This window comes from Arachis stenosperma, chromosome 2, assembly GCF_014773155.1.
Source record: "Arachis stenosperma cultivar V10309 chromosome 2, arast.V10309.gnm1.PFL2, whole genome shotgun sequence".
In the NCBI taxonomy this organism is placed as follows: Eukaryota; Viridiplantae; Streptophyta; class Magnoliopsida; order Fabales; family Fabaceae; genus Arachis; species Arachis stenosperma.
In genome coordinates, this window is record NC_080378.1 from 114,556,199 (window position 1) to 114,700,377 (window position 144,179).

The 144,179-nt window shown below is 34.3% G+C and overlaps 11 protein-coding genes, 1 long non-coding RNA gene and 1 other non-coding gene across 15 annotated transcripts; 4 read left to right on the forward strand and 9 right to left on the reverse strand.

Annotated features, from left to right (window-relative positions):
• Positions 1-36,311: 36,311 nt before the first annotated feature.
• LOC130963497 (putative F-box protein At1g67623) lies at positions 36,312-36,893 on the reverse strand. The gene has a single exon (XM_057889606.1). The coding sequence runs from the start codon at positions 36,891-36,893 to the stop codon at positions 36,312-36,314; it is 582 nt and encodes a 193-aa protein (XP_057745589.1).
• A 2,927-nt stretch (positions 36,894-39,820) lies between these two features.
• Positions 39,821-50,030, forward strand: LOC130963499 (uncharacterized). Its single transcript, XM_057889607.1, has 4 exons — positions 39,821-40,012; positions 44,671-44,742; positions 48,334-48,596; positions 49,025-50,030. Exons 1-4 carry the CDS (start codon positions 39,821-39,823, stop codon positions 50,028-50,030), a joined length of 1,533 nt encoding a protein of 510 aa, XP_057745590.1.
• Positions 50,031-50,928: 898 nt separating this feature from the next.
• Positions 50,929-53,536, reverse strand: LOC130963685 (uncharacterized). Of its 2 annotated transcripts, none has more exons than XR_009079823.1 (4): positions 53,400-53,536; positions 52,992-53,104; positions 51,573-51,779; positions 50,929-51,341 (listed from the first exon to the last, which is right to left on the reverse strand). It is a non-coding gene; the product is annotated as an uncharacterized LOC130963685 (long non-coding RNA). The 2 variants fall into 2 exon arrangements; XR_009079824.1 differs by having other exon boundaries at positions 50,929-51,377.
• Positions 53,537-59,498: 5,962 nt separating this feature from the next.
• On the reverse strand, positions 59,499-63,732 carry LOC130960485 (peroxisome biogenesis protein 16). The gene is made up of 8 exons (XM_057885892.1): positions 63,489-63,732; positions 62,552-62,609; positions 61,955-62,171; positions 61,551-61,831; positions 60,925-61,193; positions 60,639-60,706; positions 60,447-60,508; positions 59,499-59,993 (listed from the first exon to the last, which is right to left on the reverse strand). The coding sequence occupies exons 1-8, from the start codon at positions 63,555-63,557 to the stop codon at positions 59,932-59,934; spliced, it is 1,086 nt and encodes a 361-aa protein (XP_057741875.1). The 5' UTR covers positions 63,558-63,732; the 3' UTR covers positions 59,499-59,931.
• A 228-nt stretch (positions 63,733-63,960) lies between these two features.
• LOC130961683 (ubiquitin-related modifier 1 homolog 2) lies at positions 63,961-66,259 on the forward strand. Its single transcript, XM_057887667.1, has 4 exons — positions 63,961-64,069; positions 65,189-65,264; positions 65,362-65,444; positions 65,892-66,259. Exons 1-4 carry the CDS (start codon positions 64,047-64,049, stop codon positions 66,007-66,009), a joined length of 300 nt encoding a protein of 99 aa, XP_057743650.1. The 5' UTR covers positions 63,961-64,046; the 3' UTR covers positions 66,010-66,259.
• A 647-nt stretch (positions 66,260-66,906) lies between these two features.
• TRNAL-AAG (transfer RNA leucine (anticodon AAG)) lies at positions 66,907-66,987 on the reverse strand. Its single transcript has one exon. It is a non-coding gene; the product is annotated as a tRNA-Leu (tRNA).
• Positions 66,988-67,841: 854 nt separating this feature from the next.
• Positions 67,842-71,082, reverse strand: LOC130962167 (ATPase GET3A-like). Its single transcript, XM_057888285.1, has 7 exons — positions 70,675-71,082; positions 70,004-70,128; positions 69,750-69,900; positions 69,274-69,384; positions 68,869-69,007; positions 68,653-68,768; positions 67,842-68,138 (listed from the first exon to the last, which is right to left on the reverse strand). The coding sequence occupies exons 1-7, from the start codon at positions 70,930-70,932 to the stop codon at positions 67,968-67,970; spliced, it is 1,071 nt and encodes a 356-aa protein (XP_057744268.1). The 5' UTR covers positions 70,933-71,082; the 3' UTR covers positions 67,842-67,967.
• An 8,159-nt stretch (positions 71,083-79,241) lies between these two features.
• On the forward strand, positions 79,242-80,267 carry LOC130963500 (uncharacterized). The gene has a single exon (XM_057889608.1). The coding sequence runs from the start codon at positions 79,242-79,244 to the stop codon at positions 80,265-80,267; it is 1,026 nt and encodes a 341-aa protein (XP_057745591.1).
• A 90-nt stretch (positions 80,268-80,357) lies between these two features.
• On the forward strand, positions 80,358-81,704 carry LOC130963501 (uncharacterized). Its single transcript, XM_057889609.1, has one exon. It carries the CDS (start codon positions 80,358-80,360, stop codon positions 81,702-81,704), a length of 1,347 nt encoding a protein of 448 aa, XP_057745592.1.
• Positions 81,705-90,299: 8,595 nt separating this feature from the next.
• LOC130957368 (uncharacterized) lies at positions 90,300-90,848 on the reverse strand. The gene has a single exon (XM_057884235.1). It carries the CDS (start codon positions 90,662-90,664, stop codon positions 90,350-90,352), a length of 315 nt encoding a protein of 104 aa, XP_057740218.1. The 5' UTR covers positions 90,665-90,848; the 3' UTR covers positions 90,300-90,349.
• Positions 90,849-92,164: 1,316 nt separating this feature from the next.
• LOC130963727 (disease resistance protein RPV1-like) lies at positions 92,165-97,903 on the reverse strand. Of its 2 annotated transcripts, none has more exons than XM_057889829.1 (4): positions 94,421-97,903; positions 94,036-94,335; positions 92,584-93,935; positions 92,165-92,465 (listed from the first exon to the last, which is right to left on the reverse strand). In XM_057889829.1, the coding sequence occupies exons 1-4, from the start codon at positions 95,552-95,554 to the stop codon at positions 92,450-92,452; spliced, it is 2,802 nt and encodes a 933-aa protein (XP_057745812.1). In that variant the 5' UTR covers positions 95,555-97,903; the 3' UTR covers positions 92,165-92,449. The 2 variants fall into 2 exon arrangements, with proteins under 2 accessions (XP_057745812.1, XP_057745813.1); XM_057889830.1 differs by having other exon boundaries at positions 92,552-93,935.
• Positions 97,904-98,575: 672 nt separating this feature from the next.
• Positions 98,576-99,779, reverse strand: LOC130962096 (TMV resistance protein N-like). The gene has a single exon (XM_057888188.1). It carries the CDS (start codon positions 99,676-99,678, stop codon positions 99,178-99,180), a length of 501 nt encoding a protein of 166 aa, XP_057744171.1. The 5' UTR covers positions 99,679-99,779; the 3' UTR covers positions 98,576-99,177.
• An 8,782-nt stretch (positions 99,780-108,561) lies between these two features.
• LOC130960941 (disease resistance protein RPV1-like) lies at positions 108,562-115,763 on the reverse strand. The gene is made up of 4 exons (XM_057886487.1): positions 115,093-115,763; positions 110,547-111,639; positions 110,155-110,454; positions 108,562-110,051 (listed from the first exon to the last, which is right to left on the reverse strand). Exons 1-4 carry the CDS (start codon positions 115,590-115,592, stop codon positions 108,744-108,746), a joined length of 3,201 nt encoding a protein of 1,066 aa, XP_057742470.1. The 5' UTR covers positions 115,593-115,763; the 3' UTR covers positions 108,562-108,743.
• Positions 115,764-144,179: the final 28,416 nt, after the last annotated feature.

The following is a 144,179-nucleotide window of genomic DNA, read 5'->3' on the forward strand; positions in this document are numbered from 1 at the left end:
AAAATATAAAGACCTAATTAAAAATTCGATGAAATTATACCTTTAATAAATAACATAGAAAACATTAGTTCTATAATTAAGAAAGAAAATAAATATCCTCTATGTTCAATTACATGTTCAATTACAAGGAACCTTAATAAATAGAAACAAAGACAAGTTAAACTCTTTGGTTCTTAGATCTACACAGAGGTACTACAACACAATAAGATACCTCTTCTATGAATAATATACCTTATTTTGGGTTAAAAGTATAATTCAACATAAGAATAAATTATAATTTTAACACTAAATTTTTAGCTCTTTTAAAATCAATCCTTAAAGATCAATAATTACACCCATGATACTTAAAAGATGGTAATGTTTGATTAAACCTCTATATTGGACTACAAATATTATTTTGTTAGTAAATTAATCAAGTAGAAATTAACATTTTGAGAGATAAAATGGTAGTTTATTCGTCAACACACAAAAGAATATTGATGGAAGATTTTGCAATTACTGTCAAGAGGGATCTAATTAGAAAAAAAAAATTGGTATAGAGACCCAATTAAAAACAAAAGTATAGAGGCTTAACTGAAAATTTTGCAAAATTATAAGAATCACCAGAATTTTATACACACAACTAATTGTGTATTGTCGTATTAATAAAAATAATTATTTTTTAAATTTATTATTTAAAAAATTATTTAAACGTATAAATCAAACTGTGTATTAAAATTAACTTTTTTTAAATTTATATCTAAAACTTAAAAGAATATGAGTGAATCAAACCTTGAGCCATTAACCTAGCTTTATACTTCTGGACAGTGCCATCAGGGTGCCTTTTTATGTATATATCTATTTACTCTCAATAACCTTGACATTTTGTGGTTTAGGGACAACACACCATGTATTGGATTGAGTAAGGGCTTGATATTCTTCTTGCATTGCTGTGTACCAATGAGGCTTGCTAAGGGCTACTTTAGGTGTTTTTGGTGGTTGTTCCTTATAGTCCAAGTCAGTGACAGTGGAAGTCAAGATTTTTGGTTTTGCAGAATTAATTTTGGACCTAGTTATCATTGGGTGTACATTTTCTGATTTTGAGGATTGATTGGTGGTATGTGGCGAAGATTGGTCAATATGGAGTAAATGAGTGTTTGTGTCAGCAGGGGATTGAGTGTGTATTAGAGGAAGAGACAGAGATATTTTTGGTATTGTGGCTCTAGGAGTATTCTGATTATTATTAGTTCTTTGCACAACATTAGGGACATGAGTCCTTGTATGAGTAACAAGAGAATTACAAGAATGAGTAGTATGGTTATGTAAACTATGATGATCAAATAAAGGTGCATAATCATGTATCACAGAACTAGACACAGTAGATGTAGGAATAATTTTTTATGCAAATATGGTTTGATAAGGAAACTTGTTTTCATCAAATTGTACATGTCTTGAAATATAGATTTTACCACTAGATGATATGATAGGCATTTATATAATTTAAAATCTGAAGAGTACCTAATAAAAATACATTTATGAGACCTGACTTCTAGTTTGTTTTTATTATAAGGCCTAATCCAAGGATAACATGCACAACTAAAGACTATTAGTATATAATAATCTGGTTTATTTGAAAAAAGTTCATAAGGGGATTTATTTGACAGATTCAATGATGGAAGTCTATTAATGAGAAAGGTAGCACAAATCACAGCTTCATACTAATATGTAAGAGGCATGGAAGTGGTACGGAATTTATAACCCACAAACTAACTGACAAGTGTATCGGGTCGTACCAAGCAATACCTCAAGTGAGTGAGGGTCGATCCCACGAGAATTGATGGACTAAGCAACAATGGTTAAATGATTTACTTAGTTAGACAAACAGAAAAAAGCGTTTGGGTCTCAATTGCATTTGTAGAGTTTGGAAAACTCTAATTTAAATTGATGATGATCAAACATTATTAACATAATTAATTGCAAAATTATTAATTAGATCTTCATATTTACAATTGCTAATTTAATAATTTTGTTGGTGCAGATTTCTGTTGGGCCGAAAAGAAAAGAAAAATTGCTGCAAGTCCAAATATGAATCTTACATTCAGCATTGGTTCAAAAAATATTTAAAGAAGTGTGGCTGAATTATTATTATCCTTGATTGGGCTAGATTGAGTTATTATTACTAGCCCATTTAAATTTTTGCTACCAAGACTAAAGCTTGGGTTGAAACCAATAATGAAAGAAAGCAAGGAATGCTTCCAACGGATCACACTTTCAAGTAGTGGTAGATTTCAAATTCAATTAACTTGAATTAACTTGCATTGGAACCATGAAAGAGAAATTGCATTTGATTTGATTGATTGCCTTAATGAGGCACGCTACTCAGCAAAGAAAAGTGGGAAACTTAATTCACTCTAATTCTCTCTCTTTGTTACATTGATTATTGTTCAAATTTTCTCTTTCTACTCTCTCTTCTCTTTCGGTCACTTCTCAGGAAACTATGGAAGCTATAGCAAGCTACCTGAAAGAAGAAGAAGCAAGTTACAAGACCATTGCAATGATAGCAAGAAAAAGAAAACAAAAAGTATGTTGTGGTTGAGATCTTCACCAAAATAAGGTAAGATTTGGTGAAGTAAGCTCATGCTCTCCATACCAAAAATGGAAGAAGAAGATATCGGTCAGAGGAAGAAGATCTCAAAGGCATGGCTCGTCTCTGCTTTTGTGTTCACCCATCACAGAAGGTAGCTAGGGAGGCTACGTGAAGGAGGAAGCAAAAGTGGAGCAGGAGGAGCTGTCATGCATCAAGAAGCATCAAGGGCTAGGAGTCCTTCTTGGAGTTCAAGTCAAGAGGGATGGCTTGGATTGATGAATCTTGGTGTAAAGGAAAGACTCAGACGTAATCGCATGTTGGTTATAGCATTTAGTTTCCTCTCCTCTCTCTCTGGCCGAACCGGTTTTGCATGAAGAAGAAGTTTAGCTTAGTTCATTGGTTTCAACCGTGGAGGCTTCCCCTTCTATAAATAAAGGAGAACAGCCAGGGCTTGAAGCAAGGAGTGAGAGTGCAAGACACAGAGTTCTCATAGCTACCTAAGCTAACAGAAGTTCTTCTCCTTAAATGTTTTCATTTTGTAATTTTTCTGTTTAATTTTGTCTGTCTTGAGTCTCATGAAAAAAAGGTAAACAGTGAGGTTTGTATGAAAAAGACATAGAGCGGAAAAAGGCAGAGTGTGCAAAATTAAAAGAAAAAATCCATAGATGTTCTTAGAGGTCCTTTGTACATCTGTGTTGTGTTTCATGATTCTGTGGGAATCCCCTTGCAAGTTGGGTTAGCACTTTGCAATTGGAAGCTTGGCAGTGACCAAGTCAAGTTCAGGATTGGGGATAGATTCTGAACTTGTCCCAGATAGGAAGGGTAGTTCCTAGGAAGAATTGGTGTTTGTAATCAAAGATGATTATAGTGAAATTCCATCATTGTTATGATGGAGACTGGATGTAGGCTGCATTGCATTTAGCAACTGAAACAGGATATATCTTGGTGTGATCTTCTCTCTCTTCTACTCCATTTCTGATTCTGCTGCATAGGAGAAAAAACTGAAAAATATCTCCTGGCTGGTCACGAGACAAATTGAAAAAATCTCTTGACTAGACACGAGACAAAAACAAGAAATATCTCCTTAAGTGTTCTAAAATACAGCAAGAGTTACTAAGCGAAAAAGGGGCTAAGATTCAACCCCCTTCTCTTAGCCACTGATAAACCATCAGCATTAAACAGTAAATTCAGAAAATTAATAAAGCAAGCAGTAAATAGGTTGTGAAATATGTATGGAGAAACAGTTAAGGCTTTAGAGATATCTATTTTCTGGATTGACTTTTCTTACTAACTATTTTAATCATGCAAGATTTAATTCATGGCAAACTATATGTGACTAAACCCTAATTCCTTAGACCTTTTTAGTCTCCTCTAAAATTCATCAACCGCCAATTCTTTGGTCACTTAATTCCAATTAGAGGGTGAAGTTTAATTCTATTTTATATGCCACAGAAATCCTAATTACCCAAATATAAGAGGATTATATGTCACGTATCCCGTTAAGTCCAGATAATTAGAAATTTAGGAGAATATGTTTTCAAGCTGTTGTTCAAGTAAAGAGCTTTTCCAAGTTATACAAGAACTCAATTAGAACAAGAGTCATACTTCCGTTCCACCCAAATTCATAAGATAAAGAACGAAAACAATTCTTGAATTATAAATCAGTACATGAATTAAAATAGAAAAATAATAGTATCAATCCATACAATAGACAGAGCTCCTAACCTTAACAGTGGAGGCTTAGTTGCTCATGGTTCAGAGAGAAAATAAGGATTATCTTAAACTGTGAATTGTGAATAATGTGGAATGAGGTAGAAGAGTAGAGAAGTCTCTTTTCCCTTTTATATCTAATCCTAATAAATTTTAAATCTATTTTCTAAAACTAAAATAATATATTTTCCTATTTTAAAATAAAATACAAATTTAATCAAAATTAATTAAACTATGCGTACAGTCTTTGGAAGAAGATTGGGGACCACTGTTATTATCAAGATCCACGTTGAACTTGGAAATTTCCAAGTTTAGCGTGGAAGAGGCCGTATTACTTCCATTCTTTTCTTTTGAATCTACACACTGAACTTGGAAATTTCCAAGTTCAACGTGGGATAGTACATGGATTTCGGGTTAGTGTGTGAATTCCACACTGAACTTGGAAAATCCTAAGTTCAGTGTGGACAAGGTCGAACTTGACTGGATGGAGGGTTAGTGCTCCACGTTGAACTTGGAAAATTCCAAGTTCAGCGTAGAGTGGACAGCATCAATTCTTCGTTTTCTCCATTCTCTAGCCTTGGCTTAAACTTTGCGAAATTCGTCCAAAATGCCACCTGAAATAAACAGAATCGCACACGACTCAAAGTAGCATTCATAGTGGCTAAAATATATTAAATCTTGATTAAACTTAGCAATTCAAGTACAAATTCACTAGGAAAAGATAGAGAAGATGCTCACGCATCACAACACCAAACTTGAATTGTTGCTTGTCCTCAAGTAACCAAAATAAGTGCATGATTAAGATGTGAATTTGCATGAGAAGTGATAGTTTAGTCATTCTCGAGTCTATTCTTTAAATAGGGTTTATTCATTGTAACTTTGAATAGTTTTGGCATCTCACTTTCCTTTGAATTAGAGGAATGTCAGTGTCATTCGGAATTAGAATCCGGATCATATTATGAATTCTCTGATCTTTATACTCTAGTTTAATCCTTGAACACAACAAAATTTACTTTAATTCTCTTTTTTTTTGGTGCTTTGCACCTTGAGCCTAGCCGTGACTTTAAATGTTTTGTCTCAAGTTTTACTTGACACATAAACACCACAAGCACTTGACTGGAAAACTCTTTCAATTGCTCTTTCAGTTTCTCCCAGACAATGGTGCTCAAAGCCTTTGGCATACTCTGCTGAATGCATTTGGTCACGACTCTAAATATTCTGTCTCAAAGGTTACTTGAAACAAGAATACCATAAGCATATAACTAGGAAAATAACTCTTTGAGTTTTTGATTATTTCAGACTCCCTAATCATTGATGCTCAGAGTCTTGGACCTTGCTTTTATGCTTATTTTGCTGTCTCTTTTGTTTTAAGGATTAAATTTTTGTTTATTTCAGAGAAGTCATAATAATTCTCTAAATTCTTGTTTCTCATACATCAACATCCCTTAATTCAATTTCAAATATGCTCTGTTTATGTCATTCATTCAGAGTTACAAATAACACCACCACAATTAAGTAAATATGACTAATCTTAGATATAAACTCACTCTTTTCATGCATTACATCACTTTTTTTTTCTTTTCTTTTAATTTTTAAGCTCAGTGAGCAATACATAAAATACTATTTTTTTTATCATAAAAAGAAATCAAATAGCAAAATAGACAGTAAATTAAACTAGAACCTAGGAATTGAAATAATGTCTGATCATGTAATAACTAAAACAAAACAGCAGAAAATTGGAACCTAATATAGTAAGAATGGGAAGGAATATAGAATGAAAGGAATTCAACCACCTCAGTTATCCTAGTGTCCGTTTCATTCTTCAGGCTGTGCTCCTCCGTGAAGATGATTTGCCTCCATCTGGCGGTGTCATTAAAATAAACAGAAAATTCACAAGCGAAGCGACAACACCAAACTTAAGAGTTTGCTTGTCCTCAAGCAAAGAAGAACTGAAAGCATGAAGGGACAGAATAAAACGTGCGGAGGAATAAAAATAAATATTATGATAAAAGATGAATAAAATGATAAAAGAACAAAAGAGGTTAAAATAATTAAAATATATATATCATTTTTTATTTTTTTTTATTATTATTATTTTATTTATATATAGTTATTTGTTTATTTATATATATAAGGGGGGAGGGGGATAATGGATATATACGTGTATATAAAAGGGGGGATAGTAATAGAATTTTGTGTGTGTGTGTGGGGGGTAGCAAACGGGCCTAAACCCGTCGGACCGGTCCGCATAACCCGCCAAAAAAGGTGGGTTGGGTTGAAAAATTAGGACCGACAAATAGCAAAAGCCCGCCTAACCTGCACCGCTTAAACCGCGGGTTTTGGCGAGGTGGGGCGGGCTTCCCCGCCGGGCTTAATATTTTTTTGTCAAGGGATATTTTTACATTTTTTTTTGTCAAAATCCAACTTTCCCCAACCCAACTTACAAGAGAATGAAGATGAAAATTGAGTGTTTTGGATTATGTTTATTTTGTTTTAGAGACAATATTTATAATTATGTTTTGGATTATGTTTATTTTGCTTTGGGAACAATATTTATAATTATGTTTTGGATGAAATCTTGGTTTATAATTATATTTATTAGATATTTATAATTACAAATTAAAGACTTTAATGTTTGTGAATATAAAAATTATAATAGTTAAAAATAAAATACAAGAAAGATTTTTTTATGACTTTATATATATTATTTAATAGTTAAAAGTAAAAAAAAAGAAGATATTTGGCGGGCTTAGCCCGCCGACCCGCCAACCCACCATTAAATGGGGCGGATTGGAATTTTGAGACCGCCTCATTAGGCGGAACGGATTTGGCGGACTTCTGGCGGGGCGGGGCGGGTGGGGCGGGCTTCCCTACTTGTCACCCCTATGTGTGTGTCATATAATGGGGATATATATATATATATATATATATAAGGGAAGGGGGGAGTGGAAAGCTGTATGGGATCAGGAGGGGAGGAATAGGTAATTGAAGTGTGGATTGCATGCTCCACGCTATCCACCATGTTCAGCGCCAACTCTTTCTTCTTCTTCTTCTTCTTTTTTTTTTAATCCCACGCTGAACTTGAGGTATTTCAAGTTCAGCATGGGCCTTGGCCTTTTTACTATTCTTTACGTCGTTCTCCATGCTGAACTTGGAATTCAACCAAAATCACACAAGTTACGTCGTATGCCACGCTGAACTTGGAAAATTCCAAGTTCAGCGTGAAACTGGCAGACTCAACCTTTTTTAGGGTGTTCCAAAATTTTTCTAAGTGTCCGGTTCCTATTTTAAAATTTATGCATGATCAAAATATAAGTAAAACAAAGGAAAACAGTAAAAACTCAATAAAAATCAAACAAATAATATAATCAACGCAACGGAAAAATAACTAAGGATACGAAATCTCCCGACAAGCGCTTCTTTACCGTCACTAGCTTGACGGTCAGCTCCTCTAAGAAGGAGGATTATAGGGGCTCAGCTCTTCACCCCTCACTGTGAGCTTCTTTCCTGTGTCTCCATAAAGTATCTCAATATGCTCCAAAGAGAGGATTCTGTTTACTATATAAATCCACACTGGATTGCTAGTCAACACCACTTTCATTTCTGGGGAGAAGTCTTCAGTAGAAATCTTTTTGTTTCTCCATCTCCTGGGTACTTTCTTCTTTTTGGGAACCTCCGCCTTGGTGGATGATACATTCCTGACACCAAACTTAGGTTTGATGTTAGGAGGAATTTTATTGGTTGTCACCAAAGGAGGTTTGAGCTGCAATTTCTGTTGTGTATCATCAGGGGTTCTTGAAAGTTTGGATCAATAAGCTCAGTCTGCATGCACCTCTCTTCTTCACCTGCTGAATGTATATCTTTGAAGACATGAAAGACTAGTTGCTCATTATGCACTCTAAGCACTAATTCACCTTCTTCCACATCAATCAGACCTCTTCCAGTAGCTAAGAATGGTATTCCTAGAATTATAGAGGCATTCTCATCCTCTCCTGTGTCTAGAATCACAAAATCTGCCGGGAGGAAGAACTTACCCACTTTGACCAAGACATTTTCCACTAATCCATATGCAGGATTTATAGATTTATCTGCTATTTGTAATGCTATCCTTGTTGGTTGTGCCTCTTGGATTTGCAACTTCTTCATCAGAGACAAGGGCATTAGATTGATGCTTGCTCCCAGATCACATAACGCTTTCTCAAAGGTTGTGCTCCCAATGGTACATGGAATTTGAAAGCTCCTTGGATCTGGCATCTTCTTTAGTAAGTTATTCTGAATTATGGCACTACATTCCTTAGTCAAGACCACTGTTTCATCCCCCTTTAAAGGCTTCTTCTTTGACAACAACTCCTTCATGAATTTGACATAGAGAGGCATTTGCTCCAAAGCCTCAACAAAAGAAATATTGATTTGTAACTTTCTGAAGACTTTCAAGAACTTTGAAAACTGCTTGTCCTTGGTCTCCTTTTGAAGTCTCTGAGGATATGGCATTTTAGGCTTGTATTCAAGAGCCTTTGGCAATGTAGGATAGATGTCAAGATAGTCTGGGAATGGGTTGTCTGCACGCTTTGGAGGGACATGCTCTACTTCTTCTTTCTTCTCTTCTGTAGCTTCTTTTTCAACTGGCTCTTCATTAACTTGTGCTTCCGTACTTGCCACTTGTCCACTTATCAAAGTGATAGCCTTGCATTCCTCTCTTGGATTTGGAATGGTGTTACCAGGAAGGCTATTAGTAGTCCTCTGATCAATTTCATTAACTTTGTGGCTAATTGACCCATATGAATCTCCAAATTCTTGATTGATGCTCTGATTTCCTGTCTAAAACTTGCCAGTATTACTTCCAAATCATTGTTCTACTGGGGATGAGAAGTTGCTTGCTGAGATGACTAAAACTGGTTGTTATTGTGATTGTTCTGTTGGAAGCCGCCCTAAGAATTATTGTTGAAATTCAGAGGTCTCTGAGGTTAGTCCCTCCACCCAAATTTTAGGTGATTTCTCCACCCCTGATTGTATGTCTTAGAATATGGATCATTATTGGGATTTCTAGGACCACTCCCCATGTAATTGACCTGTTCAGAAGAGGATTGAGCATAATCATAATTCTCATTTTGTATAAAATTACCTGTCATGTCATAAGGGACCTCTTGAGGTGGATTTTGGGTGTTGATAGCTGAGACTTGCATGCCACCCATCTGCTGAGTAAGCAAATTTATTTGCTGAGACATAAGCTTGTTCTGAGCAAGAATAGCATTAAGAGCTTCTACTTCCGTAACACCCTTCTTCTGAGGAGCCTCAGAGTTCATAGGATTCCTGTTAGATGAGTATAAATATTGGTTGCTAGCAACCAACTCAATAAGCTCAATAGTTTCTTTCGGTGTCTTCTTCATGTGCAATGAACCACCTGTAGAATTATCTAAGCACATCTTGGATATTTCACCCAAGCCTTCATAAAAGATATCTAGTTGGGTCCATTTGGAGAACATATCCGGAGGGTATTGCCTAGTCAGTAGCTTGTATCTCTCCCAAGGTTCATAAAGAGTTTCACCATCCTTCTGCCTAAAGGTCTGAACCTCCACCCTAAGCTTAGTCAGCTTCTTTGGTGGGAAAAATTTAGTAAGAAACCCAGTAACAACCTTGTCCTAAGTATCCAAACTTTTCTTGGGTTGAAAATCTAGCCATAGCTTTGCTCTATTTCTCAGAGCAAACGGGAAGAGCATGAGTTTGTACACTTCAGGGTTCACTCCATTTGATTTCACAGTATCACAAATCTGCAGAAAATTAGAAATAAATTGATTTTGGTCTTCTTGGAAAAGACCATGATATTGGCAGTTTCGTTACACCAGGGTGACCAATTGTGGCTTCAACTTAAAGTTGTTTGCAGCTATAGGAGGTACCACAATGCTTTTTCCATAAAGATCTGCAATAAGAGCATTGTAAGAGCCTAGCACTCTCCTAGGTTGTTCATTCCCATTCGGATTTACCATATTGGCATTAACAGCATTATTATGATCCATAGTAGATTCTGTAACCTTGTACAGTCTTGCTTGTTGTAAACGCCGCCTAAAAGTCCTTTCAGGTTGAGGATCAAAGTCTAAAAGAGGTTCTTTGTCTCTGTTCCTGCACATGAACAGACAGAAGACAAGAAAGGATGGAACTCTCTACGTCATAGTGCAGAAAATTTCCAGTGAGGTAACCTTGTCAAGAGATAAAAATATTGAATAAAATAAACACTAAAATTCAAAAATTACTACCAAAATTAAGACTAAAAATTTTCGAAATTATTAGGCAAATTAAATAAGAAAAATTAAAATAAGACTAATTAGGAAACACCAAACTTAATTTTAGAAATTAAGAAAAATATTAATACTATTTATTTATTTATTTATATTTTTTTTTAATTTTTTTGTTTTGTTAAAACTAGATAATAAAAGGAAAGAAAAAAAGAAAGACCAAACAGGGGAGGGGGTTTATGAACGAAGAGGAAGTAAATAAAAAAAATAAAAATAAAAATTAATAATATTAAAAAAAATAATAAAAGAAAAAATGATCTAATCTAAGCAATCAAACAACTAGTAGTTGTTAATCATTATTAATCCCCGGCAACGGCGCCAAAAACTTGGTGCGGAATTTATAACCCACAAACTAACCGGCAAGTGCATCGGGTCGTACCAAGCAATACCTCAGGTGAGTGAGAGTCGATTCCACGAGGATTGATGGACTAAGCAACAATGGTTAAATGATTTACTTAGTTAGACAAACAGAAAAGAGCGTTTGGGTCTCAATTGCATTAAACAGTAAATTCAGAAAATTAATAAAGCAAGCAGTAAATAGGTTGTGAAATATGTATGGAGAAATAGTTAAGGCTTTAGAGATATCTATTTTCTGGATTGACTTTTCTTACTAACTATTTTAATCATGCAAGATTTAATTCATGGCAAACTATATGTGACTAAATCCTAATTCCTTAGACCTTTTTAGTCTCCTCTAAAATTCATTAACCGCCAATTCCTTGGTCACTTAATTTCAATTAGAGGGTGAAGTTCAATTCTAGTTTATATGCCACAGAAATCCTAATTACCCAAATATAAGAGGATTATATGTCACGTATCCCGTTAAGTCCAGATAATTAGAAATTTAGGAGAATATGTTTTCAAGCTGTTGTTCAAGTAAAGAGCTTTTCCAAGTTATACAAGAACTCAATTAGAACAAGGGTCATACTTCCGTTCCACCAAAATTCATAAGATAAAGAACAAAAATAATTCTTGAATTATAAATCAGTACATGAATTAAAATAGAAAAATAATAGTATCAATCCATACAATAGACAGAGCTCCTAACCTTAACAGTGGAGGTTTAGTTGCTCATGGTTCAGAGAAAAAATAAGGATTCTCTTAAACTGTGAATTGTGAATAATGTGGAATGAGGTAGAAGAGTAGAGAAGTCTCTTTTCCCTTTTATATCTAATCCTAATAAATTTTAAATCTATTTTCTAAAACTAAAATAATATCTTTCCTATTTTAAAATAAAATACAAATTTAATCAAAATTAATTAAACTATGCGTGCAGCCTTAGGAAGAAGATTGGGGACCACTGTTATTATCATTCCAAGTTCAGCGTGGAAGAGGCCGTATTACTTCCATGCTTTTCTTTTGAATCCATGCTGAACTTGGAAATTCCCAAGTTCAACGTGGGATAGTACATGGATTTCCTTTAGTGCGTGAATTCCACGCTGAACCTGGAAAATCCCAAGTTCAGCGTGGACAAGGTCGAATTTGACTGGATGGAGGGTTAGTGCTCCACGTTGAACTTGGAAAATTCCAAGTTCAGCGTGGAGTGGACAGCATCAATTCTTCGTTTTCTCCATTCTCTAGCCTTGGCTTAAACTTTGCAAAATTCGTCCAAAATGCCACCTGAAATAAACAGAATCGCACACGACTCAAAGTAGCATTCAGTGGCTAAAATATATTAAATCTTGATTAAACTTAGCAATTCAAGTGCAAATTCACTAGGAAAAGATAGAGAAGATGCTCACGCATCAGGAAGCTGTAGAAAGCGTAGCTAAACTTGTTTTTATAATATGTCTATGCTTTCTCTCAGTCAAGCCATTTTGCTCAGGAGTATATAGACATGAGAATCTGTGATGTATACCTTCTTGACGTAAAATTCTGTGAAACAGTTTGAAGCTATACCTCCTTATCAGAACCAGTGTATTCTGATCCAAAGAGAAAATTTGAAGGATTAGATGTTATGTGATATGATGCATCTGAATCTAGATACCATGAGGGGTCTATAATAGATGAAGGTACAACTACATATGTTGATGGATTGTGGAAGGATGATGTTGGCAGTGGTGGAGTGGTTGACATAGGAATGCCTTGTGAACCTGAAGCAGATGATAAATTTGTACCAAAGGTATCAAATCTTAACTATTGAGGCTATGAAGGTGGGGATATTTCTTGGTTGAATTTGTGAAAACAGTGTCAAGCAATGTGACCAATTTTTCCACACACTTGGTATTGTAGTCTTGGAGATTAGTAGAAAGATCTGCCACTTTGAAATCTATTACCAATTCTTCCTCCTCTATGCCCTCCATTGCCTTTATTAAAATTTGGAATTGTAATATATGAATATTGAGCAAGATTTGCCTGAACCATTGCGGTTTCTGTTTTTTTGCAACTTCTCCAGCAAATCCTCATAAGTTAACAGAAGAGTTTCAACATCACATAGTGTGAATGAATCTGGTTTCGAGTTGATTGTGAGCAGAAGCATTTGATAGTCTTCGTTAAGTCCTTATAGGATTGCTTTTCTCTGTTTTTTAGTTTTGAGAGGTTTCCCAAGAGCGGTTAGGGAGTTTGCAATGGTCTTGATCCTGGAAATGTAATCTACTGCTGGAAGATTTTGTTTCTTGATTCCTTTAAGCCGACTTTTCAATTGTTTAATTTTCAATTTTGTTTATTCTTGAAAATAATCTTGTATCTTTTCCTAGATTTGATAGCTATAGATGCACCCCACGATTTTTTGCTTAAAGACAGAATCCATCGATGCTAGCAACCATGATATGAGATTCTGGTAATCCTAAATCCATTGTGTGTATTGATCAGATTCAATACCTACGCTTTGATTTTCTTAATTTTTGAACTGATATGGAATATTCTCTCTTTGCAGATGATTTTGTAAGCGTTGACCTCTTATGGCTGCAAGAGCTTGTTGCTCTCATGTTTTATGTTGTTCTCTCCAAGTTTGTCTTGAATCGGATTGAATGGTCTTTGAGAAAGAAATTTTGTTGATATCAAATTGTTGATGTTGTTGTTATTCGAATTTGGTACCATGTTTGTTGAGGATGGAGATTCATTGATTGAAGATGTCATGGATCAATCATGAACCTAAGGCTCTTGATACCATAAAAAAATACTGATGAATTGAAGAACAAGAAAGTAGCTCTTTAGAAACAGAAAATGTAAATTGAATTGTTGCAGTAATTAAACAAAATTGCATTTCTCTTTGAAGCTTGTTAGAACTGAAAGTAAAAGCCTAGAGAGAGCTTTTACTAACTAATGGAGCTCTTTTATACACCCAACTACCTAACTGAATCTGTTATTAATTCAACAAAATCTGTTTTGACCTCTTTAACCTTTTCATAACTCTCTTGTGCCTTAATAACACTGTAAACAAGATAAAGTACGACAAATTTCAAGCAGCTATAAAAAGATCTGCAACCATTTGTATTCTTAACAAATATTTTACTTCTTCTTCTCCTCCGTTTTTCTTCAAGAAATTAAGTAAAAATGTCTAGGCAATTTGTAGCAAGATGTTCTTGGAGTCTTTGTGTTGTCCCCTGACAGAATCTCGGATATTGGTAAGGTCAAGTTTAATTGTAGTGTATATTCTTATTTATCATAATTATGTTGATTATAAATGTAAGAGTGTGGCTTACTCGCATAGGGAGTAATAGACGAGGCCTCTGTTAAAAAAAAATATTTTAATAATAAATCTATTTCAATAATAAAAACTTTTATTTTGAAATAAAAAGATAAAAAAGATAATAACTAATTATCTCACATTTCATAAATTAATTGGATTAAGAATAATTAATTTTAGAAATAAAAATCTAAAATATTTATCCAATAATATTGCCACAAATAAATAGCAAAACAAGTTATCTAGCATATTCAAAATTAAAATTACAAAAAATTTAATTCAGATTAAAGAAATATAACAACGTAATAAATATTTACTAAATAAATTAAATTAACTAATACATTAAATTAAATTAATTATCACTAATTAAGTACATTCCACCACCTAATAGATACTAAATCTAAAAAAATATCCTAACCATAATTATATGCTTATTTAACTAAAACAGAAAAATAACAACACTAACTTAAAAGTCGATCGCTCCAACGATATGTCAAGTCGCGTTCAGATGGTTGATGTCATCATCTCATATATCTACGAGTGCCATAATATTTGAGTATCATAATAATACCAACAGAAATGTTCAGAGGAGGGAAAAAGGAAGTGAAAAGTGGTTTAAAAATGACAATAGTCATGCTGTGAACGAATTTCTTATATAGACACAAACCATTACTTATCTCGTTTATAGTATAAACAAAATAAGATTGTTCATATTTCGTTTACTCTGTAAACGAGATAAAGTCCGTTACACAATATGTATGCAAATGTAGTATGTGCAACGACAAACATGTCTTATATCTCGTTTAGAGTATAAATGAGATATAAACAACTTTATTTCGTTTACACCGTAAATGAGATAAGTAATAAAATGCAAATCAATAAAAACATTACAAATTATTTATATTTATAAATAAAATATTTTATTTATTTAAAAAAAATTCGCATTTCTCATAACCCTTTCTCAGCCATGAAATAGTCTTGTATATTCAATCGAATTGATTTTCTCGATACTAATAGATACTTTTATTAACTCAACAACACAATATACTTTGAAAATTATTTATTCTAAATAGTATTTCTTGATATATAATGTTCTTGTATAAATGACCAAGGTATATCTCATTTCGGAAGAAGTTGAGCTTGTTATTTTCCCTCTAAAAAAAAGTATATTTTAAAAAGGTAAAACACGAGATGTGAATATTTGTAAATGGCTTCCTCATTCAAGTCAATAAATATTATTAATTACAAGTTCAAAGAGTAAATCTTTTTGAGGATTTTTTTTATCTACCTTTATCTGTTTAAGAGTTGCCTTATTTGTAGATAATTGTGATTAGAGATGGAGTCGTTTTACTTGAATGCAATTACTTAGTTATAAATTATCATAATTAGAAATGGCCGTTTACATATTTTCTAACTATAGCTGAAACCAATTTGGATTAATCTAATTTATTAATTTGTTTAAATAAATATTAGAAGTTAATATTCTATCTTATATACCGTAACATATTAAGAAAGCCAATTTATAATTAATTATGACCGAATTATAATGCTCAGATCGTATAATGTTATATTTGAAAGAAATTACTCTTTAGAAATTGATAATCTCTTCCTTAGTCTAAATTAAAACTACGATAATATATATATATATATATAATCATTTTTAACTATTAAAGATCTAAATACTGACAAAATTAATTACGAAAAAATTAAAATTAATTTTATATTCAAAAAAATGAATTTTTGTAGATAAAATTACTCAAATTTTAAAAAATTAAATAAAATCTAAATCTTAAAAAATTAAATAAAATTTTTAAACTAGTCTCTAATATAATATAATCCTAACTTTTGATTTTATTCTATATCATCACTCCCCCAATTCCAATTATACTACCCCTCTCATTTCTAATTACTGTTATTCCTCTTCGCTAAAAACAACCGCCAAATCCTTATATGCAACCCTTCTCATCTTCAGATTCCACGACCTCATTTCAACCACCACTGTCCCCGCCGCCGCATTAGCCACTGTCTTCGGTGCAAATTATCGCAAAACTCGCTCCACTACTACGTCAACATCGTTGTTCTCCACATCCATCGCCATTGTTGAGCTTAAGGATGATTAATTATGATAATTAGAGAACTAATTTTGATTTTAAAAGTGCTATATAAGTAGAGATGAAAAACTCTATTAAAGGATGACTCATTTTGTTTTACTGAAAAAAAAAAAAACTAAATTCAATACTTCTATTCTTTAGCTTTTCTGCCCTTTTCAATTTCCCTTTCTTTCTTTCTATTCCTCTACGATAAGAACTACTGCTGAAAAATTCCTTTCATGGTATCAAGAGCAACAGGTGTTTGATCCATGGCTTCCCCCAACGAAGACTCTGCCAATTCCAATTTCAACAACACTCCTCTCCCCTCTTCTGTTATCAACAATTTTTCTCCAAATTTCTTCAATCAAAAACCCTTTCACCCGATTAGTGACAAACTTGGTGAGAATAATCACAAAACTTGGCAACAACAAGCTCTCTTTGCCATTCGAGGACAAGATCTTGAAGATCATCTCCATCCAACACGAATTCCTCCTCAATTTGATTCGACGGCAAATCAGCAAGCTGTGATTGAATCTCAACAATTCAAACAATGGAGGCAGGACGACTATAATCTCAGCTCATAGATGCTCGCATCTATGGATTCTGATTTCAAAGGTAAAATGGTTGGGTGCATCTTTGCTTATGAAATTTGGGGAAAGATTGAAGAATATTTCGAAAAATCCATCAAGTATAGGGTTAAACAACTCAAAGCACAACTCAAATTGGTCAAGAAACATGGTATGTCTGCTCAAGATTATATCTCAAAAATTAAAAGCCTTGCTGATTCTTTGGCAGCCTTAGATTTCCCTCTTTCAACAGAGAAACATGTAAAAGCTATTCTTGAGGGTTTAAATGAAGACTATCAAAGTCTTTTAATCACAATCAATGCGAAACCTGAAATGTATAGTTTTTGTGAAGTGCAAACTCTGGTATTGACTCATGATGACATGATGAATAAGTTCAGAAAGCCAGATAATGTTCTTATACAAGCTAATTTTGCTCAAAGTTCTTTTCCTTCTATGTCAAATACTGTGAGAGGCAATCCGATGCGAGGAAGGGGGAGAGGTAGAGGTCGACCTTTTAGAGGTGGCAGGTCCTTTTATCAACAACCACGACCTCAATGCCAAGTATGTGGCCGATTTAGACACATTGCTTGGCACTGTTTTCATAGATTTGATCAACAGATTCCCCCACCGTCACAAAATCAAGGCACTCAAATGAACAATTATAACTCTCTTTCATCGACTGCTTCCACTCCATCCCAAGTGAATTCTATTGCAACTACTCCTCCTCCACCTACAAATACTTTTCACAACCCTGCTACATTTCTTGCTGCGCCATCAACTATCTCTGACCCAGTTTGGTATCCCGATACAGGTGCATCTCATCATGTAACCTCTTCTCAATCTAACTTGATTGCATCATCTGAATACACAGGGCCAGAACAAGTGCAGATAGGTAATGCAACAGGTATTTCTATATCTAATGTTGGACACTCCTTTTTGTATTCTTTATCTTCTAAAAGATGGTTCTCTCTACAAAAGCTAATTCACTGTCCTCATATAACCAAGAATCTGATCTCTATTTCTAAATTTGCTGAGGATAATTTTGTTTATTTTGAATTTCATGTTTTTTATTGTCTTGTTAAATGTCAGTTCACCAAGAAGGTTCTACTACAAGGTTTTAGGCAAGGAGGTTTATATCAGTTTTCTAATATTGTTGTCCCTTATCATTCACAAACAGATTCATGTCCTAAAGCTTTCTCTATCTCTCTTCCTTCTTTTGATTTGTGGCATAAGAGATTAGGACACACTGCCACCAAAACTGTACATCTTGTTCTATCACAATGTAACATTCCTTTTGATAATAGTGTTGATAATAAGAAGCCTAGTCTTTGTGAAAATTGTGTTCAAACTAAAATGCATTCTATTCCATATAGTGATTCTTTAACTATTTACACTTCACCATTGCAATTGGTTTATATGGATGTTTGGGGACCCTCTCCCATTATTTCTCATCTTGGTTACAAGTATTATGTTACATTTATTGATGCATTTTCCAGATATACATGTACTTTTTTACTATCTCACAAATCTCAAGTTTTTACAGCTTTCATTCAATATAAAAATTTTATAGAAAACCAAACTGATTGCAAATTAAAGGCTTTACAGTCAGATAATGGCGGTGAGTACACTTCCAAAGTTTTTTCTACATATCTTGCACAAGAGGGTATTCAACATCGTTTTTCATGTCCATATATTCCCCAACAAAATGGAAGAGCTGAGAAGAAACATCGACAACTAATAGAAATGAGTTTAGCCATGTTATCCATTGCTCAAATGCCAAAGATTTTTTGGGATGAAGCTGTTATTACAGCTACTTATTTGATAAATAGGTTACCAATTTCTATTTTGTCACAAAAATCACCTTTTGAGGTCTTATTTAAACAGAAACCTGATTATCAATCTCTCAAAATCTTTGGTAGCGCATGTTTTTCTCTTCTTACACCTTTTAATCAGAATAAATTAGACTATAGATCACATAAGTGTGTGTTTCTTGGATATGCCCCTAATTACAAAGGCTATAAATGTCTATCACCCAATGGACGAATATATATCACTAGGAATGTTAAATTTGATGAATCTTAGTTTTCTTATTCTGACTTATTTCTCTCTAAATCTGTTACTAATGAGCTTGACTTAACTAAGAAGGATGCAGATAGTTCCTTTTATTTTTCAAAGTACCCTGTTCCTACTGTTGTTCCACATGTAACTTCCGCCACTCATCAAAATTCATGCACCTTAAATTAACAAGACACTCTCCTTAGTTCACATACAGTTAAAGGTGTTCCTTCTGTCACAACTAATGACTATCCAAGCCATCAATTAGAGGATGCTTTTGGTCCTAGCCACAATCCTACTCCAACACAGCCACAAGGCCAATACAACCCACTTTTGGCATAGACATTGTTATTCCACCTATAGAATCCTCTAACACTCAACCCTCTACAACATCACACCATTCACAACCAATTACTCCTCACAATACTCATGCTATGATGACAAGGTCTAAAACAGGTTCATCTAAACCAAAAGTGTTTTTTTTCTTCTATTCGGTCAGAAACTAGTGATGAACAACCTCCTAAAACAGCTCATGTTGCCCTCAGTATTCCTTGTTGGAAAGAGGCGATGATAGAAGAGTTTCAAGCTCTCCAAAGAACCAATACTTGGTCTTTAGTGCCTAAGCCAGAAAATGCAAAAATTATAGGTTGCAAATGGGTTTTTACCATTAAAAGACACCCTAATGGATCCATTCACAAGTATAAAGCTAGGTTAGTGGCTCAAGGCTTTCACCAAGAAGAAGGTTTTGACTTTGAACAAGTTTTTAGTCTGGTAATTAGACCTACAACAATTAGACTGATCTTAAGCTTAGCTCTTTCTCGAAATTAGGTGATAAGGCAATTTGATTTCAACAATGCCTTTTTGAATGGGGATTTACATCAAATAATCTACATGTCACAGCCGATTGGCTTTGAAGAAAAGTCTAACACACATGTTTGTAGGTTGAATAAATCTCTCTACGGCTTGAAACAAGCTCCTAGAGAGTGGTTCATTAAGTTAAGCACCACTTTGCACTCTTTTGGTTTCAATAATGCCAAGTCTGATAATTCTTTGTTTATAAAGAAACATACCAATTCAATTATTTATATTCTTTGTTATGTGGATGACATTATAATTACTGACAATAATTCACATTGTGTGGCTGACATGATTAAGAAATTGGACACTGTTTTCTCATTAAAAGATTTAGGTGACTTAAACTATTTTTTGGGGGTTGAGATTCACAAAAATGAAAATGGAACTTTGCATCTCTCACAAACCAAATATATTGCAGATTTATTGTCAAAATTGGGGATGGCGCGAGCTAGCTCTATGCCAACCCCTATGGTTTCTTCGTTACAATTGTTGTCGACAGGTTCAGAGAGTTTTGAAGATCCAAAGCTTTATCGAACTGTTGTAGGATCTCTACAATATTTATGCATCACAAGACCAGATATCTCTTTTGCTGTGGCAAAAATTAGTCAATTTATGCATTCTCCCCTCTTGGCTCATTGGAAGGTAGCAAAACGGGTGTTAAGATATTTGAGAGGCACACAGCATCATGGTTTACTCCTACACAGAAGCGATGATATGAGATTATATGGATTTGCAGACTCAGATTGAGCTGCAGATCTAGAAGATAGAAAGTTGGTGTCAGGATATTGTGTGTATTTTGGGGCTAACTTAATTTCTTGGATGTGCAGGAAACAACCGACTATAAGTCGTTCCTTTGCAGAAGCAGAATTTAGGAGTGTAGCAGCTTGTGAAGCTGAGGTACAATGGCTCAAGCATTTGCTAGAAGAACTGGATGTCAAGCTTCAAACTGCTCCAATGATATATTGTGACAACTTAAGCACTATTTTGTTAATGGCAAATCTTGTGTTACATAACAAGACTAAACATTTCCAGTTTGAAGTACAATTAATCAGGGACAAGATAAATCAAAAACAGTTACATGTTATGCATATTCCAGGAACAGACCAGGTTGCTGATCTTCTTACTAAACCTTTGACAGCCTCCACATTTGAAAGATTGAGGTTCAAATTGCAAGTTGTCCCAAGGCCAAGCTCGAGTTTGACGGGGGGTGTTGAGATTAAGGATGATTAATTATGATAATTAGAGAACTCATTTTGATTTTAAAAGTGCTATATAAGTAGAGATTGGAAAACTCTATTAAAGGATGACTCATTTTGTTTTACTGAAAAAAAACTAAATTCAATACTTCTATTCTTTAGCTTTTCTGCCCTTTTCAATTTCCCTTTCTTTCTTTCTATTACTCTACGATAAGAACTACTGCTGAAAAATTCCTTTCAGCCATCGCCTCCTTCCTCAAAATCGCATCTTTCATCCTGTCAGTCTCGGTCTTCAAATCAAATTGTATCCTCTTCTCCAAATCCCTAGCAATGTCGATGCTGACCGACACATCGAACTGCCTCTTCCTCGGCTTGCGCAGTGCCGGAGATCGACGATTTTTGATAGCATCAGGAGAAGGCACCTTCATGCAGTGTAGGTGGCACTGAGTTTCCCACTTCAAGCATGACAACATAAAATTGTGAAGAAGGCCTACTCAGATGGAGGAGAAAGGATGGTGATAGTTGCAGTGAAAATAGTAGTTAGAGATGAGAGGGATAGTAGGATTTGAGATTGAAAAAATAATAATGTGAAATAAATCAAAAATTAAGGTAAAATTGTATTAAAGGGTAGTTTAAAAAATTTTATTTAATTTTTTAGAGTTTAGATAATTTTCTCTACAAAATCTTATGTTTCATGGATATAAAATCAATTTTAACTTTTTGTGGTTAATTTTGTCTACTCTCAGAATTTTGGTGGGTAGAAGTAGCTATTTAATCTATATATATTCATTCTAATATACTTTACTTTCTTATTGAAATTTCGATATGGTTTTCTTTAATCAATTTTTTAATAAACATGACACTTGTTAGGATTTTTGAAGTTTTTAAATTAAAAGTTTGTCTAGCTCAGTTGGTGGGCGTTAATGTTTTATATTTTTTGTTTAATTTTTATAAAGCATTGATATGTTATTCAAGTAGAAACAGAAGCATGATTCTGCAAACAGCAAAGAAATTCTTAGAATTGAAGCGAAAAAAGTTAGTGGCTAATGTAATTTTATTTTTTTTTTGTATTCAAATAATTAATGTACATTTTTATATTTTTAAATTTAAATTAATATATCTTTTGATAGTAATGTGCATTATTTTTGCCCCCTCAACATAAATTTTCTGGCCATATATTTTTAACAACAAATTAATATATCTTTTGATAGTAATGTGTATTATTTTTGCCCCCTCAACATAAATTTCTCTTTCAACTGTCTTTTTTCCCTGGCCATAAATAATCTCAATCTCCTCTTTCAACTGTCTTTTTTCCCACATCATAGTGTCTCCTTTATTGTATTGTGGAGTTTTTCTTGAAAGAAGACGAAGATTAGTGTGGACAAATATTAAATTTTCTACACGTTTAGGCTTCAATTTGTTTCTTTTTAGGAAATGGATAAAAGAATATGTGCTCCAATTCCTTTCACAACAAGAAGATGAAGATGGTTGTCCTATTAGCCTAAGAGCAATTGGTTGAAGAAATTTTGTTTTACCACCATGAATTAGCCACCAAGATTTTGCATCAACTATGCCTCTATCATTCAAAGAATCATAATCATCAAAGACACCTTTACCATCAGAATCATAGAGGTTAGAGCAAAATAGAAATACAGAACTAAAAATTGATTGATGGAAAAATAAACATTCTTCCTTAGTTGAAATGGAGGACGTAGAAGAGCACCACGGAAGAGCACGGGAGCAGCGCAACGGTCATGGTAGAAGTGTCGACTAGGGAGGCGGCAAACACGGCAGCGAGAACTAAAGCAATGACGACAACAAGTGGTGGTTGGAAAAGCAACGAACATGGCAACGAGCACGAGAACAGCGACGACGAGCACGGCGGAAGTGGTGACCAAAGAGGTAGCAAATAGGCACCGCATAAGTAACGACAGTGAAAAGGAGATGCTGAGATTGAGAGTGAGTGGGTGTGGTGAGGGACGACGAACACCCACGGCGGCGATGACCGGAGATGGCGGCTACGACTGGAGGTGGCGGCAGACTGACGGTGAAGAGAGGATGAGTGGGTGTGGAGCTACTGAGCCAGAGACGGTTTGAGGATGGAGGTGGAAATTAGGTTTTTTACTTTTTTGATTTGTCATAATAACGAAAAATGTATATTTTTTCAAATTTTATATATCTTATCTACAACGTAAAAGAGATATAAGTAATTTTAATTTGTTTACCGTGTAAATGAAATATGTAAAAGAAATAAAAATTAATAAATATGCTATAAATTATTTATTTAAAAAAAATCCGCAAAGAGCAACAAGGAAAATTCCCAAAACTGAAGCAACAAAATTAATCAGAATTCCAAAATCAAGTGCAATCCTAAGAAAAGCTCAGCTAATAAATGTTACACTTTAAGACAAAGACATAATAAAACATAGGTTCGCATCACTTTTAGGGTATGAAAATGTTGTTTTATGGTAAAAGAAATAAATGTTTTCATTAAAAAAAAATATTCCGTATCATGCTATAATGATATTCAGAGAAATCTTTATAAGAGAAGGTGAAAAAAGACAGTTGAAAAAGGAGATTGAGATTGAGATTTGAGAGGGAGCTTACAGTTGTAGGGAAAGATGAGAAATTGCAAAGAGGATACAAGTCATTGCTACTATTGAAATTGAAAACGCTTTTATTGAAGAGTCAAGGTACGGCCAAAAACAACGTTCAAAACCAGGTGACAAATTCGAAGTGTAAATTGTGTAAAAACAAAAGGAGATACTTCAAGAAATACAAATTTTTTATTCCATAATTAATAATATATTTTTTGTTTAATTTTTCCAAATTATTATCTATTCTTATTAATTTATTTTTAGAGCATCTTCCATGTTTAATTTTAGTTCAATTTTATTTTAGATTTTATAAATAACTACATAAATATTTATAAAATTATATATTATAAAAATTAATTTGAGATTTAATGTGAAATTTATTGTTCTAATATTTAGTTTCAACTTAATTTAAATTTTATATTATTTTTAATTATTTTATTTAATAAATTATACAAATAATAGTAATTAATTAGTCTTTCTTTAAAATAATACGATTTTTTTATAATACCAACCTTATTTTAAATGTTATATTTAATATAAATTTTAATTTAAAATTAATTTAATTACTATAAATATCTGAAATGATACCCAAAAAATAACCTACAATGATAAAATAGAAAAGTGATATTAATAAGAAGGGTCATATTATTATCGTTCCCTCATTATAATAATGAGATTCATTGGTTATTTTTTGTATATTTTAAATTATTTTATAGTAATTAATTAATGTGAGGAAAGAATTATTTTGTCTATTATGATCTATATAAAAAATTAAAAAATTTATTAATAATAAGTAGTAAATATATTTTACATAAATCTGATAAATTTTTAATAATAAATGAAAATTTTCATTTAATAAAATATATTTTATACTAAATTTTAATATCAATATAGTCTAAATAAGAGTAAATTATTAAAATGGTATCTAAAAGGTCGCACTGTTGACAAACGAACCCCAAAAAATATTACAAATAAATTTTAGAAAAATTTAAAAATACGACAAAAATAAAATTAGATATTAATTATATATTCTAAAAAATGACTTTAGATATCAAATTTTGATATAAATTTTTACAAACATTACTAGAAAAATAAAATCTTTTTATTCTTAACATTTGATAATTTTTTGTCAAGTAAATTTTTTTAAAAAAAATTATTGTGAATGACCTCATTTGTTTGCTTGAAAAATAAAAAGAAAAATCTAAAGATCAAATTTGCTTCCATTTTTTGTGTACCTTCTAAATATTTATTCAAATGTTGCCACAAAAATTTAGATATAATAGATAAGCCGTTTACTAAATATAAAATTTTTTTTGTTACTTACAAAAATTATAATATTTATTAGTTCTTTTTGTCGTATTTTCAAATCATTCACAAACTATTTTAATTTGTTGATAACTTTTTTCAAAAACTTTTTTGTCTGCGACTCACTGAATCTTTCAGATACCAAATTAATAGTTAACCCGTTTAAATAATTATATTGTTTCACTCCTCTCTCCCTCTATTCTTTAATCTTTGGTAGAAAATTAAATAAAATTATTATAAATATTTTTCTATTCAATTAAAAAGAATACTAGACTACTAGTATAATTTAATATTTTTTATTAATAATTAATTAATAATATTTAAAAATATGTACTAAAAATACATTATTAAATTGTTAAACTAAAAAAATTAAATTAATAACTAAAAATATTAATAAAAAATTGTAAGTTCTATTCGCATTGAATTTTTTTTTTTAACTAACAAAGAAATGCCATGACACTATTCCCTTTTATCGTGAAAGTATTGTTAGTCACAAATAATGATTAAAAAGTACTTTGATTGACGCATTTATTTGTGAGTAAATAATCATTTTTTATTTGTAGTTATTGTTTTGAATTTGAGGGTTGTAATTGGGTTTGTTTACGGGTTGGACATGACAAACAAAAAAGAGGTTGACCATGATGATAAAAGCAATTTAAAAATTTAACATTTTTTAACGGATCAATTTAAAATTTAATGATTGAATATTTTTACTAAATAATACTAATTTTTTTATGGATATAATGTTCATTTAATTTTTTACAGTCAATTTTATTAGTTTTCAAATTTTTTATAGTAATTATTTATTTTTTATTTATTGCACAATTTTATTTTCATGTGTGATGTCAAAAGTAAATTTTGGAAGTTGGAACACTCATACCAAATAAAGTATGTACTTACCCAAAGTTTTAAGCATTTTTTGGGGGGCAATTTACCCAAATAAATAAATTGTATGAAAGCTTTACTCAAATACACAAAATAGAAATCCTTTACGTACATGTGCATTTTCACACTTCTATGTAAACCGTGGGAAGCTACCACGGTTTCTGATTTTAACATAAACCGTGGCAACCTACAACGGATTATGGTATTTGTGATTTGTGTGTAAACCGTGGCAAGCTCCAACGGTTTACGAAGAGAGAAAGCTAAGCATAAACCGTGGTAAGCTCCCACGGTTTATGAAGAGTTTGACGTGAGAAATTATAACTTATTATTTGCTTACGTTGTTATCTTTTAAGTTTTTAAATACGCTTTCTTAAATTGTTGGATATTTAGTTTTTAATATTGTTGAACTAATAATTTGTTTAGGTATCATCACTAAAATTTTTTAAAATGTTATTTATAAAAAAATTAATATTATTGAAATAATTTAAAAAAATTAATATATAAATTATTCGGTTAGGTTGTTAGATATCAATAAGGATTTAGTTTTCGAATTTATTAACAAGGTTGTTAAGTATTTAAATCTTAATATTATTGAACTAATTTAAACAAAATTATTTATAAATTATTTTAAAATTAGGACGGTTGTTTAATAATAAAATTAACAATTTAAAAGTAATAACAAAATAATAAGAAGCAAGTAGTAGTAAGAAACAAGTTCGAAAATAAATTATTAGTAAGGTTGTTAAGTATTTAAATCTTAATATTATTGAATTAATTTAAAAAAATTAATATATAAATTATTCGGTTAGGTTGTTAGATATCAATAAGGATTTAGTTTTCGAATTTATTAGCAAGGTTGTTAAGTATTTAAATCTTAATATTATTGAACTAATTTAAACAAAATTATTTATAAATTATTTTAAAATTAGGACGGTAGTTTAATAATAAAATTAACAATTTAAAAGTAATAACAAAATAATAAGAAGCAAGTAGTAGTAAGAAACAAGTTCGAAAACAAAATAATAAGAGCTTAAATAATAAAATGGAAACAAAACGTTCTTTTAAAACAAAATAATAAAAAATTAAATTTAAAAGAGATTGTTACTTTTTAAATTTAAGTTATTTACTTAAGTTGGTTTGCTTAGGTTGTTATTTTTTTAATTTTAAGTTATTTTGCTTAGGTGGTTATTTTTTAAATTTTAAGTTATTTGTTTAGTTTATTATTTTTTAAATTTTAAGTTATTTACCGATTACTCTTTTAAATTATAAATTATTATTATTTGTTTTAAGTGGTTAGTTTTTAATTTTAAATTATTTGGACATAAATTAAAATTAAAAAATTTTTAAAAAATACATGCTTCAGTTAAGAGGACTCTTATGTCTCGATTCATAAATTTGCTAAGAAAAGTCGATGACGAATAATCAATTATTATTTTTTAAATATCAACACTTACGCATAATAAATGAGTAAAACGAAATCTAAGAATTTTAATATTAACTTCAATGTAAGTTTATTTATTTGGATTTGTTTCAAGATTTCATTCTATATATTCGAATTTATTTATTTTAGTATTTTGTATTTAAATTGTTATTTTAACTTTATTTTGTTACAAAAAATTTTATAATATATTTTTTGTACCGGAAAGATTTTAATTTGTTAAAAAAAATTTTTTGTTGAAAATAAATATTTTTTCTATCTTTTTATTTAAAATATTATTATTGATATCTTAATATTAAAAATATAAAAAATAAACATACTTTAAAAAGAATACTTTACGTTGTTTGGTCTTTATAAAATTAAAATAATTAATTAATTATTAATTTTTAAAGTGTAACTATTTTTTTAATAAAAAATAATTTATAATTTCTTTTCTAATTTTATGAATTTGTTAATTTTTAAATTTTAAAATATAAAATATATATGTATACAGTTTGGTACAATTTTTGTTGTTGTCATTTTTAAGTTGTAATTAATTTTTTTAAATATAAACACTTACACATATTAGAGGAGTAAAACGAAATTTAGGAATTTTAATATTGACTTTGATATAAATTTATTTATTTAGATTTATTTTAAGATTTTATTCTATAAATTTAAATTTATTTATTTTAATTTTTTTTATTTAGATTGTTATTTTAACTTTATTTTGTTATAATTATTTTTGTAATATTAAACTTTTTTGTACTTCATAAACCGTGGGAGCTTGCCACGGTTTATGCTTTTAGCTTTCTCTCTTCATAAACCGTTGGAGCTTGCCACGGTTTACCTACAAATCACAAACACCATAATCCGTGGTAGGTTGCCACGGTTTATGTTAAAATCAGAAACCGTGGTAGCTTCCCACGGTTTACATAGAAGTGTGAAAATGTACATGTACGTAAGAAATTTCTGTTTTGTGTATTTGAGTAAAGCTTTCACCCAAATTATTTATTTAAGTAAATTGCCTTTTTTGGGGAACAAAATTGGATAACTTGATATTAGATAACTTGCAACTTAAGTTAATTAACTAAGAAAGGTGTTGTATTCTACTTATGGTTTATTAGTCAGCAATTATCCAAGATTCCAAGGTACGGTAGACTAATGCACTTGTTAAAGATAAACTTTGAAAAATCCTAAAACCAAAAAGGGGCCAATGATGCATAGTCTCATTTATTCTTGTTATATATATATATATATATGTTATCTTAAATTCTTAATCAGCCGTCACCAAAAAAAAAATTCTTAATCAGCCGTTTTATAGGGGAATGATTTTATAAGTTCTATCGTATATTCAATAATATATTAATATTATTGAAAAGCTGTGTAGTATTTGCTTTGTTTTAATTAATGAAAAATAATTGATGACTTATATTCATTTAATGACTTATTTATATATTCTCTCGATTTTTTTTGGGTGATTTGCCACGTTATTTTATATCGTCACAATATCATCATTCTCACTTTTTTCAAAAAAAAAAATGCTATTCAATTATCAATTATAACCTTAATTTCTAATAATGTTGTAAATTATCCTACTATCCTCGTTATTTTTTTCCATCAATTAAGAGTTAAATATGATTAGTTTTAAATTTTACTTATAACTGGGTTAAAACATGCGTAATATCCAAAAAAATAGTATTATAAATTTTTGTACATAATTTTTTGAAGGTAACTGAAATAATAATAGAAAATTTTTTGATTTTGTAGTACGTTAAAAAACAATATATATAACTCTTAAAACAAAAATATTATATCATAATAAATTCTATAATATAAAATATAATGCTAGTAGTATAATAAAAACCAACTATGTCAATCTATGCTTTATATAATGAGGTAGGGTACGAATTCGGTACACGACTATATATAGCGCACTGAAACGCCATTTTTTTGTTTGGTGCACCAGTCAGTCGAAGGAGGCAAGAATAAAAATACATATTTTTTGTGGGTCTTTTCCGCAATTTCGTATAAGTTAGAGGGGTCACTTTTAGAATTTTTAAAATGAATACATTTAACTTAATGGTCAGAATTAGTTGGACACTCAGCATTTGGTTAACAACTATTACTGCCGCTAAGTTCCTCCTCCAGCTCAAGTTCTCTTCCTCCCCTTCCCCTTCGTCGCAATCGCACCGTCCATTCCATTAACTCCACCGCCGCTAACTCCTTCTTCTCCCGACTCAGCTTAACTCCTTCTCCTAACCACTCACCGACGGTGGCTTGGGCAGCGTCTTGTTCCAGCAACTCATCCGACGAGATTCGGAGATTTTGAACCACGAAACGCTATTTTTCTTTGGGATTGAGAAAGTGTTCAGTGTTAACGATTCTATTTTTCTCACCTCTGACGACAACGGAGTCTGATCTGCATTGTCGGTTGTCTTCGGCAGTTGATGGCTTCGCCGTCTCCATCAATGGAAAGAAGGTACCCGTTGTATTATCACCCTTCACTTGATTTACAAATATCTCCCTTTGTTTCGTCATAGGTCTACAATTTTCTTGGAAGGACATCCCCCAATTTTGCGAGTTTCGCTAAATTACCGCATTGTTGCTGTTTAGCACAGGGTTGCCGGGATGAAGATACCACTGGGGGCGTGCGTGTCGCCGAGGAAGCAGAAATGTGCGACGAAGCAGACCACGGAGTTGGATCGTTTGAGGGCGAAGGCTTTGCAAGGATGGAGTCGGACGAGTACGACTTACAGGAAGATGAAACAGAACACGACCATCGTGAAAAGGCCGATGTCGACAATAGGGATGCGGTTGAAATGGAAGACAATTTGGACGGCGTCGGAGGAATGTCTGACAATTATGCGAATGATGACTTGTACGCTGTTGATTCCGGCAAGTCGATAGGTTGGATTGAATTTTTGAACTTGAGCGAGGAGGATGTTCTCTGCTTTAATTTCGCAGATGTTGACATTGCATTTGAGTTCTACCAGCAATATGCAAAGCACTATGGCTTCGGCGCGAGACGTTCCAGAAGCGAAAAACGTGGTGAAGTAAGGATACAGCAGGAGTTCGTGTGCCACCGACAAGGGTACCGATCCCCGAAATTCTACTCGATGCCTAACCAGCAAAAGAGGCCGAGGGCTGAGACATGGTGTGGATGCCCTGCAAGGATGCTACTCCGCATGGACGATGAATCAGGACGTTGGCACGTTGCGTACTTTTCAGACATGCATAACCACCACGTTCTTGAGTTGTGATTTTCTTCCATGCTCCCAGGCCATCGGAGGATGAGCGAAGCAGACATCGAGCAGATGAACGACATGCGCAAAGAGGGCATTGGCGTCTCGCGAATCCACGGTTTTATGGCGAGCCTAGCCGGCGGATATCATAATGTCCCGTACACAACAAGGGACATGCACAATGTAAATGGGAAGCAACGAAGGGAGGGTGGCCTAGATGCGGAATCGTGCCTAAGGTATCTTCAAGAGTGCAAGGCAAATGATCCAGCACTGTACTACAAAGAAGTTATTGATAGTGAGGGCGTGTTGCAACATTTGTTTTGGTGTGACGGCACCAGCCAAATTGATTACCAGGTATTTGGAGACGTGGTTGCATTTGATGTAACGTACAAGAAAAACGTTTACCTTTCACCTCTTGTAGTATTCTCCGGTGTGAATCACCATAACCAAACGGTTGTCTTTGCCGCTGCACTGGTGGCAGACGAGAAAGAAGAGACCTATGTCTGGCTGCTTAAATAGTTGCAAACTTCAATGAAAGGGAAGGCTCCCATGTCCATAATAACCGACGGTGACAGACAAATGAAGTCTGCGATCGAGCAAGTTTTTCCAGAGGCTCACCATCGAATCTGTGCTTGGCATCTACTCCGAAATACCACGAGCAACATCGAAAAGCCTAAATTCACCAGGATGTTTAGGGATTGCATGCTTGGCGTCTACGAGGTCCGAACATTCCAGAGAAAGTGGTTTGAGATGGTTGAGAAATTTGGCATCGCCGATAAAAGATGGGTACAAGACATGTACGAGAGAAGGCACAGTTGGGCCACAACACACATACGAGGAAAGTTCTTTGCCGGATTTCGAACAACATCAAGGTGTGAGGGCTTGCACACTGTGATATCACGGTATGTTAAGTCTTGATATAGTTACACTGAGTTTTTACGTCATTTCCATCGATGCTTGATGTTCGTGGGTGAAAAGAAAGTGGAGGCTGATTTTGAGTGTACAAAGGGTGACCCTGTTATGACCACCAACCTGAAACAGTTGGAGCGGAGTGCAGAACTACACTCGGACAATTTTCTATTTTTTTTGTTCCCATTCTTGACAGGGCCTGTGCAATGAGGGTGGTTGATTATGAAGATAACAGTTCCTATTTTATCCACACCGTCTCTCGATACGGCACTCCGGGGAAGGATTGGCGTGTTGTTGCAACGTCTGATATGAGGGCGGTTCGATGCACGTGCATGAGAATGGAATGTTTCGGGGTCCCCTACGAACATATAATTGCAGTGCTTGTTCTTAACAATGTTCATGAAATCCCAAGGTCTCTGATATTGTCGAGATGGACCAAGGATGCAAAACTTGTGGCGGTGCAGTCGATGGGCGTGATTTGGGATTCTGTACAACTGACGCAACACTGGTGCCTGATGGATTGGTACCGGAAAGTGTGCAAGATTGCATGTCACAGCACTGAAAAGTTCTAGTTTGCAAGAGACATTGCCATGCTGATGCTGAAGCACTTCGAGAACGAAGATGCAGGGGACACCAGTTTTCCACACGAGGGGCCACCTACTGAGGGTGGCAGAGCCCCAGCGCAGAATCCACCCAGGCGCAATACAAAGGGTAACGGTGCTCACGATGGAAAGAAACCCCAGCGATGTCGTTTGTGCCGGGAGGTGGGACACAACAAGACGACGTGTCCAAACCGCTGCACAATGGAGTCATCCAGCGCAGTTGCAGATGACATGGATTCGATGGACACTGACATGGTGGGTTAGTCGCTTTATAGATGATCTAGTTAAGATTTCTGCCCTGTTAAATGGTTCTAATCATTTGTTTTTTACCTTGGTGTCAGCTCTATGATAACCTATCCGGCGATCTGTATGCGACCGCAAAGATTCCTTTGTTCCAATGCTCTGATAGTGACATGCAGGCTGGGTTTGTTAACAGCGACTTCACTGGGACCAACACATCCGGGCCAGTCATGTCTCTCGCTGATTGAGCAAAGGGGGCCTACAGTCGTCACCACCGTGTGTTGCAACGGTAGGTTGGTCGAACCCTTTCACATTCTTCGGTAGGCTGTAGCCGCACACCGAATATTGTCTTCATTTCATCTTGATACAGAACCGTCTGAATTACAAAGTTGATTTTGTTAAACTACATATACATGAGGATGTCTATATGCCGTCAAAGTTAAAACAAGTTTTTGCTATGTTGGCCTTCATTGGTATGTGGCTGTGCTCTATAATTAGCTGATTTTAATCGTGTATTTTCAGTAAAACCATAGAGAGGAAGCGACGACTGATTCCAGAAGTGGAGGTGTGAAGTGGTGTCGTGCGAAGAGCTGCAAATCCACTGTCAAACCTGATGTATTATGTATCGCTCGTTGTCGACCCTTTTGTTGAACCGGACATGGTAGTTAGGGGGCATCTTTATAGCGATTCTATGTTTAGTGGATATTTTGTATGTATGGTAAGTGGATATTTTGTATGTAACGTTTATGCGGATATTTTGTATGTAACGTTTAGTGGATATTCAGATGCACATCTCCTAAAAAAACTCCCTTCGTCTGCCTCTTTGCAGTAGACATTCGGAACTGGTTACGTCTTGCAGTAGCCTGTGTACTCGTTGGAAAATGCATGTGGTTCAATCGCGGTTTTGAAATGCTTTGTAATGGATCATGGCTTCTGGATGTAATTTAAAACACCCGCTTAAAACACCGGATGTGATGAATTGAATGCACTAAATGAAGTATGGTAACAACTTTGAATCAATAAACAACTACTGCTAATTATCATTTTTAGGAGATTAATAAATCATTGTGAAGTTTCAAAATTCAAAATTACAAAAATTAGGTAAAGTGAAGCGAATTACATTCAAACTTCACAGCTTAAAATTACATTCAAACTTCACAGCCATTGGCACTAATTGACATACCTTTTTAATATTGGGAGATCACTCTATTTGCAATGCTACGTGCACATTAACACCAGAAAATATTATCGTGTTTATCATCTAAAGCATAAGTTAATGAGGGCAAGGTATGCCTAAAAATAAAATATAGATTAAAGATACAGATATATGGACATGCAGCTTGCAGCATTGTACTTGACAAACGGAGGCAAGAAAATAACATGGACCGAGTTACTTGGATGGGGGTGAGGGGTGGTGGTTGGGGGGTTTAGGATACAGGAGTTCTCAATATATATGCAGCCGGTAGTCTTGCGGCACCAGCCGCTCGAAGACACACACATGGTCGTGTCTTAGTTGGCATGTAGTTTCTAAGGCAGACCAGCCTACTCCAAAACATCCGTTCGTCCTCCCGGCATAGTGCGTATACTGAACGGTCTACGCGCCCCTCTCGTTGGTAATCAAAATTGGGCTATCCTCGTAGACTCCCGGCAGAGGTGGGACATTTGGCTGGAAGCGAGGACATATTTTTTAGGGTGAGAGCAATGAAATAATTGACTAGAACAATAGCACCAGAAATAGTTGCCTTTAAAAATAATTGTCGACACACTTACGAGAAAACGGCATGTCAGGGGGTGTACGATTGGCTTGACAAAAAATGGATTGGTTGATCTGAACCTATCGGCTATGTGCATTGACCTGGGAAAATTATAGGAAATACATCTTTCAAATTAGATTGCTTGGATGAACAAAGAATACGAAGCCATTGATCGAAACAAAATTCAAATTAGTTCTCTCTCATGTTATAATAAAACATTTAGTGCAATTACATAATAAAAACTCCTTAACATATGAAAGAAAATTTTGTTCTTTAAAGGACAAGTATTCAATCTCTCAACCGGTTATATTATACGAATACAATCTCGTGGTTCAATTGGAGCATATCCGCATGTTCATTATTCAACGTTTGTACAGATTTTATACACCATCGTAAATTATCATTGCTCATACAAAAATTATCTCGTACCCATTTTTTTACCTGACCCCTTTCGGTCACTCCCTATTGCCTATCCAAGTTACTAGTTTTGTATAAATTCAGGATTATACCAATATTATACCAATATGTAAAAAAATAAATTTACTGTCACAGTCTTAGTACCCAGCCCCAGAAAAAAACCTTCCGATGATGTAAAAGGTTGATTGACTAAACAGTCTTCCGTCCATTCAAACGTCACTTCAATAGTGCAAGGTCCAGATCATATCCAGTCAAGAAGAAAGGATTATTTGGACTAAGTTATAGCCAAGATACGCATTAATTGCGTCGTCTGTGTACTCCACATAATTATGATAAATTAATTGATCAAACAGACAGTTTTTTAACAAAAAAAAATTACAAAATAAAATAAAATACACCATCAGTACGCATAGCAATTAGCAAGGGGTTAATGAAGGGGTTAATGAAGGATCGTAACAAACCGGCAATTGCTAGCCACTGTATTGACGGATTACATCATAGTCTGACCGACAATGCACGCACGGAGCATGATCAGCACCTCTATCATCGGGGTTTAGAAAACTACTTAAACGTAAACAGTCCCCAAGAATTCCGCACCTCGTATTCGGCCAGGCATTGCACACACGACACACTGGACAAATCGCTCGCATCATCCATGGTTCCGCGGGTACGGCAACTACCGAAACGGCATGACATGAGCTCCTCTGGGTCTGCCGGGGGTATCTCCAACCACTGGCCCGCAAACACCTGCGTGAAGACCTCTCTGCACCTTTTGACAACACCGAACTCACGGACCACACCAAAAAATTCGAATCCACGGCGGATCTCATCCTCGTCCTTGTCACCAAGCGACAGTAGCAGCATCAAAGAGATGTAGCAGGCCTCCACATCGCCCAACTCTGCTGCCTTGGCCAGGTTCTGTATACCACCTCTGCGGTGGCCAAACAAGAATAAATGAGCCATCCCCATCCGGAGCAGAGCGGCCAGATTCCGCGCTGTGGCGCATCAAAGCAGAAATGTCATTGCAGGCCGCCCAACATAGTCCAGGAAGCAAGCAATCGGCAGCACCGAACCCAAGGCATGCCTGTATACGGCTTCAGAATTGCATACAGCTGCAAATAACCTGCAACTCGCCTTCATGTTGAACAGATCCTGAATGGAATTCGATGTAACCATCGGGGCAATACTCGACCATATTTCGTGAGGAAGAAGATTCAGCGGACATTCGTGCTGAACGGATACGTCCACTCTCTTTATGCCCTTCTGGGAACTTCTGGCTATTTGCAAGGACTTCGTGGAGGGATTATTGGAGATTATAAAGAGGATGCACGAATTTGTAAATGACCTTGTGGCATTTTACTTTTTAATATACTGCCATTGGGGGGAGGGGAAGGGGGGTTGTGGTACAGTACCGCATACGTTTTCCTAGATGTTTTCTTCGTTTACCGATGCGTCTAGATGGTATAATAATTATATTGATTAAAAAAGTATTTATCGTATTTAACTGGGAACACATATTTAACTGGGAACGACATAGTATCATTTTTATGATATCCTAATATTATATGAAATTATAGGAAATAAACATCTTTCAAATTAGATTGCTTGGATAAACAGTATTCTGTCCATTCAAACGTCACTGTAATAGTGCAAAGTTCAGATCATATCCCACTCAAGAAGAAAGCATTATTTGGACTAAGTTATAGGCTTATAGCCAAGATACGCATTAACTGCGTTGTCTGTGCCATCCACATAATTAATGATAATTTAATTGATCAAACTGACAATTTTTTAACAAATAAAAAAAAAAAATTAAATGAATTACACCATCAGTACGCATAGCAAGGGCTTAACGAAAGGGTTTATTGAAGGATCATAACAAACCGGCATTTGCTAGCCATCGTATTGGAGGATTACATAAAGAGAAACCCACAACAGTACAGTTGGGGTAGGATTGGCAAGAGTGGTAAATAGTCACGGTCGTTCAGATGCGTGCAAACATTTTTTTCAAGAGCACCGTGGTATCTTTGCAAATGTCTGTCAAGAAATTGGTGTAGCTCTCGAGCTGCCCAGAAATACGGAAAACCTCCATCATTTGAACACCCCTTTGTACGTCTTCCTCGTCTTCGTGATAAAAAGTTAGCAACATGGAACACAGGTAACCTGCTTCGACGCTGCCCTCCGTTGAGGCCCTAGCAAGCAGTTCCATCCCTTTGTCACGGTGGCCAAATCGAAGATACTCCGCGAACCCATGTCGGACTATAGCATCCATATTTCCTACTTCCACGCAGCGATCAAGGAATCTCCTTTCAGGCCCGTCGAGGTGAAGTAAAAAGTGCGCTAACGATTTATACGACATCGTCGCATGCTTGTATATAGCGTCTGAACTCGCTGCACCGAGGAACACCTTACACGTTGCCTGCATGTTGAACAGATCCTCAATCGAATTCGATGCAACTATCGTGGCAATACTCGACCATATTTCACGAGGAGGAAGATTCAGCGGGCATTCGTGTTGAACAGATATGTCTAGTTTCTTAATGTCCTTCTGGGAACTTTCGGCCATTTGTAAGGACTTCGTGGAGGGATTATTGGAGATTATAAAGTGGATAGATGAGTTTGTAACTGAGCTTGTGGCATTTTGCTTTTTAATATACTGCCATTGGGGGGGAGGGAGTTGGGGGGTTGTGGTTCAGTACCGCATACGTTTCCCTAAACGTTTTCGTTTACCAATACGTTCAGATGGTATAATAATTATATTGATTAAAAAAGTATTTATCGTATTTAACTGGATGCCCATTTCCTAGGTGGGGCTAATATTCTCAAGAATGAAGTAATTTAAAGGAGCCTTAATAGTGGTAAATAAGACAAATGTTATTAATTTTTTCTTTGTTGGTGCAAGTACACCCCTATTCTTGAACCTAGAGTCCCTGCACCCCTACTCCTGAACATAGGGTCCGCGTGCAAGTAAACCTCGACTGCTGTTGCACCATTCTAGTTGCTTTACTTATTTACTCTTCCATTTCTTAGCCTCCGGGTGAGACAAAAACCCATAAACTGTATTCCACCATCAAGCCTAACCACCTCTCCCTCTGCAAGGTGTACCAGATTTCCTCTAACAGTCGGATGCCAATGCGAACAGAAGGTGGGTGGTATGTCGTCTTTAGAGGGAGGATACCTGGAATATACCCCAACTGCGAGTCGGCATCAGCTTAGGTGGATGGCTTTCCACGGAACCTGCTTCTTCGTTACCGGAGTTACCAAGAGGCCGTGAACGCTTGGAATGACTACTTCCAGGTGACTGCATCGCCTGTTACGGAGCTGGGCAGCGAGCTCCCACCGGCGTCGGAGTTCAATCGACTTGTTCACGATGGATGGCACGATTCGACGGTGACGACGACTACGCCTGTTCCGGGCCTAGGCAGCAAGCTCCCGCCGGCGTCTGAGTTCAATCGATTCCTTCATGGCGGACGGCACGATACAACGGTGACGGTGACGACGACTCCCGCGGCGGTACCAGGTGCATATGGTAAGCAAAAAATGTGTTCTTGCGACGCCCCCACGTCTAGTCACTTGCGTCGGTATCAATATGTTGCTAACAAAGTTACATCACTTGCAGCCAGCCAATCGATTGAGGACATACAATAGGTCGTTGCGTCGATCGAGTACCGTGTATCCCAGATAGAGAGAGAGAGAGAGGAACTCAAGACTTAACTGGGAGAAATCATACGGCAGCTGGCCAACATTTTGCTGGACATGTAAAGTCCCAGGTCTTAGGGGTCAGTGCAACAATGGGATGGAGACACCGTAAACCGACCCCTCCCCTCCCCTCCCCGACAATGTATGTTTAGGTCTAGTATTGTACTGTTTAGGCCCAATACTAATATTGAATTGTTCTGATCTGTTTGTTTTTTTTTTATATTCGGCATGGCCTATTTGCCAATGAAGTTATGAAATAGTGCTTCTATCGAAGGTTATGCGCGTGAGCGTTTAAAACATGGTGATATGCATCGGTTTGAATATGTCATTTGTCAGACCCACGAAAGTGGCAAATTACAAAGCCACCAAACTCAACCACTCGAATCATTAGCAATGAAATACATTCAACTTTGGTTACAACGAAGCTTCATTTGAACGTAAACAGACTAAAGAAATGCAACACCTCGAACTCGGCAAGGTAGTGGATGCACGACACACTTGACAAATCGTTGGCGGCACCCATGGTCCCGCGGGTCGGGCAGACGCTTGACCGGCAGACGACGGGCTTCCCTGGATCCGACGGGTTCACCCCAATCAGCGGATTTGCGAACAACTGCCCGAAGAGTTCTCTACACATTTCGATTTTTCTAGCAGCAGTACGTTGGCATACAATTCAACCCCCCTGCCAGCGTCCGCCTCGTTCCCAACACCTGGCATAAGTAACAGCATCGCACACATGTAGCGGGCTTGGACATCGCCCACTTCAGCGGCCGCAAGCAGGGTGTCGATCCCACCGACGTATCGCCCCATCTAGAAGAATTCTCTCATCCCTATACGAAATATAGGGATTTCATGCGTGCGTGCTTCTATAAAGGAACCCATCCTCAGAACGGTCCTCGTCGTCATAACCGAACGCGACGGGTAGCTCCGCCATGGAGGCCACCTTGTACACCGCAGATGAACGGGCTGCGTCCAAAAACACCTTGCAGGTCGCCTGCATGTTAAACAGATTCTGGATCGAGGCCGACGCAACCCTTGCTGCAATTCTCTTCCATATTTCGCAAGGCAGAAGAGTCAGCGGACAGCCGCGTGGGGCACCCCTTTCCCTTTCCTTCTCCCATATCCGGCATTCTTTTCCCTTCTGCCTTTGTTGGAGGTTGCACCAAATTTCATCCTATTTAATTTAAATTTGTTGGATGCGGGGGTGGGGGGGAAGGTTACAGGAGGACCGTCGTTAGTATGGAACACCAGATGCGATAAAGGAACGCTGGGGAGGGAACTTATATACTGCAAAACGCCTTACCAGATAAGTCAGGTACCGTGCCACATACGCCTTCATTTACACCCACTGTAACCGATGCTTCGTTTGTGGGTTTGGCACGGGAATCAAAGAGATCGTAAACATAATTTTTAAAGCTGAGCATTGAAAAATAATTTTAAAAACAAATTTAAAACTATATTAATGCGAAATGTTAACTTAAGCCAATACGTAATTAAATTGTTATCTCTTTTTTTTTCTTCCATCGAACTTGTTTAAATATAAATCGTTTATTTTCCCAAAAAAATGAAGTACATGAATTACTCATTTTCTACGAAAAAAAGTATTCGAAGCAGCTTCCCAATTTACACTGTATATGTATACGTGCCCGTTAAATGACAAACCCTATCCATCCTAACGCTTCTTTCCCATTTCTTGTCTGTCGTAACTCCTTCTCTCACCTCTCTGTCTATCCTTATCCCCCTCCTTATTTCTGCCATCCTCCACTGCTCTCTCCACTGTATACTTCTGAGAAAATGTCGAAGGAGTCCGTCACCGACCACACCGTTAGTCCCGACGACCTCACGGAACAGCCGATCCCTTCTTTGATCGACATCGTCCGTACAGATGAAAAGTCCGCGTATTTTGACCTCGTTGAGGCCGAACTTGTCAGGAGGGAGGAGATCTGGGAGGCTAGACTTGTAAAGATCTCAGATGAAATCTTCAAGGTCAGGGTCAAGTGGTTAAAGTTAATGGTCAAGTTGAGGGAAAAGGAGGATTAACTGGAGGAAAAGGAGAAGACACGGCTCCAGGAGGAAAAGTTGCTGCACAGGGCGCAGCAACAGTCTGAAGCGACCGTTCGCCGAATGTATGACAAAGCAAACAAAATGATGGAGGAAAGCTCAAAGTGGCGTGACCTGGCACAAAGGGTCGTCGATGTTTTGGAGGTCAAGCACAAATCTTTGTCCTGTCGGGCAGGCGTTCAACCGGAGCAGAGTGAACACAATGACGGAGGTATTTGACCTGGTGCACATGTGTGATATCTTTATGTTGTGTTAGTTTCTGTCGAGGCCTGAAGCCTTGAATGATCTATTTGGTTTGTTTGTTAGGTCGCCCTTTTGATCTTATGAAATGCTAATTAAAACTCAGTAGCGATTATTATATCTACTTTCATCGGTTTGTTCTCTGCTTATCGTGAATTGTTTGAAATTACTCATAACTCAGTCCCTCTGCTTATAAATCAGCCAAAATAAAACAAGTCGTTTGAGCGGTTTAAACAAAATTAGGGAATTATCTTGCGCTGTTAGCATTTAACGTTTTCAAATCATGTTCCCAGAACATTTCGACAACCATTTACGGGTGCGTTATCAAAGACCTGTTTATCGAGTTATCCTTGCAAATCAGTTTTACACTACCGGAAGAAACATTCAGAATTATTTTTATTTACCGTATCGTAATGTTTTGCCAAATTCCGTTATAACGGAACAAATTCCTTTATAAAGGATAAACATGTTTCCCATTAAAATGCTTGGATCAACAAAGAATACGAAGGGACTGATTTAAACAAGTTTCAAAGTACCTCTCTCTGAAGTTATAATAAACCAATTAGTGAAATCAAATAATAAAATCTCCTTAAAAAACCTCATCAAAGTCTGCTCATTAAAGGACAGGTATTGAACCTCAACCAACTATATTGTACGAATACAACCCGTGTTCAATTGGAAAATATGTGCATCAACGTTTCTATAATTTTATGCACCAGTATCATTTTTTTAGTGCACATGTGACAAAACCTTACATTAATCAGCTAAGTTTGTTTTGCATAGTATTTTAATTATTATATCATACAGAAAATTAATATTGCTGTTAAACGGTTCAACAACTTATTATATATGCAATAACTATTTTGGTGTTCCTTTTCCTTGTTCAGCCATGTGAGGATTTTTTTCGTACAGTAAAAAAGACCATACTAAACCATTTATCTAGTTTTAACAACATTTTTAATAGTCCAACACTTGAGCCCAGCATTGGTTTCAGAAAAAATATGCATCTCCAGAAAAAAATATACTTTAGAGGCCCATCAGGATTGACCCAAGTTCAACCAATTGTGTTCCAACCTAACCCGCCCGACCCGTAACACCATCGGCCTCTCCTTCGTCATCCTGTCGCCCACCATCCCACGCCGCTTTGATCCTTTCTTGTTGGTCGTCTCCGGCAAAACCATACATCTAGCCGAAACATCACTCATTGTTATTCGACGGTGATCGAATCCAGCTCCGGCAAGGTCACTATGCAGATCTTCATCCTCCGAACCAACGAGTCACGACAGATGCCGCAGTTCGGAGAGCAGGCAGCTTTGCAGTGTGATTCCGCGGGAGAAAGCTTCCTGCAACTCCATTGACGGTCAGTGACAGATACGTAGACATCGAAGCTTATCTTGTATGCATCAAAGGACGTCCACGACACTTTTCCTTCCTTCCCAGCCCACCTCCAGCATCTCTGATTTAGCGTTAAACAGAATCACTAACTGCCATTAATTTAGTTCTTAAAATATGATAAAATAATTCTACATAAACCCAAATAATTTTTTAGTGTAACAAAAATAACCAGCTACAAAGTGAATTTTGTAAACTAACCCCTCTAACACATGATGCCCACTAACCAATCATAGGAGGAAAGAGAAAGAGTAATCTCTACCATTGGATTGTAAAAACAGAGAGATTCGACGGCCAACATCAAATAGCGCACCGATCAGCCGAACATAAGTGTTATGTGCACTGGTGTGCCAAAGAATTTCGGCACACCAAATCCGTACCATTGAAGTATTTGTTTTAGTTTTAGTATAGTAGTATTCTTGATAACGCATAAAGTGATGAGTATGGCTGTGGAAGCAAAGTTGTGGTTTTTTTTTTTTTTGTTAACTTTTTTTTTTTTAAAGAAAGATACTGATATGAACATAAAGAGACGCAAAATTAAAGAATATTTATGTTATTAATTCACTTATTCTTATTAAATTTGTATAGATTATTTTGTAGATATTAGAAATTGATTATTATCTTTTTATGTTGATTTTAATATGAAAATATTTAGTAATAAAAAAATATTAAATAAAAATTATTAAAAATTATTATTTTTTATTTTATTTAATACACATTATAATAGATAAATATTAAATAAGATAAATTTGAATCGATTGTTTTTTTTTCTAATATTACCAATTTTAATATTTAAGAGTTTTTAAGGTCGGTAATGTTAGAAAATAAAAAATATCTAAATTTATTTTATTTAATATTTATTAATTTTGACAACAATTAATAAATATTAAATAAAATAAATTTTGAATTTTTTTTTACTAGTTTTTTTTTTAAAAAATAACTATTTGTACTCATAAATTTTGCGAATACGGACAAAATACTTATCAAACAAAAAAATTAATGTTGTACCATGAAATATGGATTTCATGTGATAAAAGTACCAAAATCTTGATAAAATTTTTAAATTATTTCATCCTTTATTTTCAGCCTCAATCACACATTAACTTTTTTTTGTTCATATTCCAAACTTTCACAACTTTCTATTGTCACTATGTTAACTTTTAACCATATTTTCTCTTCTTTAATTTGCTGAAAGTTTGTTTCAAAACCTTTTCTATGAGGTGCTGACTTCGATGTCATAAACGTTTGTGTGTGCCATCTACAATCTCATACCAAGCATCACTTTTGTGTGGCCATAATCTTTGGTTTTGAGAAATCGAAATTGGGAAAAGCAGCTGGAAAGACCAAGGTGTTTGGAGCGATAATTGAAATTGGTTGAACAATGGTGTTGACTTTTGTCAAAGGGTTCAAATTGGATCATCATTCAAACTAAGATGACCAAATAATACCCATCACTCAAGCATAGCTTTGATGCTTACAATAGGAGCTATTCAAGCTATTATTTTCATTTTCTGTATTAAGAGGAATCTCAAGCAATGGAAGCTTGGTTGGAATATCAGACTTTTAACTTCTGCTTATTTGATAAAAGAGAGAGAAGAGGAAAAGAAGATCGAGCAACCGTAAAAGAGAAAAGGAAAAGAGCTTGTGCGAGAGAGAGGGTCAGATGCACCAAACTTTGCGCGAACAACGACGATGATGAAACTGCACCAACAAAGATTGCGGGGTTGGATAGAGAAAACAAGGATTGAGTGGACATAAACGATAAGGCTGGACGACTGTGAATGGAAGGCTACAAAGCGTTGTGAATTGCGAATAGTAAGGGAAGGCAACGATGGTTGTGTTGTTGGACGCTAGTAACGGAGAAAAGGAAAGTAGAGAGGCACGGCGGCTATGCAACTGAAGTATGGCAGGTGATGACGGAGGGACTATCTTTGGAGAAGAATAGATAGTGCGGGGTTGAGGTTAAAGATGAAAGATAGGAGTAATTTAAAAATTTTATTAAGAAGTTAACAAAAAATTTGGATTTTGATATTTTTGTCACATGGAACCAAAGACAGAACCAGTCACAAGTATAGGGGGCACTTGCCCCACTGTGTTTTTATTTTTTTTAAAAAAAGAAAAATAATTATATATAATGTGCTTTTAGACAAAGTAGAAGAAAAATTCAATATGTAGAAAGCCAAAACTTGATTAATAAAGCTAGTAAGTTGGTACTCATTAAATCTATGCTTAATAGTCTGCTGGTTTACTACCTTAACTTATATAAGATGCCCAAAGCAGTAGCAGATAAGTTAATATCTTTGTAGAGGATGTTCTTGTAGAGTAATGAGGACGGAAGGGATGGGGTACCTTTGGTAAGGTGGGATATTGTGCAAGTTCCAAAATGCTTTGGGGGTTTGGGCGTGGGTGATGTAGTGCTCTGGAATACAGCATTGTTGTTCAAGTGGTGGTGGCGGTTTTCAAAAGAGGATTGCCCATTATGGAAGAAAATTGTGTGTTCGTGCAATAACTTGAATCCCAATGTTCTTCTTTCTTGTCAGCTGGTTCCTAATACAAAGGATCCGTGGAGGGACATTTGTCAGTTGTAGATAAGAGAATAGCAAGCGAGAGATAAGATGGTTAGAAGATTATCATTAGAGTTAGGAGATGGTAGAAGAATTTGTTTATGGGAAGATAATTGGCTGCCATGTGGTGTGTTGCAGGATATATTTCCAAGGCTTTTCTCGGTTTTAAACCAAGTCGGATCTATAATAGGGGACTGTGGGTTCTGGAATGGGTTAGAGTGAATATGGAACTTTCATTGGAGAAGGGTACTCTTCTAATGGGAGTTAGAATTAGTTAACCAACTTCATGGAGTTCTGCAACCTGTCAGGTTAACAAGTGAGAGAGAGGACAAAATAGTATGAAAATTTGATAGATAAAGAGTTTACTCTACTAACTCATTTGTGCAGGTTTTGCAGGTTGAGACTCTCCCGAAGGACATTACGAGTTATAGTTTCACTAGATTTATATGGAGAGGACTGGTACCACCAAGAGTTGAGCTATTCACCTAGTTTGTATTAGTTGGTAGGGTCAATACTAAGGAAAGATTGATTAGATTGGGCATTATTGATCACAGGGATATGATTTGTGTTTTATGTAAAAAAGAAACTGAGAATGACTTCCACTTATTCATTGCTGTGAGTTCACGTGACAGGTGTGGTGTGCTTGGTTATATGCCTATAATAAACTTTGGTCTATTCCAAGAACCATTAAGAAACACTTTGAGAGTTAGACAGGAGCTCCTGTAAGAAAAGTCGAACGTAACAGGTGGCTGATTGACTTTTTTGCTATCATTTGGAATACGTGGTTGGAAAAGAATGTCAGAATTTCAGGAATCAAGAAACAGGCGTTGCGAAAGTTATTACCAAGTCGATTAGGAGCTACAAAGAGTGGGTTGACTTTGTTCCGTCTAGTTGTTGATGGCAATGCCGGAGATAACTATAGTTTCTTGTTTAGTGTTTGTATTGTAATTCTAGACTTTCTAAATGTTCCACCTTACTGTGTTGAGCTTTTTATTTCAAAAAAAATATAATGTGCTTTTATTTTAAATTTTAAATGATCTCACTATAAATAAATTAAATTCAATTTGTCAAAATTTTAAATTTATTTTTTTATTATTTTGACTATTATTTAACCTAATCAAATTTAGTTTTGTGCCATTACTCCTTTATTTCTTTAAATTCTCTTCTTATTTTTATAATATTTTTTTATTCTTTGTCTAGTGGTCATCTTCTTTTCATCAAAAGATAAATTTTAAATTCTTCATATTATTTTATATAACTCTCTATGTCTCTATGTATCTTCCAATTTTATTGTTTCTCTTTTTGAAATTTTCAATTGCAAATTTTAATTCAAACAATTATAGTTTAGGTATTAATCTAATATTTTATTTTCTTCATGACTTTATATATTTTATTTTATTTTCAATTTATTCATCCTTATTATTTGTTTTATATCTTTTGTTCTATTATATGCACGTATGTTACATATAAAATTAAAAAAAAATTGATTAATTTACTAATTTAGAATATATTTTTTATTTTTATAAATAATAATAAAAAATATTTAAATTACAATACATAATTAAATAGATACATAAAATCTTTCATCTAACATTATATCAAAATTAAATTAAAAAATATATAACAAAATTAATTATTTTAAAGAGAAAGAAAGAAAAAAATTGTAAATTATATTTCTATTATTTTATATAAACATAATTTTTAAATACAAATTTAATTTTTTTAGTATTTATATATAATTTTAGTTTCAAATTATAAATACTACTAGTGTATCATTAGTCGCTAATGTGCTAATTGATTCGGTCTTTTATTATTAAATGTGTATAAAAAATTAGTTAGGATAACAAGCTTTCTATAATTTAATTAAAATATTTTAGGTTCAAATTTTAAAAATAAAAAAATATTTTTTTAAATTATATATAATGAATAGTATTTTAAGAATAAAAATATTTACTAATTTTTATATCTCTAATTAATAAATAATGTTTAACAAATTTTATTTTAGTGTATATATTTTTGTTCCTATTTTTAAAATTTTTTGGATCCATTATTGCATAAAATTTATCTTTTATGAATACAATATTAGTTTTTTCATTTAATAAGTACTTCATTCGCAAAGTTTATAAATATAGATAATTATTTTTTTTTAACTAAATATTTCCGTTCTAAGTCACTATAATTATTAATAGGTCTTTAATTATAATTTTAATGCTTAGTAGAAAAACTAAATGACACTTCTACTTAATGCACTAAGTATTTAAGGTCTCACTAAACATTAAAAATACAATTAAAAAATCTACTAGTGATTATAGTAACGTAAGAACTCTTAAACATTAAAACAGACATAAAAATAACTAAAGATCTATCAAATAATCTATACGAATTTAACAAAAATAATATATATTATTCTTTAATTTTACACTCTTTATGCTCATCTCGTAAAGAAAGGAGTCAATCTTTTTCTGTTTTGTTTTAATAAATGGATTAAAAATTTAAACAAAAGTTAGGTGAATAAATACAAGATAATATATTAGTTGGCACTCACACAAAGCTTATTCATATGACTTCTACCTCACTAAAACATTTTTAGTAAAACGTTTTAATAAGATAAGATTCGTATTTTTTGACACGATCGTTATAATTCGATTATACGTCATGATTCAATTATATATGTTATAAGTCGGTTATTAATAACAATGATTAAAATAAATATTAAAATGATAAAATATAATATTATTTTCTGTTTAAAGCGAAATTAATTCGAAGACATGATTATTATTTTTTGTTTTAGATATAAAAAAAAGTAAAAAAATTGTTTAGATTATTTTAATTTGTAAAATTTATTATTTAATTACTGATTTGAGTGTTGAAATACTTTTTGTAAATACTCACCCTTTTATTTTTTTTATTGTCGACGTATAACTCATCCTGATAAAAAAATTTGTAAATACTCATCCCAGAAAAACTATACCATGGCCAACCTTTACAAAAACATTTCTTATAAAGTAAAAAAAGTACCATCCCCCTACAAGAATTAAAGAAAACAAAATTTTAATGTTGAATTAAAATGAATCCAAACATTTTAATAATTTCTTCCAATATCATTAGATACCAATTTGACTTCACACCTTATAATTTCTTGTCATTGCATATGCATGATTCATAACTTAAAATATATGATGCAATAACGTTTTAACAAATACAGTTAATAACAAAAATCTTATATTATTTTTTATTTTATATACAATTTTTAAAAATTGAATCTTGGATCTTTATAATTTTTTTCTATCCCTCATCCTATAATCTATAAAGAAAAACAAATATATATATGTGGGTCATGATTATGGCCAAATTAAATAAACAATTTAATTAAATTTAAAAAAAACTTAAATAATAAATACTTATATTAAAAGTAACATATAATTTATAAATAAATTATTTTGTATTTAATTTTTTAATTTTAAAAGTATTTATTTTAAAAAAAATAATAAAATTTTTTTTATTATAAAATAAATAATTTTTTTAACTTCTCTATAAACACTTAAATAATTTTTTAAAAAGTCACAATTTGATTTTGAAAATTATATCAAACATTAATGTTACAATTTTTCATAAACTAAAAATTACTTATGAACCTACCAAACTTACTCTATATTACATAGACTATAATATTTTAAAATTAAAATAATATTTTTATTATTAAATTAAATTTGAGAGAGTGAGAGTATTTCTTTTTTTCACCTGTCTTCTGCCATTGCCTGTCTTCTGCCACCTACCCTCTCTTTTTTTCTTTCTTTTTTTTCACCTTCCTTCCTCCCTAAGCTGTTCTATTTCTGCAAATGTATCTTTTATAATTAAAAAAAATAATTTTTTTCTAAGGAGCAGGAAGAAAGAAGAAAAATTGCTTCTTTTTGGTTCAGCATGATGATCATTAATGGTGTTGCTAGCATAACAAGAAGCAAAAAGAAAGAGAGGTCTTTGAATCCGTGACCGATTGGATCAGGATCCCGAAACGTTTTTCTTATTGATGATGCTGAAACTTTTGCCAAGGATCCTATAATCGTTGGTTTGAGTGATAGTAGTAGTGATGAAGACACTGCTAACAGTGATGAGGGCCGTAGAAGAAGTTTGGACTGGGATTTTGGGCTTTCAAGTGAGTCAGAGGATGAGGGAGAAGGTTCAGCTTCAGCAGCTGCATATGAAGTTGATGCTGAAGTTGATGGTGAAACTGAACCTTCTCCCTCATCCTCTGACTCACTTGAAAGCCCAAAATCCAGTCCAAACTTCTTCCACGGCCCTCATCACTGTTATCAGTGCCTTCATCACTACTACTATCATTCAAACCAACTATTATAGGATTGTTGGCAGAAGTTCTAGCACCATCAATAGGAAACACGTTTCGGGATCCTGATCCAATCGGTGACGGATTCAAAGACCTCTCTTTCTTCTTGCTTCTTTTTCTGCTAGCAACACCATTAACGATCACCATGCTGAACCAAAAAGAAGCCTTTTTTTTCGTTAATTTTTCTTCTTTCTTCCTGCTCCTTTTCAGCTTCCGCAGAAAAACGTTTTTTTTTTTTATTATTATTATTATAAAAGATACATTTGCAGAACAGCTAAGGGAGAAAGGAACGTGAAAAAAAAAAAGAAAGAAAAAAAGAGAGAGTAGGTGGCAGAAGACAGACAATGGCAAAGCTATGAAGTTTCTGGCTTGGTTGTCTACTGTGTGTTAATGTAAAAGGCGCCAAAGAGAGAAAGCAAATCGGGTTGTAAGTTCTTTTGATAGTGTTTCAAATTCTTTTGATGATGAGGATGAAGAAGAGGAAAAGGAGAAGAGGAGATGTAAGAGGAGGAAGAAGGAGAAGAGAAGAGAGCCAACTTTTGAGTCTCATAGCAATAAAGTTTTGCGCTGCGACGAGGTGATTGTGGAAACTGAATGCTCTGGAATTCGCAAGAAGAATGGTGAGAATAAGAACAATTCATCCTCAACCGAGAATAATGTGTTTAATCATCAGCAAGAGAAAATGCTACCAAAGGATGCAGATTGTGCTAGTGTTCTCTTTGGAGAACGCAATATGGAGGGTTGTTCTTCAGAAAAGAATGAAGATAAGGAAAAGAATGTATCCAAAAAACCGGTGGAGGTTTGTTCTTCAAAAAAGAATGAAGATAAGGAAGAGAATGTAGCTATGAAACCAGTGGAGGGTTCTTCAGAAAAGAATGAAGATAAGGAAAAGAATGTAGCTAAGAAACCAGTGGAGGGTTGTTCTTCAATGAATGTGGCTAAGAAACCAGTGGAGGGTTGTTCTTCAAAGAAGAACGAAGACAAAGGAAACAATGTGGCAAAGAAACCAATGCCGGCGGGGAATAGAGCACGGAAGAGAGTGGAAAGAACAGGAGAAAATGTTGGTGCTGATATTGAAGCCTCTTCCCAAAAGCGTTCGCGTCCATCCCCACCTGAGGAGGATGATTCAGAAAAGGATGAAAAGAAACCGCTAAAACAGAAGGGTCGTGAAAGTGTGTCTCATTTTGTGGCAAAGGACAAAGGGGACTTGCCGATGATCGATGAAAGAGTGCCGATGAATGATGAAAGAATGGAGAGTGCAGAGGAAGAGAGGGAGAACAAGAAGGAAGGAGAGGCTGAAGGGAAGCATAAGGCCGGGGCGGATTGCGAAAGTAGTTACAAAGATAGGGAGCAACATAGAGTGACAACAAATCCATCTAAGGCTAAAGGAGGCACCGTTGATTGAACTTCTTGCTGAATGCTTTCGGATTAAGCATTATCCAGAGCAAGATACAATCTCAAAGGAACCAGCTCTCAATGTTCAGAGAAAATTTTTTGTTCCAAAGAAAGTCCAATTGAAAAAACTGAATCTGAGAAGGAGAGGAATATGTTGTGGGAAGAAATGGATGCTTTGCTCAGACTAGGTTCCCTATGCAGGTATGAGACTACAGCAGATTTTTAGTGCAGGGAGGTAATTATGGATTAATCTTAAAGTGTGATTGTCAGAGTCATTGGTCTTGGTTTACTTTTGCAACTGAGGATGAAGGGGGAAACCATATTGTCCTACTTCTTGAGCTATTTCCATATTCTTTTTCTTTTGTTTTGACTTTATGTAAGTTGTAATTTTGCTGTAATCCACCTTCACTACCATTGTTGGGTGAAAGTGAAGTTTGAAACTTATTATTGAAGAGACAGTGATGCATTTTACATAAAGTGGGAACTGGTTACTCATCTCAGCAAAAAAGGAAGAGGACTTCAATTTGTCTTTGATAGTTCTGCTTTACTATGTTTCAAGTAAAGAACAAAAGGCAACCAACCAAGTCCATCAAATTAGCACCATTATTGCTGCCTAAATTAGCATTTGACAAGAATGAACTGAACAACAGCATTTTTGCATTATTATTTTTCTGGCTCAAGCATTCTCTTTTCTTCGTAAACAGAATGTAGAAGCTAACCATGACGTTTGGGAGAATGTAAATTCTTTCATCAAATGAAAAACATTCCTTTATATATGCTGTCTTCCATACAATATATCTACTTTTCAAGCAAAATTAAACTTGTGATAATTATTTATGGGGCAAAAGTAAAACTTTACTCTCACCTACATGACAAACAAGATTTGAAAATAAATTATCAGTGTTTTGTCAAACCAATTTTATCATTATTTCTGACAAGATTTGAGTTTTGAGCTCATCAACGTTACAACGAAATGATAACAAAAATTACATGCTGTGGCCAAATTGATTGAAAGTTCAAAGGCGACGAACAAACAAGCTTTCATTGTATCTCCAATGTGAATGTAACAATAAAGATGTCAAAGATGCCAAGGTACATAAGCACTTAAGATTCAGCTCTTGTTGCTACGCTTTTGCTGGTTTTCGAGTATGGAGGTGCGGCATAGATGGTGCCTAACATATTTTACAAAGATTTACAGGCTTTATGAAGACTTCAACTTCCTCTATTTTAGCTGCGAGTTTCTTCACAAATTTGCTGTTACGCTTTGAGTGGTACCTTTCACTTCTCTTGGTTGTTCCATTGTATGTTTTATCTTCGCCATCTGCAGGCAAAGCAGTTCATGCACTTTTTTCTTCAGCTACACAGTAAAAGCAATGAATCTTAGTAGTTAATTTAGTGCCAATTCCTATTCAAGACGATCTACACTTAACCCTACCCATTTTCATCGACAAAAATGTTACTTGCTAGACACTGCCGTGGCTTTATTCTTATATAACCCGAACCATGAAAGATTCTAGCTGAAATATGAAATCTTGAAACAGATTTGCCTGACCTCATTTAGTCCCTGTTGTGTTTTGACAGATACATGAATAGCTCCATCAGGACCTGATTTCCGGTACTTCTCCAGCTCAAATTCTGTGGGAGATGGCTTTTCTGTTGCATAGACCACAGGTGATGGCTTCAACAGATCAAATTTGGATACAACATCAAGCCATAAATGTCCACTAAACCTTTCTTTGATCTCTTTGTATATTGAAAACTGCATAACCAAGTAACCAACCATCATCAACTGATGCTTTGTCAATATACATGGGAGTAAGAGTTACAAACATATGTAACATGTTTGATGCATAAAATATACATGCATGCCTTGAGGAGCGTTGTTTTGATGTAAATAAAGTTGACATGCTACAGAAATAGGATAGGACATAGGATACTTATTAATGTCAACTTGTTCGTCATTCTATAAATTTAAGGCACTTGATTATGTACACAATTATGTATTCAGCATATATGTACACACACTGATTGGAGTCTTGGGGATACTCCCAAGTAAATTTACACTACAATTAGTCCCATTTTAAGTTTCTTCAATTCTTTTTTCCTCAAACACTCAAATTCTACAATAAGACAAGAAGCAAGCCGTCTCCAACAAGGTGGAGTCGGGATCAAATAACATCATAGTGTTCTGTCTGGAACCACATTCATATTTGAACTATTAATATTTAAATCTCTTTTAATAATATCTCCTGTGATTTTCTTAGGTTTCTTGTAGCTCTAGCTACAGGATGACTGCGCAACAATATAAATTTAGTCCTCTTTCTAGTCTATTCAATTACACAAAAGTCTCATATCCTTTATTATTAATTTACAAATTTTGCATTAAAAAAGAACCCCAAATATTGAATTAACCAGGACAGTCTAAACCAGTTTTGATTGCATTAGGTTGGTTTAGTTTTTTTAATTAAAAAAACCAATCTAATCCTGAGAAAATAATTCTAATTGGCTGAATCAGTTTAGTTGTTACATCAAAATTGATCCAAACCAAGTCATAAACACCATTAATAAAAAGCATGACTGGAATAAAGTAACGCTTAACAGACAGACAAAAAAATCTGAAGGATGAACATCAATTGGTCAATCGTAATATCTTTATCATGTAATTGTAGCTTATCATATATCAATATAGACCAAAAAGAGCCACAATGGACAATACTTCAAATACAATGGAAAATCTAAGGTAAAACTTTGAATTGTACATCTGAAACAAATATTCAAAGGATCATGAATACAGAAGCAATAAACATCTTAAAAACAAAATAAAAGGCTTTCACATACATCTAATTTAAAAGGAACCTGATGAGCTACATACAAAGTACATATTTCAATAATATTTATAGCCGGTAATTGAAAATTGAGTTTAAGCCTTAATTTAGTTATTTTATGAACTCAATTGTCATAAAAAGCACACCTGATCAGATGGTGAAGTGCCACACTCCCTAGAAAGGTCATGAACATATAAAACTGCTGTTGGAAGATGTGAAAGGACAGCAAGAGTCAACTTCTCTAAATTATTCCTGTCCTCTAAAAACCAGGAAAATAAAAGCATATAAATCATAAATTGAAGGACCTAAGTCATTTAAAACCACATTAGAACAAGGAGAAACAATGGCAATTTATAAGAAACAATGACAAATCAACTAATTATTACAGTACTGGATGCCAATGCCTTTGTATACGAGATAAGGAAACACCATGAAACATACATACATTTCAGGATTTTTTAATTAAAAAAGATTATACAATAACAAAGATCTTTGCACCTTTATGGGAGACAATCTCTAACCATAATCAGGTGAAATGAAACTTTTGAACATACCAAGCCTGAAGAATTAAGGTAGAATGTCCAGGACACACCAGAAACAAAAGCAGCAAAATGCACACCATAACTCCTAAACAATGATCTGCAGAGATGCAGAGCATAGAAGGCATTGAAAATCATGAAACCTACCAAACTAAAGAGGACTAACTAGAATTTGAAATTGGATAGTGACGCGGAGGGTTGGCAAGCACGCTGGCCCACCCTGCACCCTATCCCGCCCGGCAAAAAAATCTGGGCCAAATATGCCGATCCATCCCTTTTTTGGCGAACTGGCAAGTAGCCTACCAAAAATTATTTTTTAAAAATAATATTAAAAAAACAGTTTTCAAAAGATTTAAGCACTAACATTTTTTTTAAATGAAAAAATATTTTAAAAAAATGTTTTATTATTATATAATAAGTTAGCAATATACCAAAAAATGTTTCATTGTTTCATTATTTTATTTTATTTTTTTTTAGTTTTAAGTGTGTAACTTTTGTAAAACAAAAAAGTCACAAAAAAGTGGTGGCTGGCCGGCCTACACTACCAAAGTCAGCGGATTAAGTAGTGTGATTTAGGCAAGCTGTCTTTTGGGCTCAAATTCCATGCCCGACCCGCCTTTTATGATAAGTTGGCCTGGTAAGGTACCTTCGGGCATTATTCTCCGCCTTTATTTCTGTTTTTTCTTTGACTCACACTCTCTTAATATGGTATCTTAATTGTTTCATTTTGCTCGACTACAATCCAGTCAATACATTTTAATTGCAAAGAGAGAAGGTAAATACTAGGGAGAGAGCTCTTCCTATGGAGGCGAGAGCTCTTCCAATGGGAGTTGGGGCTTCTGGGTCAGTTGCACGAGACTTTGAGACCTGTGAGGATAGTAAATACTAGGGAGGATAGAGTGGTGTGGAAATATGATAAACTTGGTATTTTTTCGACTAACTCCTTTGTGCAGGTGCTACAAGAGGGAATGCTTGGGGAGGATATTACCAGCTACAGCTACACTAACTCCATCTGAAAAGGTCTAGTTCCACCAAAAGTAGAGCTCTTCACCTGGTTTGTTTTGATAGGCAGGGTGAATACGAAGGAAAGACTGAGTCGGTTTGGGATTCTCAACCAGGTTGATACGCGGTGTGTCTTATGCAATATGGATATTGAGCAGGTCCATCACTTGTTCCTTGGATGCGTTTATGCCTGGAAGGTGTGGAATGCTTGGTTATCTGTGTTTGGCCGACTATGGTCTCTTCCGAAATTAATGAAGGACCACTTCCTAAGTTGGACAGAAGAGCCGCGTAGAAAGGAGGAATGAAAGCAGTGATTGAGATGCTTCTGTGCGATCATCTCGAACATTTGGATGGAACGGAATAGGAGGATATTTCAGAATGAGAGCAAAGGTGTTGAAGAAATCATCTATATGACCTTCCTTAGCAATGAAGAATGGAAAGGTGTGCGCTCTTCGTGTTGTTGATAGCTATGCTGGAGATGACATGGAGAGTCTTTATGTTGTATTTTTCTAGGTGTTGATCGTCTATTTGTCTTTAAATTTGCTCCACTCTACTGTGTAAAGCTACTTTATTTTAAAAAAAAGAAAGAAAGTAAAAATAGACGGTTGAAAGAGGAGATTGAGATTGAGATTGAGATTGAGATTTGAGAGGGAGCTTACCCTTGTGGGAAAAGATGAGAAATTGCAAAGAGGATACAAGCCATTGCTACTATTGAAATTGAAAACGCTTTTATTGAAGACTCAAGGTACGGCCAAAAACAACGTCCAAAATCAGGTGGCAAATTCGAAGTATAAATTGTGTAAAAACAAAAGGAGATATTTTAAGAAATACAAATTTTTTATTCCATAATTAATAATATATTTTTTGTTTATTTTTTCAAATTATTATCTATTCTTATTAATTTATTTTTAGAGAATCTTCCATGTTTAATTTTAGTTCAATTTTATTTTAGATTTTATAAATAACTACATAAATATTTATAAAATTATATATTATAAAAATTAATTTGAGACTTAATGTGAAATTTATTGTTCTAATATTTAATTTCAACTTAATTTAAATTTTATATTATTTTTAATTATTTTATTTAATAAATTATACAAATAATAGTAATTAATTAGTCTTTCTTTAAAATAATACGATTTTTTTTTCTATAATACCAACCTTATTTTAAATATTATATTTAATATAAATTTTAATTTTAAATTAATTTAATTACTATAAATATCTGAAATGATACCCAAAAAATAACCTACAATGATAAAATAGAAAAGTGATATTAATAAAAAGTGTCATATTATTACCGTTCCCTAATTATAATAATGAAATTCATTCGTTATTTTTTGTATATTTTAAATTATTTTATAGTAATTAATTAATGTGAAGGAAGAATTCTATTTTCTACTATGATCTATATAAAAAATAAAAAATTTTATTAATAATAAGTGGTAAATATATTTTACGTAAATCTGATAAATCTTTTAATAATAAATGAAAAATTTCATTTAATAAAATATATTTTATGCTAAATTTTAATATCAATATAGTCTAAATAAGAATAAATTATTAAAATGGTATCTAAAAGTTCGCACTGTTAACAAATGAACCCCAAAAAATATTACAAATAAGTTTTCGAAAAATTTAAAAATACGACAAAAATAAAATTAGATATTAAATATATATTCTTAAAAATGACTTTAGATATCAAATTTTGATATAAATTTTTACAAACATTATTAAAAAAATAAAATCTTTTTATTCTTAAATATTTGATAATTTTTTGTCAAGTAATTTTTTTTTTAAAAAATTATTGTGAATGACCTCATTTGTTTGTTTGAAAAATAAAAAGAAAAATCTAATGATAAAATATTTATTCAAATATCGTCACAAAAATTTAGATATAATAAATACGCCGTTTATTAAATATAAAATTTTTTTTGTTACTTACAAAAATTATAATATTTATTAGTTCTTTTTGTCGTATTTTCAAATCATTCACAAACTATTTTAATTTGTTGATAACTTTTTTCAAAAACTTTTTTGTCTGCGACTGAATCTTTCAAATACTAAATTCATAGTTAACCCATCTAAATAATTATATTGTTTTACTCCTCTCTCCCTCTATTCTTTAATCTTTGGTAGAAAATTAAATAAAATTATTATAAATATTTTTCTATTCAATTAAAAAAAATACTAGACTACTAGTATAATTTAATATTTTTTATTAATAATTAATTAATAATATTTAAAAATATGTACTAAAAATATATTATTAAATTGTTAAACTAAAAAAATTAAATTAATAACTAAAAATATTAATAAAAAGTTGTAAGTCCTATTTGCATTGAGTTTTTTTTTTCAACTGAATAAAGAAATGCCATGACACTGTTCTCTTTTATCGTAAAAGTATTATTAGTCACAAATAATGAATAAAAAGTACTTTGATTGACGAATTTATTTCTAAATGATGGAAAGAACTATTCCATTGGATGAGAATGGCGTTAGAAGAGGGGATGGAAAGTAGGGACCCTCCAAAAGAAGCTTAATTCACGATGCTTGTTTGTGAATGGTGATTGATGAGTGAATCATCAGAATTCAGAAGCCTTCAATTCTCTTATTTTTCCCACCCACTGCTTTCTTAAGTTGAATTCTCTTTTGTCTCCTTTTATTTATTCCTCTTCAATCAATGCTACTTAAATTATTACTCAATGGATAACATTTTATTTATTCATGTCAATTTATTTTTAAGTTTTCTTTTATTTTTTCATCTACTCCTTTGTTAAGATTTTCACATATAATTAGTATATGATTAGATGATAATAATATCAAATAGGATAGTAAACGAAGTTTTTTTTTATTATTATTCTTTTTAACACGAGAATGCAATCTGCCTCTAATAATAATGAAATTATTCTCAAGGTAAGAATAAAAGTTATAAAACCTTATTTAATACTATAAATATCTATCTCTAATTTGGTTTGTGTATGGAAGGACAATACAAATCAATTTTACCTTTTTTAATAAAAAAATATTTAACCAAAACTAAAGGAAATCAGTTATAAAGAATTAACTCAGCTTATTAAGAGGCAAGTAGTTAATTGAGAACCTAAATGAATAAATCAAGTAATATCACAATCTAAGCTTTAATCAATTTTTTATTGGAGCAATTTTAGCCTTAAGATGCAATTTCTAACAAAATAGATTTAAAAATATTGAAATCATGTTGTAATTTTTAAAAATTTATTTTTATCTGATAAAATATATTACAATAGTCTCGAATATAATAATATATTTTAAAAATTACAATATCATTTAAAATTTTAGAAATCATTAGTGAAATTGAAGTTTTTGAGATCAAAATGATATTCCAAATTTTTAGTGATCCCAAATAGATACACTTGGCCTTAAAGCATATCAATGGTCAATATTTCCTTCAAATATAACATGTTCTAATGATTTGGTGCGTGTGGGACCCACTTTGGAATTAAGCATATATAAGACTCCGTTGGAGTGTCCACTAATAGTCTAATACAACTCTCTAGTCAATTGATCAATTCTTATTCCTTTTTACAAATGGCTTTTATGCATATTATATTATTTTGTTTCTGGAGTATTACATGTTAATAAAATTTAAATAAATTCCATTTCTATGAATTGTTGGTTTAAAATATACTACTGTATTATTTTTCATACAGTTAAGCATTTAACATTTTTATAATAGCTTTCACTTTTCATTTTATGTCACCATAACCTTTTTCTTCCTTTTACACTTTTAGATTAATATATTTAAATATATAAAAAAACAGACATATTTTCACTATACTATATGATTAATTGGTGGTAAATGGTTTGAAATTAGTACTCAAAATACTATGCCATGCCACTTTGGAAGTTGATACATTCATGAACATTGTTGAGATGAATATTCAAAGTGCGTCATGAGTCCTTCATTATAATTTCCACATTCAAAAGGCTTGTGAATAGTTTCACACTAATGTACCAAAATATAGACATTTTGTTAAAACATCCAACACATAAGAAAAGACTAAATTTCTAAATGAAAAAAAAAGTAAAAAAATTATGCCAAAGCACTGTAGTATGCCTAGTGATAATGATTTAGCCTCCTAGAGTATTGTTTTAACTATGAGACATCTTATTCTTATCTGTACCAACAAAAAACAGACAAAAAGCTTGGGACATCTTAGTTTTGGAGGTAGCAATGGTTACTAAATTACAATATTAATATTCCTAGTTGACCTTTAAACATACACAATCATTGCTGCCAAGCTTGAATGTAAAGACATAGCTAGCCTTTACATTTTTTCATTTTTTTTAAAATAACATAGAAAACATTAGTTCTATATTTTAAGAAAAAGGTTTAATTACTCTGTCAGTCTTTATAGTTTTCCTGAATTTTCAATTAGGTCCTTATATATATATTTTTTTTGATTGAGTCCCTATATCATATTAGATTTTGTAATAAGCCCCTATCATAATAAAAATGTTAGAATTAACAGAATATTCCGTTAAGCAAAACGAATATGCCTAACACTTGACTGAATATTCTATATAGTTTAACAGAATATTCTATTAATTTCAATGTTTTTGTCACGGTAGGAACTTAGTTACAAAATCTGATATGATATAACTGTATAGGGGTCTAATTGAAAATTCGATGAAATTATAGAGACCGACAGAGTAATTAAACAAAAAATATATATATATCTTCTATATTCAATTACAAAGAACCATAATGAATAGAAACAAAGACAAGTTAAACTCTTTCGTTCTTAGATCTACACAGAGGTACTACAACACAATAAGATACCTCTTCTTCTATGAGTAATATACCTTATTTTGGGTTAAAAGTATAATTCAACATAAGAATAAATTATAATTTTAACCCTAAAAAATTGTAGCTCTTTTAAAATCAATCCTTAAAGATCAATAATTACACCCATGATACTTAAAAGATTGTAATGTTTAATTAAACCTCTATATTGGACTACAAATATTATTTTGTTGGTAAATTAATCAAGTAGAAATTAACATTTTGAGAGACAAAATGGTAGTTTATTCGTCAACACACAAAAGAAGAATACAGATGGAAGATAATATGAACAAGTTTAAACAATACAATTTCTTTCTCCAAGATCACATATTAACTTGCCAATTGATGATCCCTTAACTTATTATGAGTGCAAAACAACACAATAAAATTCTTTCTGAGAGAACTTTGTTAAAAAAAAAAGGAACAAAATCTCCTAAATAAAAATATAATATCCCTATTTATAACAATTTGTGGGGAGTGGAGCCATATCATAATCATAGCTAACAATTTATCCCCACACATGGCACATGCAAGCCTTACACTTCCCAACTTTGGGATTCTTGTAATGTTCACCCTTGCATGGTTTCTTACATTTCAATCAAAACCTTTTGCTGATTTGATATCTCTTGGTAATTTGAAAGATCTTGATTGGAGACATAATGGAAGAACACTAAGAATATCTTCCCAATTTCTATGAGTATCTTAGTTTTTCTATCATGATCCTGACATGTAGGTGTATCTTGTTTGGGCTCCAATCAGAAGCTCAACAAGTTTGGCTGCAAAATTTGTTAACATCAGATATCAGATGCTCAAACTAGTCTACCATGATAAAACAACACTCCCTCCGTTACAAAATAATTGTCGATTTAGACAAAGTGAGAAACTAAAAGAATCAATGAAATTGTACATTGATTTTTTTCTTTTAGACTATTTTCATAGGTATTAAGGGATAGAAAATAATGAGATATTGAGACAATGGAAGCAAAAACAAGACAAATTGTCTTTTTCTCTGTATCCAATTTTTTGTCGCGACAGAAAATTCCTAAAATTTTATCCTAAGACAACGATATTTTGCCTGTTTCTGTATCTGTCTTTTTCTCCAAACGAGTTTGTGCCATTTTAGTTACTCTACCAACAGTTGCCAAATAAGAATGTACCATTTTTGTCGAAATTGACAGTTATTCTAAACCAGAGGGAGTAACGACAAAGGAAATAAGCACCAAACCAACCTGTGAGAAATCCTATGACAGGTATAGGTTCCAAAACTTTCTCAGTGCTCTCAAGTCTTTGCCTAAAAAAATTAGATATGAAAATTTTAGTATCAACATTCCTCCTTCTTATTAGAAGAAGAGTCACATTGTATAGATTTAAAAAAGTGAAAACAAGAAGGAAAAGAGAGGAAAATGTAAAATCAGTCTTACCTCGTATACTTGGTGAAGAATGGATCCCTCATAAGGTAAAGTACAAATAGCAGCTTCCTTCGTTTAATCTGAATCGTAAGCATTTCACAACAACTATTTAATAGGTTAAAGTTGAATATTACTACCAAAAAAACGATTGGACAACTACGAAAAATAAAAACGGCAGTTCTAGTTGCAATTTAACAATCAAGAATCAAGAATCAAGAAGGAAGGCTCCATATAATATGACTCTAAAGTTTCAGAAACTTGTTTCTGAGAGCGTGAAAGAAAATCATAATGCTCAAACCTCATCCTTTTCCAGGGCAGAAAGATGATACTTGTGCTCATTCCTGTTAGTCGCTGATGTGGAAACTAGCGAAAGAATAGTGTTTGACATGCATTCAGTAGCCAAGGAGAGGAACCAAGGGGTCCATGACCGAATACCACATTTTCGGATGCATAAAACATAAATAAGTGGTCTGCAAATAAACAGAACTTCCCCAATCAGAAACAATGCCCCAGGAAGACCTCTTTTTGACAATATGGTGGAAAGTGTTGGTCTCTCCGCCCTTGGAACTGTAAGAATGCAGAGGGCAACGACTATTAGGTTGAGTTTGGATAACACTAATGATTTAATTTTTTTTTTCCTTCTATTGTTTACAAATAAAAAAGTTTTATTTTTAACATTTTTATCCTATTTGGGAACATAGCTTATTACTTCTCAAAAGTCACTACTAATACTTTTTAAGAAGTTAAAATATGTAGCTTATCAAGAAGCACTTCATCTAAAATAGCACTTCTATTACCATGTATCCAAATATATATAAAAGCTACATTCCCAAATGGTGTCTTAGTTGAAACACTATAAAAGAACCTAAAGGTTTTCCATAACACTAACAACTAGCAAAAAAAATTATATTTAAAATAGATTACTTGAAGATGCCATAATTGCTTGTTGGTGTTGAAGCCTACGAAACTGTGCAGGATCTGACACCATCCTTGCTGTATCTCCAAATTTACTCAAAGCAGACAGTGCTCTTCCTTCCAGATTCGATGGGTTTGGACCATTTTTGTTTGACAAGAAACTAGAACCATAATGCCCATCAGGCTTGGACCCATTTTGACCTGAATACGTAGCATCATTAGATGTCTCCCCTCCATGTAGCAGCATCTTATATCCACTCTTCCGAAACAAAGATAACCGAACGAGTACCCTGAATTGTATAGTGACTTGAGATAATAAGAAAAATGGATCAACGACTATAAATATAAACAAAACAATGGCATACTGAGGATAGTAAGAGGGGCCGAATGCTAAATTACATTCTACTACTTACTTGGTTCCTTCAGTAACAGCAAGAAAACTCCATTTCTTATCATCCCCATAGTAATGTTGTGCCACAACTTCAACTAATGTTTCTAAATCTTTTAGTGCAGATAAGCATAATGGATAAGGAAATGTATAAGGCTCCACAGAGCCTGTAATGTTTTGAGCAGGCGCTGTATCGATTATATGTTCATTGATAGCAGTGATAATGCCTAGAACGGTTGTCACTGCATAAATCATAAATTTTTCAATGAGGCACCAATTTCTACATTGTAGACAAATATTATTGGAGAAAAGAGAGATGATAATTAGATCTCATAAGTCATAAGATTAGTGAAATTTAGGCAATCAAAATATGTATGTGAATTTGGGAATTTGCAGCAACGGGATCTAAGAAGACATACATCTCCGCCAAGTAAAGTGTTATTATTTTCTAATAAGAATTTTCAGGATCAACATGAACAAATAATTGAAGAGGAATACCATAATCAGTTTTTACTTCAAATTTTGGAATCCACAGAGAAGTAACTGTTTGAATTGAGATAAAGTCTTGTATAATTGCGGAAATCCAAACAAGTAGCTAAAAGTTACCAAAATTACACAAAACCTGCTTCAGGTCCAATCTCTGATTCTGAGAACCGTTCTGGAAGAAGCCATGTCAAGCCCTGTCCACGTTTTTAATCACCCAATGAGATAACAAGCAACACATACATATCCTCAACATATAACAAACTTCATTCCAAGTTTCAACACAATATGCCCCATAGACTCATATGAAAGGAGAGTTACAATCATAGCAAAAATGAAATTTTCCTTATCATTTGTTTACTCATATTGTGACAATATTTTTATCCTCTTGTTCTTACAGAAGAGCATAAGCATCGCTATCACAAGATAGCACATTACCACTTAATGTGAATTCATATTAAAATAGCCATTTTGCACAGATTTCTGTGTACTTCAGTGTCATTATATAATTACAAGAACTGAAACTATTAACAACACAATCATGACTTTGTTCACAAATTTTATTACTTGGCTGATTAACAATTAAACATTGGGGTTCATGAATTGTAATAATCAAAATGAATGACTATATGCAATTAAACATTAGATACATGAATCCAAGTAAGCAAAATGAATAAATATAAAAAACATGTAACAGCATAATGATCACACTTAACATAGCAAAGTAATCATACTAAAATCTCCCTACAAGTTGAAGTTCAAAGTCACATGAACAGCTATATATCTAAACATGCTCCTCATGTAAGAACCCTTTGCACTTGGAGCATTAGTATCCACCTTACTCTGCAATTCACCTTTTTTTTTTAGATATAAACAAAGATCAAATTCTTCACCGCTCGATTATAAATGAATACTATGTCATAAACTATCTAAAACAGATGCTTAAATTCTCATATAAGACCCATAAATAATCACTACAAATCGAATAATATTTCATCAATACTTCCATTTTTAACACCAAATTAAAAAAAAAAAAAGATAGAAAGTGAAATTGGTAATCAAAAGCAAAATCTTACATTGGCCAAAGACTCCAACGAGTGCACATAATCTTTGTTCTCTCTCACCCATCTCTTGTAAGCTTCCATAGCCCTTCTTCACTCACTCCCTACAAATTTATCAAAAAATAGAAACTTCAAAGGCTCCGAATTCGAACCTCCTATGCATAATTTGCAGGTTTCTGAAACGACCCAAATGGCCAAAGGTTCAAACTTTGGACACAGATTGCGCGAATTGAAGATGGGATTTCCAATCACTAAAACAGGTAACGCAAGGCATTGAGATGAACGAGGAGGTGTCGTATTTTATGATGAAAATTGAAGATTTGATCTTGACCGTTGATTCCACACCCCCTTTCTGAATCATACACCGTCAGATTGCAAGTGATTTTATGTTAGTAGAAATGAACGGTGGAGATTAAAAATTAGATTTTGATCACGCGGTTAAAAGTTGTTGATATATATAAGCTTATGTTAGTATTATAGCGTTGGAATAAAATTGGATTGAGCAAGTTGTGAAGAAGGGTTCCTCTTAATAGGGTTTGGTGTTTCTGAATTTCTGAGAAAACATTGTTCAACATGCAACTAACACTGGAATTCGGGTAAGTGTTTATAAATCCTTTTTTTTAATCACTTCTTGTAATTATTTTTATCAATAATTTTCCTTTTTCTTAGTCTTTTGAGTTGCTTATAACTGAGAATGTGAGAATAGGATTTAGGTTTTGGTCATGATTATCAATCTCTCTAGTTAACTTGTATACTTAGGTCTCCAAAATTTGATTTTTAGAATTGGAGTTTATCTAACATCTGTGAGCTTAGGTGAACTCTCGAGTTTGAATACTTTTATTATTGGTAATATCCAACAGTATCTGAATGTTGCTGTGGTTGAAATTTTAGCTCTTGATCTTGTTTAGGTTCTTGTTCATCACAAGTAGTTTTCTCCTTGGTCTCTTATATTGTTGTTGTTTGGGGTTTTGTTTATTATGAGTAAAGAATATTTGGATTTTGGATCACATTTATTCATACATATAACTATGTTTCACATGTTTTTAGGGATGAGAAAAATTATTATCAACATGATTTATGTTATTTTGTGAAAAAAAGAGCCATATCGAAGTGATCCTTAAGTGTCTTCTTGTGAAATAGGAGTATATGTTACTGATTGTTGTTTCGAAAATTCTGAAAACTCATAACACGCTTAAGAATTTAAACAATGTTTGTTCTTGCTATTGAATTGGCAGGATTCGTTCAGTTTAGTTTCCACTTTCCAGTTAATAGATTAAAGCAACAGATGGAAAAAAAAATCATTTTGAGATATTTCACTGTGTTCTATCTTTTGGGTTGTGTACATTTGTAATCTTAATTTGAAATAGGCTTGCAACATTTTAATGTAAACTGTTGGAAGTTATTTTATAACAAAAATGCTATTCATACACCAAAATTAGCCACTAATGTATTTGTATACAAATACATGTGTGGTTGAATTTATTTTCAATGTGTATTTATATTCCAACATGTATTTTATATTAGTGGCTGATTTTGGTATACACGTAGCATAGTCGATTTTATAAATAGGTTTTCACTTTTCAAATTGGTTTTTCACTGTTTTAGCAAAAGACTGTGCTGAGTTTTATACAGCACCGTGTTCAAAATAATTGTTCTGTTAGAGCCTGGAATTTTTGTCTGCTATATTAAGATGCATGTTCATGTTTCCATTACAGAGGGGGATTGGAGCTTCTTTGTGACTCTAAGAAGATTCACAATGTCAATGTTGAAAACCAAAATGGAGAGGACAAGGTAATGCATGACTTAAAATATTAACGAAATAAGATATGCATGAAGCACGCTTTTATGATTGACATTCTTTTAAGATTCTTTTCTTCTTGTTTCTCAGCTAACTATGAAAGATTTGCTGTCTTGGGTGCGGACGAACTTGATTAAGGAGAGGCCTGAAATGTTCATGAAAGGAGATACCGTGTAAGTTTAATAACATAAATTGATCTGAGTTTTGCATTGCAAACAATTAATCATGTTCATCACTCATGCATGCACCTTGAATTCTTTAGTGGACAAGAGGAGAGACAATCGAGTTATGCTTAAGCTAACTTACAATTCGGGAAAAAATGCAATTGTTAATTGACCCCTGAACTTTAGTTCGTATTCATTTTAAACCACATACTTTCAGAATTTACATTCGACACCTTCGGTTAACTTTTGGAAGAGAAATTTATCAAAACCTTTTCTGAACCATTAGTATACTTGAGAGTGTTGAATTATACATTTTGAAAGTTTAAGGTGTAAAATGCTAAAGTCAATTACTAAATTTCCATCTACATATAATTTGAAATATTATCAATTTTGATCATTACACTTGTTGTGTTGAAGTTTGATAATTATTTCCGCTTTCTGCTGTTCGTGATGCAGGCGACCTGGAGTTCTTGTCCTTGTGAACGATTGTGATTGGGAGCTATCTGGTCAGCTGAATACATCACTAGAAGAGAAAGATGTGGTAGTTTTCATATCAACTTTGCATGGTGGCTAGTCACTACTATGGAAGATCATCATCATCATCATCATCATCATCATCATCATCATCATCTAGTTGATGAAGTAATTGTTATTGATATACATACACGGTTGTTGAATTCATTAGTGAACCATTTACATGATAAGTAAAATTTTGGCATTCTAATGGGAGAATCCATTTACTGTGCTAACTATGCCATATGGGTTGAACATTATATCCTTTTGTATGACATTGAGAAAGTAATATTTACTTCTTTTTGTTCCAAGAGCACCTTGATGATGAATATCCTTGTTGTTTTTGGGTATAAACTTGTGAAACATATCTTTGGACAAATGTATATATTTGAACTCTAAAAATTGGGGTGTTTGTGAACACCAAATCCAATCCAACGACGAAAAATAAGAATTCGAGCATTTGAAGTTCCTCTCTTTGTTGTTCTTTTTGCTGGTTTCATAGTGAATGTTGGGGTGTTTAGTCAAATTTTCAATTACTGAAAATGCTCAACCTAAGTCCTCAAAATGCGTAACTTTGATGTGATAACTTGAAAAATAATTTAACATGGTTTAAATAGAAATATTTATATAAGTATGTATATGATAATAATGACCTTGCTTATAAGTTATAACTAAGTAGTTCCCTTTTTGTAGTAGACCAAACAATTTTTTTTTTCTGCTGGGGTTGTAGTAGTTACTACTTACTACTTACTAGTTAGTTCTTACTTTGAACTGAAAAAAGAGTTTAGTTTTTTAAAATTTTTGTGAAACTGAAAGCGTATAGGTCGTGTATGATATTGTGAGAAGGTGTTGGAGTTGTATTAAATAGGCTCAAAGAGGAAGCCCAGTGTTAAAAGGCAAAGGAAAAAAACCAAAATAAGTAGTAGGGAAGCCCAAGTCCATTAAAATAATAAAGAAATGTTGAGAGTGGGATTTGAACCCACGCCCTTTCGGACCAGAACCTTAATCTGGCGCCTTAGACCAACTCGGCCATCTCAACTTAATGTTATTGCAGCTGATAAAGCTATTTATGTATTAGTATTTTCTGGTAGATTAATTATTTTTTGTGTAAGCACTTGTACGAAGTTAATTGAAGCAGTTAAAAAAAAATGGTTCTCTAAATGATATTCTTACTCTTAAAATCATGTAAAACATCATATGAGGGAATATAGATTGCAATGGAATTACCTTATTATTGTTATTGTCATTATTATTACATAGCTTAATTTGCTTTTTAGACTAAAAAGATATCAACTGAAATTAGTTAGAACACCGTTAAACATGTCATTAATTTTTTTTTTTGTCAAATTTATCGGTATTCTCTTACAAAAGTAATCCCAGTTAAGCATTGAAAATCCCATCAAATAATAAGAAAAATGTCACTTTCTTGAGAACTAAGTTCTTACTTCATTAACAGTATGGTAAATATACATTGTACTATTCTTTCTGCAAGTTGTTTACAATGTGAATTTACATATTTACAAGCACATATGTTACCAAAAGTTAATAAAGTTACTACCATTCACATAGCACACTTTGGAAGATTAATTTCACCCCAAAAAATAAGTGAGCAAAATTTAACCATCATCAGAAATTTGAAGCAGAAGCAAGACCAAACATCATTTTATCATTTGTGTCAAGCTTTTAAAAAAAAGTCACACACAAGAAAATTTTCTACCAATAACAAACTAGAGTTATTATTTTGCATGTCACTTTTACTTGGAATTTGAAGCAACCTAAACTAAAGTATATTGATATGAAAGTGTCCAACTCAAAAATCTGTGATATACAAGTGAAGAATAAAAGAATATTCATGAAACAACTTGGACTAACCTCTGTTTTTTTTTCCTTTTCTTTTCTTTTTCTCTTTGTTGTTTACATGAGAAAGCTACTTCTAAGTTGTAACATTAAATAAAATAAATAGAATGAATAAAAAGAATGTGGACCAAAAATGCCTATTATTCATTAATGGAAGATCCATCAAGCCTTCTCCTTTCTGATTATGGCCAACTGTTCTTCCGCCTCGCTTAGCTGCTGTTTTAGTCCCAATACCCTGCGCTCTAACCGCTCCTCTGGGTCTGTACTACATGGTGGTTGATACGGTGTCTTAAAATGTTTTGAAAATGCTTTCAGAGCTTCAACCCCAGTAACCTATAATGTGCACTTCCTAGTTAAAGGTTGACATAAACAAGGTACTATATATGTATGCTCCATGTAACAACTTTTAAGGAATAAACTTGGTGTATTTTACACCCTAAACTTTCTTAACTAGCAATCCAACAATTTTAAGTTGTCAAACGGTGTGAAAAAGACCTTTAGTTAACTTTCATTCCCTACAAAATCACATGTTCATGTGAAAAGTGTTCTATGAACACAATTACCCTTTGAAGAAGAGAAAGTTTGGAAGAAAAGTTAATTGAATGTCCTTTTTTGCATCGTTTGACAACTTTAGAGTGCCAAATTGCAAAGTTTAGGGTATAAAATGCATATGAGCTGTTTTTCACTTTGGGGGGTTGCAATTGAATATTCTCTAGATTCTATGATATGACAGTATGACATCCTCTGAGGCTCTGAGCCATGTAACCAACTTAGTTGTTATTGTTACATATATGCATCGATCGTCCCTGAATATCATTATCAACAATACAACAAGTGAATGACTTACCTCTTCTGGGAGTAATGGCAACTTGGTGATGTGAAAGTCATCATACAATTCATAAAATTGATTCAGATATTTCTGTTGCATTTTCATTCTTGCTTGAAGTAACTTGGATTCAACATCTACAAGGACAAACAGCTTAGCAGACAGTATACATACACAGATATAGAATTTCGCTAACTACCGATGAACTCATTTTAAAGGATATGGCAAGCACACTACCTTCTTCGTCATGGATTACTTGATTAATAATGATATTGTGTGTGTCTATCTCGAACTTTGCAAGTTGTTGAACCAATCTCTCCGTTTCATAAAGTGAGAGGAATTCCGGAATGCAAACACACACGAAAGTTGTCATGTCCTGTGATCAAAAGAAGTATAACAGAGATTAATTGGAAGAAGATTATTGGTACCGTACTTGGTGACTAATACAACGCCAAGCATATAAGAATTACCATAAATAATTAAAATATGGTAATTAGAACGCTTTAGTTGATCACATTAATTGTCAAACGAAGAGAGCTAAAACAAAATTCCCAAGCCTTAAAAGAACATCTAATTTGGTGAAGAGGAGAAAAATCATTATGTTAAAAACAATTAATAACAGACATTAAATGGAGTAAATACCGGATCTTTGAATTGCTGGTTAACTTGTTCAATTACATCCTTCATGCCTTCAAGCCTCCCAAGAATTGCATCATCACCAAAATCATCACCCATACCAAACATACGAGTCATCTGTGGTGTAAATTTAAAAAAGTTTCCTATTACACTATGGATGTTGAAGCAAACAAACTCGTACTATCCAATGAAAAATCAAACAATATTCCACTCAGCAGATATATGATTATAGAAAAGAAATAATATTAATAACAAAATAACTCATCATGCATCAAAAGATGGCTAGAGAACCATCTACCTATAAAAGAAAAAATAAAGAAAAAATCTGATGAAAGAACAAAATCCTGTTATCAGATAAATCTTCTATATGTTAGAAATAGGTCAAGATCATCACAGTATTAGAAACATAACCAGAATGTAATCAACTTCTAACTAGTGGATGAAATATCATGTGATGAAGAAAAGAAGTATTAAGTTCATACCTGATTAAGCAATCCACCAAATTTGCTTTTCAAAGACATCATTTTTGCAAGGCCCTTCTCTAAAACAGATGGGAATTGCAATAGTCTGAGTGTATGGCCAGTGGGAGCAGTATCAAATACTATTACAGAATAATCCAGTGTCTGCACCAATCTGTAAGTTATTATATGTCAACAGAGGCTTATCAAATGAAAACTAATTTAGAAGGTAGTTAAAAGAAATTGTTTAACATGATTAAGAGTCAAAGTAATCTTACTTTAGCATCTCCGCGAAGCTCATGGCCTCATCGATTCCAGGAATTGCACCAGCTAACTCTGAGAACCATTTTTCCATCCCATCAGAGCCTGAGGGGTTCTCTTGTTCAGCCACAGGATCCACCTCCTGCAAGGGATCAAAATTTCAGAATATAATTACCAAAAAAAAAAAAAAAAAAACGAGACGAGTTCCTGCATATCAGGTTCCTAAGAAAGCATTAGACAACATGGGCATGATCAAATTCATCAAAAGCCTAAACTTTTACTAATAATAGCAATAAATCAAATTACATGACATGTTTTTGCAGCATAATCCGGAAGAACTAACAACTTAAAATGGCCATGTTGAAATTCATCAGAAGGCATGCTTTTTTAATTAAGAATGGAAAAAATCATATCATCCAATCACAAAGCATCAAATGAGATGATTTTAGAACCATGAGCAAAAGAATTACAACAAGAGACATGCTCAAATTCATAAAAAATACATGGTTTTGAAGCATGGACCAATAGAAATGACATGATGGGCATGCTCAAATTCATGAAAAGACATAAACTTTCGTTAATAATAATAACAATAAACATAATAAATCATATTACAGAAGGAACAAAGCATCACAAAATACATGGCTTTGAAGCATGAATGTAGATAGAAAGCATGCACAGTAAGTACCATGGCATAGAGATTGGTGAAACCGTTGACAAGAATAGGGGTGTGAGTGAACTTCTGCTGGAAAGCATCGCTGAGATTGTGAGCAGGGTCGGTTGAGATGATGAGAACGGAGGATCTGACTTGGGAGAGGAGCACGGAGATGATGGAGCTGCATGTTGTTTTTCCAACTCCCCCTTTTCCTCCCACGAACACCCACTTCAGTGTCTCTTCTTCTAGAATGTTCCTCACCGTACCTTCCACCTCCGAAGTCTTCTCCATTCTATGATTATATAACAAACACACCCACTTCTCTCTCTCTCTCTTTCTCTCTGTGATGTGGTTTTTGGTTTGATGATTGAATGAATGAATCTTGGGAAAGAGAGAGAAGACCGGGGTGGTTCGTTTTCTGTTATTGTGCTTGTTTGTTTGTTCATGAAGAAATCTAAGCTGAGAAAAGTGAAATATTCAAGGGGAAATGGAAATCTTACAGAAAATATATTTTACTTTTTTTTTCTGAAAAGAAAAGGAGAAAAATGAAGGAAGAAACCAAATTTTTATTATTTTTCTGTTTTAATTAAAAATAATTTCATGAATTAAAATCGTCCTTTATGTGGTTTTCATAGTCCTATAAGCGTAGACAATCGCAGGTAATAGGAATTATTAATGTGGTTTTAATTACACCAAATATTTTTTTTTCTTAAAGATAGGTATTATTTTATTATTATAAAATAATAATGTTTTCATAAGGATGTACAAAAAAAAGTTGAGTATTTTCAATTATCACCAAATGTGATTGGAAAATAAATACCTTAAGAAAAAGTAAAGTAAGAATAAAGAGAAATTATTAGCATTCATCAGGTATGGCTATTGAGTTTACGTACTAGACTGTTGGCTTCTTGCACTATCTCTAGCGCTGGACTTATTAGCTTCTCAAAGACACACCTATTCTTTGCTTTCCAAGTGCTCCAACACAGTGCCGCGATGAAGAGGATCTTTTGTCTACCTTCGATTTGAGCCGCTGCCCAAGATAAAGCTCGTTGCCACCAATTGATGAAGGTCTCCTCTTCTCTCTGCCATAAGTCAGAGGTTATTAAGCTTAGACTCCAGATTATTGAAGACAGTGGGCATTAGAACAAGGCATGAAAAATTGATTCATCTTTCAGCATGCATCTTGGGCAAGTGGCAGGGGTGGATGCAAACCGACTATGGATTTGTTGCAAAACCGGAAGCTTTTCATGAAGACTCTTCCATAAAAAAAATTTTAATTTTATGAGATAATTTCAATTCTCAAATGCTATTCCATACTTTGTTGTTCTGTATTTTCTGAGGCATCAATGAAGTAGGAGAATGAAAGAACCCATAAGCAACTTTGTATCCTAACCCAACTTCATATATACCAGATTTTGTCCAGCACCAATTAACTTCATCCTCTTCCTCTGTTGGTTTGATGGAAAAAAAATTTATTGCATATATCAACTGGAAAAATTGACTCAATCAGGTTTCTGTTCCAACTTCTATCAGGATTTAGTAGCGCACTAACATAATACACTTGCAGATTCGGTGGAATTGTGACTGCAGCTTGAGGGACATTAAAGGGCAATTGTGGTGGGAGCCATGGATCATGGAAAATGCGGACATCAGCACCAGAGCCTATTTTCCATAACAAGCCTTTCTCAATTACCTTGTGGCTTTCAAGAACACTTCTCCAGCCTCACGATGGTATGCTTCCTGCATGTAAGAAATCTGTATATCTGAAATATTTAGCTTTGAACATTCTTGACGGTGTAGAATTAGGGTATTTCATTAGACGCCAACATTGCTTGCCCAATAAGGCCAAATTTTGTGCCCTTAGGTCTTTGATCCCTAACCCTCCATCTTTCTTCGGTCTCGTCATTGTGTCCCATTTAATCCAAACCATTCTTCGTTTTGCGCCTTTTTGACCCCACCAAAATTGCGATAGCATGCTATGAATCTCAGTTAACAGCATGTCCGGGAGCTTGAAACAAGAGAGTGTGTAAATAGGAATCGCTTCCCCCACCGCTCTCAATAGCGTGTGCCTGCCACTTAAGGACAATAAACTTCTTTTCCAACCCGTAATCCTTTTCTGAACTTTATCCTTGATAGCTCTAAAGGTTGCTTTCTTTGATTTCTAAACTATGGAGGGCAGCCCCAAGTATTTGTCTTGAGCTCCGATATGTTCAATATTTAGTGTCTGCGCAATTGCTAGTCTTGTGTTCTGAGGTGTGTTGTGACTGAAAAAGATGGCCGACTTGTTCAAATTGACTTTTTGCCCACTGAAGTCCTCGTAGATCTCTAGCAATTCCAAAATGCTTTGGCTTGTATTAGGTGAGTTCTTGCAAAAAAGGATTGAATCATCAACAAACAAAAGGTGATTAACTGTTTGGCATCTCCGATTAACTTGAACTTCTTGAATTAATCTGTTTTGCTCTGCCTTGTATAGCAAGAAAGAAAGTCCTTCCGCACAAAAAAGAAATAGATATGGAGATAGGGGGTCACCTTGTCGGATGCCCCTATTTGGCGTAAAGAAGCCAAAAGGTTGCCCTTCCACAACAATAGAGTAAGAAACAGTCGTTATCAATTCCTTAGTCCAGATAATCCATTTAGCATCAAAGCCCAGCTTTTCCATGATGTACCATAAGAAGTGCCATTCAACCCTATCATAAGCCTTGCTCATATCTAGTTTAATAGCCATCTCATGATCTGCTCCACTTCTCTTATTTTTTAAATAGTGCATACATTCGTGTACAATTAGAATATTATCTAAAATGAGTCTACCTTTGAGAAAAGCACTCTGATTTAGGCTTATGATTTTATTCATAATACCTTGTAGTCGGTGCACCATAACTTTAGAAATAATTTTATACATAACTGAGGACAAACTAATCGGTCGTACCTGAGTCATGTCACTGGCATCTGGCACCTTTGGAATCAAACAAATTTGAGTATGGTTGAAACTTTTTAGAATTCTGCCACTGTGAAAGAAATTTCGCACTATCTTAAAAACGTCACCTCCAACTATATCCCATAAAAAGTGAAAAAACTTAGCTGTAAACCCGTCATCACCAGGAGCACTCTGAGCATGAACACTGAACGTAGCTCTTTTGACCTCGTCCATAGTTATCGGTCTTTGGAGCCTACGGTTCATGGAAGCTGTAACCTTAGGCTCCAAATCCTCCAAATATGGATTCGGATCAACCGAACAAGAAGAAGTAAAAATATCAGAATTAGTCTTTAGCTACCTTTGCAATATCCTCCGGTTTCGATGTAATCTCATTGTTCCTCCCAACTAATCTCCAAATTCTGTTCCTTCGCACCATTGATTGAAATTTCTGGTGAAAGAATCTAGTATTTTGATCTCCTTCTTTTATCCATTTGACTCTAGATTTTTCTCTCCAATAGTTCTCTTCTTTCATATATGCTAGCTCCAACTTCTCTTCCAATCTGGTAATCTCCTCTCCCCTATTGATTCCAGCCACCCGCAGCTCCTCTAGGCTAGTTTGAAGGTCCTCAATTTCTTTCCGAGAGTTTGCTTTGTGAGTTATCTTCCATTGAACTAATCTATGTCTACATTCTTTCAACTTTTGGGCCAAGGAGAACATAGCCGAGCCTACTACTTCCATTTTTCATACTTCGCTGATAATTCTTTTGACATCATCTTCTCCACACCAACATTCCTGGTATTTAAAACGCCTTTTATTATGCCAGAATTGAGGTTCAGTTTCTATCAAGATAGGAGCATGATCCGAGCCTGATTCTGTGAGCCTGTGCACCACTGCATTCGGAAACTTCAGCTTCCATCCCATCCCTACTAAAAAGCGGACAAGCCTCTCCTTCACCAAATCCTCTCCTTGTCTTCGGTTTGTCCACGTGAAAGGCCGCCCCACCATTCCAATATCCACTAATTCGTTGCTATCAATAAAATTAATGAATGTTGCAATGGTAGTTGCTGATTTTTGGCCTCCACCCTCCTTTTCCGCTTGACTTATTATAGCATTAAAATCTCCCGCTATTACCACTTTTCCTTCCAGTTGTTGACTCATTGTTGTAAGCTCCTCAAACTGTAAGGCTCGAATTTGTTCCGAACAGCTCAAATGGACACCAATGAATGTCCATACCCCATTGTTTCCGAACTCCTTAACTTCAGCTGCTACAAAGAATTTCCCGCTGTTTATAATTTGAACATTGATGTTGTCCTTCCAAGCTAGTGCAAGTCCTCCTGCCATTCCTGACAGGTTAACAATATGCCAGTTTTCATAGCTGCATGCCCGGAGTTTTGCTTCTACCTGTCGAGATTGGTTCTTTGTTTCACTTATGAACATAATCTCGTGGGAGTGGGATTTACATATCCCTTTTAGGGTGTGAATTGTCAGGGGTCTCCCTATACCCCGACAATTCCAAACTATAGTTCTCATAGCGCCTTGGGTGCCATTCGTAGGCTGGCACCCTCCACCCCCTGTTCAACTGCATTTTCATCCTCTGTTCTTGCTTTCTTTGTAGATCCTTCAACTATACCACTCATCAACCTTTTTTTGGATCCAGCTTTAATATCCAACCCTCCAGCACCATGTCTTGCTAATTTTTTCCACTTCCTACCTTCCTCTGTTGTGAGACATTGCCCAATAGTGGATTGCATAGGTTGTCCTTCATCTTCCTTGGCATTGGACTAACCAGCTATGATAACCTCCATGCATTCTGTTCTAGAGTTGGCTGATTGAGGTGACTCAGGTGTTGCTTTGTTGACAGCGTTTTCTGGTTTCAAAATTTGTTCCTCCTCTTGCATTGACATCCCTGTAAATTCCTCCAATAAGCAGTTTAAGTCCGGCTTTTTCTTACGTTGAGTAGCCTTATTCTGATTCTGGGCTGAGTTGTTGAATGTTCTTTCTCTTTCAGAGTTAATTCGTATTCCCACTTGGCTGGCTTTAACCCATTCGCCAATGTCATCCTCTTTTACCCGATCACTCTCTGTGTCCTTCAGCAGATCATGGCAGTTTTTCACCTCGTGCCCCAATTTTGCGCAATAAGTACAGAACTTTCCAAGTCTCTCATAGCGCAATGCCACCTCTACCTCCTTTTTATTAGGTCCTGCAACAATTAACTGATCCCTCACTTTCTTGGTAGCTTCAATATTGATCTTGGCCTTTACAATCCTAGTTTCTCTGCCTCTCATCTGAAATTTACCTACCTCCAACGCTGTGCCCAGCCTTTCTCCCAATTTACGTCCAACTTCGAGGGTTTTAAACGATTCTGGTAAACCCCAAAATTGAACTCAAACTGAAAAATTGGAAACAATCTCTTCATCACCGTTATGATCTTCCTTCCATCTCTTGACATGGAGCACGTAATCCTTGAATAGCCATCGAGAACCACGTTCAACACGTAAGACATCCACCTCTTTATTAAAAAAGAATTGGAAGTAATTGTCCCCTTTGTCACTCACGCTAAATACCTCCAGATTTCCCCATATAGCCTTTAAAGCATTCCTCGTGGTTCCAACTGAGAAGGTTTTGGAAGCAAATAGTATGCCATAGATACTATTGGAGCAAGCGTTAATACCTTCTGATATCTGTCTCTTCCAGCAGAATCACATTCCTACCTCCTTTTCGGTTGTCTTTTTCGATCCGATCTTCATCCCTCCTTGCCTCAGCCATGCAGATTACGTAGATTATCTTTGTCAAACTAGTAGTCAGAGATTTGTGTTGAAATTTAATTGACGTTGACAGTGTAGCCTTGACGGCAGCAAAGACTCTGTTAAAAACCCTAACAGAGCACTTGTTAAATCTCAAAATTTATAATTAAAAAAAAATTAATTAGCCTATTTAATCAATACATCATTTACATATTATATAAGACAAAATACACTACATTTTATTTGCACCATGTCAAATCTTGTCTCTTTAATTATTCTCTTTCTAAACACTTGTCACACTACTCTTTTGATAGCACAAACATACACATGTAGAAGAATCTTTCTTTCTACATCGTAGAATTCACCTTAAATAAATTTCTAGAATAAATTACCATTTGTATCCATGAAAGATACAAACGCCGACATGCATCCATATAAAAGTAAAACGACAATTGTACTTACGGAAGATAGCTTCCGTGTGCTAAGAATACCCTAACGAATCAATTATGTAACCAACGTCCGGATACTCTTGGTATACAGAAGCCATCTTCCGTGATTATAATTATCATTTTATTCTTATATAGATACATTTGTCAGTATTTATATCTTTTATGAATACAAATAGTAATTTATTTTAAATTTTCATGTCGCTATTAACTTCGTCAATTCAAGTCACAATATTAAACTGCACTAAATTATATGTATGAATTCTTCAACGGCTTTTGCTTTTAGCATTGTCAACGCTAATGAATAATGGTATGACTTAATTAAAATAAGAATTTAGCTAATATGTATTTTTAAAATATATGTTAAAATTATTAATTAATCTTCTTTTAAAAAAAATAACATGTAAAATTTAATTTTTTATATATTTATTATATATTTTATTGAAGTAAAAATTTAAATTAATCATAATTTAAGCTAAAATTTTTTATGATTTTTTTTAAATATTAATTGATTAAATATATTTATTTTAAAAAATTTTAATTTAAATTATAATTCAATTGGATTGATTTAAATTTGAAAAATAAAAATAAATATTTGTCAATTGTTAGGAGAGATTGATGGGATAATGGGGAGAGAATTGAAACGATTATCTCTCATGTGGATAGTAAGAGATAACAGGGCTGTTTTAATTCTCTTTCCACTATCCATCAACTTTTTTTAGTATTAATTGATCAAATATATCTATTTTAATGTCTTCAACCAACTCTTTTATGTACTAATTACATGCTAAAAGTTTGGATTATTGATAATATTAATATTTTAAAAAAAATACATGTATCTCGTTTATACTGTAAATAAGATATACACGTTTCGGGTTTATATGTCTTACACTGTAAACGAGATACATGCAAAATTATCTCATTTACACGGTAAATGAGACAAAAAAGTGATATTTATTTCGGTAATTATTACAATTAATTTATTTATTAAAATAAAAAATCTTGGGTGTATGGTAGGACTGGCAATTCATACCCTATCCGCGGGTGCCTAACCCGGACTAACCCGTTCGGGTATGGTAGGCTACCTGCGGGTAGGGTAGGGTATGGTTCGGGTATGCCTGCGGGTAAGGTAGGGTAGGGACCCGCACCTCAAATATATAACACATATTTTATAAAAATTAGGTATATAGTGAAAGAAGTGAGAGTTGAACCTACAGCCTCTCTTATGTAATGACTTACAATAAGTGAACAATCACTAAACTAGTTAGTTACTTTAGTAATTTAGAGTATTAGTTTGTTATTTTTTATGTTATTAATATGTATAAAATTTGATATATCTGCGCGTAGGGTAGGGTTTAAAACTTTAGGGTGCGGGTATGGTAGGGTTAGGGTTGAGAGATTCTCAACCCGCGGATAGAGTAGGGTAGAGTTTTAATAGAATTTTGAACCCGCGGGTAGGGTTAGGATAGGGTCCAAACCCTACCCTACCCTACCCACTGCCAGCCCTAGTGTGTGGGGTTGGTTGCAAGGTTTTTCTAATGCCAATGCATCCACGATTTTGTGCTTTGCTTCATTTTTATCGATAATCGAACTGGTCAAACTACTGAATTATTGGATTATTGATTTAACTGGTGAGTTATTGGTTGAACCGATTAATTCGGTTTTATTTAAATAAAAAATAAAAAAGTCAAAATTTTAAAAATAAAACTTAAAATATATATTTTTACTAACATTTTAAGAATATCTAACTTTTCTAAAATAATATGAAATAGGAATAATAAGCATTTTATTAATTTTATTCTATCATAAATGTTTTATTTTATTTTTATATTAAAATAATAATTATTTTCAAATTTTAATAATTTATTAATTAATTTATATCTATTATACTATTATATACTACAAATATTTATTAAAAAATAATATTAATAGATATTATATAATTATGAAAAGAAAAAATAAATAAATTCATAATTATTGTTAAATAAAAATAAATTATTTGATAAAGGATATATATATATATATATATATATATATATATATATATATATATATATATATATATATATATATATATATATATAGGGTAAAAAACCAAAATGAGCCAAGGAGAGCTCAAAATTACCCAATTCAGCCAATTCAAAAATCTATACATGAATCAACCAGGACGAATTATTATATAATTCGAATCAATATGATTCGAATTATAATTGCATGTAATTCAAATTGATATGATTCGAATTACGTAGACAACAAACTAAGGTAATTCGAATTGACTTAATTCGAATTACTAGGAAGGAGACATTGTTAAGTAATTCGAAACAACTTGTTTCGAATTACACTTAACTAATTCAAATTTAGTTAATTCGAATTACTAGGTTATGTTGTGATACTACATAATTCGAAACATATAGATTCGAATTATATATATATAGTGCGAGCCAGGGCTGTATATATATGCTGTGAACTCATGATGCTCTCAACAAAGAGGGGAGATGGCTAGTGAGGAGAGTTTCCTAGTTCTGGTACATTACAGAGGGTCGATTAAGAGAAAAACTCGGTCCGGCGTGAAGTTCACTGATAAGGATCCTCTATGTATTATCGTGACGCCGACAACCACCTACGATGCTCTTGTTAGCTCTGTGCTGGAGAAGCTTGGTCTTGAAGGAGTTAAAAGGGTCAAGAAGTTTTTCTACCGCATTCCAACAGCGGTGCTCCATGACACCGTGAAGTTTGATTGTTTCACAATCGGTAGTGACGAGGACTTGCAGGTTATGTTTCTTTCTCGTAGGCAGTTTCCCGAGGTAAGGACACCAGAGCTGTTGGCAAAGTTGGTTGATGTGGTATCTAGCTCGGGTGGTTCGAACCGGAATGCCAATACTATAGCCGCGGTTGCCGGCTCGAGCTCGAGACCTGCTGTTGCTTCATCCTCTGCTCCTGTGTATGAGCCACCGATGCAGCCTGTTGCGTCCCCTTCGTTTGCCGTTGATCTGAGCAGCAATGTTGGAGACGAGGTTCGATATGGGGAACATATTCCCACCGAGGTACATTGTCCCACACCGGCTGGTGTTGGTGATGGTTTGTTTGATGATCCAGATGACGATGACGTGGAGCCGGATATGATCGCTGATGAAAGCGGCGATGATGTTAGAACCACTGTTCCGACAAGGGCTACAGGTGGATCTAGTTCTGGCACACAGCAGTATCCACACCATTTTTCTTCATTGGACCTGGATGCCATGCGGCAGGACGAAAATGCTCTGCAGCCCTCAGGATTTGGCGCTAGAGAGACCGAGGGGTCTGCCGGTATGAACGAGTTCCAAGTTGGCCAACAATTTCAGGATAAAGATGAGGCGCTGTTGAGTGTGAAGACGTACAGTATCCGCCGAGGGGTCCAGTACAAGGTCGTTGAGTCTGACTACCGCAGGTATGTGGGAAAGTGTTCTGAGTTTGGGAATGGGTGCACATGGCTAATTCGGTTGAGTCTCCGACAGCGGAAGGGTATCTGGGAAGTGAAGTGATACAACGGACCGCATACATGTCTTGCCAGCTCCATCTCCAGCGATCATAGGAGTCTGGACTACCATGTCATATCCACCTTCATTATGCCGATGGTTAGGGCTGATGCAGCTGTGAACATCAAGGTGCTTCAAAATGCCACGGCCGCACACTTTGGGTTCAGGCCTACGTACAGGAGGGTATGGATGGCGAAGCAGAAGGCCGTTGCCGTCATATATGGGGACTGGGACGAGTCGTACAATGAGCTCCCTAGGTGGGTTCTAGGAGTTCAGCTGACGATGCCTGGCACTGTAGCCGTCCTCAGGACTTGCCCTGTTCGAGTTGGGGGACAGGTCGACGAGTCTCAGGTTTATTTTCATAGGCTGTTCTGGACTTTCCCCCCTTGTATCCAGGCATTCCGTCATTGCAAGCCTTTGGTGAGTATTGATGGCACCCATCTATATGGGAAGTATGGGGGAACACTGCTAGTCGCCATTGCACAGGACGGAAACTCAAACATCCTCCCCGTGGCATTTGCACTAGTTGAGGGTGAGAATGCTAAGTCATGGTCTTTCTTTCTTTCCCACCTCCGTGAGCACGTGACACCCCAACCGGGTCTGTTAGTTATTTCAGATAGGCATAACGGCATCAAGGCAGCCCTCGAGGCTCCGGAAGGGGGATGGCTACCCCCTGCTGCGTACCGGGCGTTCTACATTCGACACGTTGCAGTGAATTTTGCCTTGACGTTCAAGGGAAAAGATGCCCGGAGGCTTCTTGTTAACGCCGCATATGCCAAGACCGAGGTGGAGTTCGACTACTGGTTTGACATTCTGCGCTCTGAGAATCCGGCAATGTGTGACTGGGCAAACCGAATCGAGTATTCGTTGTGGACACAGTACTGTGATGAGGGTCGGAGATTCGGCCACATGACGACCAATATTTCGGAATGTGTCAACTCAATCCTGAAGGGGGTTAGAAACCTCCCTGTTTGCTCGCTGGTGAAGGCCACATACGGAAGGCTAGCTGAGCTATTTGTCCGTAAGGGTAGGGAGGCCGAGGCTCAGATGGGTACTGGACAACAATTCAGTCAATACCTAGTAAAGTGTATCAAGGCCAACCTGAGGACAGCCAGGCACTTCACGGTGACTATTTACGACAGGGATAACTCGGAGTACACCGTTGCTGAGACGACTCCGACAGGTTCATTCTCTCTTGGTACGTACAGGGTCTCATTAGGGTCTAAGACTTGTGATTGTGGATACTTCCAAGCACTTCATTTTCCCTGTCGCACGCACTGGCATGCTGTGCTTATTCACGGCTTACATGGCAGTCTTACGTCCACGAGGTATATCGCCTTAGTTCCGTATTCGGTGTCTATCAGTTGGGATTTACCCCTCCGATTCCAGAGGGTTTCTGGCCACCTTATGCCGGGCCTACCGTTATACCGGATCCGAGTATGAGGCGTGCGAGGGAGGGTCGTCCTAGATCCACAAGAATTCGCACCAACATGGATGAAGCAGATCCGAACCGGCCAAAGAGATGTGGCCTCTGCAGGTAGCCAAGTCACACCAGGCGTAGTTGTCCACAAGCCTCAGGCCCTAGCGGGACTGCTGAAAATCAGTAGGAGATTTGCTATGTCTGTGTTTGTTTGTTAATGTATTAGCACTTGTCTTCTAGTTGTTTTTAATTGTTAATGTATTAGCACTTGTCTGGAAATAAGTTGTTTCCTATGTGTAATGAAACTTGTTATTTGTACCAAATATTTCTGTTGAATGTCTTTTAAATGATTGAAATTTATATCTATAACAAACAACATTATATCATGGGATGCCTGATAACGAATAACATAATATCAAACAATAAATCATAACATAAAAGTAGAATACATCAAAGTAAATGACATAACAAAACATCAAAGTACATAACATAATATCAAATAACATAATAACAAAGTACATACCATAACAATGATAACCAACCAACAAGGTACACAATATAAATATAACAACATGACATACACCACTATCCATGAATCATCTAAATAGGTGCGATCCAGTGCCGCAACGGCGTGGCACCCGTGTCCGGTAACCCCTACGTATGAGTGGCTCCTCATCCTCAATCGACTTGTCGCTGTCATCCGAAACTGGCTGTCTCGGGGTCATAGGCGCAACATGCACGGGTCTGGATGACGACGGGCCGGCAACTGAGTGTGATCCAATGCTCTGCGCCGATGCTGGGGTCCCACCCATGGCAAAAGGATGCGCAGGAGCTACCGTGGCAGGCTCATTCAGATCTACATCCAGGGGTGCCTGTGTCCCTGTCGTCTGAACCCGTCCGGCTGCAGCCTCATCCTCCTGCATGATGGTCCGGATATCATCAAGGAAATGTGGTCCACCGAACTCGGCCACAATGCCATCACTAGCAAGTAAGTCTCCAAACATCGAGCCAGGACTCACCCATGGAGTACTATCCTGAAGGGTATGATCATCACCGGGAACACCTACGAAATAATCTCCAAGACCTCCACCACCAAGCCCAGCATCAGTGTGACTCGTGGGATCTCCCATACCAGATCCATGGGACCCACCATCATGCCCGCCCTAATGGGCCCTATCAACCCCCGCAACATCACCTCCCCCAGGCATCTGGGCACCCTGTCTAGCAGCACCCACCCTCCTCCTACCTCCACGACCACGAACTCTCTCTCCACCCCTAACTGGGTCGTCCCCGGCATCCATAGCCCGATCGACCCAGTTCCACTCACGCTGGCTACGACGTGTCCCAACTCGTGCTCTCCGCTCAATACGACGTCTTTCAGGAACATCCTCGACCCGGTCCATGTCTGGAAGTCGGCCTGCACCCCTCTGCGTCGCCTCATCTGGAATAGGAACACCTCTCGGATCCCCCAATAACATCTCTGGCGACAAAAACCTCTTTCCGTGCTGATACCACCATGTCAAGAACTCATGTGACGGTCCGGGGTCGGGCATGATGTCAAACTGTAGAATGTGATCAGCACGCTCCTGCCAGTGAAGATGCCACTCAGGGTACTGTGCCGGGAACCAACGGTCACCTCCTCTCCCGTCCTTCGACATCAGGAAGTCGATGTTCAGGGCGGGAGACGGTATGGGCTGAACGCCGCCAAACTGAGGTAAAACTCTATCAACCTGATGCCACTCGACAACCGCAAAATAAATCAGGGACGTCCTGCATCGCCATAACATCGTATGCCGAGGCTCCAACACCTCAAGATGGACAACCTGGATGACGTCGAGTGCGCTATAGGGCATCCATATGAACTGAAAAAATCAAAATCAAATCGTTTGTACACTTAGTTAAGAGCTATAAACTGAAACAATGACTTCAGATAAACAAATGTTCTGCGTACTTACCTGCCGAGGCTGTAACAAGTCGATCTTCATGCGAGCCATCTGTACCCGAGGTCCCTTGTTGCTAATCCCAAGATTGTAACCAGACCATCTGCGTACAAGAAAACATAAGAATTGGTTGCATAATTGAAAGTAAAAACAAGAAGAATATATAGTACAAAACAATAACGGTACCTCGAGGCAAGGGGCCAGCTGATCTCATCATACCCAGATGGTCTAAGTGTGGGAAACCTCCAGAAGATCCAAGACTGTAATAACTGTAACGGGCCAGCTAACTTCACCACATGTCTGTTGGCGACTCGGCACATGCACCTGTACAGCCATGCTAGTGCCGCCGACGCCCAACTGTAGCGACCCATCTCCTCAAGCCGAGCAACATAAGGTAGCCATCTGATGTGTATACGATTGCCGGACTTGTCGGCAAACAGCTGCGTACCCAATAACATCATGATATAGGCCCGGGCAAAGCGCCTAACTGTCTCCTCATCTGCCTCGTCTGGACACTCTGCAAATGTCTCCTGAAACCAGGTGCAGTTGACTGCGAATTTCTGCACCTGGTTCTCGGGAGGTAAAACACCGAGCAACTCATGGAACCACTGCCAAGCAGGTCTCCCACCCTCAATGTAAAGGTGGAAGTCGGTAAGGCAACCACTAACGTAATCTCCGTCGACTGGCAACCCCAGCTGGTATGCGACGTCCTGAAGCGTGATAGTGCACTCTCCGAACGGCATGTGGAAGGTGTGCGTCTCAGGCCGCCACCTCTCGACGAATGCGCTGACTAGGGGCTCGTCTAGTCAGAACCATCTGTCGTTCAGTCTCGCAAGATGGTAAAGTCCCGCCATCTGCAAGTACGGAACATACCTCTCATCAAGACGCATCCCCTGTTGCCGCCTAACGCTGGATATGCAACGACGAGGCTGGCCAGTACATAAACCGCATAATTAGAACAGATGCACAAACCTCTAACATAAGCGATCTATTTTATAAGGAACCAGAAAATAAATCATGATGGGTAAAAGATATATGAAACAAACAACCAACATTTCATACACAAACCGCTCACTCAAACCACGTGCCAATACCATTAACAAAAACATATGCATTTTCACATTTATCATATACCACTACCGTTAACCGCTAAACCATCACTGAATCCACTATCCAAAACCGTTAACAAAAACCGAGTACAAAAACCGCTAACAAAAACCACTGGCCTAAACCGCTTGCTTAAACCGCTAACAATAAAATAAACCGCTAAAAAAAACCATTAACAAAAACCACTGTCCTACACCACCACCCTAAACCACGATCCCAAACCGCTAACCATCACTAAAACCACTACCCAAAACCATTAACACAAACCGCTTACAAAAAACAATTTCAAATACCACTAAGAAAAACTACTGGCCTAAACCACTTGCATACACACCTAACACTTAAATAAACCGCTATAAAAAACCATTAACGAAAACCACTAGCCTACACTACTTTCCTAAACCACTATCCTAAACCACTAACAGTAACATAAACCATTATAAAAAACCATTAACAAATACCGTTATCATAAACCGCTTTCATAAACCACTAACCTCGTCGTTGATCACACCGGCGATATGAGCTACTCCATCCAAACGATAAAGCCTTCCCGGATCGTCCCCCATCGACAGAAACAGCCGCTCTGGTCGCACTCGTACTGAACGTTGGTCTTCTTCTCTGGGATTTGGTGGGGTTGGAGAATGAGAAAGTGATTCGAATGAACTTGGCTCGAACTCCTTTTATAGCCGAATCCCTTGTAATTCGAATCAAGTTGATTCGAATTACTATGCAACTCAATTTTCACCTAATTCGAATCAACTAGATTCGAACCTCTCTATGTTCCACTTCTCCTAGTAATTCGAATTAAGTAAATTCGAATTAGCTTGATGTAATTCGAAACAACTTGTTTCGAACTTCATTGGTTTTTTGCCTTCCTAGTAATTCGAATCATATCAATTCGAATTACATGCAAGTATAATTCGAATCATATTGATTCGAATTATATAATAATTCGTCGTGGTTGATTCATGTATGGATTTTTTATTTGGCTGAATTGAATAATTTTGAGCTCTCCTTGGCTCATTTGAGTTTTTTACCCTATATATATATATATATATATATATATATATATATATATATATATATATATATATATATATATATAATAATTTGTAAATATTTTTACCAGAAGTGTGGCAGCCTGGTGGTTTTGATAAAGGATATCTATATATTATACATTTTTCATCTTCTTTCTTGTATTCAAATTTCAAAATTTCATATATCTCCAATTTCTTCCTCTTCTTCCTTCCTCTGCTCTCTTCACCATTGTTTACTTTCCCTTCCTCTATACATGGAATACTTGAATGAACTCCAATATGGAAGATTGATTTCGTACCGAAAGAATGTCGGTGGGAAAATAAGACCCCATGACAACAGGGATCCTGTTACCTTTAACAGAACCGATGAATTTGATCGTCGGCCTCCTGAGACAGAGACAGAAGTTCAGTATTTCCTTCGCAAAGAGCATAAGGGTCGTCCATATGCAATCAATGTTACTGTTCTTGGACGCGATGGAGTGCCATTGCCTGCTAGAGCTGAACAACAAAGGCCCAACAATGATCCCAACTAAAAGTGGACTATTACGGATCCCAGAAAGAAAAGCTAATCCCAGGCATGCCAGAAAGGAACCAGTGTCGATAGCTTTGTTGGAAGAAGACTTTAGTTATCTTTAGTTCTTTAATTTATGTTATGGCAGTTAGTTTAATTTGATTGTATCGTCTTCCTCTGTCGCCATTTTGGTAACCATAAGACATTTTGTTGTACGCTTCAGACATGATATAAGTAACTGATATTCAAATTGTTGTGCATGCAGAGATTGTTTGTTTCTTTGATTATTTCATAAAATAAATTGGGTATAAATATAATCATACTTGATTATAACATTATTTCAGATTTATTATCTTGTATTGCTATGCACTAGAGAGATTGTCACTGATCAGGATATAAAATTCATCTTTGTAATTGAATTGAAATCTAGTCATTATGTTGTTGCAGTCCTCGGGGTTATTTCTCAACTTCTCACATTTGAAAAATTCAATTATTTTGGTGAATGGAAGAATGGGTATAAAGCAACCTTATATACCTGGCTTGTGATCCAAAGAGGTGTTTGATTTGTTCCTTGGTAACAACATGGTTTGTGCCATGTTAATTGGCTTTCTAGATGAGCATCATAATTGTAGATGTCCATTGATTTATGTATCTGTATTTAATTGATCTATCATGGAGGATGTTATTGATATAGACTTTCCAAAAGGTTCAAAATTTCTTAATTGTTAATGTAAAGAGTATACATGTCTATGCCATGGTAGATTATTTGGAAACTATTTTGACAGAGGAAGACTTGTACCCATTTATAGATGAAATTAAGGAATTTCTTTAGATGGAGTCAAAGGATCCTCTTTCTCCTGTGTCAAAGAGGCCAAAGCTCTTCTAGAGTTATTGATGTTTTGTTTAGGTTTTCCTTGGATGTATTTATGGTTTAAGAATTAAGAAGACATGTTACTTCTAACTGTGGATTTGGAAACTTCACACTGAAAGAATTGGGTTGAATTTCTGAAAGAATTCATTTGTAATTCAATTCTCACAACAATTGTTCAATTTGGGATGATTGTGATGTTATTATTAGTATTTATAATTTCTTTTACATTAAGAATACAAGATGACGGATTAAGATGGACACAAATAATATTTTTGCATCTATGTTAGACTGTTTCATCAATTGGCAAACCCATATTTAATTAGATTAAGAGGGAAAATTAAAAAGTATACCATACATGTGAATAGTGAACTAAGATCCTTATTTTTTCTTCTGCAGTAGCCAGTATTATAACTATAGAAACAGAGATAATTAACCTGAGAATCTCTCTAGTGTATACCAACACAAGAAAACAATAAATCTAAACGATGCCATTGATAATTTGATATATGTTGCATTTTATATTGAGCTCAATAATAGAAGAGTTTCACATTCTCTGTATATAGTAACATATAATTTATAAGACAGTTCAATGTTCATATGTATATATACATTAAAAAACTAATAATAATAATAATGATTATGACAAATTGAACGCAGCCTTTGATAAAATAATCTTCATCATCTTCTTCGACTCTCTTCCCTTTCTTAATCCTATCAACACTGAATATAATGAATTGACATCTTTCGTTTACAAGTGCAGCCATAAACATCAGCCACTATGTCTTCACTACAAACTGGATTAGATAAATATGGATGCTTCTTCTGTTTGACATCTGAACCACTTTGAAACTTTGTAACCTGGATAGTAAACACTATCTTTTATGTTGATACATTTAAAAATGAGAAATTCTTGAAAGCCATTAGTTTTTTTTTTTAATTTTGATTATTATTATTTTATCAAGATAAATATTTAAATTTGGAGACCACTTTATTTCTCAATCATTATAGACGAACAAAAATAGAGTGACATCGGTAAGAAATCAATTCATCACCTATGACAACTATCCATCCTGTGGTTCAAAAAAGACTGGAGCAGATTTTCGTTTATTCCATCGAGCTAAAGCAAGAGCGAAAAGCCAGCAGTAAGGTCCGGAGCTGGATCCGAAGCGGCGGGTCACTCCGAGGTTGGAGCATAGTTGACGTTGAATCTAAAGGATCTACAGCTGGGTTCTATAAAGGAATCCTTTAAGCGTATAGAATCAATCTCGTAGCCTAGAGCCAATCCTATTCGGATTTTGCAAGAAAAAAATATGAAACGAAAACACTAAAAATGTCTTTTTTTTTTTTAAAAGACGTTTACACATGTCATGTTATTATTGGATATCTTTATTAAACCGGTTAATAATTGATTTTTTATTATAAACCAGAACAAAATTGGTTTATTATAACAACAATAATAAACTCAATTGTCTGCATTATAATTATTAGACCCGATTTGATCTGATCGAATTATACCATCTAAATCGAATATTTTTAAATTTTTTTGATAAAAAGACAATTATATCCCTGACTTTTTGTTTTTTGGACATTTAAATTCCTAAAAATTTAAAAATACAATTAAATTCCTAAAAAAATTTAAGTTTATTATTATTGTTATAAAAAATCGATTTTATTCTAATTTGTTAAGAAATTCAAAAATAACCGGTTCATTAATACGTCCAATAATAATGCGACACGTAAATGTCTTTTCAAAAAGACGTTTTACGTGTCTTTGTGGAGCATCCCCCATTAAATTTATATTCAACAAATAAATTTTATTAATTTATATTATAACTCATTGTCATACGGAGAAGTAAATTAATTATACTATATAGTGTATTTTAAAAAATATTATATTATTTAAAAATTAATTAGATAATATATAAACTAATGTTAAAATTAAATTATTTATATTAAAAATATTTTACAGAATATTTATTTAATAATTTGTATAATATAATTATATATAATTATTCGACTAAAATGTCATATAAATTAAAATATAGTTTATTAGGTTACAAATTTAAATTTATTTATTTTTAAAATAAATATAAGTCTTTTATATTAAAATTATACAAAACCGTATTTTTATTTTTACATTTGTTAACTTGACATCATTAAAAGAAAAAATATAATTTAAATTTATTCTATAAAAAATTGGTATTAATTTTTGTATAATAAAAACAGATGTAGCTATGAAATTTTGTAGAGCTATTGATTATAAATTATAATCTTTAGTTTGGCCTATACATATATCAATCTCTTTATCACTTAGGTAGTGTTTTTTGTTTCTGAAAATTTTAATATTTCAATTTTTTTTAAAATAAAGATTAAAACTTTAATAACATTATATATCTAAAATATTTTTATTTTAATTAATTAATTCTAATTTTATCTTTTATATAAATTAAATTTAACTTTATTCTTGTTTTAATTTCTGTCTCTCACTAATTTATGTCTAATCAAAATATCTCTTGACCAAACGTTATCTTAAGATTTTAAATTTTGATGACAACTCAACAATTGAACCAGAAGATAAACATATAAAGCATTGCATAAAACAAAACAAAATAAAATGGGTAAGAGATAAGAGAGAAAAAATCTTTAAAAATTGAGAAGCATCCAATTTGTTAGTCCTTAGCTGTACGAGAATGTAAAATGAACGGTTTCTTGACAATGACTGCTTTAGAAGTTTGTCCTAAAATCTTTGAATCAACCGCACACACTATGAACAAAACATCTTCTAGCTCATCTATCTAACCGACAACTTCTAGTGTTCCACAATAAAATATTTATCTTTTTTACATTATTCTTATATTATTTTAGGAAACTACTACATAGATTAAATTTTCTTTAGCTATAACCATATGTATGCTCTGGCTTCTTCTTCCGCAAATTATTCATAATAACTTCTATGCAAGACGACTATATAAATGAAATAAGGAAAAGTATAGGTAACTAGCTTAATTCATTACAATTTATTTATACATAAAACGAAAATTCATATGTTGGCTACATGAATAACATATGTTGCATTATCACCTCATCAATACTAAAGAGTTTCACATCATATATAGAAGCATATAAAACAGTTCAATGTTCATATGCATATATATACGTTAATAACTAATAATAATGATTATAACAAATTTTAGTACAAATATTATTGAGAAGAAGAAGAAGAAGGTGTAATCTTGATGACAAGGCCAGGGAAGACATCATCAGGGTCATGGATATGAGGGTTGTTGTCAACGATATAAGGATCACCGCACTTGTCACTTATGGTGTGAAGTGTCTCCCCTTCTCCGACCACATAGATCTCCTCGCAGGGTCGTCGGAGAGTAATAATAGTGCTGCTATTGTGTTCATCAGTGAAGATGGTTAGCATGATGAGGAAAGTGGAAGAAACAAGGAGAAGTGCACAGTACCATGAAGCTTCTTCAGCTGTGGCGTCTCCCTTTCTGGAGTTCAAAGCCATTGTCTTGGTCACTTTTTCACAAAACAGAGCAAGCTAATTAAGATCGATGGTTGGAACTTGTAACTTGTAACTTGGAAGTTATTAATATTATATAAACGAAGATATATGGATGAAACAGGAGAAAGAGAGAAAATTGGGGGGCACGATGCTTGTGAAGGTTAGTTTTGGCGGTTATTCAGGACAATACAGGGGGTTGTGGAACAGAGCAACAACACATGGAAATATATTTATATATGAATTAATTTTGATGCATGTATAGTTTTTTAGTTTTTTAGTTTTTTACAATATTTTTCTTTTAAACTAATTCGTTGTGGATTGAAATTTTATTTAAATGTTTGTTGTTAGCCAATGAATTACTGTATGTACAAGATGCGATAATGCACAAGATAGGATAAAACGTTTTATACTGTGCCTTTGTTCGTGTATTAAAATTAAACTTTTTAATTAGCTTTTTACAATATTTTTTTTTGATAGGTTAATGACTAATTCGTTATGGATTGAAATTCTATTTAAAAGTTTATTATTAGTCAATAAATTACTACATATACAAAACGTTGTTGTATGCACAAAACGGAATAAAACGTTTTAAACTGTACTCGTGTATCAAAATTAAACTTTTTTTAATACATAATTTTATGGAATAAAATGTGTTTTTTTTAATAATAATTTTACGCATTCCTAGCTAGCTAATAATTAAACAGTTTAAAAATAATTTCATTCTTGAGAGTAATTTTGTTTAAATATATTTTTAGTGTGTATCTTGACATTAATTATCGGTCCGATTGTTCTAATTATTTGACATGACTTAAAAGTGTTAAGATTGAATATATGCTTGAATTTAAAATGTTTGATGTTGTCAAATTCTCTTCTTTAATTATCTTTACTACTTGACCAGTTGACCAGAGAGTCATTAGTCCACTGTTCTAACTTGTCAATTAAAAAAATTTTAAACTCATTTTGTTTACATTCACTGTATTAACTTTAAATTTTAGTGTGACTTTGCACATTCTAATATCCAATTGTTTTGGTTTTTTATTTTATCTCTAGATTGGATTATAGTATGTCAATAAATAGTTTATTTTTAAATGCATAAATCATAATTCACTCAAAGTATAAATTAGTTTTATGATGAGTCATGCCATAATGTAGCTAAGTATTGAATAAATTAGACCTAGTTTTGAAATGGTGAGAGACAAATGAAGTTGATTCTATTTACACTGCTGGGGCTGCTGTTGAGCAACAATAATGATTAATGAGAGTAGTTTTATTTCTCTGCCTCTCTCTCTCTCTCTACCAACAGAGGAACTTGGTGATGATGCATAAATTCAATGGAGGCAGGCTTGGATTATTGGGATTAAATGATTACTCAAACCATTTACTCATGTCTGCTAACAGAATCTGTATAATTAATGAAAATGTATCATGCTATTAAAATTGAAACAAGAATCTTTGATTGAATGCTAGAAGTAACAGAATAAATTAAAATCGTGTGAATTTGAGAAGGCTTTACATGCAATAATACATAAATTAAAACATAAGAATAGAAACTCCTCACTTGTGTAAAAAAAAAAAGTGTGGCATTCCCAAGAATCATGACAAAAAGTGGTTCAATTACATTAGGATACACAAATCAAACAAGAGTTTCACAAGATCACAAAAGTGAATGTAAGTGCATCTGTTTGTACAAACTTTTAAATAGTAGTACAAGGTGGAATTAGCGGCATGAAGCTTTTGCTAATGTTGAAAATCAAATGCAGTGGTAGTACTCCTCCCCCTTGCTGCCTTTTAAATCCAAACTACTCTGCAAATGAATAAAATAAGTGCATTTCAATAACATAAACGTGCACACTATAATTATAATCATTTTAGAATGTGCCTGATGCTAACTTTCTTTCACTGTTCTTGGTCATGCAGCTTACTTCTTCAGGAGTCGATGTGATTTTCCTTTAATCTTCCGGATCATCTTGCTTTTCAGTGCCTCTATACTCTGCCTTCTGATGGAGTTATAAGGATTAGGGTTCAACTGCAACTTGGACTCCAATTCAAGTTTTTGAATGACATCCACGACAGTTGAGGCATACATTGGCAAAATCCCACACCCTTTGATAAAAACCAATTTTTTCCTTTCTTCTACTCTCTTCCCATATTCATCAGATCGATCAACACTGAATCTGAATGACATCTTTTGGTTGCTAGTGCTGTCATCATCATCACACATTTCAATTTCCCTAAACATGTCTTCATCGGGAAATTGATAAGTCCAAATAAAAACGTGATCTTCAGAGTTCCGTCGTCTTTCAGGAATAAAGTTTTGCCTTGTAATTTGAAATGTGTGCTTTACATCGTCTCCGAAGTGGCCGTATTCACACCTGATACTGTGAGTACCCCATTTATTAAAATAAGGAGAAGGTAAGCTTTGAGAAACAACACAACAGAAGATGAAACCCAACAAGTGGTAGTAAGGTTGATCAAGTTCAATTGTTATGGACGCTTCTGTTGTCTGACATCCAAACCACTTTGGAACTTTGTACCCTGGATAACAAATACGACCATCCATTCTACGATATTCATAATAATTTATCATCTGATATTGACCCGTTAAATAAAACAAAACATTTTTCAATATTGTGAGATGGGCATCTTCCGTAATATCATTCAGCGACTCCTCTTCCAATTTCACGCAATTTTCAAATGAGATCCGTCTTCTGTTCAAACTAAATGCTGCCTTCAAACTGAATATTCTTTCCAGTGATGTGCACCCATTAGCAAAAAGCACTTCAATAGATGGTGGAAGCTCCGGTATAGATCGAAGACTACAACAACCACTTACGTCAAGAGTCAATAAGCTTGATAGGGTTTTGATATGGTGTGGAAGCTCAATTAGCTCTCTGCAATCCCAAAGACAAAGATATACAAGATACGTAGAGCAATAGAATTCATCTGGTAAGCTCTTAAGTCTCAACAAAGAGAAATACGAACTCGTCAGTTTCTCTGATGACACCGAAAATTCCTCCAGGCTTGAGCACCTTTGAACCGCGAGTATTTTAAGAGATTTCAAATATATGTTGCCTTTCACACTCTTCAATTTTTTGCAACCATCAAGATACAATTCCTCAAGTGTTTGGATGGATAAAATAGATGGATGAAGTTGACATAGACTTTCACAACCCTTTAGGTATAACCCTTTAAGCTTTGTTGCTTTACTGAAGTCTGGGAGCTCTACCAACTTTATACATCCACTAAGGTCAAGCTTTGTCAAAGTCACAAAATCCTGTAACAATATAGAGATACATTCATTACATTATGCAAAAATCCTTGATTTCCAATTAAAAGAAAACGGATAAAAAAGAAGTTCATATTGGTATTAGTACCTGTGCTCCGTCCCAGAGTTTAGAAATTTGACTGTTAGTCATCCTAAGCTCAACAAGTTTTTCTGCACAAAACCTTAATGGTAGAGAATTCAGAGGACAACTATGCCACTCCAGATAGCTGAGTTTTGCAGGAAACGGGTCCAGGGTTGTGGGAATGTAGACTTTGGACTGTCTTTGATCCGAAGGAGCATAAAGCTTAAGAAATCTTAGACGAGGCATATTTGTAAATGTGTTCGCATTTAAGTGTAGATCTCCAATTTGGGACAAGTCTATCATAATGCCTTCTACTAAACTTTTTTCCTGAAAACCAAAAATGAGTACTAACAAAATGCTATTGTAATAGTTTAATACAAGCAAAAACAAAATAGGTGTACCAGTTTCTTACCTCACTATTTTTCAATAAGTTGCAGAAATCTTCAGCTTTATTTATTCGAGTGAGCTTTCCAGAATCTTTATTTGATTCTCGGCGAACGACTTCCCAACCCATTTGTTGTATCAAGTCATGCATTCCTATTCTATTGCCGAAAATAGTTATAAGAGCTTTACGCTCAAGAGTGCTTATTCCAATGTCGCCATAGAAACCACAAGAGTCTAGAAAGCTTATAACATTATCCTTGTATTCTCCTCTGAAAAAGAATGCAATGTCAAGGAATATGTTCTTTTCTAAATCATCTAATCCATCATAACTCAATTTTAAGACATTGTAGATGTCCACATTGGGATGAACCCTGAGTTTTTTCAATGCACTTTCCCATTCTTTTATGCTCCTTGAGTGTAGAAAGGATCCCAATACTTTTAATGCTAATGGAATGCCCTTTGTGTAATTAACTGCCATTTTTGAAAGCTCTTCATATCCATGTTCAGGATAGCTTTTGTGAAAGGCTTTTAAGCAAAAAAGCTCAAGGGAACTGTCAAAGCTCAATCCCCAAACCTTGTATCTTTTATCCACTCCTTTATTGATTAGAATTTGCTCGTCTCTTGTTGTTACAATGACCCTACTACCTGCTCCCAGACAGATTGCTTCTGTTGTTAGATAATCTAACGTGTCTAATGCATCAACATCATCAAGCACTATGAGCACCTTTTTCCGACTCAACCTTCTCTTGACATACATAGATCTTGCATGGGCTGATCCCTTCACAAGGAGATGTTCTCCCTCAAGTAGTTCAGAAATAAGTTTCTCATATAAGCTGTGTTTACCAGACTTTTGTGATTCTTCTCTTACATTTTGTAGAAAGCAGCAACCTTGATATCGAGAGGCATATCTGTCGAATATTGCTCTAGCAATTGTTGTTTTACCTATGCCTCCCATCCCCCAAATTCCCACAGTTCGAACTTCATCAGACTCCATTGCCATTAAAGGTTGAAGAAATTTAAAATGCTCATCAATTCCGACAAGGTCTTGGGGTGCATTTGAAAAAAGATGCGACAATTTTTCCGAAATATTCTTGACAATATCTTGAATCAGTTCTGATTCATTTCTATGGTATATGGAAAAGAAAAGGAGAAAGTATATCATAGTACAAGTAAAAATAGAGAAGAATAAGAAGAGGGAAAAAAACAATAATAACGGAGATTGTAATAAAAAAGAAAATGAGCATGTTTAAGCTTGGTGATTTTAGTGAATTTATATTTTAATACTAATTATATCAAGCAATTTAGATATTTAGTCAAATATATTAAATTAATTTTTAACTTTTTTTTTATAAAAGTGAATTTTTTTTTCCATGTGTAGCTAACTTTTTTAATATCTAAAGTAACTAAATATTATTATTTATTACTGTTTCTTATTCTAATGTGCATTTACTCTCATCCAACAGAGTATGAAAATCATGCAAATCTTTGTCAGTTTGCTTTTCTACGTTGAAACAGATATGACCAACTTAAGGTGAATGCATAACTCTGTTTATTTGTACAATTTAATATGAAACTAGATCTATATCCGCGCATGTCATGAAATTTAGATAGATATATAAATTAATATAAAATTTAACAATTATGTAATTACAAATTTATAAAGCTATGTGAAAATTTATGAAAATATTTAATTCAAAATTGTTTATGTAACTTTATTCAATTTAGAATTCCAAGATAATAATAATTATGATATTAAAATACTTTGATTCTTATACTAATATTTTTATGTATGTGTGAAATAATATTTTTTTAAATCAAAACCAAATTTCTAATACAACTAAACAAAGTTAACGTTAAAAGGTAATTTATTTTTTTTGGTGTCTAAAGGTAATTTATTTAATTCCTTTTAAAAATAATCCTAAATTTAACCATTTTAAAATTCAAAAAAAAGTTTTCTTTTTTTTACCAAAGATAGGAAGATTATGCCATTTAAGCTATAATTCATCGGCAAAAAAAAAAAATTCTAGTATTAGTAAATTGATACTTCTAATTTTTAATACAATTAAATAATTTTAACTCAGAAAGAATATTTTAATCTTTTAAAATTAATTATTTTTTCTCAAAGATAATTATTTTATTGATTAATAAAATAAATGGATGGTTAGAATAGTATTTTTTTATTTTAAATATTAGAGAGGAATATATCTTTAGCTGTATTATAAAAGTGAAAAATATATCACAAAATTGTGGAAGACAGACGACAGTTAAAAAAATTCTAAAAATCAAAATTTGATATCAAAATCTGATGGTTAGGTTTGCGTATATGAATTTTTTATTTTTTTGAAATAATAAATTTTAATATCAAATTTGTGTTTATAAATTTTTTTATTATTTTAAAATCATAAATCTGAATTTTTTTTATGTACTTACAAAATTCACATCTCAGCCATCATAAAATTACCCTCATTTTTTTTTTTTGAATTTTTCATACGCTCAAATATGATGATTTAATTTGATAATTCAATTAAAAAAAATGAATTTCTATATTTAAAAAAAAAACACCAAACTTACCCATAATAATGGATAACACAACAGCATGCTCATCCATTTCTAAAAAAAATTAGCCGAATATGAATAAGACAACAACACAAGAATGTGGATTTCTCCAAAATAATGAACAATAACTAAAAAAGAAGAAAGTGAGACTATTAAAGATATTTCGGACACTAATATACTACTGTATAGGCTTAATTAGGTATCAGTTCGTATAATTTTATTAAATTTTTAATTAAATTTTTATATTTTTTTATTAAGTTTTTATACTATATCAGATTTTGTAATTAAGTTCATGACAAAAACATTGAAATTAACAAAATAATTATTCTCTATCGACATAATAATTAAATTATTTATAAAGTCTTTCAAAATTAATCCTAAAAAGATATTTTGGTTTTTTAAAATATGATTAAGAGGATCTTTTAGTATCTCATATTTTAAATTTATAATACAATTAAACAAATTAAATTTTAAAAAGGTAATTAAATCTTTTCAAAATTAACTAGAAAGATATTTTATTTTAGTCTTTCTAAAATCAAATTCAATTTTTTTTAATACAATTAAACAACTTTAATTCTAGAAGCTATTATTTTAGTCTTTTTATTATTAAAGTCAAGTTCCTAATTTCTAATAAAACCAAATAATCGTTCTTCATCCTATAGTATTTTAGTATTTTAATTTCCGAATTAATCCCAAAAGATTATTTAGTCTTTTAAAAAATTAATTATAAAAATATTTTAGTCTTTCAAAATTAATTCTCGAAACGTATTTTGATTTCTTAAAATGAACTCTTTCCGTGTTTTAATCATTTTAAAATTAAATTTAAATGTCTAATTTTTCATACAATCAAACAATAATAATTAGTCATATATAAGGATATTTTAGTGTTTATAAAACTTAATTCTAAAAAGTGATTTAATTTTTTTAAAAATTAATTATATGGATATTTTAATATTTTTAAATACTTAAATTTATAATTTTAAATATATTTAAACAAAATTAATTCTAAAAAGGTATTTTAGTCTTTTAAAAATGAACTATAAATGTATTTTAGTCTTTTTAATATAAAATTAAAATTTATATTTTCTAATAAAATTAAATAATCATTATTAATCATATAAGGATATTTTAGACATTTTAAAACTAATTTTAAAATAATATTTCACTATTCTTAGTTTTTTGAAAATAAACTATAAAAATATTTTAGTCTTTTTAAAATTAATGCTAAATGTGCATTTTAATCTTTTATAATAAAGTCTCTGAATATTTTAATATTTTTAAAATCCTATTCAAATTTTAGTTCTAATATCATTTAAAAATCTTTAAGTTAAAAGGGTATTTTAGTTTTTTATTAATACTAAAAGGTTGTTTTGTTATAATGTTAAAAACGATACTCTAAATCTTTTGTAACATTACTCAAAATAATATTTTAGTCTTTTATAAATAATTTAAAGAATATTTTAGGATAAGATAAACTCTTATATATTTTTAAATTTAATTAATATTTTGAATAAAAGTATACAAATATCAATATTAAAATTTAAAATATAATTTATTAATTATTGATTAATGATATAATATTAAATTAAATTCAAATAAAATCAACTAAAAAGAATAATTTTTATTCTTAAGAGGGATACGATAAAACTCACCTATGTATATAATATATGGAAAAGTACAGGTAACCAACAACATTTTTGAATAATGTGTAAACAATATGAATTAATAGGGTTAAAAGAATAAATTAATTTTAAATGTAATTAGTAGCATTAAATTAGGGTATACTGTATTTTTATTTAATTGGTGGTTATTCAAAATGTCATTGTTTACCTATCAGTGCCCATAATATATTCCTTCCTAGTTGCTATGATTGTTGCTTGCTAGATACATCTCTCTCTCTCTCTCTCTTAATATTTAGATTTTAGCCAACAATATTTAAAGAAAGAATGTTATATGTATTTTTGTGTACACTTTTTTATACATTTGTTAACTTTAATATTAGAAGTGATTCATAAGAAATAAAAAAATGATTTTTTTACCTAAAACAAATACAACAAAAATTATATAGAAAATGGTATAGATATGATTTTTCTATTAATCTATTTAAACTAAACTAATTTGATGTAGGAGCAATGATTAACTCACTATAGGGGTAACAAATATAAAATTAAACAATAAATAGTAAAAGAGGCTACATAACAAAAGCATATACTTTGATGGTGAAAGATCTTACCGATATTTTGATGGATAATGAATTCCAGATAAATTTACCGTCTTTTTGAGAACACATTTCCAATTCTGCATAATTTCTTCTTCATATCTTTTTTTGTGGACATCAAAAGCTTCTGCAAAAGTTCCTTTTTGATACCTTACATGAGAAGGATCAACATTATAAAAAACAGGTATCACAATCCTTTCATACTGTTCCATGCATTCAATAATCTTCACAAGCTCCTCCAGACACCATCTTGAAGAAGCATAGTGTTCGGAAAAGATGACCAATAAAATATATGATTGCTCGATTGCTCGAAGGAGGGTGGATGAAATCTCATCTCCAGGATGAAGCTTTTCATCGTCAACAAAGAAATCAATTTGATTACGCTTCAAGTTTGTTGTCAAATGACTAAGAAAATTAGTGCGAATGTCTGTTCCTCGAAAACTGACAAAGACATCATGTTTGATTAGAGGAACATTAAAAGCAGATGAACTAGAGAAATGAGAATATGCCATCGAATGTTGTGTGTTAGCTAGTATGGTGTGATTAAATTCTTAGCTAAAGACTAAGATTAAATAAAGAGGCAAGTGAAGTCAAGTAGTCAGCCATAATGATAGCTAGGTTCTTCCTGGATGTTTCTTGGTTGATTCCTCTCCCTTATTAAAAGTAACTATATATAATGATAGCTTTGCTTTACTTTAGTGGGCTCATCCCCCTTCAATTACGCTGAGTACTACTCCGTGTCTCAATCTATATTCCTCATTTTAAGACATACAGGTATACAACATACAAGAAGAAGAAGTACTAAAAAATAAAATACTTATTTTATATTTTGAGTTTTTTATTTGTACTTTCTTTTACGAAGAAAAATGTTTTCTTTTACGGATTTTAGATTAGAATCTTTCGTCTTTTTTAGATTAAAATAAAATGTGGAATAAAATAAATATATTTTTTAATAATTTTTTTATTATTTCTGTATTTTATTTTTAGTTATTTTATTCAATTTTATCAATTAATACAATATTCTATTTTTCAATTTGAATATAAGATTTTTGAATATAATATTTATTATATTATATATATTTATATATATAGTATATATATCTATATATTATATATTAATATTTGTAGATATTATTCTATTTTTTCTTCTAATTTTTCACTAAATTTCAGCACATACAAAATGTATTTCTGAGTTATCTATTTACTTTTTTTATAAAAAAATATTAATTTACAAATGTATCCCTATAGGCTATATTTTTGCTGAAAGATAAGTTTTCCTATTAAAAAAAAGTCATACCTTTTAAATGTAATACTATACAAATATTAATACTTTTAATGTGAGATTTTTCTATCACACTCATCTTTAAAATTTAAAAAAAAAATAATTGGTTATTGCTTGTTAAAACTAAAACATTAATTTTTTTTAAATTGCTTTGGTGTGTGCCCGCAGTAATATGTGTATACAAAATTTTGTTATATGTATTTCATATTATTATTAAAAGAATTTATTTTAAATTAAAGTGTTAATAATATAATATGTTTTTTTATTAATAACTTATGTAATTATTCTATTTTATATAAATAATACAGAACAATACCTTTCAAACATAGCATATAATGTCAAATAGTGTTTTATTCCGTATGACCATAATTATAATTTTGATAAAAAGGTGCTTACATATTTCTTATTAAAATAATTAAATTACTTCTTATTCTAATAAAATGTACTTTTATAAGTAAATCCAAACATAAAATATTTTTATTTTTTTTTAAAAAATTTCTCAATTGTACAAACAATAAAAAAATAAAAAGTTGGATAGTTGGTCCTCTAAGGTTGAATCCACACGGACAGTTATGTATTAGTGTCTGTAGAGAGTGACTCGCAAGTCATTATAAACTAAAAACAAAAAGATTTTTTAAGAGATTAAAAGTGAGTTTGAATTAGCTTTTAAAAAAATATTTATTTTTTTTATCTTTTGAAAAGAAAACTTTTACATACAAATATTATTTTATATTTAAATAAGTTTTTAAAAAATAATTTTTAAATATTAAAAATATATTTTGTTTTTACTTTTTACAAATAAGGTATTGTTAATTTAAAAAAATTAAATAATTTACTTTTTTTAATAAATAAAAGTATTTTATTAAAAAAATATATTTTTTACTCAAAAAAATCAATCCAAACTAACACTAATTTATCAAAATATTTTAAAAGCAAATAATAATTACATAATTACATAAACATTATTAATGGAGAACCAACTTGCATTGTAAGTGAATAGAATAATCCCCCAAAATATGTATGTGGGGTTCATTTACGTAAAATATATGGTGTGAATGCACAGAGTCTGTATGATGTTTTTACGTGTTTAGTGGTGATCTTTTGTATTTCATTTTGCTTAATGATGCTGTTCTCAACTTTTCTTCATTGCCGTGATGCAACATGATCAAAATATACCAATCATTCTATCTGTATATTAAAAATCAATCACTAATCAATTAATTAATATATAAAAAAAAAGTACGAGGAGCTAATAAAATATTTGTACAATGTGTACAATAAAGATTTATGGAGTATTAGAGATATAATCATTAGTGTTACATTTTCTCATCAGTTGAAGCTTTTGGGTTAGATCCGAAAAGTCAAGAGTTCGATCCTTGGTGAACTCTAAAATTTCAAAAACTTCAGCTACTGAAAAAATGTATCTCTAATACTCCCTAAACCTCTATTATACAAATATTTTATTGGCTCCTCATACTTTTCCATTATTTTATTCTTCATTGCTTTCGGTTATTGTATCTTTCGCAAATGGTTCCAAGAATGTGAGAAAGTAGAAACAAAGCATAAAAATAACACGCTTTTGGTCTTATGGCAATTACCAAGTGGTTACCACCAAGAAGCTTTTGTCATTTGTTATAAATTTCAGGTTTATTACCTATTGTCTCTATATTATTTACTCAATTTTATATTATATCACTATAACCTTAAAAATTAGAATTGAGTTCATATTTTGAATTCAAATTTATAATAAAGTCCTTTAAATAATTTTATTAGTAGTTATTACCAAAAAATGGTTAGGTATGTTATTAGGTAAAAATTCGTATATAATTATTTTTTTGTAAAATTAATAAATAACTAAATTGTCAATCATTTACATGGCAATCTCTCAAAGAAGATCATGTGAGTAGCTTATATGGGCTTCACTCATTCAATTAATACACGCCATGTCTTTATATCCCTTTGTGTATTACAATTTCTATGTTCTTTCCCTCTTTATATTCCAGTTCAAAAGTTTTAAGTGACCAAACCGGGGGTTGGTTGATTTTTTTTTTTAAATTAAGTTAGCATATATAGTGTGTGCTTCTTTTTTTCTATTAAACATGTTTGTCTATTAAAACAAGTTTGCCTACTACAATTGAATGAACTCCAACCACAACATGCTTTTATTTCAATAAGGAGTTGAGCACAAAATTCTTTGAAACATAGTCACCTATAACTGAGGTGAAAGGGGAACATATACCTTAGAAAGCAAGCAAAATGCATGACATGAATGTTAGTTATTTTAGTTGCGGTCTAATTAGTTAGCAAAGCCAGTAAATGAAACAAGCAACAGAATCTCAACCCAACAAGTAGAAATCACAAATCAAAGATGAATTGCTAGTCATCATGAATTGCATCCTAAACTAACTGCCAAAATTGTTGTTTTGGTCAGAGTTCTTGAAAACAAATAATTTTAAACTGTTTCTGATTTCAATGATTTGATATGAGGATGTATCAAAGATTATCATACACAACTAAAAATGTTAAAATTGAAATAAGAATGTTTAATTGAATATTCACTTCCCTTTACATTAAATGCTATAAGTACTTAAATAAATTAAATCATTTACCAAAAATTATTTGACAATTTTGTTTTAACTTTTAAGTTTATCCAACCTCTTCAGTAAAATTATGTGGATTGAAATTGAGTAGGGTTTAAATGGAATAATACATAAATTGAAAATTCAGAGCAAAAACTCCTCATTTATGTAAAATTATTGATGTGTCTTAATTTGAATCATAAAAAAAAAGAGCATATATATGTTGGGAAAACTCAACACAGGTTTAAATCAAGAATCTGTCTAACAGCGGAAGCACCAAAAATAATTTTCCCACAACCTGTGCAATTAAATGGGCAACACCAAAGATACTCCAAGCAGCAAATATAATGGCAGAAAATTAAATAATCAGACACCATAATTTTAACGTGGGAAAACCCCCAAAAGAGGGACAAAAAACCCACGGGACCTAGTCCAGAAAAATCTTCCACTATCAGAATAATGGGTACACAAACAGTCTTCCTAGTGACACTAGGGCATCTCAACAATCAACAAAATACATCACCAAAACTGGTGGAATCAACATAAACCCTCCACAAAAGTGGGTATCTCAAATCAGGCAAAAGAGAAGGCAATACAACTAACAAGTTATATCCTAATGTTCATCTCTACACCAGGAATAACATACTAAAATTTCATAAGAAATGGAGCAAGTTTACCAAGTCAATGTGATCAAGGTTGACATGCCCTTTTCCCCCAATTTTTCTCTTCTCTTCGACGCCGTGCTTTCTGTTTCCTTCTTTCTTCTCTTTTGAAAAAAGAGGCTTCCCACTCTCTCTCCTTCTCTCGTGGCTATTAGGCCACTTTCTTTCCTTTATTTTTCTTTTTTTTTTTAAGTTGTGTGGGCCCCACTTGAGATTGGGGACCCACCAACAAATCTCCCCCTCACCAACTCAAGTGGGGACAGGCTGCTCCACCAAGCCCGCTTTCTCTTTGCAGAAATCAAATTTCACTGCAGGTAAACTCTTAGTCATCATATCTGAACCATTATTATCAGTATGGATCTTCTCTAGTGCATATGACTTCATCTCAAGCGCTTGACGTATCCAATGATACCTCACCTCTATGTGCTTCGATCTAGAATGAAACGTCGGATTCTTGCTGAGATGGATAGCACTCTGACTGTCACAAAATAACACAAACTTCTCTTGATTGATGCCTAACTCTTGTAGGAATTTCTTCATCCACAAGAGTTCCTTAGAAGCTTCAACAACAGCAATGTATTCTGCCTCTGTAGTAGACAAAGCAACACATTTCTGAAGTCGAGATTGCCACGACACAGCTCCCCCTGCAAAAATCATCATATAACCAGAAGTAGACTTCCTTGAATCAAGATCCCCAGCCATATCTGCATCTGTGTAACCATCCAACACAGGTTGGCCACTCCCAAAGCACAAACAAACTCTGGAAGTACCATTAAGGTATCTGAGAATCCACTTCACTGCTTGCCAGTGTTCCTTGCCAGGATTAGAGAGAAACCGACTAACAACTCCAACTGCATGAGCAATATCCGGCCTGGTGCAAACCATAGCATACATCAAACTGCCAACTGCAGATGCATATGGAATCTTCTTCATTTCCGCTTTCTCTTTCTCACTTGTAGGACATTGCTGCGAACTCAGCTTGAAATGACTAGCAAGTGGAGTACTAACAGGTTTGGAATTACTCATGCTAAACCTCTCTAAAACCTTCTCAATGTACTTCTGCTGTGACAACCACAGTTTCCCATTCTTCCTGTCACGAGTGATACTCATGCCAAGGATTTTCTTTGCAGGACCCAAATCCTTCATAGCAAAGGATCTGTTCAAGTCTTTCTTAAGACTTTCAATCTTCTTAGTGTCATGACCAACAATCAACATAAAGCAAGAGAATTATAAAATCACCATCAGAGAATTTCTTAACATATACACAATGATCAGAAGAAGTCTTACTGTACCCATGACCTTCCATGAAGGAATCAAACTTCGTGTACCACTGCCGTGGCGCTTGCTTCAGGCCATATAAGCTCTTCTTCAACTTGCATACAAGATGCTCCTTTCCTTTAACCTCGAAACCCTCTGGTTTCTCCATATAGATTTCTTTATCTATGTCACCGTGAAGGAATGCAGTCTTCACATCAAGATGCTCAACCTCTAAATTCAAGCTAGCCGCCAATCCAAGCACAACTCGAATAGAGGACATCTTCACAACTGGAGAGAAAATCTCCTCAAAATCAATACCTTTCTTTTGCTCAAAGCCTTTCACAACCAATCGAGCTTTGTACCTTGGCCGTGAGATACTTTCATCCGCTTTCAATTTGAACACCCATTTATTCTTGAATGCTCTCTTACCCTTCGGCAACTTCACCAATTCAAAAGTATGATTCTCATGCAAGGATTTCATTTCCTCTTGCATGGCCTTCAACCAATCTTCCTTATGCTCATCAGACATAGCTTCCTGGTAGCTCTCTGGCTCTCCAGTCTCAGTGTTCATCACATACTCATGAGGAGAGTATTTCTGAGAAGGATGCCGCTCTCTAGTAGATCTTCTCAATTCAGGCTCAACTGGTGGTTCAGGTGGAACTTCAACATCTGGCACCTCAGGTTGAGGTGTAGGTTCATCATGCAAATCATCACCATCATTATCAACTTGTACATCTCCCCCATCAACATGAGGTCTAGTGGAAGGACCAGGTTCATCATCAACAGAACGTCTAACAGTTACTGTTGGCTTATCTGTCTTCTCAAGATCTTCAATAGTTTGGTCTTCAAGAAAAATCACATCTCGGCTTCTAATTATCTTCTTGCTCACCGGATCCCATAATCTGTAACCAAAGTCTTCATGACCATAACCCATGAAGATACACTGCTTTGACTTCCCATCAAGTTTAGACCTTTCATCTCTTGGAATGTGAACAAAAGCTCTGCAGCCAAACACTCTCAAGTGACTATAGGAGACATCTTTTCCTCTCCAAACTTTCTCTGGAACATCACCATTAAGTGGAACAGAAGGAGAAAGGTTGATCAAATCTACTGCAGTCCTCATCGCTTCACCCCAAAAGGATTTAGGCAACTTTGCATGAGAGAGCATACACCTGACTCTATCATTGATAGTGCGATTCATTCTCTCTGCAACTCCATTATGTTGAGGAGTCTTAGGAACCGTCTTCTCAAGCTTGATTCCATGTCCTTTACAATACTCTTCAAACGGACCCCTGTATTCACCACCATTATCTGCTCGAACACATTTTAATTTCCTTCCTGTTTCTCTTTCAACACTTGCATGAAAGTGTTTGAAGATACCGAGCACCTGGTCTTTAGATTTCAAAACAAAAGCCCACACTTTTCGAGAATAATCATCAATAAAAGTAACAAAATATGATGCACCACCTAGTGTCTTAGCATCCATAGTGCAAACATCAGTGTGAACTAAATCTAGAACATGTGATCTCCTATGAGGTCCAGAATTATGAAATGATACTCTAGCATGCTTCCCAACAAACAATGAGTGCAAGTATTTAAAGTTGTACCTTTCACTGGAAGTGAGTGCTTCTTGGCCAAGACGCTTAGTCCTTTCTCGCTCAAGTGACCAAGACGTATATGCCACAAATCAGAAGAGGAATCATCAGCTACATTCACATCTTCTTTGCACAACTTTGCTTGCAACCGGTAGAGAGTAGTAAGACTATTGTCTTCTCTAGCAACAATGAGGGCCCCTTTGGTAATCTTACATTTTCCACTACCAAAGGAAGTGCAATACCCCTCTTGATCCAATGCCTTCACTGAAATGAGATTGAACCGCATATCTGGCGCATGCCTAACATTCTTCAACTGCAACTTGCATCCCATATTAGTTTCAAGCCACATATCACCCATACCAATGATATCACACACTCCTTTATCTCCCAATTTGATCTTGCCAAAATTTCCAGCAGTATAGGAAGTGAAAAATTCACGCTTCGGAGTGACATGACACGAGGCACCAGAGTCCATAATCCAAGTGGAATCATCACAGGCAAGATTCACATAATTTTCATCATATGTGATAAGAACATCTTCATAAACAATAGCAGCAGTTTCTTTATCACTATCTTTACCTTTGTCTTCGTTTCTTCCCCTTGATTGTTCTCTTTTCAAGAACCTACAATACCTCTTGATATGCCCCGGCTTGCCACAATGGTGACAAATGAACTCCTTTCTTGGCTTGTACTTTCCTCTTGACTTGCTTCGACTCTCTGACCTGTCAGAACTGTGAGGTTTTCTACTTTGACTTCTCCCCCGTGACTCTGAAACAAGTGCTTCTGATTGTGAGGAGGCATTAGTCAAACCTCGCTCTCTTCTTCTGGCTTCTTCATTCAACATGCTCTCTTTAACCATTGCTAACGTCAACTTCCCATTTGGAGCTGAGTTAGTCAGTGTCACAACCAGAACTTCCCAACTATCAGGCAAAGAGCTCAACAACAACAAGGCTTGCAACTCATCATTCAAAGTGATTTCATTATTTGTCAGTTGGTTCACTGTCTCTTGAAAAATACTCAAGTGCTCCGGCATTGATTTACCTTCAACATACTTCATATTGACAAGCTTCCTAATCAAGAATGCTTTGTTTTGCACATTCTTTCTCTCATATAACTCCTTCAATTTGTTCCACATCTTCTCAGCATTCGTTTCGGTGTCAACATGTGGATACACACTAAGATCAAGCCATTGCCTCATCAAAGCAACTGCCTTCCGATTCAGCTTCTTCCATTCAGCATCGGATTTAGTACCTTTGGATTTATCCCCTTCCACAGGATCATACAAGTCCTTACTATACAGCATATCTTCCATGAGGGTCTTCCAAATTGAATAATTTTGGGAATTCAATTTGACCATATTCGGTCCATGTGTATTTTCCTCCATTTAATCAGCACAGAAATAAACAACCAAAGCTCTGGATACCACTTTGTTGGGAAAACTCAACACAGGTTTAAATCAAGAACCTGTCTAACAGCGGAAGCACCAAAAATAATTTTTCCACAACCTGTGCAATTAAATGGGCAACACCAAAGATACTCCAAGCAGCAAATATAATGGCAGAAAATTAAATAATCAGACACCAGAATTTTAACGTGGAAAAACCCCCAAAAGAGGGACAAAAAACCCACGGGACCTAGTCCAGAAAAATCTTCCACTATCAGAATAATGGGTACACAAACAGTCTTCCTAGTGACACTAGGGCATCTCAACAATCAACAAAATACATCACCAAAACTGGTGGAATCAACATAAACCCTCCACAAAAGTGGGTATCTCAAATCAGGCAAAAGAGAAGGCAATACAACTAACAAGTTATATCATAATGTTCATCTCTACACCAGGAATAACATACTAAAATTTCATAAGAAATGGAGCAAGTTTACCAAGTCAATGTGATCAAGGTTGACATGCCATTTTCCCCCAATTTTTCTCTTCTCTTCGACGCCGTGCTTTCTGTTTCCTTCTTTCTTCTCTTTTGAAAAAAGAGGCTTCCCACTCTCTCTCCTTCTCTCGTGGCTATTAGGCCACTTTCTTTCCTTTATTTTTCTTTTTTTTTTTTAAGTTGTGTGGGCCCCACTTGAGATTGGGGACCCACCAACAATATATAATTTGTTTACCTTAGCTTCAGAAAAAAGGTGTGGCAGTCCCAAGAATCTGAAAGACATCTTTTGGTTGCTAGTGCTGTCATCATCATCACACATTTATGAGAAGGGTTCAAGTTTAATCTTCCGAACCATCTTACTTTCCAGTACATGGAGATCCAAATCTTGAAGACCCTCCCATACCATGGATTTATGAGAAGGGTTCAAGTTTAACTCCAATTGCAGTTTTGGAATGAGATCGAGGACATCTGAGGCATATATTGGGAAAACCCCACAGCCTTTAATGAAAAAATCTTCCGGTGTAGATCTAAATCCTTCGGCAGTGAATGTGAATGAAATAGTTCGGTTCCAAGTGCTGCTGCCGTCATCACTGCCTATGCACCTTTCAATGGCCCTCAATATTCGGCAACTATAAAATGGATGGAACCAAAGAAAAACGTGATCAGAGTCCCATCTTTTGTCTACACGGTGTGAATAATAACTTCCATGTGGGTACTTTTCACCGTCTCCCAAGTCGTATTCACAATGGACACTGTAATAAGGAGAGAACTCTTGAGAAACAGCACATGAGACAAAGAAACCCAACAACTGGTGGTAAGGTTTATCTATTTCAACCCTTATGGAAGCTCCTTCTGTTGTCCGAAATCTGAACCACTCTGGCACCGTGCTCCCTGGATAACAAACTTCACATCTCATGTTTTCGTCATCAGAATCCAGCAAATTAAGAGTTTGTGATGACAACAACAATATATTTCTGAATGTAGTGAGACGGGCATCTTCCATAACATCATTCAGTGACTCTTCATCCAATCTCAAGCAATTTTCAAATGAGATCTGTCTCCTATTTAAACTGAATACTGCCTTTAAACTGAATATTGTTTTCAGTGATGTGCTTCCATCAACATGTAGTTCTCTCATAGATGCTGGAAGTTCAGGTATAGATCTAAGCCTAGTGCAAGATCTTACTTTCAATCTCTTCAATCTTGATAAGGCTTTCAGATTTCGAGGAAGTTCGATTAGCTCTTGGCATTCATAAAGATGAAGTACTTCCAGAGATATAAGGCAGCATAACTCATTTGGAAGATTCCTAAGTCTGCAGCTTTCGAAAGTCAAAGAACTCAGCTCCCCTGACAGCACCGAAAATTCCTCTAGGCTTGAGCAACCGTTAAAATTAAGTGTTTTAAGAGACTTGGAACGAATATCCCCTTTAAAACTCTTTAGTTCTGTGCAGCTAGAAGAACTGAATTGTTCAAGTTTTGGGACAGATAAAATAGATGGGTGAAGTTCAACCACACTTTTACAATAGGAGATGTCTATCCATTTAAGATTTGTTGCCTTACTAAGATCTGGAATTTTCACCAACTGTTCGCATTTCCAAAGGTTAAGTTTCTTTAAATTCACAAGATCCTGTAACAATCCAGACACACATCAATGCAGAAATTCGTAAACTTCAATTTAGAGAGAACAGAGCAAAAAGAGAGACTTTCATGTAGCTATAGAATATAGATACCTGCACTCCATCCCAGAGTTTAGTAACCTGACTTCCTGGCATGTGAAACTCAATAAGATTTTCAGCACAAAATGCTGACGGCATAGAACTCAAAGGATATTGATGCCATTCCAAATATCTTAGTTCATCGGAAAATGTCTCAAGAGTGGTAGGAACAAACAAATTCCATGATCTTTCAAACGGAGGGGTATAAAGTTTAAGAAATCTTAGGCGAGGCATATTTCTGAAGGTGTTCGCATTCAAGCGTATATTTTTAGTTTGAGACATGTCTATCAGAATGCCTCCAACTAAACTTTTTTCCTGAAAACCAAAAACGAGTACTAAGTACTAACAGAATGCTATTGTAATACTTTAACACAAGAAAAAACAAAATAGGTGTACGGTTTCCTTACCTCGCTATTTTTCAATAAGTTGCAGAAATCTTCAGGTTTATTTATTCGAGCGAGTTTTGCAGGATCCTTATTTGATTCTTGGCGAACGACTTCCCAACCCATTTGTTGTATCAAGTCATGCATTCCTATTTTATTGCCAAAAATAGTTATAAGAGCTTTACGCTGAAGAGTGCTTATTCCAATGTCGCCATAGAAACCACAAGAGTCTAGAAACCTTATAACATTATCCTTGTTTTCTCCTCTGAAAAAGAATGCAATGTCAAGGAATATGTTCTTATCTGAATCATCTAATCCATCATAACTCAATTTTAAGACATTGTAGATGTTCTCATTGGGATGAACCTTGAGTTTTTTCAATGCACTTTCCCATTCTTTTATGCTCCTTGAGTGTAGAAAGGATCCCAATACTTTTAATGCTAATGGATTGCCCTTTGTGTAATTAACTGCCATTTTTGAAAGCTCTCTGTATCCATTTTCAGGACAGCTTTTGTGAAAGGCTTTTAAGCAAAAAAGCTCAAGGGAACTGTCAAAGCTCAATCCCCAAACCTTGTATCTTTTATCCACTCCTTTAGCAATTAGAATTTGCTCGTCTCTTGTTGTTACAATGACCCTACTACCTGCTCCCAGACAGATTGGTTCTCTTGTTAGATAATCTAACTTGTCTAATGCATCCACATCATCAAGCACTATGAGCACCTTTTTCCGACTCAACCTTCTCTTTACAGACATAGATCTTTCATGGGCTGATCCCTTCACAAGATGTCCTCCCTCAAGTAGTTCAGAAATAAGTTTCTCATATAAGCTGTGTTTACCAGACTTTTGTGACTCTTCTCTTACATTTTCTAGAAAGCAGCAACCTTCATATCGAGAGCCATATCTGTCGAATATTGCTCTAGCAATTGTTGTTTTACCTATGCCTCCCATCCCCCAAATCCCCACAGTTCGAACTTCATCAGACTCCATTGCCATTAAAGGTTGAAGAAATTTAAAATGCTCATCGATTCCGACAAGGTCATGGGGTGCATTTGAAAAAAGATGCGACAATTTTTCCGAAATATTCTTGACAATATCTTGGATGAGTTCTGATTCATTTCTATCGTATATGGAAAAGAAAAAGAAAGTATATCATAATACAAGTAAAATTAGAGAAGAATAAGAAGAAGAAGAAGAAAAAACAATAATAATGGAGACGAGAAATAAAATGAAAATGAGCATGTTTAAGCGGGTGATTTTAGTGAGTTTATATTTTAATACTAATTATATAAAGCTTTAGATATTTAGTCAAATATATTAAATTAATTTTTAACTTTTTTTTATAAAAGTGAATTTTTTTCCCCATGTGTAGCTAATTTTTTTAATATGTAAACCAACTAAATATTATTATTTATTGCTGTTTCTTATTCAACAGCGTATGAAAATCATCCAAATCTTTATCAGTTTGTTTTTCTCAGTTGAAACGGATATGACCAACTTAAGGTGAATGCATAGCTCTGTTTATTTGTACAATTTAGTATGAAACTAGCTCTATATCCGCGCATGTCACGAAATTTAGATAGATGTATAAATTAATATAAAATTTAACAATTATGTAATTATAAATTTATAAAGCTATGTGAAAAATTATGAAAATATTTAATTCAAATTTGTTTATGTAATTTTATTCAATTTAGAATTCCAAGATAATAATAATTATGATATTAAAATACTTTGACTCTTATACTAATATTTTTATGTATGTGTGAGATAATATTTTTTTTAATCAAAACCAAATTTCTAATACAACTAAACAAAGTTAACGTTAAAAGGTAATTTATTTAATTCCTTTTAAAACTAATCCTAAATTTAACCATTTTAAAAGTAAAAGAAGTATTCTAGTATTAGTAAATTGATACTTCTAAGTTTTAATACAATTAAATAATTTTAACTCAGAAAGGATATTTTAATCTTTTAAAATTAATTATTTTTTCTCAAAGATAGATATTTTATTGATTAATAAAATAAATGGATGGTCTAGAATAGTATTTTCTATTTTAAATATTAGAGAGGAATATATTTTTTGCTGGATTATAAAAGTGAGGAATATATCACGAAATTGTGGGAGATAGTTAAAAAATTCTAAAAATTAAATTTTCATATCAAAATTTGATGGTTAAATTTGTGTTTATGAATTTTTTATTTTTTAATAAAAAATTTAAATATCAAATTTGTGTTTATAAATTTTTTATTATTTTTAAATCGTAAATCTGAATTTTTAATTTGTGTACTTACAAAATTTACATTTTAGCCATCGTAAAATTTGACCCTCAAATTTCTTTTAAAATTTTAATACGTTCAAATAATCAAATCTGATGATCTAATTTGATAATTCAATTAACAAAAATGAATTTCTATATTAAAAAAAAAACACCAAACTTACCCATAATAATGGATAACACAACAGCATGGTCATCCAATTTCTAAAAAAAAATAGCCGAATAGGACAACACAAGAATGTGGATTTCTCCAAAATAATGAACAATAACTTAAAAAAAAGAAAAAAGTGAGACTATTGGGGATATTTCAGATACTAGTGCACTACTATATAGTTTTAATTAATATAGCAATCTCTATAATTTTATTGAATTTTTAATTAAATATATATATATATATATATATTTTATATATATATATATATATATATATATAATTAAGTTCCTATAATTATATCAGATTTTGTAATTAAATTTATATCGTAACAAAAATATTGAAATTAATAGAATATTTCAATAAATAAAACAAATATAAAAAATATAAAGACCTAATTTAAAATTCGGTGAAATTATAGGTATCGACAAAATAATTAAACCATATAAAGTCTTCTAAAATCAATTCTAAAAAGTTATTTTGGTTTTTTAAAATATGATTAAGAGGATCTTTTAGTATCTCATGTTTTAAATTTATAATACAATTAAACAAATTAAATTTTAAAAAGGTAATTAAATCTTTTTAAAATTAACTATAAAGTTATTTTATTTTAAGGCTTTCTAAAATTAAATTAAATTTTCTAATACAATTAAACAACTTTAATTCTAGAAGGTGTTATTTTAGGCTTTTTATTATTAAAGTCAAGTTCCTAATTTCTAATAAAACCAAATAATCTTTATTCATCCTATAGTATTTTAGTATTTTCCAAATTAATCCTAAACGATTATTTAGTCTTTTAAAAAATTAATTATAAAAATATTTTAGTCCTTTAAAATTAATTCTCGAAAGTTATTTTAATTTCTTAAAATGAACTCTTTCCGTGTTTTAATCATTTTAAAATTAAATTTAAATGTCTAATTTTTCATACAATCAAACAATATTAATTAGTCATATATAAGGATATTTTAGTGTTTATAAAACTTAATCCTAAAAAGTGATTTATTTTTTTAAATTAATTTTAGGGATATTTTAATATTTTAAATACTCAAATTTATAATTTTAAATATATTTAAACAAAATTAATTCTAAAAAGGTATTTTAGTCTTTTAAAAATGAACTATAAGTGTATTTTAGTCTTTTTAATATAAAATTAAAATTTATATTTTCTAATAAAGTTAAATAATTATTATTAATCATATAAAGATATTTTAGACTTTTTAAAACTAACTTTAAAATAATATTTCACTATTTTTAGATATTGAAAATAAACTATAAAAATATTTTAGTCTTTTCAAAATTAATGCTAAATGTGCATTTTAATCTTTTATAATAAACTCTGTGAATATTTTAATATTTTTAAAATCCTATTCAAATTTAATTCTAATATCATTTAATAATCTTTAACTTAAAAGGGTATTTTAGTTTTTTATTAATACTAAAAGGTTGTTTTTGTTATAATGTTAAAAACGATACTCTAAATCTTTTGTAACATTACTCAAAATAATATTTTAGTCTTTTATAAATAATTTAAAGAATATTTTAATTAGGATAAGATAAACTATGATATATTTTTAAATTTAATTAATATTTTAAATAAAAGTATACAAATATAAATATTGAAGTTCAAAATATAATTTATTAATTATTGATTAATGATATAATATTAAATTAAATTCAAATAAAATCAACTAGAAAGAATAATTTTTATTCTTAATTAAGAGGGATACGATAAAACTCACTTATGTATATACCTTCCTAGCTAGTTGCTATGATTGCTAATTGCTAGATAGTACTAGTAGTATATCTCTCTCTCTTTTAAATTTTAGCCAACAATACTTAAAGAAAGAATATTATTTGTATTTTTGTGTACACTTTTTTATACGTTTTTTAACTTTAATATTAAAAGTGATTCATATGAAATAAAAAATTAAAAAATCAAAGTTTTTTTTACCTAAAAAATACACCAAAATTATATAGAAAATGGTATAGATATGATTTCTCTATTAATCTATTTAAAGTAAACGAATTTGATGTAAGAGCAATGATTAACTCACTATAGAGGTAATAAATATAAAATTAAATAATAAATAGTAAAAGAGGCTACATAACAAAAGCATATATTTTTATGGATGAAAAATTTTACCGATATTTAGATGGATAATGAATTCCAGATAAATTTGCCGTCTTCTTCAAAACAGATTTCCAGCTCTGCATAATTTCCTCTTCGTATCTCTCTTTGTGGACATCAAAAGCTTCTGCGAAAATTCCTTTTTGATGCCTTACATGAGAAGGATCAATATTATAAAAAACAGGTATCACAATCCTTTTATATTGTTCCATGCATTCAATAATCTTCACAAGCTCCTCCATACACCATCTCGAAGAAGCATAGTGTTCGGAGAAGATGACCAATGAAATGTATGATTGCTCAATTGCTCGAAGGAGGGTGGGTGAAATCTCATCTCCCGGATGAAGCTTTTCATCGTCAACAAAAAAATCAATTTGATTACGATGCAAGTCTTTCGTCAAATGACTAAGAAAAGAAGTGCGAACGTCTGTTCCTCGAAAACTGAGGAAGACATCATGTTTGATTAGAGGAACATTGAAAGCAGACGATGAACTAGAGAAAGGAGAATATGCCATCGAATGTTTTGTGTGTTAGTGTGGTGTGATGAATTCTTAGCTAAAGACTAAGCTTATATGAAGACTAAAGAGCCAAGTGAAGTCAAGCAGTCAACCATAATAATAGTGAGGTGGTTAGGTTCTTCCTGGTTGCTTCTTGGTTGATTCCTCTCCCTTGAACTTAAAACTTAAAATCATAATAGAGATAGCTTTGCTTTACTTTTCTTGGTTGATTCCTCTCCATCTATGATCCTCATTTTAAGACATACAAGAATAATAAGTACTAAAAAATTAAATACTTATTTTATATTTTGAGTTTTTTATTTGTACTTTTTTTTTTAAGTAAGGAAGAAAATCTTTTTCTTTTACAATTTTTGAAAAGCACATAACGAATGTATTCCTGAGTTATCTATTTGAACTTTTTTTAAAAAAAAAAATATTAATTTACTAATGTATTCCTATATTTCCGCTGAAAGATAAGTTTTTCTATTAAAAGAATTCATACCTTTTAAATGTAATACTATACAAATAATAATACTTTTAATGTGAGATTTTTATATTACACTCATCTTTAAAAATAAAAAAAAATTATAATTGGTTATTGCTTGTTAAAACTAAAACGTTAATTTTTTTTAATTGCTTTGGTGTGTGCACGCAGTAATATGTGTATACAAAATTTTGTTATATGTATTTCATATTATTATTAAAAGAATTTATTTTGAATTAAAGTGTTAATAATATAACATGTTTTTTTATTAATAACTTATGTAATTATTCTATTTTATATAAATAATACAGAACAATACTTTTCAAACATAGCATATAATGCCAAAAAGTTTTTTATTCCGTATGACCATAATTGTAATTTTGATAAAAGGTGCTTACATATTTCTTATTAAAGTAATTAAATTACTTCTTATTCTAATAAAATGTACTTTTATAAGTGTTAATATCCTGGCCCAATAATAAAGGCCCAGGATCAAGCAAAAGGTCTAATCCAAAGGGTTGGGCCTCACCCAGTACCAATCTTCGTCTTATGAAGTCGGTACTGACCACGACTTGTTCTAAAGAAGTCGGGTACGAGGGTCAGCTGGCAGATAAACACTCATTCAAATGAGTAACTGCCCCAAGAATCTCTCTAACTACTTCACAGAGCCATATCTTAACATTCCTAAGATAAAGAGACGGTTAACACCCTAAAAAGGTGGCACTACTCCAACGGTGGTTATTGGTTCACCACTATAAATACGCTGACACCCCTCAGGTATCTCTAAGTCCCAATACATTCTAAATCTGCTAACACCCTTGCTGACTTAGGCATCGGAGTGTCTTTGCAGGTACCACCCCCATTCCTTCACGAGCACAAGTCGGACGGAGGCCCCCGAGTTGCAGACCCACTTGAAAGCCTCCTCCTTCATACGTTTGGGCCAACCAACGCCATCCAACCCATCAATCTCCGGTTACCCATCGTAACATTGGCGCCGTTGCCGGGGACCCGAGAGATCAACCAGTGATGGCGGACAGATCCCCCGAAGAGGGTCATGTGGAGTCAGATTCTGAACAAGAGAATCTGGACACAGGTAATAACGATGCAGACTTGACCCTCCACCAGGGAACCAATGATCAACACAGGGAAGGTACCTCCGGAGTAAAAAATCCGAAGGTAAACTCTTCAGAAGGGCGCGAATCAGAGAAAGAGGGACCATCCCATGCAACCGCACTCATGGGAGTAGTCCACAGTCGCCTGGAACAGTTAGAACAAGAACGAGAGCGACAAAAGGAGACCGAAAAGAACCTAAAAGAGGAGATGGAACGACGAAAAGAGTTAGAAAGAAAACTCTTAAAGTTAGAATCCTCCCTCAAAGGCCGGAACTCCCGTGACGAGCAAGAAGAACCGCCCCTAGGAGGGGAGGATCCTTTCAGTGAGGACATAATGAGGGCAAAAGTTCTGAGGAACTTCAAAAGCCTCGATATAGACCTCTACGATGGAACCACGGATCTGAAGCATCACTTGAGCAACTTCAAAAGTCGGATGTACCTAGCTGATGCTTCCGACGCTACACGATACAAAGCTTTCCCGACCACTCTATCGAAAGCAGCGATGAAGTGGTTCGACAGCCTCCCCCCGAGGTCGATCACCAGTTTTGAAGACCTCTCAAGGAAGTTTCTGATGAGATTCTCTATCCAGAAAGACAAAGTGAAACATGCACCGAGCCTCCTGGGAATAAAACAGGAGGTCGGAGAACCCTTACGAGCCTATATGGAAAGGTTCAACAAAGCATGTTTAGAGATTCAGAACCTGCCCACGGAGACAGTCATAATGGGGTTAGTCAATGGACTTAGAGAAGGTCCCTTCTCACAGTCCATATCTAAAAGACACCCCGTCTCTCTAAGTGATGTACAGGAAAGAACTGAAAAGTACATCAATATGGAGGAAAATGCTAAGCTGAGAGACTTGAGTTGGCGACCTGGGCACCCTCCCTCAACAAAAGAGAAGGATAGGGAAACCAAGAAAAAGGAAGAACTCGGTCTCGAGAGGCCAAGAAAATACCACTCTTATACTCCTCTGAAAGTTTCTATAGTGGATGTATACAGAGAGATTTGTAATACTGAAAGGCTGCCGCCCCCTAGACCCATTAAAAATAAAAAAGGGGGGAGCCGTAGCGACTACTGTGAGTACCATAAAATATATGGTCACTCCACAAATGACTGCTACGACCTTAAAAATGTGATAGAAAAGCTGGCTAGAGAAGGTCGGCTTGACAGGTATCTCATAGAAAGGTCGGACAGTCATGGAAAGAGAAAGCGAGATGATATGGATAGAAGAGACCCACCACCGCAGACTCCGGAGAGACATATCCATATGATCTCAGGGGGGTTCGCGGGAGGGGGACTCACCAAATCCTCTCGCCAAAGACATCTCAAAAGAGTCTACCAGGTCGGAGAGGAGTCATCCGACCTCCCTACCATTTCATTCACAAAAGAAGATGGGCAAGGAATAATCCCTGGACACGATGATCCAGTAGTAATAACTATGATCCTGGCAAATGTCCATCTCCACAGAACCCTAGTAGACCAAGGAAGCTCAGCGGACATCTTTTTTAAGCCCGCTTTTGACAAACTAGGGTTGGATGAGAAAAAATTAAGAGCCTACTCCGACACCTTATACGGATTAGGGGACACGCCAATAAAACCACTGGGATTTTTGCCCCTCCACACCACTTTTGGAAAGGGGGAAAAATCAAAGACCCTGAGTATAGACTTCATAGTCATCGATGTGGGGTCAGCATATAACGCTTTAATCGGCAGAGCTACTCTTAATCGACTCGGAGCAGTGGTATCCACACCCCACCTTTGCATGAAATTCCCGACTTCAGCGGGGATAGCAACGGTAAGGGGAGATCAAAAGTTGGCAAGGAAATGCTACAATGAAAGCCTAAATCTGAGAGGAAAGGGCAGAGAAGTTCACACAATAGAGCTCGGTGGTGCAAGGGCCAGAGAAGAGCTGCGACCACAACCGGGAGGAAAAACCGAGGAGATACAGGTCGGCAAAGAGGAAGGGAAAAATACTCATATAGGAGCCAACCTAGGGGAAACCCTAAAACAAGGGTTGACTAAGCTCCTAAGAGATAACTCCGATCTCTTCGCCTGGAAGGCCTCTGACATGCCTGGGATAGACCCCGAGCTCATGTCCCACAAACTCTCGGTTTATCCGGGATCCCGACCTATACAACAAAGAAGACGCAAGCTCGGCCCAAAACGAGCCCTAATAGTAGAAGAGCAAGTACAGGCGCTCCTGGAAGCTGGCTTCATCAGAGAAGTCAAGTACCCAACATGGCTAGCCAATGTAGTGCTAGTCAAAAAACAAAATGGCAAATGGAGAATGTGTGTCGACTATACCGACTTGAATAAGGCATGTCCCAAGGATCCTTATCCACTGCCAAGTATTGATACCCTAGTGGACTCCAGCTCGGGGTATCAATACTTATCATTCATGGACGCCTACTCGGGATATAATCAAATCCCAATGTATGAGCCAGACCAGGAGAAGACATCATTCATCACACCCAGAGCTAATTTCTGCTACGTGGTCATGCCATTTGGATTGAAAAATATACCTTGGGAGCCTAATAGATGTATACGTCGACGACATGTTGGTAAAGACCAAGAAAGAAGTCGACCTCTTGTCAGACCTTTCACAAGTCTTTGACACCATAAGGCTGCACGGGATGAGACTAAATCCCGCAAAGTGCGCCTTCACGGTGGAAGCAGGAAAATTTCTAGGGTTTATGCTAACACAAAGAGGGATCGAAGCCAATCCCGATAAGTGTAGAGCTATCCTGGAAATGAAAAGCCCGACTTGTTTGAGAGAGGTTCAGCAGCTGAATGGCCGACTTGCAGCCCTCTCCAGATTTTTGGCAGGATCAGCACTAAAATCCCTTCCACTGTTCTCCTTATTGAGAAAGGGATGTCAGTTTGAATGGACCCCTGAATGCGAAGAGGCGTTCTAGGAGTTCAAAAAATTCTTAAGCCAACCTCCTATTCTGACCCGACCTGTAGCCGGAAAAGACCTCGTCCTATACTTATCTGTAGCAGACAAGGCTGTCTCATCAGCCCTGATAAGAGAAGACGAGGTCGGACAACATCCAATATATTTCATCAGTAAAGTTCTACAAGGCTCAGAGCTAAGGTACCACAAACTAGAGAAGTTTGCCTACTCCTTAGTAGTAGCCTCACGAAGGCTACGACCTTACTTTCAAGCTCACACAATAAGAGTCCGTACGAACCAACCCATGAAGCAAATCCTCCAAAAGACGGATGTTGCGGGGAGAATGGTTCAATGGGCAATAGAGCTCTCCGAGTTCGACTTAAGATATGAAACTCGGACAGCGATTAAAGCCCAATGCCCCGCCGACTTCGTTGCAGAATACGCAGGGGATCAGGAGGGAAAACCAACTACATGGGAACTCTATGTAGATGGATCCTCCAACAAAACAGGAAGCGGTGCAGGCATAATATTGGTAGATGAAAGAGGAACCCAGATAGAGGTTTCCCTAAAATTTGAATTCTCAGCTTCCAATAATCAGGCAGAGTATGAAGCCTTGATTGCTGGATTGAAGCTGGCAGAAGAAGTCGGTGCTACAAAGGTGATGATATACAGCGACTCACAAGTGGTGACCTCCCAAATAAGCGGAGAGTATCAGGCAAAGGACCCAAATATGAAGAGGTACTTGGAGAAAACTCTGGAGCACCTTGGGCGCTTTGCAGAAACCGAGATTAAACACATAACTCGGGATCTAAACAGCAGAGCGGACGCCCTATCCAAGTTAGCAAGTACCAAGCCAGGAGGGAACAACAGAAGCCTGATCCAAGAAACCCTCTAGGAACCCTTAGTGGTAAAAATAGAAGACAAACAAGAAGTCCTTGAGGTAGTCGGTTTAAACCTCGGATGGATGAACCCCTTGGTCGAATGCATAAAATTTGGCATCCTTCCAAAAGAGGAAAAAGAGGCCAGGAAAATCCGGAGGGAAGCACAACATTACACTTTGGTGAGAAATATTCTCTACAGAAGGGGGATATCAACACCATTGTTAAAGTGCGTACCGACCTCAAGAACCACCGAGGTGTTAGAGGAAATCCACAGTAGAATCTGCGGAAATCATCTCGGAGCAAGGTCACTAGCCAGGAAAGTAATCCGAGCTGGATTCTACTGGCCGACCTTGCAGAAAGATGCCACAGAATTTGTGAAAAAGTGCCAACCATGTCAGATGCATGCAAATTTCCACGTGGCTCCCCCAGAGGAGCTCATCAGTATCACTTCTCCATGGCCCTTTGCAAAATGGAGAATGGATTTGTTAGGTCCTTTTTCCCAAGCGCAGGACAAGTCAAATACATGATCGTGGGAATAGATTACTTCACAAAGTGGATAGAAGCAGAACCATTGGCCACCATCACTGCTCAAAGAAGTCGGAGGTTCCTCTACAAAAATATCATCACAAGATATGGGATACCTTATTCCATTACTACAGACAATGGAACCCAATTCACCGATTCTACCTTCAGAAGCCTAGTAGCCAGTATGAAAATAAAACACCAGTTCACCTCGGTGGAGCACCCGCAAGCCAATGGGCAAGCCGAGGCAGCCAACAATGTCATACTGGCAGGGCTAAAGAAAAGATTACAAGAGGCAAAAGGAGCCTGGGCTGAAAAGCTCCCACAAGTGCTATGGGCTTACAGGACAACGCCCCAATCCGCCACTGGAGAAATGCCCTTCCGACTAGTCTATGGCGTAGAAGCAATGATACCAATAGAAATCAATGAACAAAGCCCAAGGGTAATTCTCCATGACGAGATCGGGAACATACAGGGGCACAAAGAGGAGCTCGACTTGCTCCCCGAAGTCCGAGAAGAAGCCCAGATAAGAGAAGCAGCGTTGAAGCAAAGGATGACTACAAGGTACAACAAAAAAGTCATTCAAAGAACATTTGCCCCGAATGACTTGGTCTTTATCAGAAACGACATTGGAGTCAACAAGTCAGGGGAAGGAAAACTCGCTGCTAATTGGAAGGGACCATACAAAGTCAATGAGGTCTTAGGAAAAGGTTATTATAAAGTGACTGACCTGAACGGCACCGAGTTACCAAAGTCGTGGCATGCTTGTAATATGAAAAGGTACTACAGTTAAAAGCGAACTCTACTCCCTGATGTACTCTTTTCCCAACTTCATGATTTTTTCCCCAAAATCAAAGGATTTTTTCTGGAGAAGGGTTTTTAACGAGGCATCATAATAGGGGCTAAGGAAAATAGACTGTCAAAAACCTTTAGTAGCAATAAAAGTATCTCCCCAATTAATAAAGATCTTTTTTCATCTTACAAATATCTCTTAAATTCCTTTTTTTGTTGTTTTCTCTTTCTTTCGACGAAACGCACCGACTTAAGCTCGACAAAACGTGAAAATCCCATGAACCGACCTAGATGGTCGTCAGGATAAAACGACGAGGTACAAGTCGGTGTAAAGAGGTTATAGAAGTTGATCATGAGGAACTCGGAAACATTCCGACTCATAAGTCGAAATGAAAAAACCGAGTAAAACGAAAATGAATCACGAAAGTAGCCTAAGTCATGAAAACTCAATAAGTCAAAATTGAGTACTAGGAATAACAAAAGAGATCGAAAAACCCAAGAAAAGCTTAAAAGCTGTCCTAAAAATCCTTGAAAACAAAAAGGTTTAAAAAGACAGACAAGCCAAGAGTTTTCAGAAAAAGATTAAGGAAACTTCCGAAACCAGAAAAGCATGCACGCATAAGGTAACTTAAACCCTTATCCAAAAAAGGGTATTTATTTTGTTAATTTAAACCCTTATTAAGAAAGGGTATTTTTAAATGTTTTGTTTACGGCCTTAAAAGGCCAAAAGAAATTGTTCAACAAACGTCACCACCAACAAACAGATATAAAGAGTTTAAAAAAGGGGGACCCACAGGCCGAGCCCCCATATAGCCATATAAAGTTATTTCTGCAGAGGAGTAGATGGATCACCACCACCAGAGTCAGGAAGAGCGCCACCAGGACCGGGAAGAGAGGCATCCATAGGAGATGAAGAGGAAGTCGGAGGAACGATAGAAGAGCTCGGAGCGTCCTTAGGACGAGGAGGGAACTCAATAATCCTCTGCCCCCGAGTCTTCAATTCTGACTCGAAAACGATTACGGGGGCAGGAGGATCCACAATGGCACCATCAATGACGACTTTGTCCGGATTTAAAGGAGAAAGGTCCAAGTCAGGAGCAATGACTCCGACCTGCTCCTTGAAAATCCTCCAAGCCTCCTCGGCGCCATCAGCAATAGAGTCTTCCAATTCAGCATATGCATTCCGAGAATTCAGCAAATTCTTTCTCACAGACACAAGATCTTGAAATAAACTCTGGTAACTCTCCTGTGCTGCTTTCCTCAAACCCGCCTCCATGTTGCATTGGGCCTGCAACTTACTCTCCTTCTCCCGAAGGCTATCTCTCTCCTCCCTCAGCTTAGCGACCTCCTCCTTCAACTCCCTCTCATGCTCTTGATAAGTAAGAAGCCTTCCTTCCAGCTCCTCAACCTTCGAGGTTAACCCCAAAGAGCTGAGAGGAGTCTTCTCAAAAATATCCAAGAGTTTGCCACAAACACCTGCCGCCCTGAAGCTCTCCTCAGCCAGAGTGGTAAGGTGGTTCCGAACAGAGACATCATCCTACTTATATGAGGATAGATGTTCTTTCGGACGAATGCAAGAGCATCCACCTTAACCCCACCATCAAAAGAAGAGCCAGACTCTAAAATCTTGCGCTTCTTCTTCTCCGGCTCAGGAAGAAGTCGGGCGGAGGGGAGTGGCCGAGACAAAGCTGAAGAAGAAATCACAATGGGCTGGGAAGGAGTCCCCGTGTTCTGGGGAGGAGGAGGAGGAGAGATGATCGCCCTGGTGCCACCAGTCCTGGCCCGGGACCTTGCCTTAGTCTCCTGGACTCTTTGGTAAGACTCCTGAGCATTCTTCCTCGCCATATCTGCAAAAGAAACAATTAGCAGAAACAACAAGTCGTCAAACCTCAAGTCGGCAGATACAAGTCGGAAATAAGAAATATATATACATATATATAAGCTACCTAGTTGCGACCGAACAAAAGTCGGCGATCCCTGGAGAAATTTTCTAGTATCCAAGTATGGGGCCCTCCCCCACACTTCTCGGAGAAATCCCACAATGGCCGCCTCCACCTCGTCTAGGTCGTCCAGACCGTATTTCTCACAGGGGGAGGCCTCCAACCAATACAGGGAAAAACGAGGGAAAGAATTCTCATCCAAGAAAAAGGGGTGGTGACCCTCTATAGCTTGAACTTTGAAAAAATAATTTTTGAAGTCGTGGAAGGATTCGTCAAAAAGGGTGAAAATTCTCCGACCTTGTATGGCTCGGAAAGACACCCATTGCTGCTTGTTATTTAGCCCACTGAAGGGCTTAGTCATGTGGAAAAGATAGAAGAAAATCCTCAAAGAGGTCGGAAAGTCCAAAGCGTGACTAATAAATTGGTAAATTTTCAGAAAACCCCAAGAATTGGGGTGAAGTTGGGTAGGGGCAACTTGACAGTGGCGTAAAACAGCCATTTCAAATTCAGAAAACGGAAGAAAAACACCCAAACGGGTAATCATGCTCTCATACATATAGAAAAAATGAGGGACCTCCTCGGAACCCCTCCCAAAACAAACCCGGTCTTCCAGACCCGGGGCCACCAACTCATACTTGGGCTCATCCTCCTCAAAAGTACAAATGCGGTGATGAGTGCGAAGATGGGTGATGAACTCGGCATCAACCAAGGGTTCCTCCCCCAGGACCGTAACATCAACCCATTGAGCAAGAACTTCTACAGAAGACATTTTTTTCTAAAATACGATGAAAACCTACAAAGGAAAAAGAAAAAGAATAAAAAACGAGAATCCCTAAGGGGATACGAAACTTAACAGAAGCCTACAACGTCACTTCTCCCTCTCCAAAGAAAATAAAAAGCATGCAAGCAAAAGCGATTAACAAAGGGAGAGAAAAAAGAACCAACCTTTGCTGGAAAAAGGTAGGAGAAGATGAAAGCCTTCAGCGAAAGAAGTCCCACAAACCGATATGAAAATGCTTCACGAACGGATGAAAGGGAAAATTTGAAAAATCGAAGAAACGAAATATGGAAAGAGAGAGAAAGTATTTATAAGCACGTTAGGGGCATAATGGTAAAAGTGGGGCAGTCATTAATGAGAATGCACCGTTACCAAGGCCATCAATCCCTACACACATCCCTAACGGACACGACGCTTGATTAGACGTAACTGTCAGAGCCAAAAGGCTACGAAAAGTCACGTCGGTTTCAGACCATCACGTCGGTCCTCCTACAAGTCGACTACGACCCCGAGTAGAATACTCGAACCCAAATCTTGAAAAGAAAATTGGGCTCGAGTAGGGGCACTGTTAATACCCTGGCCCAATAATAAAGACCCAGGATCAAGCAAAAGGTCTAATCCAAAGGGTTGGGCCTCACCCAGTACTAATCTTCGTCTTATGAAGTCGGTACTGACCACGATTTGCTCTAAAGAAGTCGGGTACGAGGGTCAGCTGGCAGATAAACACTCATTCAAATGAGTAACTGCCCCAAGAATCTCTCTAACTACTTCACAGAGCCATATCTTAACCTCCCTAAGATAAAGGGACGGTTAACACCCTAAAAAGGTGGCACTACTCCAACGGTGGTTATTGGTTCACCACTATAAATACGCTGACACCCCTCAGGTATCTCTAAGTCCCAATACATTCTAAATCTGCTAACACCCTTGCTGACTTAGGCATCGGAGTGTCTTTGCAGGTACCACCCCCCATTCCTTCACGAGCACAAGTCGGACGGAGGCCCCCGAGTTGCAAACCCACTTGAAAGCCTCCTCCTTCATACGTTTGGGCCAACCAACGCCATCTAGCCTATCAATCTCCGGTTACTCATCGTAACAATAAGTAAATCCAAACATAAAATATTTTTATTTTTGGTTTTAAAAATCTCTCAATTGTACAAATAATAAAAAAAATAAAAAGTTGGATAGTTGGTCCTCTAAGGTTGAATCGACACGGACAGTTATGTATTAGTGTCGTGGAGACTGGAGAATGACTCACAAGTCATTAAACTAAAAACGAAAAGATTTTTTAAGAGATTAAAGGTAAGTTTGAATTAGCTTTTAAAAAAAATATTTATTTTTTTATCTTTTGAAAAGAAAACTTTTACATACAAAAGTTATTTTATATTTAAATAAGTTTTTTAAAAATTATTTTTAAATATTAAAAATATATCTTGTTTCTACTTTTTTTAAAATAAGGTATTATTAATTTAAAAAAATTAAATAATTTATTTTTTTAATAAAAATATTTTTTTAAAAAACGTATCTAAATAAGTTTTAAAAAATAAAAGTATTTTATTAAAAAAATATATTTTTTATTCAAAAAAAATCAATCCAAACTAACATTAATTTATCAAAATATTTTAAAAGCAAATAATAATTACATAATTACATAAACATTATTAATGGAGAACCAATTTGTAAGTGAATAGAATAATCCCCCAAAATATGTGTGTGGTGTTCATTTATGTAAAATATATGGTGTGAAAGCAGAGAGTCTGTATGTTGTTTTTACGCGTTTAGTGGTGATCTTTTGTATTTCATTTTGCTTAATGCTGCTGTTCTCAACTTTTCTTCATTGCCGTGATGCAACATTATCAAAATATACCAGTCATTCTATCTGTATATTAAAAATCAATTAATTAATATATATAAAAATATGTGTTTATTATTTTAATTTTTTATTATATTATTATAAATATATTTGATTATTCTATTATTATATATTTAATTATTCTAATGATTTATTATTTGATTTAAAAAATATATAAATTAATAAGTCAACCCCAAACTAATAAATTCATGTTAGCTTCTTCCACAACCTGTTTCCTCTTTCATATCTATCGGTTCTATTATTATTTTATTCTTCATTTCTCTCAGTTATTGTATCTTTCGCAAATGGTTCCAAGAATGTGAGACAGAACGTAGAAACAAAACATAAAAACAACACGCTTTTGGTTTTATATTTTTATGGCAATTACCAAGTGGTTACCATCAAGAAGCTTTTGTCATTTGTTATAAATTTCAGGTTTATTACCTCTTGTCTCTATATTATTTACTCAATTTTATATTATATCACTATCACTATAACCTTAAAAATTAGAATTGAGTTCATATTTTGAATTCAAATTTATAATAAAGTCCTTTAAATAACTTTATTAGTAGTTATTACCAAAAAATGGTTAGGTATGTTATTAGGTAAAAATTCATATATAATTATTTTTTTATAAAATTAATAAATAATTTAATATGTTTGAGTAAATTATCAATCATTTACATGGCAATCTCTAAGAAGATCATGTGAGTAACTTGTTTATATATGGGCTCCACTCATTCAATTAATACACGCCGTGTCTCTATATCCCTTTGTGTATTACAATTTCTATGTTCTTTCCCTCTCTATATTCCAGTTCAAAAGTTTTAAGTCACCATACCGTGTGGTTGGTTGATTTTTTTTTTTTTTAATTAAGCTAGCATATATAGCGTGTGCTTCTTTTTCTCTGATAAACATGCTTGTCTATTAAAACAAGTTTGCCTACTATTGAATGAACTCCAACCAGAACATGCTTTTATTTCAATAAAGAGCACAAAATTCTTTGAAATATAGTCACCTATAGCTGAGGTGAAAGGGGAACATATACCTTAGAAAGCAAGCAAAATGCATGACATGAATGTTAGTTATTTTAATTGCGGTCTAATCAGTTAGCAAAGCCAGTAAATAAAACAAGCAACAGAATCTCAACCCAACAAGTAGAAATCACAAATCAAAGATGAATTGCTAGTCATGATGAATTGCATCCTGAACTAACTGCCTAAATTTTTGTTTTGGTGAGAGTTCTTGAAAACATAATTTTAAACTGTTTCTGATTTTAATAATTTGATATGAGGATGTATCAAAGATTATCATACACAACTGAAAATGTTAAAATTGTAATAGGAATGTTTAATTGAATATTCACTTCCCTTTACATTAAATGCTATAAGCACTTAAATAAATTAAAATCATTTACCAAAAATTATCTGACAATTTTGTTTTAAATTTATCCAATCTCTTCACAATTATGTGAATTGAAATTGAGTGAGTTTAAATGGAATAATACATAACTTGAATATTCAGAGCAAAAACTCCTCATTTATGTAAAATTATTGATGTCTCTTAATTTGAATAATCAAAATAAAAAAAAAAGAGCATATATATAGTTTGTTTACCTTAGCTTCAGAAAAAAATGTGACAAAAAAGTGGTTTAACTACAAGTACAGTATTCAGATAGCCGTTGAGATACACAAACTAAAGAGTTTTACAAGAACACAAAAGTGAATGAAACTGCACCTGTTTGTATACAAACTTTCAAATAGTAGTATAAGGTGGGAATTAAGAGGCATGAAGTTTTATAAAGCTATGGTTAGTGATTAACCAACCACAAATTAAATAGATCAAACTTTTCCAATATTTATATTAGAAATATCTGAAATGTCTTTGGTTAAATTTGTGCAGAATACAATAGTTAGCAAATAATATAAGTCTGCTTAAACTTTTTATAGTTGGCAATGATTAGAATGAATTCACATAATTGATGAAATTGAATTTTCTTATTATTAGAATAAATAATTTCATACTGCCTATATTCTATTTGGAATGTAAGAAATATTGCTATATGCATAGCTTAAATGTAAAAAGTGAAATAGGGATCTCTTATTGAATATGATACTTCCTTAATTAAATTCCTTTTATAGTCAATGCTATTGCTCAAGAAGCATTTTTTAAAAGAAAAAGAAAAAAAATTAGATTGTAATGCTCTTAGGCTTTGTTTGGTTGGAAGGAAAGAAATAGAAAGGAAAGAAATAGAAAGGAAAGAAGAGAAAGGAAAGAAATTGAGTGAAATTTTATTTTCCTTAGATATGTTTGGATGAAAGGAAAATGAAGAGGAAGGAAATAGTATATAATGTTATGAAAAGACAATTTTATCCTTAGATATTTTAAAATATATTAAAAAGTAGAGGGTAATATTGGATTATTGATACAAAACACATTTTCTTTCCATTTTCCATCCATTATTGGAAGGAAAATTTTTTTAATGGGTCCCACCTATTTTTTTACACTATTCATTTTTTTCCTTTGACTTTTCCATTCAACCAAACAAAGAAAAATAGTTATTTTTCTTCCAATTTCTTTCCTTCCTATTTTCCCCTCAAACAAACACACCCTTAAAGATATAGTATACAATAGACTTTTATTTATAGCCTGTTGTCTATCAATCAAATGTTTCAGTCTATGAGACTTGAGTTGTTGAATCATGCAAAATAATTTCGTAATATATAAAAATATAAAAATATTAATATAAAATGGGAAATGCTAGGGACAATGATTTTGTTGAACAATATGAACAACTATCAATTAAATAAAAACACATTACACCTCCAATTTAACTCTCTAAATTTTAATATTAAAATAATCATCCGTACACTAGTAAAATGAATATCCAATATATCTATTATTTACATTGTTTAATATTTTTATTATTTACCTATACTTTTCCATATAAAATTTACAAGGATGGAAGTTTAAGTAAACTAACAATGGCAATTAATTGAAGCAAAGAGAAAGATCGGTTTAAACAAGAATGCCCTACAATAATTAAAAATATTTGCGAAAGATTGATAAGCATTTTTCACCCCTAATGATGGAAGTAAGGGGGGGCATTAATTCCATAATTTTATCTTCTTCCCATGGCCACCCAGGTTCTTGCATGACCTCCAATTATCGAGTTGGAGTTTTGATTTTCCTCTAGTCTTCCAGATCATCTCACTTTTCAGTGCCTGTAGATTCATCAGCCTTGTGATGGAGTTACGATGAGAGTTCAACTTCAGATCCAATTCAAAGCTTCCTTGACAATCAAAGCTTTGAAAGTTTGTCCTAAAATCTTTGAATCATCAACTACACATACTATTTGATATAATGTTTGTCAATCATTGTATATTCAACCATACTAGATATACATTAAAATCAGTTATCAAAATTAATTACTAATATATAATACATATTAAAAATAAATTAAACTATATATGTATGTATTGATATAAAAATACATAATATATAATTAATTTTAGTAACTAATTTAATATATAAATAGCATTTTTGTTATAACATTAGGTTACCCATCTTATATAATTCTAGCTATGAAACAAAACATCTTCTACCTCACTCGAATCGACAAGTTCTAGTGTTCCACAATCAAATCTTTATCTTTTATACATTCTTATATTATTTCATGAAACTACTACATAGATTAAACTTTCTTTAGCCATAACCATATGTATGCTCTGGCTGCTGCTTCCACAAATTATTCATAACTTGTATGCAACACTATATAAATGAAATAATAATATGTTGCATTTTATATTCACCTCATCAATACTAAAAGAGTTTCACATTATATATAGTAGCATATAAAACAGTTCAATGTTCAAATGCATATATGACGATTATTACAAATTTCCTATTCTAATAACAAAAGAACACAACTAATAAGACTACAAATATTATTGAGAAGAAGAGGAAAAAGAAGTAGGTGTAATCTTGATGACAAGGCCAGGGAAGACATCATCAGGGTCATGGATATGAGGGTTGTTGTCAACAATATAAGGGTCACCGCACTTGTCACTTATGGTGTGAAGCGTCTCCCCTTCTCCGACCACATAGATCTCCTCGCAGGGTCGTCGGAGACTACTAATAGTGCTGCTATTGTGTTCATGAGTGAAGATGGTTAGCATGATTAGGAGAGTAGATGAAACAAGGAGAAGAGCACAGTACCATGAAGCTTCGTCAGCTGTGGCGTTTCCCTTTCTGGACTTCAAAGCCATTGTCTTGGTCACCTTTTCACAAAAGAGAGCAAGCTAAGATCGATGGTTGGAACTTGTAACTTGTAACTTGTAACTTGGAAGTTATTAATATTATATAAATGAAAATATAAGGATGAAATAGGAGAAAGAGAGAAAATAGGGGGCACGATGCTTGTGAGGGTCAGTTTTGGCGGTTATTCAGGACAATACAGGGGGTTGTGGAACAGAGCAACAACACATGGAAATATATATATATATGAATTAATTTTGATAAATAATGTTACATAAATTAGTAAATATCTTTTAAATAATATATATTGATAAATAAAATATTTAATTTATTTATATAAAAAAAATTTCAGGTTGTCTAACAACAAAAGGAGCAACAACATATCGAAAATATGGTCACGTATCTAATTTATGGATTCTTTTTACATTATTTTATAGAATAAGTTGTGTTTTTTTTTTAAGAAAAAACTACTTTTCTTTAAGTTTTTTTTTTATTTTTTTATTTTTTACGAATAATTTTAATATTTTATGCATTCCTTGCAAACCAATTTCATTGTTGAGAATAATTTTGTTTAAATGTAAGGGTATTTCAACATTGTTTAATTCATCTAATTACTTGACTTAAAACTTGAAAGTGTTAAGAGTTTCGAGCTTGAATTTGAAATTTTTGGTTTGGTAAAATCCTCTTCTTTAATATGGCTTTGCGGCTTTGCGTCATTAGTCCATTGTTTTAAGTTGTCAGTTAAAAAAAAATTAAACTCGTTTTATTTTATTTTATTTAAAATTTTGTGTGGTTCTATATATTTTAATATCCAATTTTTTATTTTCCCTTTTATCTTTATATTAGATTATAGTATGTTTTGATAAATATTTTATTTAAAAATTTGTAGGTGACATCAATTTTTAGTATTTTTATTTATTATTTAATTAGTACAAACATTAAATTGTTCATTTTTTATTAATTTATGTATACAAATTTTGAAAAAAATAAATATAAATTACATTAATTTATATGTGTAAAATTTTAATAAATATATATATAAATTATATATTTTTTTATATAAAATATCTTTAAATACGTATATAATTTAATTATTAATAAAAATAATAATATTTACTAATTATGTAACATTGTTTTATTTTATTTTTAAATACATAAATCATAACTCACCTAAGTATACTATAGATTACTGTTCATACCCTGGCCCAATATTAAGGGCCCAGGTCCAATCGAAAGACCTGATCCAATAGATTAAGCCTAGCAAAGCACCGCACTCCACTTAAGAAGTCGGTGTCAACCACGACTTAGTATGAAGAAGTCGGTTATAAGATTAGCTGGCAGGTAAACACTCATTCAAATGAGTAACCGCCCCTAAAATCTCTCTAACCACTTCCTAAAGCCATATCTTAACCTCCCTAAGATAATGGGACGGTTAATATCCTAAAGATACGGCACTACTCCAACGGTGGTTATTGGCTCACCACTATAAATACACTGACACCCCTCAGGTATCTCTAAGTCCAATACTCTCTAAGACCTGCTTACACCCTTGCTAACTTAGGCATCGGAGTGTCTTTGCAGGTACCACCCCCCATTCACACGCGAGCACAAGTCGGACGGAGCCTCCCGAGTTGCAGAATCACCTGGAGCTCTCCCCTTTCATACACTTGGGCCGCCGAACGCCATCCATTGGGCTAATCTCCGGTTACCTACCGTAACATTGGCGCCGTTGCCGGGGAACCGAGAGATCATCCATTAATGGCGGATAGATTTCACGAAGAAGTTCATGCGGAAACGGATTCCGAAGAAGAGAATCTAAACGCAGGTAACGACAACGTGGATTTAACCCTCCACCAAGAAGTTAATGATCAGCATAGAGAGGGAGCCTCCGGGGTAAAAAACCCGAAGACAAATCCCTCAGACGAACGAGAATCGGAAAAAGGTGGACCATCCCATATGACTGAACTAATGGGGTTGGTCCATAGCCACCTGGAGCAATTGGAACAAGAGCGGGAGAGGCAAAAGGAAACCGAAAGGTACCTTAAAGAGGAGATGGAACGGCGAAAAGAGTTAGAAAGAAAACTCTTGCAGCTAGAATCCTCCCTCAAGAACTCCCGCGATGAAGGGGAAGATCAACTCCCAGGCGGAGAAGATCCTTTCAGCGAGGACATAATGAGGGCAAAAGTTCCAAGGAACTTCAAAAGCCCTGATATGGACCTCTACGATGGGACTACGGATCCAAAGCATCATCTTAGCAACTTCAAAAGTCGGATGTATCTAGCTGATGCCTCCGACGCTACGAGATGCAAGGCTTTCCCGACCACTTTATCGAAAGCAGCGATGAAGTGGTTCGATAGCCTTCCCCCAAGATCCATTACTAGTTTTGAAGACCTCTCCAGGAAATTCTTGATGAGGTTCTCAATTCAGAAAGACAAAGTAAAACATGCACCGAGCCTCCTGGGAGTAAAACAGGAGGTCGGAGAGTCTCTACGAGCCTACATGGAAAGGTTCAATAAGGCATGTTTAGAGATCCAGGACCTGCCCACGGAGGCAGTAATAATGGGGTTAGTCAATGGACTCAGAGAAGGTCCCTTCTCACAATCCATATCCAAAAGACACCCCGTTTCTCTAAGTGATGTACAAGAAAGGGCCGAGAAGTACATCAACATGGAAGAGAATGCAAAATTAAGAGACCTGAGTTCACGACCTGGACCTACATCCTCCTCTAGGGAGAGAGAAAGGGAAGATAAGAAGAAGGAAGAACTCGGTCTTGAGAGGCCCAGGAAGTACCACTCTTATACTCCTCTAAAGACTTCTATAGTGGACGTATACAGAGAGATTTGCAACACTGAAAGGCTGCCACCCCCAAGACCTATTAAAAATAAAAAAGGGGGAAGTCGCGGCGAATACTGTGAGTACCATAAAATATATGGTCACTCCACCAACGACTGTTACGACCTCAAAAATGTGATAGAAAAGCTGGCTAGAGAAGGTCGGCTTGACAGATATCTCATGGAGAGGTCGGACACCCATGGAAAAAGAAAGCGAGACGATATGGACAGAAGAGATCCACCACCACAAACCCCTGAGAGACATATCCATATGATCTCCGGAGGATTTGCGGGAGGCGGAATCACCAAATCTTCTCGCAAAAGACATCTGAAGAGAGTCTATCAGGTCGGGGATGAGACACCCGACCTCCCCACTATATCATTCACAAAAGAGGATGGGCAAGGGATAATCCCCGGGCATGATGATCCCGTGGTGATAACTATGATCCTAGCCAACGCCCATCTCCACAGAACCCTAGTAGACCAAGGAAGCTCGGCGGACATCCTTTTCAAGCCCGCCTTCGACAAGCTAGGGTTGGATGAAAAAGAGTTGAGAGCATACCCCGACACCCTATATGGGTTAGGGGATACGCCAATAAAACCACTGGGATTCCTGCCCCTTCATACAACTTTCGGAAAAGGGGAAAAATCAAGGACTCTGAGCATAGACTTCATAGTCATCGATGAAGGGTCAGCTTACAATGCCTTAATTGGCAGAACTACCCTTAATCGACTCGGAGCGGTGGTATCGACTCCTCACCTCTGCATGAAATTCCCGACTCCAGGAGGAATAGCAACGGTGAGAGGAGATCAAAAATTGGCGAGAAAGTGCTATAACGAAAGCCTAAATCTGAGAGGAAAGGGCAAAGAAGTCCACACCATAGAGTTAGGTGCGACAAGAACCAGAGAAGAGCTACGACCTCAGCCGGGAGGAAAAACCGAGGAGATACAAGTCGGTGAGGAGGAAGGAAAAAACACCTACATAGGAGCCAACCTGGGGGAAGCCCTGAAACAAAGGTTGGGTGAACTCCTAAGAGCTAATTCCGACCTCTTCGCCTGGAAGGCTTCCGACATGCCCGGGATTGATCCCGAGCTCATGTCCCATAGGCTCTCGGTTTACCCAGGGTCCCGACCTGTACAGCAAAGAAGACGCAAACTTGGCCCAGAGAGGGCCTCAATAGTAGAAGAGCAAGTACAGGCGCTCCTGGAAGCCGGCTTTATTAGAGAGGTAAAATACCCAACGTGGCTAGCCAATGTAGTGCTAGTCAAAAAACAAAATGGTAAATGGAGAATGTGCGTCGACTATACCGACTTGAATAAGGCATGTCCTAAGGACCCTTACCCCCTACCGAGTATTGATACCCTGGTGGACTCCAGCTCGGGGTACCAATACTTATCATTCATGGACGCCTACTCGGGGTATAACCAAATCCCGATGCACGAACCCGACCAGGAGAAAACATCGTTCATCACAACAAAAGCCAACTATTGCTACGTGGTCATGCCATTCGGACTAAAGAATGCAGGAGCCACGTACCAAAGGCTGATGAACAAAGTGTTTTCCCCCCATTTAGGGAGCTTAATGGAGGTATACGTCGACGACATGTTAGTAAAAACCAAGCAAGAAGTCGACCTCTTAACCGACCTCTCACAAGTCTTCAACACTATAAGGTTGCATGGGATGAGATTAAATCCCGCAAAATGCGCCTTCGCGGTAGAAGCAGGGAAATTTCTAGGCTTCATGCTAACACAAATAGGGATTGAGGCTAATCCCGACAAATGCAGAGCCATCCTAGAAATGAAAAGTCCGACTTGTTTGAGAGAGGATCAACAGCTCAATGGCCGACTTGCAGCCCTCTCCAGGTTTTTGGCAAGATCGGCACTAAAATCCCTCCCATTATTCTCCCTATTAAGGAAGGGATGCCAGTTTGAATGGACTCCAGAATGTGAGGAGGCGTTCCAAGAGTTCAAAAAATTCTTAAGCCAACCTCCTATATTAACTCGACCAATACCGGGGAAAGACCTCGTCCTATACCTATCCGTTGCAAACAAGGCTGTCTCATCAGCCCTGATCAGAGAAGACGAGGTCGGGCAACACCCGGTCTATTTCACCAGTAAGGTTCTACAAGGTCCTGAGCTAAGGTACCACAAACTAGAGAAGTTTGCTTACTCCTTAGTGATAGCCTCACGAAGGCTACGACCTTACTTTCAGGCTCACACAATAAGAGTCCGTACGAACCAACCCATGAAGCAAATCCTCCAAAAGACGGATGTTGCAGGGAGAATGGTTCAATGGGCAATAGAGCTCTCCGAGTTCGATTTGAGATATGAAACTCGGACAGCAATTAAAGCCCAATGTCTCGCCGACTTCGTTGCAGAATATGCAGGTGAACAAGAGGAAAAGCCGACTACATGGGAACTCTATGTAGACGGATCCTCCAACAAGACAGGGAGCGGCGCAGGCATAATATTGGTAGATGGAAAAGGAACCCAAATAGAGGTTTCCTTAAAATTTGAATTTCCGGCTTCAAACAATCAGGCAGAATACACTACAAGAATATGGCCGATTAGCTACCACAAAAAGAGTCGTAAAATCATCGCTAATTTGACGCAAAATATATTTAGTGACGGATTAGCTACCGCCTAGCAACCAATGCTTTCCTCGCTAATTACAAATCGCAGATCAGTGAGGCAAACACAATAGTCGCTAATTCATCGGAAAAGTTTTTTAGCGACCGAATAGATAGTCGCAAATCCATCACTAAATTAAAAGCTAATTCCATAGAAGAAATAGACCAACAGTTAGTCGCTAATTAGCGTCAACCTCTAGTGCAGTAAATTCATCGCTAAATCGAAGCTAACTTCGTAGACAAAATGGAAAGCTTAGTTGACGCTAATTAGTGACGAACCTTCTCGAATCTAACTCGTCGCAAATTGTTCGCTAATATGATCACAAATCTATCACAATTTGTAGCAAATCTATAACTAATCTTTAAAAATCTTTAATTAAATTTGTAGGAATTTTGTCGCTAAACCAAAGCCAATCTAAATGAGAAAGCAAAGTTACAAAGTAGTCGCTAATTTGCTAGAAAATATGTATTTAATTAGTTGCAATACTATCGCAAATGTCACTGCAAATTCCTTTTAAACTAGTAACAAATCGATAAGTATCTCGCACTACTAGAAAATTTGGCTTTTACTACACTTTTAAAGCATGCCAAAAATGCAAAAAAGTGTAGTAATATCTTTCACCACGCTTTTAAAGCGTGCCAAAAAGTGGAGATACAGCCACGCTTTTAGAAACGTGCCGATTGAGTTGGTTTTAGCTACGCTTCGAAAGCGTGCCAATAGGAGACATAGCCACACTTTTGAAGGGAGAAAATAAGAAAATATAAAAAAATTGATTTTTTTATTGATTTACATAAATTATTTACATGCTATAATTATAATTAAAAAAATTACAATTCTATAATAAAACTAATAATTTAATTTACATACTACAAATGTAATGCCAATATGTCATAACAACCTCTTTGTTTCAAGCTGAAATATGGAGAAAAATGCCTGATCCATTTTTGGTAAATTTACTGAGAAACCATCAATTGAGTATTAATTACTTCATCAGTTCTGCATATTACAAAAAAGCAACACAAATCAATAGAAAAATAAAATAAAAAAAATTTGTCCATACATGAAGTCATAAAACTAGCCAAACTAACCCATGATGCAGAATTCCATAAATGGATTCATAAAAGATTATCACTAAAAAAATAGCAAGAAATTCAACAAAAAAGAAAAGAAAATAAATTCATAATCATAAAGAATCTAATATCAGTCAAAATCAAAGGCATTGCACTACACTACACAACATCATGTGATTCTTGTTTGCATGTAAAAAAAATTAATCAAGATAAACAACATAATCAAATAGAAAAAAGAAGATGAGAAAATTATATAAAATCATTATCAAGAGAGAAAAAGAAGTGCAAAACACTTAGTATAAATTAAACAAAAGACATAAAGTGATGACGATGATATAGAGTTATAGATATGTATGGTATATAAATACGTGTGTTGTTTAACTCATTTTCAATTCCTAATCAATTCCTTTGTAATCCGATCATATCTCGTATGTCCTTATTCAATAGAACAATTTTATCACTTAAACATTCAACTTAAATTCTTGTTACTTTTTTACTCCCCACCGCTTAGTCCCGTACAACAAAATGACGAAAGTTAACTTTAAAATAATGAGCAAAGATGAGTTTATATTCTAAATTCAGTATATATGTCCTTTCTATACACAATTAAGGGTAGTCCACGCCTCACAACTGTTTAAAACATATCTAACATATGTGAATATAACTTTTCTCCAACATCCTAAATACCTACTATCATATTTTTGTTTCCACGAGAAAATATAAAGAAAAAATTCCATGACTTTGAAATTAGTTTATATACTCAAACCACAAGAGAATAGAATACAGTTTATTATTTTATGGTTAAATTTTGCACCCGATATAGTGATAAGTTCTTATAGAAATAAAATTGATGAACTAGTCCTAAATTTTAGAATTAAACATATTAATTCCAAATAAAATGATTACTCCATAATTTTGTAAAAATATAATTTGGTAGAGAAATTAATTAAACTATTTAAAATTTTAAGATTAATTTATCCTTTTGTTTTATAAGAGACTCATTTGCTTAATATTTTAAAAAGAGAGAAATTAAACAATCAATTTTCTTTAATTAATCACTAATTTGTGAAGCAAAAATATAACAGGGACCGTTTAGGTTCTTATTCTTAAGAAAAATCCTCCATCCATTAGACTAGCAACTTTTAAAACAATTTATCTCACCTCTATAATAGGAGGAACCAATGGTCTTTTCCATTTCAACTCTTTGGTTAAGAAGTCCAATTTCTTCTCTTCATTCAACTCACTGTATGCACCCATTCCCAAGTACTTGGTAATTGCATCAATTGTTTCAGAATGTCTAGTAGATTCCTATGACAAATCTAATTTTCAGGGCACATGTGATCATAAAAGGAAAAATGAGCAACATATTATTCATACCTGACGCAAATCAAGCTTCATTAACATCATTCCAAAGGTAGAAACTCTTAGAATTAAGTCAGCTAGTCGACCATCAGCTAGCACTGCAGAGCCACATGATTGCTAAGGAAATCGAGAGTTAAAATAAAACTTTGAAAGGTATATAAACTATTTGAGTCCTTACCCCACAGCTTAAGTGTTTAGGAGATAGAATTCATGCATGGTATCAAAGCCTATAACAGAAATTGTTTCTCATTCTTCTAAGTATTAATTGAATTTAACATAGGTTACATGTGGTATGTGTATTTTCAAAGCTTAAAACTCAAGAAAAAGACTCTATTGTGAGAGTATAATGTATATATTAAATATATAACCATTTATGATCATGTACCTCTACCGATAGCTTAAGCTTTTGGGGTAAGATATTTCATTATAGGATGAAAAAAAGCAGTAGGAGAAAGCACCAGAGATTCATAACAGAGGAGCAGAGGTTCCAAAAGCTGATCTGTTGTTTCATAAAAATCAGATGGATTTTGCTCACATGGACAATCCTCTAAAAGAAACTCTAGCCGACTTTGAGTTCTTTAAAGCTAAACACATGGAACAGAAAATGAATTCATTCACTACAATATTATAAATTATAAACTAATTATTTCAATTACTTGCTAAAGACAAAACTGAAAATCAACAAGTTTACATAATAATATAGATAAATGCATTAACTTTAAGGTGAAAAATTGCATACAGTTGTCTGCATGTGAAGTTGATAATTGAAGATCATTAGATGACAATTTCGTCAAATATGTCAAATCATCTAACGGTTCTTATCTGTTAACTTTACATAGAGATACTTGTAGTCTTTCCCTAAATTTAATGGATCATCATAAATTAACCTTTTATGGACAATTATAAATCTATTTGTGAAATAAAAGTCAAATAGGAATGCCATTCACTCTTTATTAAGAATTAATCATGTAACAAGTTCAGTAAACATGATTAGTTAATGGTTCGTCACAATCACAAACATCCATAATATTTCAAGTAAGGGCAAAATTAAGCCAAACCATATGAGACAAGAGAGGAATGGTAGCGGATATTTATATTTTCTAGGCCTCAAAAGTGGGAACTTCTTAACTGTACGGCCAACTTCAACACCCTTAGATTCATAAGCCTGCAGTTGATTATACTCAAACAGGGTCTTATCCCACTGCTTTCTGTAATCATTGTCCATATATAAGTTTCTTAGCATCTCAGACAAAATATCATTGAATATAGTCACGCTCAAATAATTAAAATCAATAAATTAAAATCAATAACAATTAACAAATTAAAAATAATTACAGTAGCAGGCTGGCAGCAGCTAGCATTGAAGAACAACAAATCAATAGCAAGAACAAATTAATAGCAAAAAATAGCAAGAACAACAAACAATAGTAGTAGTGCAATGAAGAACAGAGAAACAATAGCAAGAACAACAAACAATAGTAAGAATAGAGAAAATCAAGAAGCAAAAAATAGCAAGAGACTGAATCAGAAATTGAAGAACCAACCTGACTCTCCATTCTTGATGAGTTGATGATGGAGTGGCAAAGTGCAGGGAGGACCACGGAAAGAGAGAGGCGCTACGAGGACGACGGCGTCCTGCATTGCTGATGGAGAGTTGCTATGGCCTGTGTGGAGAACGATGACGTGTTGCTGGCCTGCTGCTGCGTGGAGCCTTGCCAGGGAGGACGATGGAGAGAGAGAGGTGCTACGAGGAAGGGAGGGGAAGAGGAAAGGGTCGCGGGACACGAGCAAGGGTTGGTGCCGTCCGGCGACGTCAATGGCGGAGGAGAGGGAGGAGTTTTAATGGTGTGAGAAATGAGGGGATGAGGATTTTCGGCGCTGAGGATTGGAGAGTGAAGAGGGAGTCAGTTAGGGCTACTAGTGCGCCTAGCGCATTTCACTCATTTGGGGGTGGGTGGGGTTGTATTTGGGGGGAATTCAAACCTTCTAAATTTTAAATTTTTATTTTAGAAGGTGAAAGTCTTATTTCTTATTTTTGAATAGATTTTTTTTATATTTTTTTGTCTTTATTTATGAATAAATAATAAAAAAAATTACATTTTATCTTTTAAAATAAAATTTAAAATTTAGAAAATTTAAATTATTTTAAGAGAGAAAATTGTGAACCGTGTGATTAATTTAAAAATTTTTAAGAGAACCAATTTTTAATAGTAATTTAGTATAATTATAATATATTAAAATTATTTTAAAAATATATCAAATATTTATTTATTAATTTATTAATGAGTTAAAATAATTATTTTGATTTAAAATATAAAATTATTTAATTAATTTATTTTATTCATAAAATTAAATTTAAATTTTAATTATTTAAATTAAATTTTTTATTTTTATTATCTTACAATTATTTACAATTTAATTTTAATTTTGTATAATAACTAATTATTAAAAAATTATTTAAACGTCTTAATTAAATAAGGTTAATTTAAAAGAGATTTAATTTAGTTTATTTTAATATTTTAAAAATAAAATTTTTGAATAAACAAAATAATTTCTAACTAATTTATCAAAAATAAAAAAATGATAAGAACGATGGGAGAAAGAAATTACATAGAACATCCTATATAAGAAGTGAAGTTAATGCGTAATGTACGTGTTTAGTATAAAAAAAAAGTAGTGAAGATTTTTATTAGTGAAGAGTTTTTAACAATAATAATATATTAATAAATTTGTGGTTTAATTGAAAAAAAAAATTTTAAGAAAAAGCTTTTGATTTTGATTTGAGTTGTTTGTAAAAATTTTTAGAATTGACATCTTGCTAGAATATTATAAATTATTAGTTATTAATAATTAGCTAGTCACAACTTTAGTACTCATTTAAAATTACTTTAAATTAATGACAAAATTGTGACAAATTATATTAGCGTATTTGGCAAATTTATTTCAAAATTTTCATGAATTTTCCATAGCTTTATATAGAGGTTAGTAATTAGTAGCAACATAAAATAAGGACAAAATAAAGACTAACTTTTTATCTGCACAAATTAAAAGTAACATGAAATAAGCGAGAAAAGTCTATCAGTTGTTAAACGGTCGCTAATTCCTCACTAAATAAGCTTTTGATTAGTGACTCAATTGCGACCAGATACTTCTAAAATTTTTTCGATTAGCTTTGGATTTGTTATAACTCTGTGACGGATTTTCAACAAGATTAGTGAGTAATTTGCTACAAAATAGGTAGGATATAGCTTTTGATTTGCGACAAGATTGCAGTTGTCAAGTCGCTCGCTGAACTAAACTTGCGACAACTTAGCGACAAATGTATTCCGCCCGCTAATCAGCGACTTGAAATCAGCGAACAAAGTGTGTCAGTTGTTAAATAGTCGCAAATTTCTTGCTATTTAGATCCTAGGCGCTCAATATCCGTGTTTCTACTTTAGCGACTAATTAGTAAGGAACACTTCCCTAACTGAATGATTTATCTATTGCGACAACTTAGCGACAATTATTTTCTGTCGCTACCCTAATTTTGAATTTTACAATATTATGCGACAAATTAGCGAGAAACTAGTTGCTCGCTAAAAAAAAAAACTTTGGTGACAAATTAGCTAGGAAATTGTCCATCGCAAAATGCATTTCAAGTCTTTGTGAGGATTAGTTAGGAACATTGTTCCTCGCTAATTAGCCTTTTCGCACAAAGTTTATTTAGCGACGAATTAGTGTGTGAATTGTTTCTCACTAATTGTATATCAAACACTTGCGACGGAATAGTGACAATAATATCCCTCGCTACTTTACTTTTATTCGATTGAACTCCTAAGTGACTGATTTGCTAGAACATTGTCACTCGCTAATTAATTTGTGACAAATTAGCGAGGGAATTTTCCCCGCTCTTTTTTTAGCTACAAAAATCAATTTGTGAGAAATAAACTTACTCGTGAATCTCTCGCTAATCAGTCACTTTTCTCAAGTTCGAATATTTTGTGACCGCTCATTATTTTTGTCGTTAGCGCGTCACTAATTACTCGCAAGTTAGTGATGGATTAGTGACAAAAAATATTTTTCGCAAAAATTGGTCGCTAATTTATCAAATTCTTGTAGTGATATGAAGCCTTGATAGCCGGATTAAAGTTAGCAGAAGAAGTTGGCGCTGAAAAGGTGATGATCTACAGCGACTCACAAGTGGTGACCTCCCAAATAAGTGGAGAGTATCAGGCAAAGGACCCCAATATGAAGAAATACTTGGGAAAAACCTTGGAACACCTTGGGCACTTTGCGGAAACCGAGATTAAGCATATAACTCGGGATCTAAATAGCAGAGCTGACGCCCTATCCAAGTTAGCAAGTACCAAACCCGGAGGGAACAACAGAAGCCTGATTCAAGAAACCCTCCAAGAGCCCTCGGTATCAAAAACAGAAGAGGAACAAGAGGTTCTTGAAGTAGTCGGCCTAAACCTCGGATGGATGAATCCTTTAGTCGAATACCTGAAATTCGACATCCTCCCTAAAGAGGAGAAAGAAGCTAAAAAGATCCGAAGGGAAGCACAACATTATACTTTGGTGAGAAATGTCCTTTACAGAAGAGGGATATCAACACCATTGCTGAAGTGCGTACCGACCTCAAAAACCACCGAGGTGTTGAAGGAAGTACATAGTGGGATCTGCGGAAACCATCTCGGAGCAAGGTCGCTGGCCAGGAAAGTAATCCGAGCAGGATTCTATTGGCCGACCTTGCAGAAAGATGCCACAGACTTTGTGAAAAAATGCCAGCCATGCCAGATGCATGCAAATTTCCACGTGGCTCCACCAGAAGAGCTCATCAGTATAACTTCGCCCTGGCCTTTCGCAAAATGGGGAATGGATTTGCTAGGTCCTTTTCCCCAAGCACCAGGGCAAGTCAAATACTTGATTGTGGGAATAGACTACTTCACGAAGTGGATAGAAGCAGAACCATTAGCCACTATCACCACTCAAAGAAGTCGCAGGTTCCTCTACAAAAACATCATCACAAGGTATGGAATACCTTATTCCATCACCACAGATAATGGAACCCAATTCACCGACGCCACCTTCAGAAGCCTGGTAGCCAGTATGAAAATCAAACATCAATTCACCTCGGTAGAACACCCACAAGCCAATGGGCAAGCCGAGGCAGCTAACAAAGTCATACTGGCAGGTTTGAAGAAGAGGCTACAGGAAGCAA

Excerpts from the sequence above, each read along its gene's own strand:
- LOC130963497 (XM_057889606.1), bottom strand. The coding sequence starts at position 36,893 with ATGGCCGAAAGTTCCCAGAAGGACATTAAGAAACTAGACATATCTGTT.
- LOC130963499 (XM_057889607.1), top strand. The coding sequence starts at position 39,821 with ATGTCGAAGGAGTCCGTCACCGACCACACCGTTAGTCCCGACGACCTC. Across the intron at positions 40,013-44,670 it reads TCTCAGATGAAATCTTCAAG|GTTTTGCAGGTTGAGACTCT; the intron begins GTCAGGGTCAAG and ends TCATTTGTGCAG. Across the intron at positions 44,743-48,333 it reads GATTTATATGGAGAGGACTG|GATCCTATAATCGTTGGTTT; the intron begins GTACCACCAAGA and ends ACTTTTGCCAAG.
- LOC130960485 (XM_057885892.1), bottom strand. The coding sequence starts at position 63,557 with ATGGAAGCTTACAAGAGATGGGTGAGAGAGAACAAAGATTATGTGCAC. Across the intron at positions 62,610-63,488 it reads CGTTGGAGTCTTTGGCCAAT|GGCTTGACATGGCTTCTTCC; the intron begins GTAAGATTTTGC and ends AAACGTGGACAG. Across the intron at positions 61,832-61,954 it reads GCTGTTACTGAAGGAACCAA|GGTACTCGTTCGGTTATCTT; the intron begins GTAAGTAGTAGA and ends TATACAATTCAG.
- LOC130961683 (XM_057887667.1), top strand. The coding sequence starts at position 64,047 with ATGCAACTAACACTGGAATTCGG. Across the intron at positions 64,070-65,188 it reads CAACTAACACTGGAATTCGG|AGGGGGATTGGAGCTTCTTT; the intron begins GTAAGTGTTTAT and ends TTTCCATTACAG. Across the intron at positions 65,265-65,361 it reads ACCAAAATGGAGAGGACAAG|CTAACTATGAAAGATTTGCT; the intron begins GTAATGCATGAC and ends CTTGTTTCTCAG.
- LOC130962167 (XM_057888285.1), bottom strand. The coding sequence starts at position 70,932 with ATGGAGAAGACTTCGGAGGTGGAAGGTACGGTGAGGAACATTCTAGAA. Across the intron at positions 69,008-69,273 it reads ACCAGCAATTCAAAGATCCG|GACATGACAACTTTCGTGTG; the intron begins GTATTTACTCCA and ends TTTTGATCACAG. Across the intron at positions 68,139-68,652 it reads TGCCATTACTCCCAGAAGAG|GTTACTGGGGTTGAAGCTCT; the intron begins GTAAGTCATTCA and ends TGCACATTATAG.
- LOC130963500 (XM_057889608.1), top strand. The coding sequence starts at position 79,242 with ATGGCTAGTGAGGAGAGTTTCCTAGTTCTGGTACATTACAGAGGGTCG.
- LOC130963501 (XM_057889609.1), top strand. The coding sequence starts at position 80,358 with ATGGTTAGGGCTGATGCAGCTGTGAACATCAAGGTGCTTCAAAATGCC.
- LOC130957368 (XM_057884235.1), bottom strand. The coding sequence starts at position 90,664 with ATGGCTTTGAACTCCAGAAAGGGAGACGCCACAGCTGAAGAAGCTTCA.
- LOC130963727 (XM_057889829.1), bottom strand. The coding sequence starts at position 95,554 with ATGATATACTTTCTCCTTTTCTTTTCCATATACCATAGAAATGAATCA. Across the intron at positions 94,336-94,420 it reads ACTTATTGAAAAATAGTGAG|GAAAAAAGTTTAGTAGAAGG; the intron begins GTAAGAAACTGG and ends TTTGGTTTTCAG. Across the intron at positions 93,936-94,035 it reads AACTCTGGGACGGAGCACAG|GATTTTGTGACTTTGACAAA; the intron begins GTACTAATACCA and ends ATATTGTTACAG.
- LOC130962096 (XM_057888188.1), bottom strand. The coding sequence starts at position 99,678 with ATGGCATATTCTCATTTCTCTAGTTCATCTGCTTTTAATGTTCCTCTA.
- LOC130960941 (XM_057886487.1), bottom strand. The coding sequence starts at position 115,592 with ATGGCATATTCTCCTTTCTCTAGTTCATCGTCTGCTTTCAATGTTCCT. Across the intron at positions 111,640-115,092 it reads CATTATCCATCTAAATATCG|AAATGAATCAGAACTCATCC; the intron begins GTAAAATTTTTC and ends CATATACGATAG. Across the intron at positions 110,455-110,546 it reads ACTTATTGAAAAATAGCGAG|GAAAAAAGTTTAGTTGGAGG; the intron begins GTAAGGAAACCG and ends TTTGGTTTTCAG.